The following is a 131284-nucleotide window of genomic DNA, read 5'->3' on the forward strand; positions in this document are numbered from 1 at the left end:
TGAACAAGTTGGAGGACCTAAACGAGTAATCTGCAAGTTTAGGGACTAGGATGACACAGTCGAACAAGTTTGAGGACCTGAATGGTCGATTTACGAGTTTAGGGACCGGGATGACAAAACGGTATAAATTTAGGGACCGGTGATGGACTTTACTCTAATTTTTATATGATCCTGTCTGAATGTGGTTGTTATCTTGCACTTCTCTGCCAGAAGCACTTATCTGCGTAAGATGAGATGTTTATCTATTCTAGTATTCTACTATATCCAACTTAAGATATCCGCATATTCGAGGAAGTAATTATTTTTCTTATATGCATTGCTAGTCTAAACAATCCATGTGTGTGTACATGTGTGTGAAAACTGAAGCTTTTTGTCTGTGAAGAATACTTCCATAGTAATCAATTATTTCCTACTATGTGATATACTAGTAGTTCAAAACTATCCAAATGTGTTTGCACAAAACTACATTAAAAAAAAGCTCGATCTTGGGGAAAGAAAAAATAGTCCCTTGGGGGACGGAGATTAAAACTCCCACCCCTTTGGCATCCTTTGAATTGAAGCTTAAAAAAAAAAGGTCCATGGGTTGGAGATTAAAACTCATTGTAACATATGAATAGTGCATACTTTCTCAAGTAGTTTAATGTTTAGCACAAACTTCGGCCACACTTTAAAAATTTTGGCAATCTATTTTACACCAGAATAAGTTTATATAATCCAATAAGTTTATAATATTATGAGACAAATCTACGTATATCATTTTGAAAACTAAGCATTTGACAAATTATTGATGTCTAGATTTTTAAAAATGCAACTAAATATGGTCCTAAATGTCAAACATTTTTAATCGGAAGGGATACATACTAATATAATCGTATTGAACAGTGAACCACAACTCTTGCAGTACCGAATAATCTCTGTAAACTCTGTTAAAAAAAACTTACTCCTAGTTACTAGTGCCTTGAAGGAACAACACTTCAACTTGTGACTGTAGTTTGCTACTGTACGGAGTATAAGTTACAGAATTGTGAGTACACCATCTATATCTTCTGGAACAAGCTTCTCATCTGCCTCCTGGCGCCCAAAATATCCATCCAACCGATATCTCCCTTTTGGGTCGATGATCATTTGCTCCAATATTAACGCATTTCTGAGAATGCATTTTGCTAGCTCAACCTGGCCTGTGTTGCCACAAAATCCAAATATGCACACCATCTTGAGATGATAGTGAGGCTGATCCACGATGTCATCCAAATCCAAAGGGCACCTGTTCAAGCTACAATACATCTGCAAGAAATTATGGCATCACTAACAAGGAGCAAGCTAACACGTAATAATTAGGGAAAAGAAGATCAAAGATTCATGATCGAGGAAGAGAAGGATAGCCTGAACATATATCTTGTCAAAACAAATGCAGGGGATGGAATTCTGAGATTTTGTTAGAAAAAAAGAAGCTTTTGCTCTGTTTGGATACAAATATATTCAATCAAGGAAACACATGGCTAATCGGTTTCCAAACATATTATCACCTTGATTCATACTATTTGGTATCTTGTACAGTGCATAAATATGGTGATGTGATGCTCAGGGTAAACAGTGACATCGATATAGCAAAAGCTTCTACAGATGTCCCAAATAATTATGATTAAAATTTACAAAGTCCACTGTCAAATGGAAAAAAATGCAGTTGCCAACTAATGCTGAACAATACTACTTTCGCCGGGCCGAACAATATTACTTTGCCAAAGCTATGTTCGATGGTCTGATGATCGTTAAAAAGGATCAATAGTCTGCAGCGAATGTTCCAGTTTCTGGGACTTATGAGTTCATGAATCATGCATAGGGCACATTGGACAAGCAGGTAATTCCTAATTAGATTGACAGTACTGGCTTAGCAGGTTATTCTGATTGGGTTTCCAAACCAACGAAATAACATTAAATAGGAAAAAAGAGGTAATCGGTCAATGAGAATACAAAAGGCGAACTGTAACTGGCTAGGGAAGAAGGCAATAAAAGTAGTGAAGTACAAATGATATAGCTACTTACATCCAAATAAAGATCCTCCAAAAATGGAGCTGCTACGAAAAGATTAGTCAACTGGAAGACTGAATTTCTATCGAATGAACCTCTCTCAAAAGTTATTTCCAAAGTTAGACACTTCAATTGAGTGAACTTGAGAGGTGATTGTGTAAATCCAGACATCTGGAGGGTGACCAGGCCACACATAGGTTCAAACAACAAGATGTGAAACAGAAAATAAAATAGAATTAAATGTATATAGAGAGTACAAGAATAATCAGACCTGAGTTTTGACATGAACTTCAACATATAACGTTTCAACATGAGGTAATACACTTGGAATTCCAGTTAATATATTTTGGAGGGTTTTCTCATCAAAAAGTCTGATGGTTGATGCTTTGATATTGGAGCATTCATTGAGCGTTACCAATGCCAGGGAACCGTCGTACTCAAATGTTGTGAGATTCGGAGCATGTAACTCCATTCTTTGTAAATGACAACCCTGAATTGACAAATATTGCAGACGGCATAATGGTTCTGACACATGTAAATTATGCAGCTGGTTACATGATTGGATGCTTAACCACTCTAGAACATGGCATTTCGATATTAACTGCTCTAAATGTTGCAACCTAACATTGTCAAGAGCAAGCAGTTTAAGGTTGCAAATCCGCAGAAATCTAGAGGTGGATTCAAAGTAACACTGTCAAGCCGAAGAGCCTCAAGGTAAGATCCATTATGTTTGTCGAAAATATGACAAGGAAAGTCATATTTGTTTTCATGTGATTTCCAATCTGGGGAGAAGTCAAGAATGATAACCCTTGCCTTTGATGCAATAGCAAACGCAACCCAGCCATTGACATGGTTAGCATGCTCATTTGACAAACCAAACTTAACAGCAAACTTATTTACCATTGTTCCACAATGTTTTTCCAGAATAGCATCAACCCTTTTAATGAACTTGTTACCACTTGATATTCTACAGTTCAGATCAGAGCTTGTTCCTTTTCTCTTGGCATTATTTCCAAGGGCTGTTTTAATACCAAAGTACAGATTAGGATGGAATGTCCAAGCCTGTCTCCAGTTTGTTGACACAACACTCAACTGAGCGACTTCCTTTAATGTTAATTTTGACATTACCCTTAGTACAATATCCTGACAATGCATTTTGAACAAGCATCAGAATACAGCCTCCTAGTCCTAGCACAAAAGGAGTTGAGAGTTTCATGACTTCATGTCATGATATGACATACCTTGGGAAGAGACTGAAAATTAAGCAGACATGGTCTTGTCCTCTGTAAATTAAGCTGCCCCCGACTTATCTTCTGAAAATTATGTTGTGTTCTTCTCCTCTTACTAATACGTTGTCCGCAAATTATACAATTCCTTTTGGCTGTTGTGCTTTTACTCCTGAAACCAACAATCAGCATGATTAACAAGGTGATGAAAATAACCATGAATTCTGCCTCAGCATAACATCTGTAAGATGCTCTCTCTTTTTCAACAAGTTTGATTACAGTACAACCCTACAGGTATGCATGCCGAAAAAGAAAGAAGGGCAGTAACTCTGGCTAATGTTGGTGAAAGATATCATGCATGCTCTGCCAGTATGCAATGATACTTCTTTCAGAAGTTTTAAGTAGCACACAGAATTGACTTCTTGAAACTATTTTTTTTAGCAAAATAACACATATGTCAGAGGGTATTTTGCATTATTATTAGTAGTAACAGTACACAAATAAATGAATATAAGCATATAATGTGATGGAATTCTGCCATGTAAGGATGCCTTTCTTTAGATTCTCTATTTATTTATTTTTTGCGGGGGCCTTTGTTTAGATTCCATATCGTATTAAAATCACAAGCAAATAAAGGAAAAGGTGCATGAGTTGGGAGTCACCTTCCATGGATTTTCGAGGAGACAAGAACGTTGTCCTCCATTGTTGGTCGTGGAGGCAGTGGATCAGGGACAAGAGAAACCCTGAATCCCTCCACCGCAGGTCCGCAGCCCAACCCAATCAGCAGACTCCTGATCCCGGCGAGCAAGGTAGCCAGGAAGGGGGATGGAATGATTGTGAGACAAGGGAGAGGCTACTTAGCGCTGGAGCCGCTCGATCGCGAGGCGCAGCATCAAGGAGTCGTCCGGAGGTTAGGGATGAAGACTCATCTTTTATGGGCCTAGATGGGCCTCACCGGTAGATGGCCGTACGGCCCATATATTTGCCCAAAAATCAGCCCATATCGATTTTTACTGCTAGTATTTATTTGAGAGGATATAAGAATCGTTTTTTCTTTCTTTTCCTCGTCTTTTTAATGGTAGCAATACGAATCGGTTTCGGATTTGTTGCCGCAAGATAAAACCGAAGGGAGAAGGAGGGAGAAGATGAAGCAAACGAGAGAGATCGAGCTTGAGGCCAGGTGGAATCGCGAGGGGATTTCATGGCGAAGCGGCGGGCAGAGTCCGAGCTTGAGCAGGTGGAGGCCGAGGCGGAGGCGGAGGCGGAGGCGGAGAAGAATGGGAGGCGAGCAGCTGGTAGTCAGGACGGGGTGAATCGCGCGTTGATCCTCGACTGCAGCAAACATAGCGATGGATCGATCTACAGCGGCGACGATTTTTTGGCACAGGTTTTACAAGGTCGCCGATACCCGAGAGAGTAAGTTTTAACTTCTTGCAAACCCTACCTTTTTCCCCTTTCCACCATGCATCATCTACCATCCTCTCATCTCCTTAATTAGTTAGTTCCCTTTCAATTTAACTTCACTCGGTAGCACCTCATGCTGTGAACTCGTTCATGCTCTTTTTAAGTTTTAACTTCAATTCTATATATTCATGTGTCACCTAATTTGTTCCTGTGTATGCTCAATACCATGGAACTGATGTCAAATTAAGCTTTTTTTTTCATAACACATCTATCTACTTTGATGTCAAATTTAGGCCTTTCTTAATTAGAATAGAATTAAAACCACCTTATACGATATTGTATAGCTCGCTTTGGGAGTTTGGATCCATGGCAGCGCCAAGTTTGCTATTTAAAACCTTAATTGTATCAATATTCTGTCCGTCCTCTTGATTTGTTTGTTTTCTCCTTTATTTCAATTTGGGTTTAAAATTTAACTTTATCCGCTGATGTAAAATGCTCCTACATACTGCGTTTCAGCTCTCAAGGAGGCAATGATGCTGTCAAATCCAACCAATTGCCGACCACACATGTGGGCTTGCAATATTCACGAAGAACAATTCATGATGCAGATATTCTCGCTCAAGTTATCCAATATCACTGCTACTGTTGATGGCCCAGTTCACTTGTATGGATACTTTGCAGTACGGGATCATTTGGACCCGCTACGCAACTACATCTTCAACCGCACCAGAGATGATCCTTTCATCATGGGGCAAGACAATGGTGTTGATTCAGATAATTCCTTGATACCAATGCCTGGCCCCAAGAGAGGCATTGGAAACCAAGCTCGTGTGCTCATTGAGTTTGACATGAAGATCAAGAATGGAGAGACACGAGATGATGATTTTCAGCTCATAGATGGTGCTATCATCTGCAGCGAATTCGTGCTTCCCAATAGAGTGTTTACGCAACGGATTGAGGGTGATTGTGGTGCGGTGGACATAAGTCTTGCACTTCTCCACAGTACGGTGGAGGCCACAGTACAAGTTAGCATATCACAAGTGCATGGCAATGGCTTCAGCTTATCTTTATATTCTTATACCAGTAGAATCCCTGAAAAAATTCAGCTCTTCGATGGATTCATTTCCAAGCCATGTGATCTGAATAGGTTTGTAGTTGCTGTGGTGGTGAATACTCCCTTGATTTTAATCTTCAAGATTGACAAGAGAGATGGCTCAGATCATGTTCCTGGATGTTGTGCGTTCAAAGCTAGAACACATGGATATGAGTATGACATGCAAGAGCTCAAACTTGGTTGCACCAATATACTGGTGAAGCTGTCTTGGTCAACTTTGGAGTGATTTTGAACAGCCCAAGGGATACATAGTCTATGCTAAGCAGAAAATAACGATGCTTCTGTGTATTGTCTTGTTGGCAAATGTTTGGTCCTATGTTCAGCACATATTTAAGCTTATTTATTTGTTGTGTAAGTTTAGCAGTCAAAGAACGTCACTGTGTTATTTGTAAGAAAGCAAGTTTCTATTCTTGTATGTTCATACAAATTAGATATGGTGCTACACAAATATGCAATTCTTCGTGGGAAACAATAAGAAAATCGTATTTGTGTGTTTAACTTAAAACAATAAACTATTACCTTGCATCAACACAAAAATACATATACAGACTACAGAAAGAGAGAAGACAAGAAAAGGGAGCGGGGGCCGGAGGTTAGGGAAGAAACTTCATCTTTTATGGGTCTAGATGGGCCTCAACGGAAAATGGAAGTACGGCCCATATCCAGGCCCAGAAAGCAGCCCATATCCTATTCTCTCTATTTTCTACTGCTATTTGAGAGGATAATAGTTTTTTCAAAGCTACTACTAATATGAATCGGTTTCGGATTTGTTGCCGCAAAAATCAAAATAAAACCCAAGGGTGGAGGACGGAGAAGATGAAGCTAACGAGAGAGATCGAAGGGAGAGAGGCTGAGGCCGGGTTGAATCGCGAGGGGATTTCATGGCGAAGCGGCGGCAGAGTCCGAGCTTGAGCTGGTGGAGGCGGAGGCGGAAGCGGAGAAGAATGGGAGGCGAGCAGCAGGTAGCCAGGACGGGGTGAATCGCGCGTTCATCCTCGAGTGCAGCAAACATAGCGATGGATCGATCTACAGCGGCGACGATTTTTGGCACATGTTTTACAAGGTCGACGATACCCGAGAGAGTAAGTTTTAACTTCTTGCAAACCCTAGCTTTTTCCCCTCTCCACCATGCATCACCTACAATCCTCATCTCCTTAATTACTTCCTTTTCAATTTAACTTTGCATCATCTACAATCCTCTCATCTGCCCTTAATTAGTTCCCTTTCAATTTAGCTTCACTTGTTAGCACCTCAGATCGATGCTATTCAATTCACGCTCTTTTAACTTCAATTTTATATATTGCTGTATCACCTAATTTGTTCCCTCTTGGGTGCAATCAAAGAAGAGGTCGTAATCTGGAAGGAAGCAGGAGTCTTTAAAAACTTAGGAGAGTAAGAATAGAGATGCAATCCCTTTTATTTTGGTTTTGGGAGGGCGCTCCGGCATACTCCATTCAGTTTCGATATCATCTTGTCAGAATTCTAAACTTGTAAATTTGTACATATTCTCAATCGTAAGGAAATATGGACTGAGGGGTCTTTGGTCAGCACGGAAAAAAAATAATAAAAAAAAATCTAATTTGTTCCTGTGTATGCTCAGTACTATGGAACTGATGTCAAATTAAACCCTTTTTTTTCATAACATATCTGTCTAGCTTGATGTCAAATTTAGACCTTTCATAACATAATCTAGTTCTAAGTAACACTAGATATTCCTTAAGTACTACTTCAAAAAACTCTTAAAGGCACCATCTAGTATATTGTATATATTGCTTTGGGTCCATGATAGTGCGGAGTTTGCTGTTTTAAACCTTATTTGTATCTATTTGTTTCTTTCCTGCTCATTTCAATATTGGGGTTAACAATCTAACTTACTGTCATCCACTGACGTGTATGGCTGGCTGTTCAGCTCGTATGGAGGCAATGATGCTGTCAAACCCAACCAATTGCCGGCCACACATGTGGGCTTGCAAGGCGCACAGTGTGCAATTCATGATGCAGATATTCTCGCTCAAGCTATCCAATATCACTGCTGCTGTTGATGGCCCAGTTCACTTGTATGGATACTTTGCTGTCCGGGATCATTTGGACCCGCTACGCAACTACATCTTCAACCGCACCAGGGATGACCCTTTCATCATGGGATAAGACAATGGCGTTGATTCGGATAATTCATTGATACCAATGTCAGGCCCCAAGAGAGGCATTGGAAACCAAGTTCGTGTGCTCATCGAGTTTGACATGAAGATCAAGAACGGAGAGACACAAGACGATGATTTTCAGCTCATCGATGGTGCCATCATCTGCAGCGAATTCGTGCTTCCCGATAGAGTGTTTACGCAACGGATTGAAGGTGATTGTGATGCGGTCGACATTAGTCGAGCCCTTTTCCACGAAGCAGTGGAGGCCACAATACAAGTTAGCATATCACAAGTGCATGACAATGGCTTAAGCTTATCTTTATATTCCTATATCGGTCAAATTCCTGAAAAGATTCGGCTCTTTGATGGTGTCATTTCCAAGCCATGTGACCTGGATAGGTTTGTAGTTGCTGTGGTGGAGAATACACCTTTGTTTTTAATCTTCAAGGCTGTTCATAGGGATGGCTCGGATTATGATATCCCTAAATACTGTCCATTGGTCTTCAAGGTTGATCAGGGGGATGGCTCGTATCGTGTCTCTGAATATTGCCCATTCAAAGCTAGAAGACATGGATATGACATGAAAGAGCTTAAACTTGGTGGCGCCCGTGTACTGCTGAAGGTGTCTTGGTCAACTTTGAAGTGATTTTGAAAATAACGATATTTCTGTGTGTTGGGTAGTTGTCAAATGTTTGACCCTATGTTCGGTACATATTTAACTTTTGAGTGAAATGCATGAGCGGTCCCTAACCTAAACTAAAATACATTTTCGAGTCCCCGAACTTGTCTTGAGATATCATCAAGGTCCAAACGAGCTCTAACCCGTTCCACGTGCCGATGTGGCATGTCACGATAGCATCTTTGTGTTAGTCGGACTCACGTGTTAGTCACATAGAAAAAAATTTTAAAAATACATATTTTCTCCTCTCTACATTAGAATTTTTTTTCTTTTTTCTGTTTACCTACGAGGAGAAAATATGGTTTTTAATTTTATTTTTTATATATGCTCGACATGTAGGTGCCACCGTGGCAATGCCACGTCAGCGCATGGAGCGGGTTTGAATCCGTTAGGACTTATGTGACACACATGACAAGTTTAGGGACCTAAAAATGTATTTTGCGAGTTCAGGAACCTAGATGTAGGTGTGTCTTCTGTAAGTTTTTTTATTTCACTCTTAAGTTTAGGTGTGCCCATGTACTTCACTCTTAAGTTTTTTTATTTGTTTAACAGAATAACAGTCGAAGAATACCACGCTCTCATCTGTAAGATGGCTCTACAAACAGATGAAAAAAAATAGATTTATTCATCACTGCGATTCTACACCAAAGATTCATCTATTTGTTAGTATCATGCAAACAATTCATTTTAGCAAGGTCAAGCTAAAGGAGTGATTTCCTGAAAATGGTTCTAGGGGAGTAGCGTATCTTCAATTATCCCAACAAAGCACGCCTCAGATTCAGATCAGTATACCCAACATAAGCATCAATGCATCATGTATGTAATGTAAAGGACTATGAATTTTTTAATCAAGGAACTGTGATTTTCTTAATGAAACCACCAACAGCAAGCAGATAATGAGCATGAGGAGGTGTTAAAAAAAAATCTGTGAAAGCATTACTTGATTACTCAATGATTACTGACAGGATAACTGTTGAAGAAGCAAACTGCAGAAGCTGCAACTCCAGTCCAGCGGTTTACCAACAGGCAAACAGACATCCAATCATCTTATTTACTGAAACAAAGTGATGATCAGGGGTTGCCAATGCCTGTCTGGCAGACAAGAAAAATTAATACTCCATAGGCAGCGAAAGAAAGACCGGCTTGACTGAATGGATATCACACCCAACTGCAACTGGTGTTTCATATCAATGTCATCTACTCTCCTATCTACTAACCTATTAGCCCAAAACCGAAAGCAAATAAGCAGAAACAAAAGAGAAGAAATAAGCAGAAACCATATGTACATCCACTGTTCCTTGGATATTTCTGACATTGCGGACTTCCTGAGAAAAGTTTTTGGAGGAAAAACAGCATGATTGCTGCACATTTTGTATTAAGAAGAGGAATAGTTAAATCCAGACGCCATAGAGTAAGTTGGAACAAAGGGGGGCAGAAACCTGTTCAGAGAGCTAAGACAGGACATCTATGCTTTACAGATCTCTCTGAGAAATTGGCTGTTTGGCCTTGTTTTAGGCCCTTGTGATGATTCAGTGACCTGTAGCCTCAATAACCTGCATTTGAATCTCAGAACTATCTGCAAACTGTGGATCTCCTGATTTTAACAGTTCATTTGGCAGTTCTGAATAATCTTCGTTTCCTGCCAGTAATGCTTCACTTGATTTCTCTTCAATTGACTCATTACGACATGTTGCGTTAGAAGTAGCAGATACCAGTGCTTCATCCTTGAGCTGTGCAAATTGTGGATCCGAATCTTCAACTGAACTCCCGTCAATGAAATGTGTCCCGGTCCCAGAGTCTGAAGATAATGGTTCACTCAATTCATCTTCAAGTTTAACTGTCAAGGGTTGACTGATACTGGACTCTGAGATGGATTGCACTAGTACTTCCTCCATACGGCACTTAAACAATGAGTTAAATTCATCAATGGAGTCTGCTTCAACAATATGTGCCTCAAAATTATTTACCTTGTAAGGGGAGCACGATGTTAATTGCTCAATACCTGCATGACATCAACTTCAGTTGAGTTATCATTTCCAGTAGGCAAATTGCAATACATTACTTAGGGTTAAAAAACAGTTTTACCTGCATGTACTGCTTCCTTAGCTTCGAAAGTGCTTTGTCTAGACTTCTGGATAGGAGATAAACTGATATCATCACTGAAATCAGCATTTTGGTTACCACTATCCATTCCAGAATTTACTTCTAATACACCCACATCTGAAATTGCTGCGCCTAATATTTTGATTTCTTCACCTATATGTGCTTCCAGTGAACCAAATAACTTGCTGTTGTTCCCTTCTTGCTTGGCATCACAGTCTGACTGACTATTATGGGCATCATTTTCACTTATTTCATCTTTCTCCAGTTTGAAGCTATTGTGATGCAGGCTAGTAGAGTGCCTAACATATAAGTTTCCATGCTTTCTATGCCGTCTTGCTGAAAAGTACGAAAGAGGAGTCCAAGTTTCTTGCAATGGACTATCGTGGGCCATATTTTGGTTGACTGCAAAGATCAAATAGATTTTTCCGTGGAAGGAGACAAGACGGTGCTGAATCAGGAACATGTGGTAACTCTATTATTTCATCTGAGCCATTTGAAGAATCAAATGGGTTCTGCCTTCCAGTGGAAATGGAGGGAACCTGCACACGGAAGCGTGATGCCTCCTCCATTTTCTGTACTGCATCAGCTGCTTGCAAGTCCATTAACCTCCTGTCAAGTTCAAATTTCAGAATGTTCTTTGCTCTTTGCAGATCCATCATACCCTCCAGCTTGCTATTATTGTCCATATCCAAGTAATTTAGATCAATAACATCCTTCCAGTTAGCAAAATCATCTATTTTCCCTTCCAATTGATTTTCATCTGTGCTAGCATCCTCCTCCTCAAGATCATCTTCATCATCATCCGAAGAAGTATTCAAGTTGTCTCTGGAGACCAATGAAGGGTGGCCAGTTTGCAAGTCTATTAATGGGTGCAACTCTTCAAGCATTGGAATAATGTCAGTCATTGATGCATCAGGAGAACTCTCAGTAAGATCAGATTCAGAATCAGAACAAGCATCCTGTGGCTCCTGTCTCATAACAGGTTCCCAACATGAACTCATAAACTCACCTAACTGATATTGATATTGTACTTTATTGTTATCACTTTCAGGATTGATGCTTCCAAGTTCTTGCAGCTCATCATTCTTCTTGCTGTTCTCCCCAACGTCTTCAGTTTCCACAGTTACACCACTGTAGGCAAAACTTGAAGGCGCCACACAAGGAACAGTATCAGTTTCCACTGATGTGATACCTTTTCCTTCACGGTGGGTATCCTGCAAATCATAATCAGAAGTTCCATCCTTCGTATGTATTTCGTCATTTAGAGCGGTATCAACTGTCATGTAGGTGCCATTTTTCTCTTCCCAGTGAGTGTCATGTATATTACCCTCAAAATTTCTTTCCCTGACATATACTTCATTACTGGTAGTTGTTTTATCCAAGTGCTCCTCGACAGCAACAGTCTCAACCTTGTCAATCGAACAGTCAGTAATGGAAATCTTGGATTTAAAGGACAAAGTTTGTTGATTCTCTCCAAGAACAAGAACAGCAGGTTCACCATAACTCAAAAGTGCTCCAAGCAGAAGTGCAGTTAACAGGAAGACTGGAGATGAAGACAGCAAGAAGTTGAATAGAGAAGGGCAAAGCCTGTGTAGAAACAGCAACAAAACGCCAGCAGCTAGTACTATAGGGTAATCACAAGCAAATTGATATCCAATTCTGACAGATGAATACATTAGTCTCTTGATATGCAACACAATGTCATTTGCACCAAAAGCCATATATATCTTCTTGAATTTTACCCTCAGATAAAACGTTGGCCTGGAAATAGGAAAGAGAGAAGCAATTCATCACTATAACATTATGGTGAATATTCAAACAAGTAAAGATTTATACTTGAACAATAGCGGCCGTACAGCTCTAGCCTCCATGGCAGCTGTAATTGTTGTACTAGTTTGAACCTCTTCCCAATCTTAATAAACTTCGGCCGCGTATCTTACGCCGGCCCGGCGAAAAAAAAAAGATTTATACTTGAAACACAAGTTTAATAATGTGCAATACAATCAAACTGCTCAAATAAGGTGACATTCCAGCTTCCTTAGTTAGAGATCTATAGAAATTGCATGTTCAAAAAAAAAATCATCTGTAATGGTTTAACATTCAACAGGTAGGTGGAAAAGCACCATCTCTTTAAATGATCAGTCAGTTATCACAATGAAGATCTCTGAATTCAACAGTATTTTTGGGCTATAATTGTATACTATCAACCCATAAAAGAGAGGAAAGTAACAAAGAAATAAACAAAATAATCTAATCAGACCAAAATCAAAGCGAATTTACAGATCATTTAGAAAAAGATTGGACATCAGATTCACACAAGAAGCTAAATTAGGAGCCACCTATGACCACACAAGAGGCTAATAGTGGAGCTTAGCACAAGACCAGATTAGCAGTAGAACGCAAAAATGCACAGAATGCCAAGCTCACCTGTAGCGACAACACCGAGAAGCCAAAGCCCTCAGTAGCCTGAAGCAAGTGTTAGTAGAAGAGTGGAAAAGGGAAGGGGGCAATAGGAAGGCAACCTCAGCAACAAGAAGCAATGGAAGACCAAATAAAGGAGATAGGAAGCTGCAGTGCTGTGCTTGCGCCCTTTTTTTCTAGGATTCTTTGCTTTGGAGTACCACCATGAGAGAAGTTTTGTAGGGAAAGTGGAGAGCAATCTTGGTATCTTTAGCTGTCACTCTCACTTTTAAGTTTCACCTCATTCGTTGCACAGTCTTCACTCCCTCTAGAATCTGGCTATTTTACCTGACCTGTCAAAGCTATTACTGTGCCTGAAACAAGTTAGATGTCAATATTTCTCCATCGGTGGAAATGCTTGGATAGCAGTAACTGAAATCGTAGAAGCTCCCTCTGTACCCGTAGAAGCTCATCCATCTTGTTTTCAGCTTCCAGACTGAATTTACAGGCACAAGCTGAGCTCTTCCTTTGAACATGTTCTCATAAGCACGGCACAAGTACAATGATAGCACATAATGTGCTCAACTTTTTTTCTGTGGGGAGAGAGCCTGTATGGATCAATGCATGCGAGTGACTGCTATATATATATTAAAAAAAGCACAAGTGAATAGTGATAAAGAAAGAAAAAGGGACTACACAACTCAGCTCATTTTAGTGATCAGCTGTACAATAAAGAAAGCACGTTTATGGACCACAAAAGTTGTAAGTAAACAATTTGCCGTACATCTGTACTATGTTAATCTGATATCAACCTGAGGGCTCACTTTATGGACTCCAAACCGGACACAAACTTATACAGATCAAAGAAACAGATTTTACCTCCATTTTGAGTCTTTCGCCCCTTTCGCCAGTGCTACTGAACCCGATCTTGCAGCCATGGAAACAACTGCGAACTTATGGCCAAAACTTGTAAATTCGGCAGTGAATTCATGAGATTTCAGTCGGGTGGCACTAGCCACTAGAGAATCTGACGAGCCAAAGCAGCAGCTGCAACACATGGTGGAGCAAGGGAATTACCGGAACTACCCAATATTGGAATTTTACCGCAACTGAACCTATTGCCCTCCTCATTTCCTCAAGAACACAGGAAAGATCCCAATCAACAACTCGGCGAGTCAGCAGCGAAACGCCTCTTGTCAAAGCTATGGTACATTGGAACCCCAAGGTGGAGGAAGAGGATGATGAAGAAGAAGAAGAAGAAGACTTATTACCGGAACTTTGCAGTATGCGAGGAAGCAACCAGCAGAGGGGTGGAAATCTCGGGTCGAGGAGAGGAGAAGTTTGCATGTTGGTTTCTCGAAAAACTTGTCCTTGACCTCCCCGTGTTGCGATTCCGTTGAATCCATCCATGGGCGTACACCTCCGCAGCCTCCTCCCGATGCCCCGGCTGTTTCCGCCGCCGTCGTTGCCCCGGCCGCCGGAGTTGGAAGCGAAGGCGACGCCGCCGCTCGCTTGTTGGGTCGGGTCCCCAGCATAACTGTTTTGCAAAGTTGGCCCGTTTAAACATTCAGGCCCAAAAGCCGGATCGAGATTTCTGAGGCCCAAAAAGAGAAGTGCACCCAATGTATTTACCCATCTAATCTGTGCCGCAAATCCTTAATCGGACGTCTCACGGAGATCCTAGGGGTCGGAGTTTTCTTCTCCATCTATTTGGATCCCCCCGTTTATCAACTCCATCTACAGAACACATCTTTGATCGCCGCCTCCTCCATTGTTGTCCGATAATACTACTATCAATCTGCCTTCTGAATTCGAATGACTAATAATGTATGTCTTCTGAATTTGATTTCTTCAGGTGGCGGTTACGGTTTACAGACATGCCCATAGGCATACGTTCAGTATACATAACTGATTTCAGGTTTCACTGTCAATGTTGCAGGAGATTTTCATGAAATATTCAGACTCCGGACGAGATTGGGACCATTAGCCTGAGTACACAATATGATTCAGTTACTTGGAAGTGGACTACCGATAGACAGTGGATCAGTAAACCTAATTAACAAGGACAATCAACCTCACTTCTAAACCATATTTTTTTCATCAAACTGGCAATTCGATTGTACGTCATTCTATTAGAAGAAGTAATTAAAAGTTAATACATGCGAACCATATATGGTCTTGTCTACTATTCAGCTGGGGGCCTAAGTCTAGTCTCTTTCAGTACCAATGTGATTCAGAACTTGTTCGATATCCTGACAGAAACACAAACAGGAAGGGATGAACAAGTACAGTCACACCGCTGTTCATAACACAGACCGGTGGAGTAACTGCATAACGTTTTGACAAAGATAGCCCGCTGACAAAAATATACAAGAAACGCGAAAACGAAATGCATCTTGAAGCACATTGTCCACGTAATGCTAGCTGCTAATTAATGATTATATGCATTTGACATCTTGAATCGTGGATGGAGTTCAGGAAAAGTGAAGGAGATATCCGAACCAATCGTCAATCGATCAAACACAGGCTGGAACCGGGCATTTGGCACTTAGCTGACTCTGTTCAGAGAATCAACTAAATTGTCTCACAGAATTGATACAGAAGCAATGCAACATGTATGCTTGCTTTTGCAGGGTAACCATCAGGGGAAAGCAGAGCTGGTATCCTTGCTCTCCTGCTCCTAGATTCTCTCCGCCAGTTCTCCATCATCTCCTCTGCTTCACACTCGTAGCTCTCGGTCGGATGAGAGCATCTTATGCTTGTTCACCATTTGAGTTGTAAGGGTGGGACGGTTGGGATGGAGGTCAGCTGCATGCGCCAATGCTGTCTTCGCTTCCTCCACCTCCGCAGCAGCAGTAGCATCCTCACATTGGATCGTTGCAGTGACCCTCTGGAGCGAACTGCTAGCAACTTTTTCAAAGCCAAGCTGCATATGCAGATTGTCAAAGCCAGGCTGCATTTCCACCATATCTTTTAGGAACCGTACGTAGACACAAAACACAAGGGATTCAAGGCTTGGCATCATGATGGAAGGTGCTACTGCTATGCATATGCCGCCGTCGTTTTCACGGCCGTGCAAATCATCAAACCGGGCAAATAAAAAGGGAGAAACAAAGAATCTCAATTTCCGAAATAAGTAGCGTTGCAGATCACCATTCCTTATGCTTACTAGCCTGGTGTAATCTGAACACAGTTTGAGATAACAGAGCTCTGGTAGCCTCCCAAGGGTTTCCATGTCCTGTTCTTGCACCACATGCACTGACACATCTAGATGGGTGAGGTTCAAAAGAAGTGAAGAGTTGATCCATACTGGTAGTCCAGAGAACTTGAAGCATTCCAAGCACAGCTGTCCAAGGCGCTGAGGGGTCACAAAACATGCTTCCCGTGTGATGCCGCTCGGTAATGCTGAGCCCAAAATACACAAAGTGCGGATCTTGTGCAGATTTGCTAGCGATTCTAGCAAATCTCTCTCCATGCCCTCATCGCTAATATGAATGGTACACCGGAGAATCCTTAGCTCCCTCAGCTTGCCCAGCTCCTTCACAAACTGCCTTGTTGAGACATCATCAACCGGCCATATCTTCAGCTCTTGCAATGAAGTAAGATTCCCGATCAAACCAGCTGGAACTGCTATACTGTCATTGATACGTAGGCACAACAGTTGTTTCAAAAGGCCCACAGCCTCCGGGAGCTGTTGTATTCCAGTACCTGACAAATTCAGCGTTTGTAGAAACTTGAGATCTCCTACTTCCTTGGGGAACTCATCAATACGTGTATTCCAAATCCCCAGATATCTCAGGTGGCGTAAATTCCCTACATGCTCTAATCTATGTTTTCCACAAGCTTCCCCAGTAACACTACAATCCTCCAAAGTTAAAACGCGTAGAACTCGAAAGTATGATGTTACCACATTAATATCGCCGCACTGAGTGGCACTGAAGGACCTCACTTTCTCCAAACCCACATTAACCAGCTGAGGGTGGTTGTGCTCTTCAACACTCCTACCGTGCACAGCCAACCTGCGAGCATTGCTACCCACCATAAGTTGTTTTTGTTGGTCATCGCTGTCCAATATAGTGGCGAACTTTTCTTCACTCGATAACGAACAGACCAGATCAAGCACCATATCATGCACACGACAACCATATACATACCCATTATCTTCTAACTCCATCGGTTGGATCATGCTTCTATTTATTAGCTCGTTGAAGTACCCTTCCCCAAGCTCAAATAATCCTATCCCCGTTGCATGTTCATTCTGGATAAAACCTTCAGCTATCCACTTCCATATCAAAAGATTTTTCTCGATCCCATATTCTTCCCGAAATAGACTCAGATACAGCATGCAAGCCTTTAGATGTGAAGGAAGGTCATAGTAACTAAAAGACAGTATTCTTCGAGTATTCTCTACAATGTCATTGCCTCTTTCACCAAAACCAATAGAATTGTACACATTAGACCAGTCCTCCCCTGATTTACTTGCCAACAAACTAGCTATTGTGATGATAGCTAATGGCACACCACCACATTTTTTCAAAATTTTATCACATGCCTCAGTTGAAAGACTGTCTAGGAATCTGTCTTCACCATCATTTATTCTAGAATATAATAATATTTCAGAGTCATCACGAGAAAGTGGTTGCATTTTGTAAATATCACCGATATGCGTGGCGACTTCAAAAATACGAGTAGTTACCACTACTCTACCTCCACAATTACTATGTTGCAGAGCACATCTGATCAATTCCCATGATTTCTTATCCCATATGTCATCAATAACAAACAAAAACCTATGCATCCACATCACAGTACAATAACATAAGTTAGTAACCATGCCTAGTGGGAAGAATGTAAAAAACAAGAATAACACCAAGGTGGCACCGTGGCAACCATTTGAAAGAACACACGAAAATGCCACTATAAATCAACAATTTGTAGAAAGTCGATCTAGTGTGAATAAATCAAATATTATAAAGTTACAAGTTGTATACAACTTTTTTTAAACAATGTTGATGGAAGAAACTCTTTATAATAGCCATACTGTATATCAGCTTAGAAAGCATATGCCGCATATCATCCACGATCTATCAGATAAAACGAACTAGACCTTAATCTATAACTATAATAGATATCAATCATATTCTCAATGTTCTTGTCCAATCAACTTGACTGTGCCTCAGTTACCTTTGGATGCATTTTGCTTTATAGCCTAATATGTCATACCCAAATGATTTTCTCAAACAATTGTTCATGACCATGCGCATTGACAACATAAATAATATGCTATAATGCACCAGCCCATTAATATTCTTATTTCAGCTCATCTGCTCATGTGTACATTCAAGTTTAGGCTGTGCGTGACCCAATTATTCTATTGTAGTGGTAGTCCTGCCTCGGTAAATTTAGATATGTTTGTGCTACCTTACAATGCTTTATGATATAATTGTAGCACTTTGGGTTAACTTTTTCTACACGAATCTTGGTCAAAAGCAAGCATAAGCATTTGTGCTTTCTGTATACAAACATGCCCCTACAAAAAGGGCGATGCAACATTGAAGGTGAGGTCTTATATGTTCAGGTACTAAAACAAAATTCACATGCTGAACTGCTGATGAATACGTAGATGTTCATACCTCTTGTTCTGGATGAGTTTCCGTAGTTCGTTGATGAGCTGCCTTTCATCCAATATCATCACATTTGGATTCATGTAGTCAAAATCAATAAGAATATCCCTCAAGACTTTCTTCATGTCAGGATCCCGACCAACCGGAACAAAAGCCCCACAGTCAAATGCCAGTTTATGTTTGTCATATACTGCTTTGGAAAGAGTGGTTTTGCCGAGTCCTCCAAATCCAACAATAGAGACAATCTTCATTTTCTCGTCGGAGGCATGAACATCATCCCCAAGGGATAATATCTTTACGAGCTTTTCACTCTGCTTTTCAATGCCAACAAGCTCTGTCGTCTTTTTGTATAGCGCCTGAAGGCGAGGATCGATGGTAACAGGACCTGTAACCTTGGCGATAATGTTGTCCACCATGTACCTGTCACGCCTTGCAGCCACCTCCTCGACTTTCTTGTTCACGTCTTGGATAGCTCCAGCGATCTTATGGTGATGCTTGCACTTGTTGAAGAAATTAGCCATCTTCTTCCGGAAGCGCCTGAGCATGTGTGTGTCAAGAGGCTCAGGACCATCGATGTGCACCAAGAAAGCGTCGACGACGTCCTCCATGTCGTAGGACAGCTCCCTGACATCCCCTGCCCAGAGCTTGACCAGCTCGTCGAGCTGGTCTGGAGGCACCTCACCGACCTTGAGGAGGACAGCATTCATGCTCTCCAGCTCCTGTGAGAGATGCTTGATCTTCTTCCTCACGCCTTTGTGCAAGTCGTACTCCTCCTTGAGTACCTCAACCAGCTTGGGGAGAAGGCTCCCTATCGCCCCGTCCCCAACTCCATGCTCGCTGGCTCAGTCAGTTGGTGGTCTTGTTTGTGCGCACAGATTGGGCAGCTAGTAGGTTGATGGTATATCGACTAAACATAGGAGAGCATGCAAAAGTTTAAAATGCACTTCATCTTCGATGACGAACACTGAACACCAAGCATCCCAATGCCGTGAAGATACAAAGTAGCAGTACTAATCAAGCGTCAAACTTTGCGGCCGTGCAACTTGATCACATGTTTACACGCACTCTTGACCCCCCTGTCAGGCTGTCACGCGTGCTGCACGCGAGTTTACCATATTTTGTCCACGACGCCCTGCAAGCAAAAATTACCAGTGAAATAAGGGAGAAAACTTAATCAATCTGTCCTGTTAACGAACAATTTGCAGATGAACACAGATATGAAATATGCAGTCATTGCTGAAGTCTGGGATGATGAGCTTCCCAGTGAGCAAACATATATCAGGCAAAACGTGATGTCAGCATCGGGAGCAAGCAAAAGGCCGCGGCGGGGGCGTTGTCCAGTGCAGGCTGGAGCGGCGGAGGCGCGGAGCACAGGGGGCTGGATCTCGACGACGAGGGGGGCCCGCCTGCCGGCGCCAGCGGCAGCGGCAGCACCTGCAGCCACAATGCCGCATCACCTCATCCTACACATATGCAGAGGTTGTGAGCCAGTCGCTGCCTCACAACCTCTGCATATTCCGGGCATTGGCGCCGTCCTCCCGATTCATCGTCGGGACGGTAGGTGGAGAGACGAGGGGCGCTTTGGAGAGAAGGGGAAGCGACGGCGGAGCCGGAGAGGAGGGAGGAGGAGGTGGTGGCGGCCGAGGATGCGGCGAGCCGGCTACGGAAGCGGCGGAGCCGCGGAGGCGTCACTGGCGAGTGCTGGCCAAATGGGCCGGCACGGTGGAACTGTAGCAGGGCCCAACACGGCACGGGCACGAAAGCCCATGGGCCGTGCCGTGACTGGGCCGCCACCTTGGAACTCGCTGTGCGCCTGTGCTTGAGCAGCATAGCAAGGTCTTTTAGAAAAAAAAAAAAAACTAGCAAGGTGTGTGGAAATTGAAAGTGGAATATTACGATCAGTAAGCCTAACAAGGACAATCAACTAGACTTATGATTCGGAACCATATGCTCTCTCTCTCTCTCTCATCATCTGCTATTCACCTGGGGGACCAAGTCTTTCTTTCGGTACCAATGTGATTCAAGACTTGTTCTATATTCTGACAGAAACACGAAGTACAGTTGCACTACTGTTGACAACAAAAACTAGTGGATTGATTGCACTACGTTTTTCGCAAACAAAAATGATACTTACACCGTTCCAACGGAATAGCTGACGTTCTGATAATATCAATATGATATCTAGGTGTTCTGATAATATCAATATGATATCTAGGTGATCTAGTCTCTACGTGTACCACGTTTAATACTGAAGATATCAAATCCGATATATATAAATATCATACTGACGTCATGCTACATTAGTTATTTTCGTTGGAGCGGTATAATAATGCCGTTTTGTAGTCTCCTCTTTTATAATCTAATAGCTCATTCGTACAATGGTTAGCTATAAAAATATACTACACTATTACTACCCGGTCCCGCCTCTCATACACACATAACGTCTTGAAGTCTGTGTTGTAGCCGGCTATAAATATGTAGCATGCTTTTTTCTCTCTTGTCTTTTCTTCTCGATATGTGGTTATAGCTGGTTTATAGCTTGCTATTTTAGAGCAAGTTCAATAGTATAGCCAAGTACTAGCTCCAATTCATCTATAGCCAATCTAATAGCTCATTCATACAATAGTTACATACTACACAATTAATACATGGTCCCATCTGTCATACACACACCGTGTCTTCGAGTCCGTGCTACAGCTGACTACAAATCTGTAGCCCGCTACCCTTCTCTCTTCTTATTTATCTTCTTAAAATATGTTTGCAGCTAGCTTATAACCTGCTATTGTATCTGCTCTTACATGCTCTAACAAAGCAACACGGAAACCAAGTGCGTGCAAATTGTCCACGTAATGCTAGCTGCTAATTAATGATCATGCATGTGTGCCATCTTGAATGGTGGAGAAGTGAAAGAGATATCCGAACCAATCGATCAAAACAGGCAGGAACCGGCCATTTGACTCACGTATTAGTTGACTCTCTTCACTAGAGACAGTAGCGTGTTGTATGGTGAGCTCAGGAAGACATTTTTTTGCTTGATTTCACCAGTTGAATCGGTGTGATACACGTACGTACGTGGCTCCGTTTTCGCTTCAGATTTCAGCAGGTGTAGCACTGCAGTGCAGACCATTTGTCCTTGCACTTCCTCGCACTACACGTTCGAGATGTTTACTACTACCAACTGTTGAATTTCCTCTCTGAAGACTGTGTGCTAGACTAGAGTCAGGTATTTCCATAATTTTTGATCAATGATTCCAGCCAGTATTCCAAGTTGCTTGGACCTCAATTTTGATTAGCATTACATCATCATCATTCTAGACAGACAGGACAGTACTGTTGTAGCAGAAAGAACTTTTAAAGTTTCAGAAAATGCATGCCTCCAGTCAAATTTTCAGAAAAAGAAGGATCAATCTAGACAGACAAGACAGAAAGAACTCTTAAGGTGTGTTTAAATAAAAAAAATTTGGCCAAAAATATAACATCAAATATTTAGACATATATATGGAGCATTAAATGTGGAAAAAAAAAACCAATTACACAGTTTGCATGTAAATTGCGAGACAAATCTTTTGAGCCTAATTGCACCATGATTTGATAATGTGATACTACAGTAAATATTTGCTAATTATAAATTAATTAGGCTTAATAAATTCAGCACAACCGTCTGACATGTATACCAGTGAAAGTCCAGCCACAATCTCTTGCATGCATTTGGAGCATGCCGTAGCATACTGTTTCAGCACAACCGAATGATTCAGAACATGCACTAGCTGTGGCATATTTGCTACTAGTAAGACTATGTTATCGAAATTAAACAGTCCAAAACGATTTGAGGATACTACTCACATGTGTGCTTGACTTGACGATGTAGGAGTGTAGTATTGTCCAACAGCACGAGCTAGTCAAAACTCAAAAGAGGAGTCAAGCAAGCCGCAAAGCCAACAGCCTACAAGTACCTGACATTGACCTGGTGATGAAAAGTCTCAGCTTACACCCAACCATTTTCACATTTGCCAACAACATAAACAAAGCAAAGAAATGAGCTTGCCAAACCTTTCCTTTGTTGGTTTCTGTACAAGAAAAATGATGGATTAATGTTACATCATTTGATTTCGAAATATTGATGAAACTGAAAGCGTCCATTTCATTCGTCTTGTGCGCTTACTCTGATTCATGCCAGGTCAAGATTTAATTAGGTTAATTAATTGCATGTATGATATGGACTACTACAAGTTAGTACTGACCGTTATATACAAACACGGTCAAAATTAACCTAATTAATTAAACAGATGAATTGGGAAAAATATATATAATGTAATGAATCAATGTTTGAATTGAGCGAAATATCACCATGTACTCTGTACGTAGTTTGGAACAGGGCACGCGATTCTGATCTGACGACACATCAAAACTATGGGCACGAGCGTGCGTTAGCTTGCATGCACGCGAGATCACACCTAGTTTAATTGGTCAATTTTGATTCGCAAATTCTGTACGTCCACGTGTACGTACGTACGTAAGCACATGTTCTTAATTTGTTTGTATTGTTCAATGGTACATGTGTATTCTCCAATCAAATTGTACACAGTTGATGATCCGTCCATATTGTACTATCTGAGGAGCGATTAGATCGTGTTTGAAATTCCAGAAACGATTAGTATAGGACTAGCTAGGATTTCAGTTCATTAATAATTAGTAATTATTAAGTTAGGTACAAATAAGCATGTACGTAGTACTATACTATTTGTAGACAACTAAGAACACATATTATCGATCATTCTCTCTTTTCACTCGTTAATTATCTGGTGATATCAGACCTGAATGCAATCATATCGTTGTTGTCATGTTGTGGATTAGTCCAACAACATACCAAACTCTTGTAATATGATCACTTGAGGTTGAAGCAAAATTAAATTACGTTTCAACACCTAGCTAGCTAACATGTACAGCCACTCTTGTTGATTACCATGCCACATTTAATGAGGCAACTAAAAGATCGTTTTGCTTCAGAAAAAAATAGTTTGATGCCAAATCCCCATCTATATATGAATTTCTTTTTTAAAAGATTTTTCTACAAGTAAAATATATGATTGGTCCTTAAACTTGAGCGGAGTTGTCACTTAGGTCAACTAAAATTTCAAAATTGCATGTTTAAATTCATCATCTTGGTTTAATGAACTACGATAGGTCCAAAACTCGTTTGACGAGAGCTTACTGATGACATGGCGCTCCATGTAGGCAACAATTTTGTATCCGCTCTCTTCCGCATCATAGTGTGGCCCCCTCTTACCCCAAAGCACCCCCAAATGCTCTAAATCTCTATCTCCATTGTCTTCTCCCCGATGGCTAGAGTTATGACAGCGAGGGTAATGTCGCACACTCACTTGCCACTCTCCCTCGCAATCTTCGTATTAGGGGAGAATGGGACTGGGAGGGATTTGGGGGGATTCTGTGTAGTTTGTATGGGAGGGGTCCAAAAGCAAAATTACCGCCACGGCGCCACGCTATGACACGGTGGAGGGTGGATGGAAAATTATTGCCTAAATGGAGCGCCACATCATTGGTCAACTTTGTTCAAACGAGGTTTGGACTGTTGTGGTTCATTAAATTAAGATGGTAGAACTGAACATGCAATTTTTAAGTTTAGGCACATCTGCTAAAGTTTAAGTATTGGCAATGTATTTCCATTTTCCTAGATAAGGTTAAACCCTGATAATTTTAAGAAAAAGTAAGGTTTATACATACTAATTTTTCTTTTTACAAAACTCTTACAAAGGAAGATCTCAACCATTTGATCTAGCCGATTGGTAGTTAATAAAAGTCAAAATGAAGTCACAATTTGCCACGTAGTTTTTATAAAAAGTTTGCAAGTTTTTTTTTACATGTATCATTTTCATGTAAGAAAGAGTAAAGACAGATGAGTTTTTTTTCATGATAATCATTTTTTCTCTGTAATTACTATTATTTTCTAAATTTATTTGCATATGAAATTTTGATGACATAATTTATCATTATATTTATATTATTTTATTGAACACTGGTATGGTATCCAAACCATACCTAAAAGATTCATTTCCTAAGAAGAAAAATATCAAGGGTTATTTCTAAATTTATTTGAAACTAATAAAAATAAGAAAAAAGTTGTCCATATATAGGCCACCCCCCTGTCTCCCCTCAACCGTCCGTCCATCCCCTGTCAAGTTCGCCGCGCGCAACACTCGCAGCAGAGCATCCACCGATCGTCGATGCTCACCGCCGCCATGCACATGCTCGACTCCTCCACCTCCTCCTCCCCTTGGCTTCCTCCCGACCTCATGCCTCCCCCGCCGTCCGCCGCCACTCTCCACCGCCACTTCCGCGGCGCCGCCGCCGCCGCCAGCACCAGCCGCCGCATCGCCAAGCGCCGGCCGCGCCCGTCGCGGCGCCTGCCCACCACCTACATCAGCGCCGATCCGGCCAACTTCCGCCGCATGGTGCACCAGGTCACCGGCGCCGACGACCTCCCGCCTCCACCTCCTCCATCTCTCTCGCCGACGACGACGGAGCTCCTCCGCCACGCCGCTCCAGCGGGCTCGCCCGGCCCTGCAGGCGCGCTGATGCTTCCCACGCTCGACACCTCGGCGTTCCTGCTCGGCCGCCGCGCGGAGCCGACGGCCGCGGCCGCGCCGTGCGACGTGTCGGTGGCGTTGGTAGGAGGAGCAGGTAATAGTTACAGCAACAACAGCAGCAGTAGCAGCAGCGGCAACTGTGGTGGTGGCTTCCCCACCTTGGACTCATGGGATCTCCTGTAAATCTAGATCATATATTGTCGATTTCCGATTCTTCATGGCTGTAATTAACCAAGACAAGATCGATGAACAGGTTGGAGCATCTATCTCTCTGATTCTCTGTTCGTGTCCTTGTTAATTTTAAGCTTATGCCTCATATACACATGGACGAGTTTTTTTATCAGTAGTGTTATTTTATTGATCTAACTTTAATTTGGAGTTCCTTCTCTTTTAATTGAGGCGACTGTTAAGTTCGTTTTGCTCTTCCTTCTGCTGTTTCCAGCATCACTGCATCAGCCTCAAGGTTCTTAATTTATGCAGGATTTGATTCTTGTGAAACTCTTTTGCTTTGTTTGATTGATTGGCTCTTGCTTTTCCATTGGTTTTCAGTCTTGATAAACACTCCTTCCAACAGTACAACTGCTCCAGCACCATCTCACTGAACATGTGGTTTCTGATCATTTGGTGAACAAAATGTAACAAAAGATGTTTTTTTATATTAGTACATTTTAGAGAGGTGCTTAGTGCATTAATTCAGCTTTAGCTATATAATCAATTAATGCACCAAACCACTGTGGGGGGCAGTAGCATGTAAATGCTGCTTAGACACTAAGATACGTTAGGATGAAGCTAACAGTTCAATTGGAGCAGAGCAGGGTTGAGAATCAGTACTTGGAAAAGATTGATTGTGAGATACAACAATAATAATATCGTAATCATCGAGCCAGGTTTTTTTTTAGAAAAATAAAGTATTGCAATCATATATGCACACGCATACTAAGGTTCGGCGGAAGAGTAACATTTTTTTTTTTTGAAATCTAAGGCGGAACTTTGTTCCACTTTTATATTTAGAAGAAGATAATTGACCCAGTTTATAAAGAAAACCGGATCCGAAAATTATACAACTGCACGGTTAATTACAGAAAAACCGACTGAAAACCACCGCTACACAACTAACAACTAACTTTACATTGATCTACCAGTAGCATCGTCAGTAGAAGTGATATTAACATAATTGTACTATCAATAGTTGATGTGATAGTATAAATAGATATAATTCATTGTAAAGAGTACTATAAAACACGCAGGGCGGAAAATGAAAGGAAAAAAAAGAAACAAATTGGGTGTGGAATCAACATGCATGCTTAATGGGAAGAAAAAACAAATTTGAAGTGTATTTGTTAAACACATATGTAGGCTTGATCTAGAGCTGAGCTGTTTGGTGCTTACAAGTAACCACCTCTAGATTGCCCCTAAAATACAATGCAAAAAGGGAAGTTGACAAGGAAAGGACTATATCAACGGAGAGGAAGAATCAGAGGCACGAGCTGTTGACTACTGAGTCTGCGTGTGATTTCTTTCTCCTCGATTTGCAGTGTACGTGTGCTGTGCCATCAACAAGTGTGGCTCTGGCTAGCACTTAGCAGCCCCTGGTCCTGATGTGATGATGGTCAGGCAGTCGGTCCAAACCGCCAAAAGTCTGGGTCCGTTCCTGGACGATGTTAACACATAGGAGTACAATACAAACCAACGGCTGTCCTAATTACTTCTCGATGTCGTTTACCGTACTACTAATAACTTACTAATAATAGTAGAATTAGCATATTTTTTTGTAAATTAACAAGAAGGAGAATTCATGGTCCAGCATGCAGCTGCCAGTCAAAATTCGCGGCTACTCTAATGAGTTTGTAGTTCATAGTTTCCCCTCCGTCCCAAAATACGTACAGCCATGAGTAACCGTGTCCAACGTTTCACCATCCGTCTTATTTGAAATATTTTTTAAAAAAGTCACACATAAAATACTACTATTTATATTTTATCATCTAATAAAAAGGATGAATAGCCAGTTTAGTCCTTCAACTTTTGCTCAAGGGTCGAATTAGTCCTTAATGTTTTATAATGTCCAAACAAGACCCTAATGATTATCATGGAGCTTAATATAGTCCTTAGACCCACTTAAAACGCCACGTGGACATGCCATGTCATTCATGCATGTAAGACAACATTTAAATGTCCATTTTAATCTTCAATTTTCTATCAAATAAAGAAAAGAAAAATAAGAAGAAGCAATCATAAAACAAAGAAAAATGTCAATTTTTTTAGCTATCAATGCTACATATTTTTGCCAATGGTCAAAACCAGACATTTAAATATTGAATTTGAATGATGTGGCATATACACATGGCATGTTTAGAGGATCTAAGGACTATATTAAATCACACAATGAACTTAAGGTACTTGTTTGGACAATACGAAATGTCAGGAACTAAATTGATCCTTACGCGAAAGTTCAAGGATCATTTTAGGTATTCACCCTAATAAAAAATATTAATTATAAAATTTTTTAAATAAGACGAATGGTTAAACATTAGATATGAACGGTGTAAAAGCACACTTATTTTTATGGCTACGCAGTGAGAGCGACGAGGGATGGATGTTGGCCGCTGGCCGGCCACGCAGGAGGGGACACCACCATTGCACTTGCAACGATCGATGCAATTGACTGCTTGGTTTGCCTCCTCTCCGGTCTCCGCTGCCGTCCTCATCAATGTCTTCTCACTTGTTGTTTGTTTGGACCCAGCATGCCTTACCTCTACAGTGCATGTGATTCCTCACAGCCCACCTGACCTGACCTACCTCCCGCCCCCGCGCGCGCGCACACACAAATGCTTACATCATCATTGCGTCATGCTCATGTCATAAATGAACATTGTTACACATCGCTGCAACATCTTTAGAAAAATAGAAGGCAGAACTGTGTTGTTCATGCTAAACACATCACTGTCGGGTCAGCTGGATCAACAGCAACCCTTGCTTACACAACGGAGACAGGAAGGATGCAAGCCCAAGAGAAAACAGGCACCGACTGTGTTTGCCAGACAGATAAACAGAGTCAGCTGGCGCACACAACCACTGATCACACCGCGTTGGCAGGATGAAACAGTACACCACTGCTTCAGATAATGACAGTTTGAACCTACTCACTTGACCTACTACATATAACAATGTACAAGATCTCAACACCATGCGTTTGCAGGCTCAGGCATGCCATCACGGTGATATGGTTACTTACTTTGCCGCCTTCAGTACAGCAATACCAGTAAGGAACACGCCCTAGATATTTCACTACCAAAGAATTTCTACACCTCAACTGTTAGGGGCACAAAAGAGAGCTATGCTCGCCGGGCATGGACGTGGAGCTCATTCGTTAGCAAACTGCAGCTGCGACAAGCCACTGCGTACTTCTCCGTGTCGCCAACTATATATCCGAATCTGCCTAAACCTAGAACGAATGCAAAGAGCAAAAAATATTAGTACTGATAAACTGATCAATGATAAATCTAATCAACGAGTGAATTAGAAATGCTGGAACATTTAAACACAACAAGAAAATCAGATTCAAATCCAGGCTGGGGGTTTATTGATTTATTTTACTACTAGCTATGTGGAATTACAAGACAAAACAGTCTTGTTTGACCTTATCCATTTCTTTTGCCTTCAGAGACACTACTGGTTGTTCCTCACAAGAAACAAAAGAACAAATGGCACCTTTAGAACCAATCAACATCATTTTAAATTGCAAAAGGTACAAAAAGGTGGTTTGTGTGGCTTTGGGGAGGTCAAGCTACAATAATTCCATAACAAGTCCACATGGTTGTTTTCAGGGGTGGCAGAAAATAAGTCCGGGAATAAGAGACACTGGCAAAGAGTTATTGTGCAAGGTTACAAGAACAAGTCAAAGTGTCTCACATGGCTGGTGAAATTGAAAACAACAGGAAATAAAAGGATGCTCAGAGACGTACATAATGCCTACTACTACGTGTAATGAAATGTAGTTGATATCACCTAGATATAAATCAGGAAATAAGTTATATATATGCACTATCGCCAATGTACCCTTGTTGGAAAAGTTATTAAATCAGACACTCGCCTCAACAAATTAATATGGGAACCTGAAGTAAGGATATCATATAACATGTCCATATATATACCATCCCAGATTACCTATTTCACAGTAACTTCTTTGTGAGCTTTAAATGATAGAATCACGTTCCACGCAAGGGCTACAAAATTAGCAGCAAGAACCTGGAAAAATTAACAGTAAGGTGAGAACAGCATTCAGTCATGCTAAAGCAGACAGAAAGAAGCAAATTCAGCTCCAGAGTACAGTATTGCACTCTAAAATATTTTATGAAATGAAAATGTGAAAGATTTCAAAGACCTGAAATTTTTGTGGGACAAAGTAAAAATTCAAGAACTGAAAGGGTATCCACAATTGCCAATTCGCAATCACTGATGATAACCACTCCTGTAAAATTACAATTGAAAATTAGCTAGCAGTAAATGAGTGCACATACATATTATCAGGGAGCAGTGGGGATTATCTGCAGTACTGCTGATACAGTAGCAGATACTGACGTATGGACCCGGACCCACATGTCAGCCACTGCTACTGCATCAGCAGTACTGCAGAGGATCTGCGATGGAAATGAGAGAATCAATCAGAAGAGGTTCATGTCACCTGCTTGAGCTTTGGAACTACAAGAGAAGGCTTTCCCTCCAAGGTGACGAGTAAACTCATAAACACTCCAATGAAAATGGGAGAGAAAATGAACTGAAAGGAGGAGATAAAAAAAATGTCAAAAAATAAATACATAAATGCAGAAACAAGCTAGAACAGAACAAGCAGCAACACTCTCTCTCTGGGGGCAGAAGGGAAAGAGGAAAAGGACATGCACATACCTGATCAAGTAAGAGGCGAGCAATTGCACCTGATGCACCATTGATCGTCACTAATTTACTCAAGTACAAGTACCTGCATGTGGCAACGAGTAATGAAACAAACAGCACTGGGCAGAGAACACATGCTATCCTAAACCTCAATAAACATTGGTTGCGATTACCAGACATGCAATGTTGGCCCCACCAGGACAAGTCCCAAAAATGTGAATACAAACGTTCTCTTCAAATCTAGCTTTGGCACTTTATCAATTGCAAGCTGGAGCAGTAGCAAACAACAATGGTAACAGTAAATATCTTGTAAGAAACCGTAACAAGATACCACAATAACAAGAACAGATGAAATATCAAATATTTTGCCCAATCCATGGATGCAACCCAGTAGGAATATACATTGTTTTTTAATAATGGAATAGGACACTGTTGCTGGAGTAAAATCCGTTGAGGAATCATATGAGTTACGGATTAGCATAGGCTAAAGACTGACACAGTTGAGTAAAGACAATATATTCAGATTATGGTTGACGCAAGATTGGATAAAAAGATATGGACCTGAAATTTGATAAGACCATAATAGCCTAGCCAGTTAAGAATTTCACATCATGTCATATTTAGAAAACAAGGAAACTAAAAGAGTGCAGCTAAGGCAGAAAAGAACCATAACTCGGTAAATTGATTTCCAAGTGGTATTAGCAATGGATAACATTTCAATGTTGTTTTGAAGGAAAATTGGTATGATTTGACCATTTGATGCTAATACCCATCTAAGCACGCCTGGCAATGTGCTATTGCAGAGTGACAGGAAGCCCTCTACAAGAAGAGAGGGAGACTACTGGTTCATTGTTCGTCAACCAATTAAGTAGTACTAAGTAATCCACTAGGGTTGCAATGGATGGATGTGAAAATGCGGGAAGTAGAAAACAACTGCAAGTCACCTGGCAGATGAGGTCTCCGGTCAGGGTTAGGACGGCAGAGGTAACAGCCTTAGTGGTGATGGGATGCTTATCAAGAGCCAGCAGGTACCTGCAAATCATGGCGCATTTCAGTAATTTTGCATTTAGATATGAGTATGGCAAAAAGCGAGGCAAATGAACATGGGCAGTGCTTGGCCGCAGGAGGCACCAGGAATCAGGAAGAGGCGGAATTGGACTTACCAGGCTAACAGGAGACGCCAATCCATTGCTCCTTTTGCTCCACCACCACCAGCTCCTCCTCCGGTGGTGACTCCGGCGGCGGAGGCGGAATCGCAGCAGGAGGCGGCGTGGAGCTTCGAGAGGCGGACGCCCTTGCGCGGGTGGACGACTGCGATTGTCGCGGGGAGCGAGGCGAGGCGGGAAGGAAGGGTGAGGCGGCGGGAGTGGAGGAGCGGCGGCGCGGTAGGCCTCGGAGTCGGAGGGGTGGAGCGGTGCACGAGGAGGAGCGGGAGGGTGGAGGCCATCGCCATGGGTGGTGCTTGCGCTGATGCTGCAAATAACTGCAATGGTGTGAGGAGGAGCTTGGGTTTTGGGTCGCACTGGACTAGGGTTCTAGTAGTTGCAATTTTGGGGAGAAGATGATGAGGTAGACGAAGATGCTAGCAATGGATGATGGGCTTTGCATATTTGGGCTCTCGGCTTCCTTGTTGGGCTCTTGGCCCACCTACATTTATTTAGGTCTAACCTTTTTTTTTTGCGGGGATATTTAGGTCTAACCTAACTGTGCCCATCTCGCCGGCGCCGCCTCCATTCTTCTCATCCTCTCCACTGCGGCGCGGCGGCGCGGCCTCTTAGCGCCATTTCCTCCTCCACTTGGAAGCAGCAGAAGCGGAAGCCCGTCGCCCGCCTGGCTCGAGCTCAAGGCCATGGAGTAGTAAGTACCAATCCCTTGCTGTCCATTGCTACCTACCTGTATTTTAGTTTGCCCCTGTATTTCTGTCTCTGTATATGTCTGATTGATTGATTAGCGAAGATTTTCATGTGTTCTGTCCCAGTGATGAGCAGTTTAGTAATCTGAGCACTTGATTCAGTTCAGTTGGTGCTCCCTCCACTGCAATATGCTGTGAGGTTGAAGGAACCGATCGATCGATAATTCCATGTGCACTGTTGAGAATAGGCATTCTGAGGGACAGACATGATTCAGTTTAGTTTGCTTCTTCGTATTTTAGATTAGTGTTTTAATCTTCCTTTTCATTTCAGTGTGATTCTTGGTGTTAAATACTTTTGCTGGTGGAATGGAGTTGGAGCCTCAGTCCAGGCTTTGGTTTTCCCTGATCAGATCCAGTCCTAATTGCTTGTTTGTTTATCAGTTATGATCAGTCACTTACTCTGATGATTCGGAGGGAGGATGAATAACGATCACAAAACGAGATGATTGATTCATGTGAGATCCGAACACCCATCTTGAGCTGTATTTTCTTTCAAGTTCTTGACGGTCTGGAATCCTAATGTGCTCTCTTTCCATGGGAAATTTTTGGCCATTTCAGTTTCAGAGCGGCAAGGAGCCAAGGATGCAGCAGCACTAGGGTCCTAGTCCAAATTGTCAGCTGGGGGCTCAATTGCAATGGCGGAGATGGTGAGGCTGCCCGAACAGCAGCGTCGTAGGCCTCTCACCATTGCCAACCTCCCTGAAGAAATTCTGTCGGAGATTCTGCTCCTGCTACCGCCAAAATCCATCCTCCAGTGCCGTGCCGTCTGCAAAGTCTGGCGGGACGTCACCTCCGACCGCGCCTTCCTCCTTCCCCACCACTGCCGCCAGCCTCCGCAGCGCCTCCTCACCTTCATCCGCGACGTGGGCAGTCGCCACGATGACCTGGATATCCTGGACTACTGTGTTGAAGCCGTTGACTTCCGCACACACCAGTTCCAGTCTCTGGCCCGGTTCACTGGCCAAGATTACGACTGCTCACTCGAAGACAGCCCATTCACCGTCCACGCTTCTTGCGATGGTCTCCTTCTCATGTCCTACAACAACTATTTGCATCTCTGCAATCCTACTACACGTCAATGGCTTTGGGTCTTCCCGCCGGCGCTTCAACATGACACCGTCCTGGGGCTCTATTCTCATGGCCATTCTTCTGAATACCGAGTATTGTATTATCGAGAAATTGGTTTGGGCCCTGAATTCTACATCAGCATTGTTGGCTCAGGGAAGGAGAGGAGCATTTGGCCCCATTCATCGTCAGCATCCCTGAGAAAGTGGTTGGCGAAAGGGAAGGAGGAAACTCAGTTCAACGAGCCTTTCCTGTTTCATGGAAACCTGCACTGGCTGCCGCACTTAGGTGGACAGAACAAGATAGTGGTGTTCGACACTCTCGATGAGGTGTTTCGGTGGTTGCATGTACCTTTCAAGATGCACAATATGTCGTCATTACTCGAGATTGAGGGTAGCCTTGCCATGTCAAACAGCCATATTGGATCATCAAAGGTGGATCTTTGGCTTCTGCAAGATTATAAGCATATGGTATGGGTCCACAAGTATCGAATTGAATTGCCAGTTATAGAGATTCGCCGTTTTGAAGAAGATGATGGTTGGTATCTTCATATTGTTTCTCAAGAGGGTGATGTCTTGGTTGATGGATTTGATTGGCAGTTTCACTACGACATAAAGGGCAATTTGCTGGAGAAATTTCAATGTAGTGGCCGCATGCTGAACATTACTCCACATATTCTCCAAGAAAGTCTCGTTCCACACGAAGTGTGCCAAATTCTAAATAATGAAAGTAGACATGAACCACATTTCTTCAGGGGGCTGTAGAGCATACTTTCTTTACCGTGAGGCTACTTCACACTTTTGGGTGTCTATTCATTGGATACTGCAATTTTAGCGATGGAACTTAATTTTGTAGTGAATGGTCAATGATCTGATGTTGCAAAGGGCAGCATTCACTCTGATCAGTATTTCTGTACCTCCACATGTTCATCTTCAACATTGAGGGTATCATTTCTGTACTGTACATGGAAAATTAAATGCCTGAGACTGTTTTTTCCTGGTTTGTGGAAGTCTGAGACTGAACAGTTGATTATGCTCGTTGTTTATTTCAACATTGCGAGATGGTTACTTTTTATTGGCTTCTTGCAGCTTAATTTTGCCACTTGGGTTGCGTATATAACGCTGTGGTATTGAAAGGTCATTATCTACTTGTGTTGGTGATGCGTATGTCTGATGAGATCCTTAGTGCCATTTATTTTGAGTTTGTTGTGTCTTGCTGGAATTGTTGGGTTACATTCCCTGTTTGAACAATGACCAGTCATGAACTGTTGTCCTAGTAGTCGGTAAGGAGGTCTTACAGTGACTCAACTTGAATTATGACTGCACTTTCACTGGGCTGCTGGAATTTCCTCAACCTTTGTGCTTGTTGCAGGAACCGAGTTACCAGCTTGATGTTATCTACGGAGGCACGGAGTGATGGAATCCAACAGGAACAGGTACTATTACCATGACGACCCAGAGCCAGAATTGTAACATGCATTGTAAACAGGAGAGGAGGCAGTATAGTCAAGCAGTGTGTGTACATATACTCTTGTGGTTGAGCGATGCGATTCAAGCAGCGGCATGAGTTGAGGGAGGCATATTAAACTTATTCCAATATTTAACTGGGCTTACTTACGGCCCAAAGACTGGTCCAATCAAAAGTGAACTATGACGAATGTTTCTCTCCCCGTAGCAGCCCAGGTGCACATGGGCCCAGCAACCGCAGCCGCAGCCGCAGCGGAGGCAGCACTCGCCCGCCGCGCGGCCGACCCGCTGCCCGCGCTCCGCCGCCGCGACGCGCTCCCGCTCCCGCTCCCGGCGCGCCTCTTCGCGCAGCTCCACGGTCTCCTCCTCACCGCCGGCCTCGCGCGCCACTCCCCCAACTTCTCCCTCCTCCTCCGCCTCGCCTCCCCTCTCCTCCCCGTCCCCCACCGCCTCCGCCTCCTCCTCTCCTCCCCGCTCCCGCCCACCACCTTCCTCGCCAACTCCTTCCTCCTCGCCTCCTCCTCCCCCGGCTGCCTCCCCTCCGCGCTCTCCCTCTACGCCCTCCTCTTCCTATCCTCCTCCTCGCCGCCGCTCCTCCGCCCCAACGCCTTCACCTACCCGCCGCTGTTCCGCGCCGCGCCTCCGGCCCTCGCCCTCGCGCTCGCCACCCATTCGATCAAATTCCTCGGCGCCCATGCCGCCTCCTGCGACCGCGTCCTCGGTGCCGCGCTGCTCGACGTCTTCGCCCGCTGCGGCAGGATCGCCTCGTGCCGGAAGGTGTTCGACCGGATCGCTAACCCCGACCTGCCGGCCTGGAACGCGCTGCTCTCCGCCTACGCGCGCCTTCGTGCCAGGGATGTGGCCTGCGCCTCCTCTGCGGCGGATGCTATCCTCGAGATGTTTGTGCGGATGCTATCCTTAGCCATCAAACCCAACGAGATCACGCTCGTCGCCGTCATCGGCGCGTGTGGCGAGCTTGGCGCTGTCAGCCATGGGGTGTGGGCGCACACCTATGCCGTGAAACGCCGGCTCGCCGTCAACTGCATTGTGGCCACCGCGCTTGTGGAGATGTACGCCGGGTGCGGGAGGCTGGACCTGGCCGAGCAGGTCTTTGCAGCCGCTTCGGACAGGGACACACGCTGCTACAATGCGATGCTCCATGGCTTGGCAGTCCATGGCCATGGCCGTGCTGCCCTCTCCCTGTTCGACAGAATGCACGGTGAGGGCGTGCCGGTGGATGGCGTCACTGTGCTGTCCGTGATGTGTGCTTGTGCCCATGCTGGATTGGTGGATGAAGGTCTGGACTACTTTGACAGAATGGAGATCGAATTCGGGATTGAGCCAAGTATTGAGCATTACGGATGCATGGTTGACATGCTGAGCCGGGCTGGTCGACTTAACGATGCCGAGAAGCTGATCCACGGAATGCCCATCGTGCCAAATGCTGCGATATACAGGTCTCTGATCCGGGCCTGTGGCATTCATGGCAAGCTGGAACTCGGCAAGAAGATGATCGCAGAATTGATGCGACTTGAACCGGATGACAGTGGAAACCATGTCCTGATTTCCAACTTCTACGCAACAACGAACCGATGGGACGACGCTAAGAAGGCGAGGAAGGAGATGAAGTCCATGGGCATTGACAAGAGCCCTGGATCAAGCTTTGTAGACATCAATGGAGTTCTCCATGAGTTCTTGGTGGGTGACAAGACGCATCCTGCCTCAAAGGAGATATACGCCATGGTTGAGGATATTGAGACCAGATTAAGCGAGTGCGGACACCGGTCGAGCACCTCATCTGCGTTGTTTGATGTCGAGGAGGAGGACAAGGCGGATGCACTGTCCTACCACAGCGAGAGGCTCGCCATTGCCTTTGCTCTGATCGCTTCCAATCCAGGAGCTCCCATTAGGATCATCAAGAACCTCCGGGTGTGTGCCGATTGCCATGAGAGCGCAAAGCTTGTATCTCGGGTGTATGGTAGAGAGATTGTCATGAGGGACCGTACCCGGTTCCATCACTTCAGAGACGGGGTGTGTTCTTGTGGAGATTTCTGGTAAATACTCGTTGTGTTGTATTGTACATTATACAGCGTAATGTGCTGTAGATTTCTCTCATAATTCTGTGGTAAGGGGATGTGCTGTACTGGTCTCACACATTTGCTTGAGATCACAGGCTGTGTTTAGTTCCACGCTAAAATTGGAAGTTTGAAGAAATTAGAACGATATGACGGAAAAGTTGGAGGTTTGAAGAAAAAAGTTGGAATCTAAACAGGGCCACAATTCATTCGGTTGTAGTTCGCATGGTTCAATATCAGTTTTTTTTTTTTTTACAATCATTTTATTGATGGCGGATCAAGTGTTACATGGCAAGTGGTCAAAGAACTGAAATGAAATTCCGAAACTTGGCCGTCGTAGTTCAATATCAGTTGTCAGAATTCAAACAGTTGTAGTTTGTTATAACTTGCGCAATTCGTGCATATGTGGTTAGATAGTTCATATGAAAAAGAATTATTTCGGGGCATACGTGGTCTATTCTTCCTCTAGATAGTTCATATGAAAAGGAATGATTTTGAGATTTTGTCAAATAAACGTGAACTGGTTAAATAGGCGAGCACAGGCAGTTAAGACAACAAGTCTGGGTGGTGTAGTTGGTTATCACGTTAGTCTCACACACTAAAGGTCCCCAGTTCGAACCTGGGCTCAGACACAAACATGTTTTTTTCCATTTTTTTCAACGATTTGAATATTTTTCTTAATAACAACAGCATAATTACATGCAAAAAAATTCCTCCATAACAATAACATAAACACTTGATAACCACATGCACATGATTTTTTTTTTCAAAAATTCGAATATTTCTCAATAACAACAGCATAATTACATGCAAAAAATATTTCTCCATAACAATAACATAAACACATGCACATGCACATGATCTTTCTTTTATTTTAAAAAATTCAAATATTTCTCAATAACAACAGCATAACCAAATGCACATGACCTTTTTTTTTTCAAAAAAACCCTCCATATCATCGAGCAACTTTAACAGCATAACTTTTTTCTTTTTCAAATATTTCCTCCACACCAACAGCATAACCACATCCACATGATTTTTTTTTCAAAAAAAAAAGATCTTCATATCATCAAGCAGCAGCATAAGCTGCAAAACCATATGCACATGAAGTCAAATATTTCCTATACGACCTATATAGCATCGTAGCAGCACAACGATATGCAGTAATGCAGATGATCTCATTCACAGAGTTAACAGGGTTTAGTGCTACAGCTTCACATCCATATGATCTCATCCACTAAGTTAACAGAGCTTTAGTGCTACCACAGCAACTAGCAAAAGATATAGTAATTGCATTAGTGGCTACACGCCTACGACATGGGCAATGTACAGCACAAAATGTGAGGGTCTCATCTCATGCCACGCAAAGCATCAGTCCTTGCTACACATTTCCACTAACCCACCACCACAAATACCGAGAGCCCCTTTATCACTTTATGCTACCATTCATAGAGTAGTTTAATATCCTGCAAATGTAGGATGGAAGCATTAGGCAGTCACAAGAGAAATAGAGTTGCCATAGTTTCAGATCTAATTGTTCAGTTCGTCAATATTATATACATTCTTGAATAAATATATGGCATGCTAAGCTTAAGTTGAAAATAGATGTTTATGTACCAAAGCATGAAAATCGCCACATAGGTGCTGCAGGCGACTGTAACCACAGAGTTGTTTTGAGAGTTCTTGACTTACATGAATGGAGTGATGAATCAGCTACTTTTAAAAGAGATTATTCAGTTGCATAAATAGGTTGGAAGAATGCATTTCCCATGAAGAAGCAGATTTTGTTTTAAAAATTATAAATTGGAACGATTGTTAAACAAGTTTTACCTGCTTTAGTACACCAGCCTCCATATCTTTTATCAGAACAAACCTCGACAATGCTTAGAGCCACAGAGGCATGATTTGAGTTTGCAAGCTTTGAAGGGTTTTCCCTCAAAGCCAGGGGGAGCACCTCTTGTACCATAATCATAAGTCAGTTCAGTCATGGGAGGGATATGTTCCATTGCAAAAAACATGATATGTGGGTAGCTGTCATCGCCATGGTCATACTGTACAGCTTGCCAAAGGAGATTTGGAGAACAGCTATGGTTCAGAAAACGAGCCACATTCCCTTCATTGTTTGCTCTTATGATGATTGGTAGTTTCTTAAAGTTCTTGGTTATCACAGCCGTACTTTTTTCTTCAAGTAATTCTTCTCCCAAATTCCAGCTTAAAGCCTTATTGCCGGGACATGAAGCGCGAAAGGTATATTTGTCTTCCTCAACATCTATGTCCATCTTAGTTTCATCAATGACTTCACCGGCGTACTCACAAATGAATGTGCCAGCACGGATAGGATCCCACGACCGCAGACCCCAGCCACGGTCTCCAGTCCAGAAAACCTCAAAGTTCAGTTTTATACCCTTCTGTGTGATCCTGTTTCGACAATTATGAGAACACTGACAGTTAGAGGAGCACTCATAAACCATCGGAGTGTGCTTTGCCAGCAATCCCGTTGCACTGTAAGGAAGATCACCACCATTCTGTTGCGCACACGAACAATTAGGGTCACCAGGCAAGCAGACACTAGGACATTTGCAACATTGTAATGGTTTTGTCTTCCTAAGAGGTCTCAAATACTTCACTCCAGCAACATAATTGAAGTGACTTGGCCCTTTTTCATCATCAACATCATTAACAAGGCACACAGGTAGGTGTTCAACCTTTGATGATAAATCCAACAATATAGCCTTTTCTCTTGTGGCAGGATTTGCTTTCCACTTCTCAGTCATCTTCCAAAGTGAAATTCCATCAGGCTGTCCTGGGTCCCTTCTCAGCTTGTACTTGAAAACATTAAATCCGTTCTTTGCCGTGTCTGTCCAAGTGTCTTCGATACGATAAAGCCCATCATAAATATATATTTTGCCTGAGTTACAGAAGGGGTCTTGTGCGCTGCGCACAACCCTGATCTGATTCTTCTTGCTCTTGCTGTTCATGAGAGCAAGGTTACCTCTCTCAAGCTTCTGATCGTGCTTCTCCTTGTGACGACTGTTGCCTCCCTGTCCTGTGTACACCAAAATGTCAGTGTCATCATCGTCATTCTCATAGCCTCCAGATGAAATGATGCAGACAGCCAGAGTCTCATCTTTGTTCTTAGAAGAGATGTAATCAATGCCACCCATGGCTGGTGCATGTAAACCAACAATGCACATCTCAATCCTAAAGAAGAAAATGTCACCGACTTCAACACCAGGCACATGCCCTATCATCTTATGATTGTTGATTCTGAGGTTGTTCTGCATCATGAGAGTGCCAGCTTTCAGGTCAGCCCGCCTGCTTGCATCCTCTTTTTCATCCAATTGCAGTACACGGCGCCGAAGTGAATCAAACATCATCAGGATTCCTTCCACCGATTCCTTTGGGTTGTCTGATGAGGATGAGCACAAGTTGAACTCGTTGTCCAGGTTCCTCCTTATTGATCTGCGCTTGATGTTAGCATCATTGGATTTCTCAGCTTGCTGGGGCCTCTTGGCTCTCTTCGGCATCGCTGGTTTTTTATTCTTGCAAAAGGGCTTGTAATCTTGATCTGATGATTCATCTTCATGTTGCGGTGTTGGAAATGCCGCTGAGATGGGTGTAGCCTTTATAGGGACGGGTGACTTTGGTAAGGGCAGAGAAAATGAAGCTGGGGCTTCTTGAGGCTGTTCTGATGAGGAGCAAGGTATGGATGGTGTGGCATAAACTAACAGTGGATCAGTTGATTGAGTTTCCACATCATATCCCAAAATAGTAGGAAACTTTGGTGCTAATGAGCGCAATGGCTCCAAGTCTAAGGGTAGTTTGTCACTCTCTGCTTCATCTTCCGAGTTCTCCATGGTGAACTCTTGGAGAAATTCTGGCAGTAGCAAAAGCAGAAGTCATTAAATAGTCTGAACATAATACTTGTATGATTTCAGCATGATGAATGATGTCTCAGAATTTGATATGCTAAGAATAAGTGCGCAAGATGAATATAAAAAAAAGCATTGTTCAGTGCAATACAACGTAGACCGAAGAAATCGAATAAAAAGAAATAGATCTGCAAAATCAGAAAAGTGCAACTTCTGAACAATCAGAAACAGAACAGTCTGCATACTTTGGCCTGTTGGCTGAGTACTGCTGGCTCACTAAAGATACACAAATGTGTCAATGTGACGTTTCTATGGCATATGAATCATGGATATTCTGATTGGAGTTAATTGGTCCCACAAAAGCATTAACATTTCAAAGTCCTACCTACTCCCCCTTAAAAATTAACCGAAAATGCAGGCACCAAATTAAAAAGATGGCAGCAAAATGCATTGCAACTTCGAGGTGGTCATTCAGGCAACCCAAATACAATATCCATTTGTTCAACAAACCCATAGTTAAACTCAATGCAGACATTTACACAGTGCACACAAATAAGAACACTAACAAATCACACGAATTTGCTACAAAAAGATGGTCAGGAACTAGCTAGAGGACTTGCAGAAAATTAGTTAGGATTCTAGAGGGAAAAAAAACAATGGAGAGAAAGCTGATCAAGAAGCACTGGATGAGGAGTGTGTACCTTGAGGATGTCGCCTTTGCTGGGGAATGCGTGAGAGTAGCTAGGGGAGCTTGAAGGGGCACAGGCAGTTCCACTATCGGAGACCCCTAGATGAAATCGCCAAATGTATATATGTATATGTGGATATGCAGTCGTGTCAGTGTGCCACTAAGCGCTGGCGTACACCATCCACCGTTGGATAATCTCGAGATACGTGCCTCTGGAATATACGATAACTAATTAATTGTGGCTACTTAAACACGAACTAGAACGGCGGTGATGTGTAGTTTATCTGAGTAAAAAAGAACAGTGGTATAGTTCAGTCTTGAGTCTTTCATGGCAGAACACTGGAGGTGTTGAATTTCTGATCATTATTGCATCAGCTGGTTGAACTCATTTCACTTCAACACACACCTCATTCTCTCCCAAGACAGTACACCCCAGTAACACATTTTCTGCTCCAGGCTATGAGCTTGTCTCTGATTCTTTTCAGGTCAAAAGTAGTCAAAGTACAGTAGCGCTTTTAATCTCCTTGCAAGAGCAAAACTTGCAATCGTTTCACTGAGAACGTATAGCAGGAAAAACACCAAAACTGATAAAATGCAGCAAAAAGCAAGTGATGCCTCTCTAGTTTCTAGCATCAACTATTATAGATTCTACATTCTCGACGCAGAAAAGACCTATGCGAATTTTCACCTAGGGCTGCTAACTCGTTGCACGATGAGCATCTTCAGTTCGAAAAAGCGTTTCGCGCAGTTGGACAGACACGAGGCTTCGCTGTTGCTGAAGCTGCTTCCAATGCTCCCAGTGATGCATTTGTCCCAGCAAACATCAGTCAGCTTCGCCACGAACTCGTTTGCCATTGCCTTCCTCTTCTCCTCCTGAAGAGGGGAAGAAAACAAAATTGTCAGTAACATTTCTGTGAGTAACAATCACCACGGTTCTGCAATTGAATAGTGGATCTTGACAAAGAACACATGGCTTAATTATCCATTGTCCAAAGAACAGAGTACACAAAATAATTTCTTGTGCATAAAGGGAAGCAAGCAACTTCTGCCATTAATGAACATATCAGAAACCCAGGACAAAGGTCCTAGCAGCATACTAGATGTAAAATAGGCAATTCCTTTTTTTTCCTCAAGTCGTTTAATTTGCAGACTGATGATCTTTCTATTCTAGTACTTCTTTTCCCACATATCAGTACGTCACCGGGAAAACATCCTTGGCTCCTTGCAACATGCCAGAATACACTGCACTATCATTTTCTTACATAACAAAGCTGGTAGCAAATCAAATTTAATAAAACACCTCACCGTGCTATATGCATTAGCGGCTACACACTCGGGATTTGGGACTACTGCAATTTAAGAAACTACTGCATGACAATAAATAATTTGTTGGATATCATGAGAGAGAATTGTAACTTCTATTAGTAATGAGTGAACAGCCATAGTCCTTAAATATAGAGCACCACAAAAGCAATTAGGAATAACAGAATATCTCCTCCGTTGAAGCGTTAAAAACTTTTCAAGTTATGGGGATTTTTAGGAAAGACTTCATGAACCACCAGGACCATTCTAAAAAAGAAAAGTTAGACACCAAGGAAGAACTTGGTGTCAATGATTTTAAGAAGGAAGAGGTAAATATTTCCCCTGGTGAGCGTGCTCGACAAGGGTCGAACCCGGGCCGACGGGGTGCGTGCCAGTGACCCCTGCCACTGCGCTACGAGCGCATCTCCACCAGGACCATTCTGATGGTGCCTAAAAGGCTAAAACTAGACTTATCCAAATTAGTTTAGTTTGCAGTCAGGGTTACTGGGTACTTGGGTATCGAGTAATATGCAAATTAATATGCAACTAGGATTCGAGTATCGATTTCCACCTAAACTGTAAATTCCAGCACATGTGTTAAATTAGGGCACAACCTTCCTGCAGACTGAAGAATATTGCTAAAACAACTGAACAAAATAAATAAAATGTATACATAATAAGCTAAAGGTTGGAAGGAACAGTAAGGGCAAAAACTTGGCCCAAATCAGCAAACTTTCGCCCAAAGCTCAGCCTTTTTCACGAATCTCCGAGTAGATCTAGAAAGGACACATAATTAATAGCGAGCGTACCAACAAAAAGATGGGCTGAAGAGCAGGAAGGGATCAAAAGAAGGGGGCTGCTAATTAATCTCCATGTTAGGGTTCCATAGGTCGGGTACTCGAGTGTGCCGCTCATCTCTAAATCTCCCTAATACATTATGGGTTTATTATTACCTCTAGCATGGCCTGCAGCCGCGGGTTGCTGAGCGCTGAAGCATCCATGGCTCCTCCCCTCCTCTTCCGCTCTTCTTCTTCTTCTTCTTCTCTCTCTCCTTTACGATTTTCTTCCCTCCTCTCTCATTTGCCTCGTCGGCGGCTTGCAGAGGAGGAAGAAAGAAGAGAAGAGGCCGTGGGCTCTTTTCGTTAATGGGCTATGGGCTTCGTTTAGAAATCAGATCGACAAAAATGGGCTATGGGCTTTTTTTACATTCTGGCCCAATACCGTTTGCGAAAGCGGCCCTCAACCGCGTCCGATTGCCTTTCCCCGTGTCACTGTCAACCGGAGCCAACCTAAGCAAAGTGAAGAGATTAAAGATTTTTGGGGAATCTCTACTACTTAGAAAATATACAATCAAAGCAGATATACAATCCAACTTAAAAACGTACATCGACACGTTTGGAGCGACAAAAAAATAAAAAAAAAGTTACATGCGATCCGGAACCAAAAAAGCGTAAAAAGCGTCGACGCCCCACGACCCGCGTCCCACGCGTCCCTCGAACGCGCCGCCTCCTCGCCGCCGTCACCCCTTCCTCCGCGCGCCCTCCATCGCCGCCCCGCGCCCCCTCCTCGCCGCCCTCGACCGCCGCCGCCTCCACGCCGCCCTCGACCGCCGCCGCCTCCACGCCGCCCGGCGCGCCCTCGACCGCCGCCGCCTCCTCGCCGCCCTCGACCGCTGCCGCCTCCTCTACGCCCCGCGCCCCCTCCTCGCCGCCCTCGACCCCGCGCCGCCCTCGACCTGCGCCGCCTCCTCGAACACCGACGCCCCGCGCCACCCTCGACCGCCGACGCCCCGCGTCATCTGAAGGTATGTATCCCCTCGTGCCCCACCATGACGCCCGACGATATGGCCGCCACATGTTCGATGAAATGTCCAGTAAGTAGCTCAATCCGTGGTGTGATTTTGAGCCAGCTGTTATGATTAACCTGGCTCTAGGAAATCTGCTGATAATATTTATTTTCTGAATCATCTATGTGATGACGTAGACCATGCCTGCGCACCTGGCCAACTCCTGGTTTCTACTCCTTGATTTCCATGTATATACAGCTTGAGATGGTTTGATTTTCTTTTTTGATCAAGCCATCTGAATCGTCTTGTTCTAGAAACATCCCTATATTGTTCCAATTCTGATTTGTCAACGTGGTTTAATTTTTTTACCGTGTATTAAACCAAATGTTAGGTGTAGGCAATGAGCTCAAGTGTTCGTTTATCATCAGTTCATGTTTCAAGCTTTGTGAATCCCTTCTTTCATCACAAATACCTTAAGTAATAATTTTTGCAATCAAGTAGTAATATCCCATTTTTTATGACTACGTGGTTTGTCATGTCATGCTCATAAGTAAGAATATTAAGTTTCTTTGATTTGTGATTGTTGAATGACTATGTGGTTTGTCATGTCATGCTCATAAGTAAGAATATTAAGTTTCTTTGATTTGTGAATGTTGAATGACTATGATTCTGAACGTTTACATCAACCGATGAGAAAAAAACTACCATCAGCAGCACTGAGATTCTGCCTTATGGTTTGTACTGGATTGAACTCTAATAAATTTGGACTTGTGCATTTCAGGGTTCCAATGGATAGCAACTTTGGGGCCTCAGGGCCGACATCGTTGACAGGATTAGGTGAGTTTTTCAAAAAATATAATAATAGGTTAATAGCTCAAGCTTTGCCCTATATGTTTATTTGTTCCATTCGTCGTCGTCGTCGTGTCATTTAAGCCGCCACGCCCGATACACAGTAAAGACTTCACTGCACAGCCCCCTACCCCTGTGCCTGCCCATTTGCCCTCGACCGGAGGGTCGCCCTCCCGCCCCGTCGTGCTGCCTTGCGCGATCTGTCGCACAAACCTATTGCGTGTTCACGTAAATATTCCTTATCTCTTGGTCTATCGTCTTAGGGATTGAACTCCTGGTTCTGCCTTCCAAGGAGGAAAGAAGCAAATTTTAGACATTTCACAATCGAATTGTTTACATGTGACGTATTATTTTTATTCAAATTATGAGTTTCTATGTGAAATTACTCGTCTGAAAATTGTTGTGGATTTTACTTCTTTCTATCCCTCCCGAATGCTAATATTAGCTTATTTGTGTCCTGACTCATTTCGAAGGCTTGCAGATATACCAGAAGGAAAATAAAGGTGCTGTGACTGTAACTAGCACCTTCAGGGCCTTCAGGTCGGATACCAAAATTGGTGGAGACTGGAGAGGCTCTGCAACTAAATCAAACTCTACTCTTTTTTTTTTCTGAATATGCTAACAACATTTCTAATTTCTGATGGAGTAGATTTGTTGTATAGTCAATTGAAAGGGGAACGACTTTTATATCAAATCACTGCCGACATATCAAATTTACTTATATACATCACTGCCATCATATCAGATTTTGACAGCCATTATTTATCTTCATGCTTGAATTCTTACAGTCATTTTGAAATTAGATTGGGCGTGGAACTTCCTGCTACTGCTGTTGTTTTAATTATCTTTACTGGCAGTACAGTTATTATCATGGAATAATCTGTTTTAATAATCTTATTTTAGATCAATTTGCAAATCCATTTAACTTTACTCGATTTCGCCCATTAACATACCAATCATTTCCTAGAACTGCAGATAACAACTTATTAATTACTGTTAGTAGCTTTGAAAAATAACCCTTAGATAAAAATTAAACATGTAGATTGAAGTATTTTTATTTTTATTTAGCGATGCACTGAACTTTTTACTGTATAATAGATTGCGGTGGCATGGAGATACACATGCAAGTTGATAGCTGATAGCAATGAGTAAATCGAATAGCTTCTCAGTTCCTCCTCTGCATTCAGACATGCTGAGCAACCGGCGTTGAGGACCTTGTTGGCACCCGAGAAGAGGTTGTTGGTCCGGAGTGGTACTGAAGGTATGCTCTTATTGTGATTCACTCTTTAGCACATGTTATAGTATCTAAGGTGCCATATAAACTAGCAAGGATGAACCAGACCGGCAGAGATTGTTGCCAAGCAAATTTGATGGCACATGAACACAAAATTGTGATTTTTGATAGTTTGCATTATAAATGCTCCTTCTTGTCCTGAGGCCCTTTTCCTTAAATTTAGTTTACATGCTGTAGCCAGGCAATATTTCCTAAACACTTCAAAATGGATAGAGGAATTCAGAACTGAGAGGGGCAGTGATTTCTATAATTGTGCTGGTTAGGAACAAAACTAATCATGTTGACAAGAGGTGAGTGGTTCAGAAGTTTTCTTGTTTTCTGTAGCCTTTTCATGTTGTCTTGCTTATCTGATGGATTTTGCTCACTGAAACTGGGACTCACTGAATTGAAGGCAAATTACATAGCTCTTGCTTATGGTCTTCTGTGTTGGAGCACATCTTCCATGGGTTTGTGGATGTGCTCATCCTGCTCAAGGTTGACTATAGTTTTGGTCAGTAAAGGGGATGCAGTTAGTGATTGAGCTAGAACAGACTTACATGTAATAGTCAAGTTAATCAGTGCATTGCTTGCAGTTTCAATGCTTACACCACAATTTCATTCCCTGCAATTACATTTACATTTTAAGCTTTGTTTTCTTCTATACTCCCAACCACTGAACTCGTTTTTTAATGAAAATTCAACTTGCTTTTTGCAAGTTCTCTCTGTTTTTTTGCAATCGGAAAACCGTCACATGTTCAACACAAAACTATCACTTATAAGAACTGTAACAAGCTGATGGATGAACTTTGATAGGTTCCTTCACGAAATTTATAAATGCACCTTACAAATCTGAATGCTTGGAGTTATATGAGATGATGGATGAATATTGCAGGGTAAAGATTATGTCACCTTTGACAATTAAATTTAATGTCGAATGATTTTTGCGCATGTATACTCCATTTTGTTCGATTAACTTGATATCTGAATTGTGTTTTAGGAGCCTATGGACCTGTTTGGCACAGCTCCAGCTCTAACTCTACCCCTCCTGGAGCTGGAGCTCAGCCAAACAGTTTCAGCTCCACCAAAACTAGGAGTGGAGCTAGGTGGAGCTCTCTCACAAAATAAACTAGAGTTGTGGAGCTGGGTTTAGGCAGCTCCACAACTCCACTCCAAACCCAACTCCTGGAGCTAAATTTAGGAGTTGGAGCTGTACCAAACAGGCCCTATATAAGATTATGGTGTGAAATACAAAAGGGTCAAGCATGTTTCTCTTGAAACTTCTGATAGGCATTTTCTGATACCTTTTATATATTTTGCACTTACGATTTGTTCGTTGTTTTACTATTTCAGATTGGACGGAGGCATATAACCTCTTCAAAGAACAAGGTATCAAGGATCTTGTTGTCAATGTAAAATAAAAAAAACAATCTCTGTTGGTAGGTAATACTACAATGTTGAGATAATACTCCTCAGTGGCTGATAACAATGTAGAGGAATAGTTTCTAGAGCCAAAGGGTGAACATCAAGGTTTAATACTTCAAGGTTTAAGTTGCAACTTACGCGCTACTGCACCAACCTACTTGTGCCGTTTAGACATCACTTTTTATAGTGTTGTAGATGTTAGATTATTGTCACAGAGCCAAATAATATTTGTTTACCTCCTTTGTGCTTCAAGATTTGTGAATATGCTTTCTGCTATCAGCACTGCTATACGTACGATTGTTTTTGTACGATGTTTGTACGATGAAACGTTTCTCTCCTGACCTCTAACGGTTTTTTAGCGATGAAACGGATCGCTTCCCTGTTGAGCCCATATCCAAAGCCCAAGCTCTGACGTGCTGGTCTGCTCTCTCGTTGGCATGCTTGCATAGCCAACCAAAGCAATCTTCTTTCTAATTATATACTCCCTCCATTTTTTAATAGATGACGCCGTTGACTTTTTCTCACATGTTTGACCATTCGTCTTATTTAAAAATTTTATGCAAATGTATAAGATATAAATCACATTTAAAGTACTATGAGTGATAAAACAACTCATAACAAAATAAATTATAATTACATAAATTTTTTGAATAAGACGAATAGTCAAACATGTGAGAAAAAATCAACGGCGTCATCTATTAAAAAATGATGGAGGTAGTATGAACCAATGTCAAACAAGGTTTGCATATGTTTAGATACATAGAGACTTCCTAGAGACAAACTTAAAAGCCAAAGTATAGTGCTGCTCAGCACATTAATTGATGTCACATGGTGATGAAGCAGAACTTGTTTCAAACATTCCGCTCTTTTAGTCGTGAGAAAGAAGGCCCAAAATATCTTCTTTTCCCTTTAGATTAGACAGTAAATTTAGTTAGATTGAATACTACCTGGTAGATTATTCTAATATAATCTCAAGTATAGATATAATCTCAAGTCAGATGCTGCAAAGAGGTTAATTGGGCTTTCGGGCCCATAAGCGCTCCTGCCGCGTGTGCGTGCGCCGTGCGCCGTGCGCTCGCGTTAGGTTCCCCTGCCGTCCGCGCCGTTACGTTTGATCGTACAAAAATCGTATGCGTAGCATTTTTCTTTCTGCTATATCTATGATACTGTGCAAACGCATCCTGAAGATTTAGCAGACAATGTGTTTCACTGCTGGTCGAAGGTATTTATGTATTGTATTGAACATGTCTACTTTTGACCTATTTATGTATATATATCAGATTGATGTTTAAACAATCTAATTCTCTTTCTTTTCTTTTGTGTGATCTTAAAACTATCTTGTGCATTATAGTCTTAATCACTAAAGCATACATTGTATATATTTTTAGTTGTTTAATTACGTTATTAAATACCACCATAGCGTTAGAACGGGCAGATTAATAGTAATACAGGAAATTAAAGATCGATAGAAGAGTAGTGGAACTGCAATGAACACTTGTGCATTATATTCTCCAGGACAGATGTGACGATTACTGTCGCATATATATCTTGCAAGCAATGCAACTTCTTCTTCTTCAATATCTCGAGTGCAAACGGACACGCAAGAGCGCATCAGATATATATATATATATATCGAGAAATCATAAATGAGCTGCTAGTATTATTATATATGCAACATTCAAACTCAAGCTAGATATATCTGTCGATCGATCCATGGATGAATCAATATGTTTGTGTTGCAGTGCACGCATGCGCATGCATTTCAGTGATTTCTCTCGATCAGAATCAGGTCAGATCAGTGGTAAATGAGTCACATCGCTATCGCGCTTGTATGATCGATCGATGTTCCTTCACGTTTAGACCCAACCCAAGCAAAGCAACGCCATAATATTCCATCAATCATCACGCATGAGCGAGTATTTTCATGCATGCCCGGTCAATATAGTTCCTCAATTTGACGGCAAATAATCTGGGAAATTTGTTTCACTTGCTGTCCTGCATGGCTACATCTTACTAGGTTCTTAACTAATCACCACTTTTCTTTAATCAATTTCATTCTAGCCATGAATGATCAGAATTGCAACGTTGTCGATGAGGGACTACCTACGAAGTGGATGACTAATTAGAGGTCCTAAATTTTTTTTTCATATCTTAATTTATGCCAATGCATTTTAATATGTTTAAAGATCTTTCACTCGCTTTTTTTCTTTTTTGAAAAAAATGTACTCTTACTTTTTATTAACTAGCATGGTGGCCCGCGCAGATTGCGCGGCTAGCATCATTATATTTTCTCTTATATAATAACATATATGTTTTCTCATTATATTATTCAAATATATTAAAATAACAACATAATTTTAAATTTTGCAATAACTTTACAAAACTACTAATGTGTAATATTCATATTGTATTTTATATACGTGTTAGTTATTAATTATTTTTAATATCAAATTTTAGTTATTTGTAAATTATATATATTCATATATGGACCCTAGACTCATCTTTTAATATTTCTTTTTTTTTAATTCCGAATTTTCTGTAAATTGTATTTCTATATAAACTCTATGCTCTTCTTCTAATATTATTTATTTTTATTTCTGATTTTTTATTATTTCTAATTGTATTTCTATGTGGACTCTAAACTCATCTTTCAATATTCTTTAATTTTTAATTTCAAATTTCAGTTACTTCTAAATTGTATTTCTATATTGACTTTAAACTCTTCTTCCCATGTTTTTCTTAATTTCGAATTTTAGTTATTTGTAAATTGTATTTTTATACGGACTCTAAACTCTACTTTTAATTTTATTATGTTTATTCCCTAATTGTATTTCCATATGGATTCTATACTCTACTTCTAATATTCCTTATTTTTAATTCGGAATTTCAGTTATTTCCTAATTGTATTTCTATATGGACTCTATTCTCTACTTCTAATATTCCTTATTTTTAATTCCGAATTTCAGCTATTTTTAAATTGTATTTCTATATGGACTCTGCCTTTTCTTTTTCTTCGATTAATGTGAGAATTTCTAGGCCATGAGAACGAACGTGGAAGCTCCTTTTTCTATTCTTTTAATAATATAATAGATTTAACTAGAATGAGTTTGTTTCTTCAGCTTTGGTAAGTAGTACTACTAATTATGGCCACCTTAAAGAGGGTGATAATGATACGAACATACTCCCTTCGTCTCAAAAAAACCCAATTCTGGGTTTGAATATGAACGGAGGGAGTATGTTTCGGGCATTACAAATTCTATTTTTTCCACATAACAAAAAATCACTACATCACACCACAATTCTTTTTCTAAAATTTATTTCTTTAAAAAAAATTCTTCTGACTTAGGTAAAATACCACCACTAATTTATTCTTTTGTTTCTTGGCATTTTCTAAATACCAATTTGTGATTCGTATAGGGGACTCAGATTATTAGGTACGGCCCCGCGGAATTGTAAAACAAAACACACTACTCCTCGTCATTCTAGCATTTTCTTTATAGACAAAACATGAAGGTATGGTAAATTACCGAACTACCCTATTAATAACAGCAATGTTTGTACTTCATATTAGAGTTAAATGGGTATTTTATGCAAGTGCAATAGTTGAGGGGTAAAATAAACTTAATAAAATGTCTAAATATAACAGTATTGTACTCTTTTTTTTTATTTCTTTCTGTATGCCAGAACATGCGCTATTACCTAGTACCTAGAACTATGTAGAATGAACATGACAATCTTCACTGCCACACTGCTGACCAAATCCTAGGAGAGAGCTACTTGTAATTTTATAGTCTTGTTGAAATGATCAATTGATTAGAGGATTTTTTTTTCTTTTTTTATACTTTGGTAGTACTAATACAGTTTTTTTTTTTGCGAGGAAGTACTAATACAAACTTTGACGGAGGCACAACTGCCTCATCCCTTGCGATAGCAAGGAACCATGAAGAACCGATCCTCTTTTGTATTGGTGTGCTCTGTTTATGATTTCAAAATGTGATCGATAGCTGAAATCCCTCCCTAGCGTTTCCATTGATAACTCTCGTCGTTAACGTTATTGCCAAAAACCGATGAAAGTCAGATAAATTTTGTTAAAAAGTTTCAAATTTTTTTTAATCTTTGGCCAATTATGGTTGAATACAGCCAGCTCGATAAGGACCACGACAAATATCGCATTTGAATCCAGGCTCTACTCTGTTGAGATATTTTTGTTTTATTTTAGACACCAATCATGCTATAGATTAGGGCCTCGTTTAGTTCCCAATTTTTTCTTTCAAAAATATCACATCGAATCTTTGGAAAGGAGCATTAAATATAAATTAAAAAACTAATTGTACTGTTTGTATGGAAATCGCGAGACAAATTTTTGAGTCATTAACCCATATGTACTAATGACGGATTAATTAGGCTTAATAAACTCGTCTCGTGGTTTCTAGGTGAGTTATGAAATTAGTTCTTTCATTCGTGTCTGAAAACCCTTTTCGAGTTTCGATATTTAGTCAAACGTCAAACGTGACACCTAAAAATTTTCTTTTCGCGACTAAACACACCCTAAGCCTAGATAGAGCCAGGCAGTGTGGGGGCACAGAGATGTCTCAGAGCCATAGACAGATGATCCATTCCATTCGATGATTAAATACTGTAGCTACGGATAATCAATCCCACGTGTATGTCAGTGGGCCCCGCGGGCCGCACCCAACCGCCGCGCCGAACCCCGCCGCGGCAAGCAACTCCCCCGTCCGTGCCGCCGCGCGCCTCCGGCATCCGATCACCATCAGGCGGCCGCGCGACCTCCTCTGCTTGCGTTGCGTGCCTCCCCACGAGGTCGAGGTACACTTCCCTTCAAAGCCACTGTCTCTCTCTCCTCCTCTCCTCTACTTAACACCAAAGCCTCGGTCTGTGTCTGTCCGCCCCCCAACGCCTCGCCGGCGCCCAGCTTCTCTTCCTTCCTTCCTTGTTGAGGTCTGAGGTCTTGGATGGTGGCCTTATGGTGAGCGATTTTGGTGAAATCGTTTACTGCTCCCCCCTGCTTGACTTCTTTTGTTTCCAATTTTGTTTCTTTGGTTATGCAAACGACCAGTTCGATGAAATGACCGAGTAGAAGGCAATTGATTGGTTTTTGTGTTTGTTTACCCTGATGATGAGATCATTTGAAACCTCAGCTTTCCTAATCCTTGCCAAATTGTCTGGCGTCAACGCTTTTGTGATTTTCTAAACAAAGCAAATGATTTGGTTATCTTGTAAGCATGGTTTTGGACATATCACTGTCTTGTCTATGTTTGCCTTTCGTTTCTTCTAATGGTATCGCTGTTTTCATGCCATCTAGTAATAGCATCTACTTGTCCGATGCCTATCTTCCTTAGTTGACTTCTCATACTGTATCATCTTCTGGCTTTATTTGTTCAACAGACACACGGCCTGCACTAGTGTTTACAGCTCCAAGTATGGCTTCCAGAGAATCCTTCATGAGTACCATTTTCTTCTTCTTGCTTCTGTTCTCCCTCGGCTGCAAGTGTATAGCTTCAGAGTTACACTTACATGCGACCCAGACTGCGGTCCTCAAGGTTGATGCCTCACCGCAACTTGCTCGACAGATCCCTGACACACTATTTGGAATATTTTTTGAGGTAAGCCGTGAGACATATACAGTAATTCTGTTTTTCACAATTGCACTGTATCACTATATCCTTTCCTCTGGCACTTTTTTGTTAGGATGCTCAAGTGCATTAGCATGCCCAGAATAATCCAGGTAGATTATACATGTTCCACCATGTCCTGATGATAATGATCTTGGCTAATATTGTAGGAAATCAACCATGCAGGGGCTGGTGGAATATGGGCTGAACTTGTTAGTAACAGAGGTACTTCAGTTATTTTTGTTGTAATATATGCACTTATTTTGATCGATCTTCCAGATAAAACATAATTTGCTTCTGAATGGACATGAATAAATTCTTCTGCAGTCTGCTGGAACACAAACATGGCTTACGAAAAAAAAATCCTTTTGTTATTTTGTCTTTAATCGAAAATTCTCCATACTATCTGATTAACTAAATTATGTTTTCCCCATAAACTTTAAACATAGTTATCTTTTTAGTACTGTAAACTTGACACACAAAACTTTGATTAAGAGCATAAACTCGATGGAAAATAATATGCCCTTTTTTTGAAGTTATATTGACATTTAGGGTTTAGTATAACCAACTTATGAGTTTTATGCACAGGTTTTGAAGCTGGAGGCCCTCATACCCCATCAAACATTGATCCATGGTCCATAATTGGTGATGACTCTTCCATATTTGTGGCGACTGATCGAACGTCATGTTTTAGTCGGAATACTGTTGCTCTAAGGATGGAGGTTCTCTGTGATAATTGCCCAGCTGGTGGTGTTGGCATTTATAACCCAGGGTTCTGGGGCATGGTATGGGCTTATATATCGTTGTTCTTTAGTTTGTTTTCCTCACAGTATTGCTGCCATTTTCTTTCCTTTTCTCATAAAATTAACAAGTAAATCATGGACCTCCACATGTTCTGTTTCGATTTTTCATGTAGTGATAGCTCTTTTGTGCACTTGTGTTAGTAAACATTTGCTTTCCTAACTTTTGCAATGCTTCTTTTCCAATACTCTGATCACCCGTAATTGTCATATCAACCCGCAGAACATAGAAGATGGAAAGATCTACAATTTAGTGATGTATGTTAAATCACCAGAAACTGTGGAGTTGACAGTTTCCTTAACAAGTTCTGATGGGTCGCAAAATTTGGCTTCAACTACCATACCGTTAGTGCCTTTTCTCTCAATACTGGGACAGGAGAACAAGGATGTTTGCCCATTCCCATTAGTTTTGAAAGGATTATATTGTTGCAGGGTTTCTGGTGCATCGAATTGGACAAAACTGGAGCAGAAGTTGGTTGCTCAAGGAACAAATAGAACCTCAAGGCTTCAAATAACAACTAACAAGAAGGGAGTTGTATGGTTTGATCAAGTATCGCTCATGCCTGCAGACACTTACAAGGTACATTATATTTTGTTGTCAAACTTCATTACTGGAAAAGGAAAACGATGCCATGGGCTTTTTATGCTATCTATGTATAGTGTATGATAACACTTTAAGTCTTCATGGGCTTTTTCAAGTGCTTCCAACATTTCTTTTACACATACAGGGACATGGTTTTCGCACAGAACTTATATCTATGATGTTGGACTTAAAACCACGATTCTTGAGATTCCCTGGTATGAGCTATATTTTCCCATTGAAAATCAAGTTCTTGATATGTACATATATGCCAGACATGTCTGGGATAATTGACTTGATTTACATTCAAACAATTGTAGGAGGTTGCTTTGTGGAGGGGGAATGGTTAAGGAACGCATTCAGGTGGAGGGAATCTATTGGTCCATGGGAAGAGAGGCCTGGACACTTTGGGGATGTTTGGCATTACTGGACTGATGATGGCCTTGGATATTATGAATTTCTCCAGGTACTAGTTTACTTGACATTATTCCTGCCTTTCATTTTCTTATCACGTCCTAATCATATATTGCCTTTGAGTTCTATATTTTTCTAATGAAAACTTTGAACTCCACATCAAAGCTTTCTGAGGATCTGGGTGCTGCCCCAATCTGGGTGTTCAACAATGGTAATAATTGCCATATTTTTTATATCTTGATCACCACAGCTGACCTCCTGAATCGACACTAAACTCTTTAAATATCAGGAATCAGCCATAATGATGAAGTTGATACTGCTGCGATTGCTCCTTTTGTAAAAGTATGTTCTGAACTCTCTATTTTATTTTCTGTCAGGTCAGATGCACCTTGATTTGTTAAATAGTTTCCACTTTAGAATTCACCTGTAACGTCCTAGCTATGGCTGCACTTCCATGGATATGGCATGTGAGAAAACTGATACTATCTTTACTGCCATCATAGTAGTGTTCCATCTTTTATCTTTGCATATCTAAATATTAAAGATCCTAAGAATGTAACTGCATATGATGTGTCTCATTGAATGATGCTAAAACTCTTGCCTTATTTTCTCACTATTGAAATAGAGCTGATTATTTGTGTAAAAAAGGAGATGGTTTTGGGCTTGTTCTTTTACTCTATTAGTTCTCAAAGTTCTTTTCAAAAAAATTAATTCACAATGTTCACAAGGAGTGATGATGTTTAACCTGAATTTGCATTCTGGTATACTTACAGATAACAATGTACCTACCAAGAAAATACTAAATATCTTTTCTTGAATTGAAGCTATGTTACTTGTCGTAACACCAGTTTTTTGTTTGGGAACATCTCTTGTTGTCTCTCTACAGGACGTATTGGACAGTCTAGAATTTGCAAGGGGGAATGCAGATTCAACATGGGGTTCTGTTAGAGCTGCAATGGGGCACCCCGAACCATTCCCTGTCAAATACGTCGCAATTGGAAATGAAGATTGTGGGAAAAAATTTTACCGCGGTGCATTCCTCAATTACTTTCTTATTTTATCACTTCACCATATAACTGCATAAATTGAAGAGCCTTGTCTGGAATAAATTAAGGTGTATGATCGAATAAAAGATATGTACATGGACCATGCTAATCCTGTAATTTTTTTTATGAAGGTAGTCACTCAACTCACTCTGTAAATAAAGGCCGCAACTTCTTTATGCAGTTGTACCTGTTTCCTTAGAAGTGGTTCATTAATTTAGTCACATAAATCTCCATAGCAAAACCTTACAGGGAGACATTTGTTTTCACTATTTTAATCTGCATATAATATTACTTTTTTTATGCCCTATGTTCTCCTTTTCCTCTGCTGTACTTCGCCAAGCCAATGGTACTTGTAGTAATATATGTTCTATTTTTTTGTTGTTGCAAATAAACTAGGATTAGTAACACATAAAAACAATTCCTGGTAGCAAACATACTAAAATGTGATTATTTTCATTTTTAGAAAATTTGGGATGTAAATCATTTATATTTGATCATAATCTCCAATGATAAGGCACATGTTTGACTTGAATTGTGTGGAGAACAACTGTTGAATTCTCATTTTAGGTACATGCATGATATTCTCTTATCCATTATACAGGTAATTACCTCAAGTTTTATAATGCTATAAGGGAGGCCTATCCAGACATTCAAATGATTTCAAATTGTGATGCTTCATCAAGTCCACTTGACCATCCTGCTGATTTATATGATTTCCATGTAAACTACTCATCCTCTTGAGTTGTGTTCTCCAGCACTTCTCATTCTTTGTCACAAATGTCAAGGCTTTTCCCATTTATTAAATTGAAACAATTCCTTTTTTCTAGGTCTATACTGATTCTAAGACTTTGTTTTCAATGAAGAATACATTTGATAGATCATCTCGTAATGGGCCCAAGGTACGTTGTATGCCCGGACTTCCATTGTCGTGGACCTTTTTTCATTTGTGGATATGCTTGTAGAATAGCACTGTGAAATCTCCCATCTTCATCTAATATTTTACATTAATAATCCAGGATTTCATGACATCTCTCGTATATTTGTAGGATGACCTTGGTCATCTATTTCTCAACAATAATTCAGTAATGTCCACAGTTCATCTATGTCATGTGTGATGATGTTTACATGTTTTGGATAATCTTGGAACCTCATTGCATCTCTTGCTTATTCACTTCTATCTTTCTTCATATATGTTTTGGTTGCAGGCTTTTGTCAGTGAATATGCTGTTTGGAGAAGTGATGCAGGTAGAGGAAGTCTACTTGCTTCATTGGCAGAGGCAGCTTTCCTTACTGGACTGGAGAAGAATAGGTGATCTTTCCTTGAAACAATCTTTTCTTTCTGGGTCTTGTGACAGATCACATTTGAGCTTTCCTCTGGGTAGGGCTTTATTAAGATCTACTAACAAATGCAACAAGATATTCATTGTAACTTCTTGTTGGTTCTTTGCAGTGATGTTGTTCAGATGGCAAGTTATGCACCACTCTTCGTGAACAACAATGATCAAACGTTAGTTTTGATGACTCCATGGTTTCTTTATTTGTGTTTTTGTTTATTTAACAAGTACTGTAATAATGCTTCAATCAAACAATCAGGTGGAACCCAGACGCCATTGTATTTAACTCCTGGCAACAATATGGAACTCCTAGTTACTGGATGCAGACTCTTTTCGGTGAATCTAGCGGTGCTATGTTTCATCCAGTTACAATCACTTCCAGCTACTCTGGTTCTCTGGCAGCATCTGCAATTACTTGGCAGGATTCTGAAAATAGCTTCTTAAGAGTAAAGGTAAGAAATTTTGTTCTAAACCTACTCTACATCTGTAGGAGATTGCGTACCTCATGAATTGATCTTGAAATCTCCTGTGCAGATTATAAACTTTGGGTCTGATCCAGTGAGCCTCACGATCTCTGCAACTGGGCTTCAGGCCCGTGTTAATGCACTGGGATCAACTGCCACTGTTCTCACATCCAGTAATGTGATGGATGAGAACTCTTTTAGTAACCCGAATAAGGTAAGCAAACATTTCTGACTTCTTACTGGATGTAATGCACATATCAATGTCTAGTAGAGTTTGTGGTTTTGGTCATCTGAAGCCAAAGCTTTGCTCATGACAACCAATGCAGGTTGTTCCTGTCAAAAGCCAGCTTTCCAATGCAGCAGAGCAGATGCAAGTCACGCTTGCTCCTCACTCTTTCTCCTCATTCGATCTTGCGCTTGCCCAGTCCAAACTCGTGGCAGAGATGTGAAGCAGCAACACAAGGTTAGCGACAGAAACACAAGAAATACACGAGATGTGATATGCGAATACCAGAATGCTGTCCATATATGTGCATGTATCTTGAAGCACTACTGTATAGTGTAATACACAGGGAATGATGAATAAAATTCACTCCTGGCTTACTTCCTTCTTTTCGTTTCTTTTCTTTTCTTTTCTTTTTTTTTTGCTTTCTCCATATTTATATCGGATGAGACTAGATGGCGCATTGCCACCGTGTTGCTTTGTTCCAAGGATAACAAATATGAGCTCTTTGGCCTGGGAAAGAGAAAATAATTTGGTCCAAGGATAACAGATTTGTAGAGAATATCAGAATTTGATTAAGGATTTGAACTTGAACTGAAGTTGGCATTTAAACTTGAGAAAATTAAGGCTCAGATTATGGACTGAGAATTTGAATTTAGGATTGAGCAGATCCAAATGGAGTCCAATCCATATTAGGATGGCTGTTGATTCTTTGTGGTTATGTTTCACTGTAAATATGGCATGTTCCCCATATAGGTATACTGACTAGTCATTTACATTGTGGGAAGCTGAGTAGAGAACAAATTCAACTGGTGGTTGATAAAATCATGATGGGAGAAAAGATTGGAGAGGGAAACTTTGTGTCTTTTGCATTGATGAGAACTGTTTCAGTAACCCCGGATAAGGTAAGCAACTGTTTTCTACTTTTATCTCTGGATGTAATGCACAAGTCAATGTGTGGTATAATTGGTGGTTTTGGCCATCTCAAGCCACAGCTTCGATGCAGGAGCATATGCACTTGCTCCTCATTCGTTCTTGATCTGGGCCGGTCCAAACAAAGTGGTGCTGGTGGCAGAGATGTGCAGCTGCAACGTGCACGGGGTTAGCAATAGAAATGCTTGTGCTCATTCGTCTTCCTCGATATGTTTCTGTCGAATGAATCAAGATGAGAAGATAAAGAAGAGGAAAAAGGAAGAAAATATGCATGGGCTGGCTGTACATTTTGGCTGGAACCCATGTGAACTTGTGAAGTGAACTAGTAACTTGTTGGCAATTTTAGCAAGTGACTGACTCTCTCTAACTAAAGCATTTACCAGCAGTAGATCGTGCAACCTCAAATAATCATTTTGGATCGTTTCGTGTAACTCAAGTAGTGTAGTTCATGTCACACTAACTCAAGCCTCCCTTGGCAGAGGAATTTCTGTGGAATGAATCAAGATGAGCAGATAAAGAAGAGGAAAAATGAAGAAAATATGGGCTCTGGCTGTACATTTTTACTGGAACCCATATATGTGAATGAACTAACTTGTTGGCAATTTTAGCAAGTGACTTACTCTATCTAACTAGAGCAATTTCCAGCAGTAGATATGGAGCAACCTCGAATAATCAAGCCTCCCTCTCGCAAGTAACAACGTACCCAATCCATTGATCATTGTGGTCGCAGAGAGAATGATGAGAGTGTGGCCGCCGGCGACGAGGAGCATGCTGTCCCGGCAAGCCATTGTCGTCGTCGTCGTCTTCCTCGTTCTTTTCTTCGTCGGCGGCGGCAGCAGATGCGAAGCCGAGACGTTGGAGACGGCGTCTCTCCATGTCGATTACTCTGTCGCTCGAAGAATGCCGGACACTCTGTTCGGTCTGTTCTTCGAGGTGACTAGCTAGCTAGCTACGTCTCGTTTCTTTTCATTTCTTTCTTCTTTTTCCATTTATTCTCCTGCGGATGCTTTGCTTTTTTCCTTATCGAAATCTGTATTATTATTATTTGTGCAGGAGATTAACCACGCTGGAAGTGGTGGCCTTTGGGCTGAACTCGTCAGTAACAGAGGTACACGTACACCACATTATACTACTCCTATTTTATTTGGCTTCCGAGCTGAAGTTGACCATTAAATTATAAAGAAGAGCAGTGGAGTGGTATCAGCCGTTGGATGCCCATCCAGGCTGATTGATCGTCTTCAACCTCCAGCTCATAGACACGATTTGTCTCTCTTCTCCTTTTTGTTTTTCTAGAGCTCTTCTCTTGTGAAGTTGAGCATTAAATTAAAGAGTTAATTTTATTTGGATCATGTTTTATTTTTAAAATTTCATTTTGGTTTTTGGATCATCCTATGTTCAATTTTTTCATTTTAAATAACTTTATCTTTGTTGTATAATGGATTACTCAAAACCACATCTTCAGCACTTCAATGATTTTGAGCAAATCGTTAACGACATGCTGATGAACTTTCATACTTATATGCATGCTATATCTTTGCCGAAGGAAATGATAGACATGGCTAACAAAGAGAGTTAGGGTGTCCATTATGTAATAAAGATAAAATTATCTAGTCCAAAGTAAAAAAAATTGTGTATAGGGTGATGCAAAGTGAAACGTTTACGCACAAAGTACAATTCAGTCTTAAATTAGAGGAGGAGATAGCAGTGGAGTGCTGTCAGCCGTTGGATGCCCATCCAACGGTTGATAGATCGTCTTCAACCTCCAGCTCATGGCTACGCTCTCTCTCTCTCTCTCTCTCTCTCTCTCCTCTCTTCTTTCTTTTCATCTCTTGTGAACGATTCCCTCCTGCCTCCTCCCTCCCCGCACCTGCACCTGCACCTGCACCATCTCCGGCGTCTCTCGCGGCCGGATCCGCCGCCTCCTCACCCACCGCACCGGCGGCGCCACCCCACCGCCTCGCCCTACCGCCCAAGGCCTCCCCTCCCTGAATACGCAGCCCCGATGAACTGCTCCTCCCTCCACAAACCCCCTACCCCGCCAGATCCACTCCACGGCCCCACCCCAACACAATACCCTAATCCATTCGCCCTCTGTCGCGCCGGGGAGGAAAGCCAAAAGGAGGAGGAGGAGGAGGAGGCTCATCGGCGCAGGGATGCTCGAGATTCACCGGCGACCTCGTTTTGGTTGGGGGTGGTGTGTGTCTGTGTGCGAGAAGGCTGGAGGTTGAAGAAGCAACATGGATGGTTGGATTTGTGAATTGTGATCTTACTGCCAAGAATATTTGGGGAGAAATCAATCACCTCATGTATAGCAATGTTGAATAAGAAAACATTTTCCCCCTCAATAAATAAATAAATAAATAATAATATTTGAAGTTTAACTTTAACTGAACTTTTGTCTAATTTCTTGCTTTAGGTTTTGAAGCTGGAGCCAACACATCAAACATTGACCCATGGTCCATCATTGGAGATGAATCCTCTGTGCACGTCACAACTGATCGCTCATCCTGTTTCAGTCAAAATCCGGTTGCTGTAAGGATAGAGGTTGTCTGTGACGATTGTCCAGCTGGTGGTGTTGGAATATACAATCCAGGATTCTGGGGCATGGTATAAGTTCTCTCTCAGCATATAGCAGCTCATTCCCATATGAATATGCAAAATAGATCTTGTAATCGAAAGAATCTTTTTTCTGATGATAGTTTAAAGTATACGGTGCTGCCACCGAAGGTAATTATAGCAAAGTTATTATTCTTATCAAAATACTGAAGCTAACAGATAACTAAGCTAACCTATTTTTTGTTTGCTTTCAATTTGCATTGATCGCATAATGCTGGTTTTCTATCTTATTGCCGTGCATCACTTGCTTGGAAAGTGTAATCAGTGTTATAGCTTTTCGTCAAACCATTTTCACTTTTACCTTCTGATATTTTAATGTGATTATGATCATTTCAATTTTCAGAATGTAGAAGAAAGGAAGACATATAATCTAGTCATGCATATCAGATCATTAGAATCGGTGGAGTTGACGGCTTCACTCACATGCTCAAATGGATCGCAAAATCTGGCATCAAATTTTGTTCGGTATATATTTTTTTTCCTTAGCACTGAGATTAAGAAAAAGCTTTCTCAATTTCTCGCTCTCTCTCTCTCTCTCTCTCTCTCTCTCTTGTTCGCTAGCTAACTCATAGGATTGTACATCAAATTTTTCAGAGAAACTGATTTGTTAAATTGGACAAAGATAGAGCTGCAGTTACTAGCTCATGGGACATGCAGAACTTCAAGACTTGAACTGACAACTAGGAGAAGGGGAGTGATATGGCTTGATCAGGTGTCACTCATGCCTTCAGAAACATACAAGGTGCATTGCCTTTTATCTTCTTATTGCTATTGTCATCATAGCTTGATCCGGAATCTGCTATCATCTTATGAAGAATGGAGAATAATATTCATGTACTGACCCCAAAGATTTAGTCACTAGTATAAGCATGCCAGGTTCAATGGGCACCCTCTTCAAATCATGTATGCTATTTGACATTTTTCAAGAATATTCGAAAAAAGTCATCATAAAAATGGTCAGTTGTTCTCATTTCTATCTGACAAAAAAAAAAAATTAACTTATCTGTAATCGGTAGTCCTGTAGAGATGTGAGATCAACTTATTGTTCCTTAATCTAGCCATGCTTACTATTAGTTCACAGGAGTTGTTGATAGGCATTTTTCTTCCATGTATGCAGGGCCATGGTTTTCGCCAGGAACTCATGTACATGCTTTTGGACTTAAAACCACGGTTTCTACGGTTTCCTGGTATTATGATTGTTTTCCAACTGGTAATCAATTTTGGTTGCCCTGTAATTTAATCGCTGGCATTACATTTGGCAGGGGGTTGCTTTGTTGAAGGCAATTGGTTAAAAAATGCGTTCAGGTGGAAGGAAACTATTGGTCCATGGGAAGAGAGACCTGGGCACTATGGAGATGTTTGGCACTACTGGACCGATGATGGCCTTGGGTATTATGACTTTCTCCAGGTATGGATTGATTAATGTCAAATGAGTTCTCTCTTGGTCTCATCATATCTGATCATTTGTTTACTTCGAACTGTTCATGTCTTCATAAATCTTGCTGAAGACTTGGGTGCTGCTCCAGTCGGGTGCTCAACATTGGTAAATATTCTGCATCTACTTTGTCTTGTTTTACTTTTTTTTTAATCTTTTCTCCTCGCATACCAATGAACTGCTCGGAGTTTTTATCTTGTGATTTAGGGATGAGTCACAGTGATGTAGTTAATGGAACTATGCTTACACCTTTTGTAAAGGTATGTTTTCGATACCCTACAATTTTTTGAAGTATGGTTGAGATGAAGATTGGCTTCTCATGATGTAACAGAAAACAGTTATAACTTGTGAATATTACATAAGGCATTGCATTTATTGTCATCCCATGTTTATTATTTCGAAATACTTTGATTTTCTTGCTACAGGATGCAATAGACAGTCTTGAGTTTGCAAGAGGGAGTAAAGAATCAACATGGGGCTCTGTTAGAGCCGCGATGGGACACCCTGAACCATTCCCACTGAAGTATGTTGCACTCGGGAATGAAGATTGTGAAATATTCAAGCCGACATACCAAGGTAAATTTTGACTAAAACAAAATAGTATGTTTATGGTCCTTCATGTCAATGCTGTGATAATTACCAAAATTCATTATTCTGTTCTCTATTGATCTGCAACAAAAGCGCTATTTCATTTACCTGCAACTCTTTTGACTCTGAGTACTATAATGGAAGTATTCTAGGAAAAACAAATGAAAATAGGTTAATTGTCTAGCCTGTTGTTATGTTTTGAAACAGACACACTTTACTAGTTGCATGTGAACAAAGCTAAATTGACTATCAATTATAATTAATGTTGTTTCAGTACACTTCAATGCTCTACTGCTATCACCAATATCCTAATTTTCCTGTGATATCATATAACCATATAATTATGCTGAACAGAAAATTACCCCAAGTTCTACAATGCTATACGAGAGGCTTATCCTGACATTCAAATAATTTCGAACTGTGATGGCTCGTCTAGGCCACTTGATCATCCTGCTGATCTGTATGACTTCCATGTAAAATACTAACCGAAGCTAATTTGGTTGTATCATTCTCCCTGTTTTAAAATTATGTCTTACTGTTTTCTCAGACAGTCAAAATAACCATTGATTATGCTATTGTTTCACTCCAGGTATTTGTAAGCGAGTATGCTGTTAATAATGACAAAGGGGGTGATGCTGGCAATGGAAGCCTCCTTGCATCGTTGGCAGAAGCTGCTTTCCTCACTGGTTTAGAGAAAAACAGGTGATCCCTTTAGTTCCTCTCAGGATACTCTCTCCTTTATCTTGGGTTTAGAGCATTAGAGTATATTGGCAATTTGGCATATCTCTGTATTTGGAAGTTTAGTATTTGTCATCCCGATACTGACTTATCCCTAAGAGGCTTTTCTTATCTCGAAGATAGTTTCTTAACCTCCAAGCCATGCATGCTATATAAACAGCCCTTGAAGCTTAATACAATAATTATTCATCTTATTTCGCCAATCCCTCTCGTTTACACAGAGGAAATATAAAATCATGCATATAATGTTGTCTCCAGATTATGCATGAACATAAAAGATCTTTGAAGGGATTCCTAGACAAATGGTTAATTTGTCTCTACAATTATTATCTCATTCTTCTACTTCACCACAGAAGGAAAATAACTATTTCAGAAATTATAGGAAAACTAGTATGTATAAATTTCTAATTTGTAAATATTTCTTTTTGCGGGGAAGAGGAAGCTTTATTAAAAAAACAAATATTTACACTGAATTGGACTTTGCTTGCTTCTTTGCAGCGATGTCATTCAGATGGCAAGCTATGCACCACTCTTCGTGAATGAAAATGATCGCACGTTAGTATTCATGGTTTAGTACTTTACTTTGTTTAGGATTCTAGCATCTGTTCTCTCTTTGACAATTAATGTGTAAATCTAAAAACCAGCTGGAACCCAGATGCAATTGTCTTCAACTCCTGGCAACAGTATGGAACTCCTAGTTATTGGATGCAAACATATTTCCGTGAATCAAGTGGTTCTGTGATTCATCCAGTCACTATCAGCTCCAGCTACTTTGATTTACTGGCAGCATCTGCAATCACCTGGCAGGACAATGAGGATATCTTTCTGAGGGTAAAGGTAAACCAACCATTCCAGTTTCTCCAAACTTGTATACCATTGCTTGAAATCATTGATCGACAAGCGCCTTAGTGTTTAGAATAATGTAGTTTCAACAATATAAAATTGATTGAAGCACCGGTTACTTGCGTAACATCTGTCTTATTTGTTCTACTGCTGGAGTAATATGCTCATATATATTAGAACATACTGATTCTATCTGCAGATAGTAAACTTTGGGCCAAGTGCTGTGAACCTTACAATATCTTCAAGTGGACTTCAAGCTGGTGTAAATGCGGCAAAATCAACTGTGACTGTTCTCACATCCAGCAACTTACTGGATGAGAATTCATTTAGTGAACCAAACAAGGTAAGATAGTCGTTATTTGATCACTATTTGTTTCATAATTATGCACTGAAATTTAGCAGAGGACAGCTTTTCCATTACAACATTATAGTCTGTTAGGACATATGCCCTTATTTTTGAAGTAAAACTGTGGGAGCTGTATGTCTCCTATTTGTAGTACTCAAAGTAGTGGTGTGTGGTACATAAGCATATACCCTTTGTAGATCTATCTTCTCTGTTCTTCCTTTTAGTTTTCTTCGTAAGCTTTTACGGAACCTGTTTATTTGGTCGTGTCTGGAATTATTTCATCATCTTTCTAAAGGAGTTGTATGCAGTGAATTAATTTCAGTGGAACACAAGAAATTATCAGGCATCGCGAGTTTGTCTAACATACTAGATTGTTGCAGGTTGTGCCAGTTACAAGGGAGTTACCCAATGCTGGGCAAGAGATGCAGTTCTTACTCCTTCCATTCTCATTGACCTCATTTGATCTGGCTATGTTTTAGAACACAAGTTGCAGGGTGGTATATTGGGACTGGGAATGATGTAATGTCTTAATATTTATGCAACTTCTTTTTTTTTTATAGTGAGGGCTTTATTTGAACTTTAGTATGTACAACAAATTTGATTTTAGTATGAACCACCTCTTTTTTAATTTTGCTGACAGAATCAGCAAGCCTGGCAGAACAGAGAGGGATTGTAATCACCCGTGTAGACATCCACTCGTTTATTGCATGTCAACTAAATGGTTATAAAAATGTTTCAAAAAAAATTTGACAATATGGTTTAACATGTAATATATCACTCCACAAACTACAAGTTATAATTTGGCTTCCATAAGTTGTAACAAAAACAAACAAATTTAACTATGAATATACGTAAACTATTTAGAGTTTAATTTGTTGTTGAGTAATTTCACTTTAGACCACCTTTTATTAGGATGTTTCGCTTTGGACCACCCTTAAACCAATGTCTTCATTTTGGACTATATAATCTTGCTGTTGTTTCACTTTGGAGCACCTCGACTCTCTTCTAAAGCATATCAATGACCTTGAGTTTGCTCCTATTCGTTAATAAACTTTCTCACTGTAGTGCTCATCTCTGATGACAGTGCTTATACCATTATGTTAAAGAAATACATAAATAATTTAGTTAAAATTTTAAATTTGTAGCTGAAAGTTTTTAAAATTTGAGTTGAAAATTTTTAATTGAAAGTTTTAAATTTGGTTTGAAAGTTTTCAAAATTTGAGTTGAAAGTTTTCAAAATTTGAGTTGAAAGTTTTTAATATTCGAGTTGAAAGTTTTCAAACTCGAGTTAAAATTTTTCAAATTTGAGTTAAAATTTTTTAAAAATTCGAGTTAATAGCTTTCAATATTTGACTTGAAAGTTTTCAAAATTCGTGAAGTTTCTTAAAATTTGACTTTACAGTTTTCATGAGTTAAAAGTTTTTAAATTTGAATTAAAATTTACTCAAAATTTTCAATTTAAAATTAAACCTTCTGTTAAAAAGTTTAATTAAACTTACTAATCAATCACGGTAAAAAAAATCAGAAATACAGTGTCAAGCACGATAGATCCGGATATGCTGAAAAATCGAGCGCGAAAAGGAACCGAGACAGTAGTCAAAAGTAAATTACTATGTCTCCTATTCTAGGCATAGGCCTACTATGTCTCCTATTCTAGGCATACTAGGAGTAGGCCTGTAGGATCCATATGTCTTCTAATTGTGGAAACATTAGAGAAGATAAATTAGGGAATACATAAATACCATTAGCAGCATGTAAAATAAAAAAAACATGTTTAAGATACTCCACTTGCGTGCATGCTAATTTTCTCTAAATTGCAAATCCATTTCAACCTCCCTTTATCTTTGTTTATTTGAGAAGGAGATATGGCCATAGAGGGAAATAAATAGCTAATTATGTTGAGAAAAAACAGATTAGATAATCGATCTCTCTTTCAGGATTTCAATTCCCAACGAAGAAACTCAGCGGCAGGCTTGGCAAGGCCGAAGGAGTCGTCGTCATCCGCGGTGACCGGTGACGTCACGTTGCTCTTGCCGAAACCATTCTCGCATTCCTGCACCGCTGGCCGACTTCTCCAGCGCTGAAATCGCCTCCGGCAACCGGCCGCCCTGCACGTCGGCGACGATGCCAGGCTGAGCTCGCAGCACGCCGGCGTACGCCGCCTGGCACGACTGGAGGCACCGCCTCTTGGCGTCGCCGGCGCCGCCGCCGCCGCCGTTCTGGAGGATGCCGTCTATCTTGGACTTGGTGCTCGTCGCGTTGGCCGTGATGAGGTCGACGGTGACGACGGCGTAGTCCTTGAAGCCGGCGGCGTCGTGGCTCCGGTTGTCGGAGCTGAGTGCGTAGATGCAGAACGTGACGCTGACCACCCCGCTGTTGCCGGCGACGGTCTTGCATGCACCGTACAGGGCCGAGTCGATGCCGGCGGCGAGCTGAGACGCCGGAAGGAGGACGGCGAGGAGGAAGAGGATACTGACGCCATTAATGGAGGACATTTTCAGTTTCCTACGTATACTGGTGGATTTGATCTTCGATCAACCTATGTAAGATGATTTGTTGAATTGGATGGTTTTCTGAACTCCCTTGCGGGTGAGTTATATATGCACAAATTTTGCATGGCTTTAAATTCCCAGTTAATTAGTGATTATGTGGATATGTAGAATCAATTATTGATATATTCTTCCCAGTTAATTTCTCCCTCCAATTATGACTGCCTGCCGCGAATTGATACATGCGTAAATTTCATTCTATTGATTTTGCCATCAAAACGAAAAAATTAATTATGTACCATCCAAATTTACAATCCTTTCGAAATTTACTGCCTAATATAAAATGTCACTCCACAATATTGCAAAGGAAAAAATGTCACCCATTAGATTGCAAAGGATAAAATGCCACTCAGTATACTTTACCACTTTGAGCAGTTTTGAGACCAAAATGCCCTCACCGTGGAGAGAGAGAAAGGGAGAGAGAAACGACGGCGGCCGTGCTCGTCGCCGGTGGGCAGCGAGCGCGCGGGGGTGGGCAGCAAGAAGGGGAGGAGGAGGGCCCCGCTGAAGGGGGAAGGACAGCGCCGGCTCCATCGGGGAGGGGCCATCGAGGGGAGGACAGCGCCGGCTCCATAGGGCGAGGGCGCTGATGTGGGGAAGGAGGACGGCGGCGGCAGTGGCACCCACGCGCACTCGCCACCGGGGGAGGACGAGGAGGCGACGTGGGGGAGGAGGAGGAAGAGGCGATGCGGGAGGAGGACGGCGTCGCAAGCAGCAGTGGTCGGGCGGCGACGGGGACGACAGCCGTCGACAGGTCCGTCTAAGGCTCCATCAGCGTGGCCTCTTCCTCCGCCCTGTCGTCCTCGCCACCCTGTCCTCCTCCCCCTGTCGTCCCCGCGGTCCGTCGCCGCCACCGCCACCGCCGCCTGGCGAGTCATCCTGTGCTACACGGACATTTTGGGCATAAAAGTCTCCAAAGTGGCATTTCATCCGGTAAACAATGTATTGAGTGGCATTTTATCTGGTGCATTATATTGAGTGGCATTTTATCCGAACCCATCTTAGAGAGTGGCATATCGTCTGTTTTCTCCTAATTTATATGCCTTGGGGAATTTATCATCGAGAATGCGAGTTCTTCCATTATATGCCACTCCGTCCATCCCGCTGTTCACGGACGAGGCTTCACGTAAAGTCAGAGGGACATGGCTATTGACGTGTGGGCCTATGAAAGTGGGCCTCGCCTATCATCAGGGACCCACGTCCCTCGGACTTTACGTCAAAGGAGCTCGCTCCGCTGTTCATTGCCATCACGCATCACCAGACATCATCGTTGCCATAGTCCACTCTCTTCATTTTTTAAGATAACCCCCTCTCTCAACTTATAGATGCCAAATTTTAATTTATATATTTATGAAATGGTATAACATATATTGATTTATCGTGTCAATTTGTTTTAAAATTTTTCATAATAATTTAGACAACATGCTAGAGAGAGACATATCCTCTTAGAGTTTAAAAGCAATCCCCCCCAAAAAAAAACACCCACATGCCTCCTAATTGAGATCCTCTGCAGTAATACCAGGGTTTAAAATAAAAAAAACGTACGGTTATCGTGATTATCACGTACGGTAACATTCTCAGCTTTTGAAACTCTAGTATACCTTGCGGTAACTGTGTGGTTATCACGGTAACCGTTAAAACGTGGGGTGACAATAACCCACCCTAACGGTTTAGTAAACCCTAAATACACACTGACATGTGGGCTCAAGGATCTATTGGGCCTACATATCAGTGAGCAGCATTGTACATACAGACGCTCTCTCCACGACTCCACGCCTCCACGCGGACATGGACCCACCCGCCCGCTACGTACGTCCCCACGACTGGCACGCTCTCTCACACACATCTGCTCACACGTCTGCTCACTCGACCACACATGCGCCGCGCCAGCCCGCTCCTCTTCTCCGCTCATGTCACACGCGTCGTGCCGTTTGCGTTGCACGACAGGGCTTATTTTTGGAATGTTTTTTAAAAGGGCTTCTTGTAAAAATGTTCTGAAGAAAAATAGGCTGTGTTCTACCCTTCATTTTCCCAACCCACCTCTCTCGTTTTCCACGCACACGCTTTTCAAACTGCTAAATGTAATGATTTATGTAAAAACTTTCTATATGAAAGTTATTTAAAAAAATCATATAATTCATTTAAAAAAAGTTAATACTTAATTAATCATACAATAATACGAGCTTCGTTTTGCGTGCCCCAACCCCTCCTCCCAAACCCAGCCAAATCTGCATTGTGCGCATGTTCATTCTCTCTGAATTGCAAAACCCATCCCCTGATCGTTGTTTATTTGAAAATGAGATAAATAACAAATGGCTAAATATGCTTTGAGTAAAAAACGACTACGTATAAACATCATCTCTATCATGGTTCGTCACGGATGAGCAAAACGATGAGCTCCGCAAGCTGGAAGGTGTCGTCGTTCTCCACAGAGAGCGGCGACGTCACATTGCTCTTGCCGAACCCGTCCCGGCACTCCTTCACCGCGCTCGCCGATTTCTCCAGCGATGAAATCGCCTCCTGGAACCTGCCGCCCTTCACGGCGGCGCCGACGGCGGCCTGAACTTGCAGTATCCCGCCGTACACCGCCTGGCATGACTTGAGGCACCGCGTCGTGGCGTCGCCGCCGCCGCCGCTGCTCCGGAGCATGGCGTCTATCTCGGACTTGGTGCTCGTCGCGTTGGCCGTGAGGAGGTCGACGGCGATCACCGCGAACTCCTTGTAGCTGCCGACGTTGCTGCTCCGGTTGTCGGAGCTGAGCGCGTCGATGCAGAACGTGACGCCGATGAGCCCGCTGCCGCCGGCGATGGTCTTGCACGCACCGTACACGGCCGAGTTGATGCCGGCGGCGAGTTGAGACGCAGCAATTAGGAGAACAGCCAAGAGGAAGAGAGCGCTGACGCCATTGTTGGAGGAGGCCATTGTGGAAACCTCTGCAAGTCTGTAAGATAATGTTGAAACAGATGGTTTTCTTGACGCCATTGCGTGTCAATTATATAAGCACAAAATTTTGCATGGCATTTAATGACCTGATCGATCGTCTCGAATCAATGATTATATCGTGGATTTGTAGAATCGATTATTGATTTTCCGTTAATTTCTCTCCCCATTAAATGATGCATCGTCCTTTATTGCCATGAGGGAATTTATGGTTTTTTTAATTAGATGAAAAAAAAGAGATTCCTTTTCAGAGTTTATGGTCTATGAAAAAGATGCTGTTACAAAGTTTTGCCCCGTATATATGCCATCATATGGATGTTTTCATGATGTTCCTCGTTTTATAAAAAATAAATACACGAATAGTCATGAACATTTTTAGAACAATTATTTGATGGTGGGCCCAACCAAGTTTAGTACACAAGTATAGAGTATCCCATATTTAGGACAATAACAGTAGCCCCTGACCTCTATTCAAATGTATAAATCGATCACATTAGAATCCACCGAGGAGCCGAGCTGTCGGAATAGATTTACTTTCAGTAGCACAGAAGGAATTTATCCGTACAAATATCATGATGGAGAAAAGCAGTACAAAAAACACATTGCCATCAGCTGCTATAAGAACTTGAATATATAGATGAAAGTATGGTTATACTATTTCTGCAGCCAAAATAAAACCTTAATGACATCAACACAAAATACAATGGAATTGTGGAACAAAAATATGCGGTAACTTTAAAACAGCCATCTACTCCTGGTGACAAACAGCCATCTACATCTGGAGTATGTAGCAACAGACGAGTATGACCACGAGTTTACTTTGTCTGCAAAGCACAGATAAGTGACACCTGGTGAGCAATGCCATCAGGTGAACACAGCAGTCAGCAGCTGACTTCATTTAGATGTTAACAGTTTAGTGGTAATAAAATAAGAGCTCATTTGATTCCTGCATCCTGATTGAAGATTCAAGTTTTTGTCCATGTTCTATCGTCACTGTCCCTTGGTGAGACAATGGAAGGTTAATAATCTGGAATAGATGCAAAGGTGTATCCTGGTGCCCCTCTCGAGGAATAGTAAGCAACTCGAGTCTCATAAAAACCTACAAAACAATGTCAGAACAATATAATCCATCTCGCTAAATGGATACAATAGTAGAGCTGTCTACTATCTACAACAATAACAAAGGACATAATTTTACACTGATGCACACTTAAATAGATTTCATATCCAAAGAGTATGACCATTCTGTTTCCAGTATGGCACTCCCTCCATTCCACATTATAAGGTGTTTTGGGTTTGTCCTAAGTCAAACTTCTTCAAATTTGACCAAGTTTATAGAAAAATGTAGCAATATTTCCATCAAACTACACTAAAATAAATACTTTTGAAGGAAGTCATGGCAAATGATCAATAAATAATTGGGGGAAAAATTTCATTGAGAAGATGAAAAAAATTCCATGATAACGTTACGTGAAAATGTAAGGTAAACCAGTGTACATTAACATACCAGGAAGGAAGGCAAGGATGCCCAGGAACAAGAGACCATATGCCTGAGAGTTATCCCCCTCCATGTGACCTGTGAATATAAAATATGACAGGAAGAGAAGAGAACATCCTAGGAGGAGGAGGAATAGTGCCAGGGCAATTGATTTCCACGGGATTTTTCTGAGGGATTTTGGGGTGTAAGTGAACCGAAGGTCTACATCATCAGTAAGGTTGCTGTCATCCCTGTCCTCTGTAGGAAGAGGAGCATACCCCCCAACATTGCGTCTAGACGCCATAGTGCAGTGCCTGCATTTGAAACACATACTGTAAAATACAGGTAGAAAATGGCATGGTAATACACAGTAAGATCTAAGAGTTCAACTGACAAAGAAAAATTAAAATACACTGTTGCTGTTAATGATAATCCAAAATTACAAGGTTTGAAAAAAAAGGTGCACCAAACAGTAACAGAGATGATATGACAAACAAAACTAAGGTTGTGGTTGTCGTCGCATGTGCCATGCCAAGGGCCTTAATGGACTGCATGTGACATGGACATCACAAATTTCATGTGAATCATTCTCAGAGAAGAACTATTAGTTTTTATAGAATGATTAGAAAAATATAAGATAAAATTTTCTGTAATGCGATACATAATTTGAAATGAACTCAAAGAACAGAATCAAAGACAAGAACAAGATGGCATACCAGACAGATTTGAGTTTCTCTAGGTTGTTGCACATATAAAATAAAACCTTATGCATCAAGATGCATATTAAAGCTTTGATCATCTACAATCATCTGCACGAACTAAGGCTAAAATGAGCACTCTATTCTACAGGATAACAACCTGAAAATATGGACTAAACAAGACACATCTAATAATTTTAACATGGTGATTATTAATCGTTCCTTTTCCTTAATAATTTCAACATGGTAAGTATGTAAGGTTCTAAAAGTAATTCAAAATTGGTACTCCAAAAGATTGATACTTTCAAGTTGCTGCAAGATAGCCAAAAATCTCACAGACAACTCTAGTGTTGTAGTCATTCCAATCAGCAGAATCTATGGGCATTTTAACACCCTTCAAAGACACATTTTGAGCCATGCCTGTCATCCACTCACTCACACCAATCCTTTTTCAATACCAACATACATCATAGGTTGAAAATTGAGATGATTGATTCTGAACAGAGTCTACAAGTTGACATTTATATGTACAGAAAAGAACAACATCCACACAGCCATAGTGAACCATACAGAAAAGAACAACATAACTAATAGCAGTGATACAAAGGGACTAGTTTCTCGAGAGCAAATGTGAAACATACAGGCAGTTGGAACGGAAGGTGTCATGAAAACATTTCTGATGTGATGTGCATCTCATGTAAACTATAACTACAGATCGATAATACAAGTATCCAATCTAAGTTAGTACTAAATTTTGCTGACCAAATCTTTCAAGAAATCTAAGGGTGTGTTTGGTTGCTCGTATCCCTCTAGCCTGGCTCATCTCCCTCATCCAGGCTAAGCTGAGCCTGGTTTAGGGGATACACATGCAGGCATTTGGTTGCTTGGATGAGATGAACCTGGATATGATGAGATGTTGTTTGGTTGGTTGCAGCAAGGGGCGGATGGAATGGTAGCATGCAGGAGATGTTGTTTGGTTGGATAGATACATATTGTGTGTAAAATACCTATTCTTGTGGGTGGTGAGGTTACCCCCATAAAGTTTGTGAAACAAGATTTTTTCCAAGTCCCTAATCTATTTATGTGTGATAAGTTTAATCCGTCGTAGAGGTTATAGATTAAATTATGTTACTCTGGGTGTGTGCACACCTACTAATATTCCTAAGCTCATTTTTGTCTTAGAGAATCGATGTACTGTGCATGTATGTTTTACTGATGTCATTTTTTAAAACCAATGAGCAGCACTGATGATAATTTTTTTTTTAACAAATGTAACGAAATGGCCTGGATGAACACGCAAGAGTGATTATTCTAGCAAAAATCAACTACATAATTTTATTGACGACACTGGTACATTTGACAATTCAAAACAAACATACAAATATACGTGCTCATGGCAAGTTTTTTACAAGTAACCAATTTGATAAACAAATCTGTAACCGCATACAAAACTAAACCATCTGTTTCAGCTATGTTCTGCCTGCAAGCTTTTGTACAGATTGCTTCAAACTCATCAACCTTAGTATATCTACACTTGATCTCACAAGTTTTTCCATTATCACATTTTCCTGAAACATAGTAAAAGTAAACAGGATAACCTGTACCTTTGAAACAGTACAGGATCAGAGTTGCAGAGATCAGGTCGCAAGAACATCAACACTTAATAGTAGTATTATCTTTACCAAAAGAGCAAGTGCAGAGTGTATCGGTTTCATATAAAAACTTGATCATGTCAAAATCAAGTGTGGTTACCAAAAAAAAATGAGTACATCTGTTGATATCAAAACATGAACAAGGAACTTGATAGTATTTGCCTGACATCAATAACTCGAAAATGTAGCAAATGTGCAGAAATTTGACATCATTGAGCCTCATTTCCAGCAGGTAAATAAATGCAGAACAATGGCCTCAGATATATGAAGAATGTGAATTAGCTACTATCATTGGTATCTGTTCTTACCAGTATCTATCAAATGTAGCAAAAGAAAAGGTATAAGGAAAAGGAAAATAAGACCAAATGTAGGAAAAAAAACCACAAGAAAATGAGAACAAGTGTAGAGCAAAAATTTATTCACATGCATCACAAACAGCAGCATATATCATCATTGGCCATCTTTCCCAGCCTAACAGCAAGAAAAAAGAACAAGTGTAGAAAAATCTGTTCATGTACTCTTATAAATTCTGCTCAATTCAAGTGTAGAGGTGGCCTCAGTTCTGCTAAGATCATCTGAAGTATAAAATACTGAGAAAGATCACAGAAAGACAGAAACTTAGAAAGGGCATGTTTGGTGGCCTGACCTTATCGAATAAGGTCAAGTGCAGGCATATCTGTTCTTATGCATCACAAATAAGCACTATTAATCAAGTGTGTATCTGTCAGTATCAATTTAAAAGAACGCACTATTTCTTGCCTTATCAGTAACTTCTATTTGTAGGCAAAGATACAATGGCATAACACAAATCAACAGGAAATAGGAATAAGTGTAGGAAAAATCTATTCATAAGCATCACAAATCAGCAACATTAGTCATCATTGGCCATCTTAGAACAAAAAAGCAAGCCACTAGACATTTCATTCCATCGAAATCAACTAAGAAAGATATCAGCTTTTAGTAGATCTAGCATATTTATGAAGGGGACACGGTCTAATCCAAACAAATCGGCTGAAATCAAAGGAAGAGAGGAGAAGAAAACTGGAGGAGGTGAGAAAAGGAAGGAGATGCCCAACCTAGCCCTTACCAGAGAGCTCAACGGAGAGAGTCGACGAAAGAGAGGGGCGTAGCAGAGAGCCGGCGAAACCAAACGGCTTGACGGAGAGAGCGAACCAGTGGAAGAGAGCGATGGCGGCTAGCGAAAGAGAGGGAGGATGATCAACGGAAGAGAGGATGCTGACGGACGACCGGCCCTCCCGCCGGCGAGGACGGCGCGACGAGCAGCGCCCTCCACTCGCGAGTCGGCGAAACCCTAGCTTTCCACTGGTTTGGAACAAATGAGGAGGGATGGTGGTGACCCTATCCATGGGTTCTGCACGCGCGGGTGCAAGCGGTGCACGCGTGGATGCAGCCTCGCGGCATGAGGCGAGCCAGGCCGCAACTCAGCCTGGCTCCGCGGGCCTTTTTGCATCCATCGAACCTGGCTCTGAGCCAAGTGCAGGCATCTAAACGAACACAACCCTGCTGACTAGGTGTGAGCTAGGTGCGGTCCGGAAAACCAAACACATCCTAAGTTGACAAGTATATTGAGAATATGGTTGAAGTATACTGACTAATAATCAAGTAATAATAGACATACAGACGGTGAAAATTTAACTGGCAACCAAGCAATGAATCCCCCAAGAAATAAACCAGATTTGAGGGAGAAAGTCCAGGATTTTAGCCTTTGAGTTTATGGATACCTTGCACCAGATCTCCTATGCCGCCGCCGTTGTGCGCCTCCGTCACCGCCGTGCGCAGCCCAAACCTCCGCGCGGCGCCCTAGCCGAGAGAGGACTGAGTCAGGCGCCTCCTTTCTGTCGTCGCGAGAGAAGCCGAGGGGATGCGCGACTCGGCCTGAGCCCGGTGCGGATGGGGAACGCTGGCATCCTGCTTGTAATTTCGTCCAACACTAGTGTTTATTACTTCCATTTTGGACTTTTTCTTTTAGCGAAACTTAAATAAGTTTGATCAACTTTATAAAAATAACTAGCAATATTCGTAATATTTAATTAGTTTCATTAAACTGATAATACATCTATTTTATGTACTAAATATTATTATATTTTTTATAAACTTGATCATTTGACTTAGAAAAAAAATTAAAACGAACAAAAATAGTACTCCCTCCGTTCTAAAATATAAACATTTTTAGTTGTGTGTCCAGATTTATAGACAAAAGTTGTTATATTTTGGAACGGAGGTAGTAGCTTATTTGTTTACTCTTACTTCAATTCTGACTTATTTTAAAGTAGTTGAGATCTGGTTATTGGATTGGACACAATTCATGTGTGCTTCCCCTTAACTTCCACTTCATATGACAGTATGAGACTAACGTTTATATCCTTCATATGCATCATATGCATAAGCATGTCATTGGCATATATTTCACTTCTATTTACTCATTGACATGTATGGATATAAATCAATTGTCAAGCTTCAATATAATGTTGGTTTATATCCTTCATATCCAAATGTGGTTATTGTTAATGGATTTGTCATCAATCACCAAAAAGGGGGAGATTGTAAGTTCAAGTGCCTTAATTTGGTTTCGGTGATTAATGACAAATCTAATTATATGAGACTTATGTTTTTATGAGCCTTTCTTTGACTAGTCTCATTTGGATATGGAAGTAAAAATGATGAGAGGTATGTATTAAACTTCACATATTCTAACTTGGTCTCTCTTGTGGATCCAAAATATTGTGTTAGCTTCCTATTTGATCTTTATTGATTATGTGCATATGCGTTCCTTCATATCCATATGTATGCACATCTTGAGGGAGAGCTTATCCTATATTTTGTTTATTATAAGATTTCTATCTTGATTTGAAATCATTTTTTATCTCATCACCAAAGAGAGAAAAGATTGAAAGATCTTGGATTAAACAATTTGTGTAATTGTTACTTTAGTGATAGATGATAAACCGATGTTTATGGGATTAACCTCTCTTTTGCATAAGTTGTCTACTAGGTTATTTCCCGATAATGAGATGTGGAAGACATGCATTCTTTTTTGATGGACCTTAATCATGACTAGGATGAAATGCATGGAGATAAAACGATATGTACCACTTCTTATCTCCTACTTTTTGATAGGTTCATATATATGATTTCCATGTTATTGATATATAAGTGTGAGACTAATATTTACTCGAATGTTATCTTATTTAGTCTCATTTACATTGAGAACATGGAGATCATGAAGGTATATGTTTTATGTTGGTCTACATCATTACTACATATGCCTTCTCTATATGTATAGGATAAACCCCCATTGGTCATTCTCTAATTATGCATACACTTGCATCTCTTGTATATTTATTTGTATGCATATATTTAGGGGGAGCAAATCCTATACATTTATTGTGCATGTTCTAGATCCATGTTGTTCACCTATTATTTATATTGGATCTTTGCACTTGAGCTTGCATACGAGTATATGACACTTGTGATGTTAATGAATACTCAACAAACATATCCATATCTTTCATATGCAACCGGTTGGTCATCAAGTGAAGGATGACAACCGATTTGTTGAGACTAATGTTCTCCTTTGAGGTGTGAAAAGGAATAGGTCCCACTACGATGAGGCTAATGAATGACACCATGGGTTAGTGGTCACCAAGTCAAGGACATCGTCATGTTGGCAAGAATGAAGTCAAGCTTTTGATGAGAATAAAGTCTTGACAAAGGATGGACAAGACCTCGGCATAAACATGGTTCAACCGAATGGTCACAAGTGTTGATCTCGGCTCAAGCTTGACCCCAAGATGGATGGCGCAAGGCAAAGGTATAATGTAGCTAAGAATGTTTTCTTAGTCTTTTCCCGGTCTTGGTGTTTGGTGTAGACTAGATTTGCTAGATAGGCGCCGTACTATCAAGAGGGGTCTATGAAGCGAGCTTGTGGATGATCTTGTGCTATATTAGTTCATATGCATGTAGGTGCATTTTGTGGGCTTGTCTAACCAAGTGTGATGAGTTTTCTCAAGTCCTAAACCAAGAGAGAAGTGGGCATGTCCAATAGGAGTGAGTGACATCTTGTGGGTATGTCCGGTGGATATCCTTTGGAGTGTGAGCCCTTTATCCTTGACTTAAGTTGTGTTTCTTGGATGGATTTTTCATGGGTTGGATGGCCCTTTGAATAAGCTTTCCATAGAGTCCAAGAACGCCAAATTCCGAGACCCGAGTCAAGAGATATCGCCGTTTTACTAACGGTTGGTTGAGCTGAAAAGTGACCTGCGGTCTGACCGTGGGCCTTAGGCCGGTCTGACCGGGTCTGTTAGCCGGTCTGACCGGCGTGGTAAGGCCGGTCTAACCGGCTCCACTGGTCTGTTGCACTGGTCTGGTTTTTGGTGGCGATACAGAGCCGCCAGAGCCGCAACCGGTCAGACCGAGCCGACGGCGGTCTGACCGAGCCGTGGACGGTCTGACCGGCCACTACACTGCAGTTAGACCGGCCAGGTTGAGTGGGCTCAATGATTGCCCTGTAACGGCTAGTTTTCTAGCCGTTACAAAGTAGTCCGGTCTGACCGGCCTCACAACGGCGGTCTGACCGGCAGAGCACAAAGTTGGGGATTTCGGTTCCAACGGCTAGTTTTGGTGGTTGGGGGTATATATACCCACTCCTCAGCAGCAAGGGTAAGGTTTTGGCACTCCATTGCATTATCTTGAACCCTTGCAAGAGCTCTCACACCCTTGTGCACTTAGTTTATCTAGTGAGGTGTTAGAGAGTGAGTTAAGCCAATCCAAGTGCGTTGCTTCATTGTTATAGCTAGTGTGGCACTTGATCATACTCGGCAAGCATCCTAGACTTGTTACTCTTGGAGGTTGCCGCCTCCTAGACGTCTTGTGGAGGTGTTGCCCGGTGACCTCTCCGAGGAGATTGTGGAGGAGGCCCGGCACCGTTTGTGAGTGGTTTGGAGTTCACCACCTTCGGAGTGAAGGAAGAACTACCCCGAGTGATCGAGGCTTGGGTAGTCCTCTCTGTGGGCCGGCTCCCGCCTTGCCCACCCCTTGACGAAGGGGGCGTGCGGTGGCTTCGTGGTTGAGCGGTGGAGTTGGGCTCGCCTCAACGGGGATTAGGAAACCGGCGAGTTTCCGAACCTCGGTGAAAAATTCCTTGTCTCTTGTCTCATTTATTTGCTGCATTTATATTTGTGCTATTTACATTCATAGAGACATATTTGAGCCCATATCAGTTAGGTTTGCAAAACTTAACTTAGTTGCTTAGTTAACCTTGCACCTCACCTTGTCTAGCAACTTAGGTTAGTTTTGTTTAAGTGCCATTAAGTTTTAAAACCGTCTATTCACCCCCCTCTAGTCGGCCTGCTTGATCCTACACACGCCTGCGTATGCCGCCTGGCACATCTGGAGGCTCACTGTTGTGGCATCGTCGGGTTTCATGCCGCCGCCATCATCCTTGAGGATGCTGTCTATCTTGGCATTGGCGCTCGTCGCGTTGGATGTCAGGAGGTCGATGGCGACGATGGCGAGGTCACTGTAGTGGTTGGCGTTGAGGCTCCGGCTGTCGGAACCGAGCGCGTCCATGCAGAACGTGACACTGATGACGCCACCGTTGCTGCCAGCAACGGTCTTGCATGCGCCGGACATGAAAGGGTCAGTGTTGATGGCGAGTTGAACTTGAGACGCCGCGACGAGGACAATGGCGAAGAGGAAGAGGGATTGATGACGCCATGGGAGGAGACCATTGTGAAACCTCGATCGATCTGCAAGATGATGTCGAATAGTTTTTTTGGATGAATACCTTTGTGGCCTTGCGTGTGAACTATATATGGACATGTTTTGCATGGTGTTAAAAACGAATAGATCGTGTCTCTAGTTAATGATTAGATAGAGTAGATCCGTAGAGTCAATTATTGATTCCCCGTAAATCTCTGACCAAATATGGCTAAGGCATGTATAATAACAATTAATAGCATGTTCTCTAAGTTATTAATAATATGATTTTACTTACATAAAAAAGAGAAGACAGAGAAATATATTTGTTACGTGTGACAACGACAGATTTTTAGTGTTGTGTTACGTGTGAAAAAAAAACATTCGTGACGCCTCCGACCCTTCTTTCCCTCACATCGTCGCACATTCTCAATCCAATGGTTTGATTGTGTGAACCCAACTTGGGGAGGGGGTTTGGAGAATTATTCTCCGACCTGGTGTGACCTCCCACTAAGCCGTCGCGGCGCTTGCCGCGCCTCTGACACTCCATACTACCAAACGCCTCCGGCAAGCCGTTGTGTTGCGCTCGGGTAGCAAACACCACGAGACTCATGACGCTTACTATGTATCTCGAGATAAAATTTGATACCTTTAGATACTAAGGCTGTGTTCGCTCATTAGGGTTAGGAACCCATCTCCTTTACACGGAAAACGGAACGGTCCATTAGGACATGATTAATTAAGTATTTAGTAATTTTTTTTCAAAAATGGATTAATTTGATCTTTTTAAGCAACTTTCGTATATAAACTTTTTGCAAAAATCACACTGTTTAGCAGTTTGAAAAGCGTGCGCGTGGAAAACGAGAGAGAGGGGTTGGGAACTAGAAGTTCCGAACACAGCCTAAGTATCTCGAGATACCTCTAGTTATTAGTGTAAACTTTTCTAGTTAAAATCTAATTCCTCTATATACTAAGTATCTCGAGATAAGAAAAAGGTGTAAAATTTAGGTACCGAGATATCTTCTCAAGGATCGTAAAATTTCACTTGTTTCAGAGATGTCGGTCCATGATGATTACAAGCATGCGTGATGTATATCATATTTTACTATAAAGTTAATGCTTAATAACTACTAAATCTCAATATCCAAGTGTGTCACCTCATCATCCACTTTAAATTTTATTATTTATTGCTTTTGTCAGGTGTGATGTAATATGCATTAGTACATTTGTTTGTACATTTTTCTTTATCGCATTATATTGTTTGTTACAACAATGTGTGCATTTCTGTCATTTTGTAAAATTCAGCAGATTATGTATGGAAGGGAACAAATAATATAATGTACTTACAGGTACACATATGTGATTACTTGCAAACGGAAATCCTCTAGCTGGTACATCAAGAGAACAAACAAAATGAAGAGAGAAAAAGTGAGACATGGGCTAAGCCATCGTTGGATGCACTTAATATAGGCAAATAGAGTATGCATACATTAAGAATGTCTTGCCATTTCTGAGTGTATAATTAATGTTTATGTGGTCACGTACTTGCATCTTTTTCTTCCCCTCTTGTCCTTTTGCAGTGTTCAATAATTGCATGCCACCGAAATTCATCCATGTAAAAAAAAAATTAAATAACTAGGCACAATTAATAATTCAAGCTAGACATGGTAAACAGACAAGAACTTGATTCGATTTGTGCAAGTACATATACGGAAATACTACTACTGTCCAATTTCCGACTTCATGAGATTTATGTCTTTGTGGTCAGTATCTTCCCCTCTTCCCTCTCTTGCTTCTTGCCGTGTGTTTGCGTGCTTGCCAGTGAAATTCATTCGATGAAGATATTTTATTTACATAAATAGGACCAATAATTCAATGCACGCATAGTAAAAAAAAAAAAACTTGCATGATTTGCTTTGTGTTAATTTGTACATGGAAATTGGAAATGCTGTCCTCTTTTGTCGATCCTGTTCAGTTGCTTGTCGCAACAGGACATGTCTAGCCCGAGAAGCAACTGAATTGCCGATCAAGCGGTTGCCCGTTCTGCCTTTCCAACCGCTCGATCAAGATCCAACGGTGCACATACTCAGTAGAGGCGCTTGCATTATTGCGTCCGTGGCTCAGGCTACAGATGTCACGTTATGATGTAGCTCAGCTCACACTTGTCTTGTTCATAGCATGAGCATCGCACGCCTATTTAAAGATGCTATAGCTTCGATTCCCTCCTGAGCTCTAACACTATCGAAGCTTCACAAATTCAGTTGACGAATTGTAGCTGTTCTCTCTCGTCTCCAAGTGTTGGAGGCAAAGGAATCCTTCGATCCATAGGTTCAAATCTCTCTCTCCTCCACTCTTCTGACCCTGATCTTGTTGTGCGGTTGAAATGTTCGACGAAATGCCTGAGAGAACCACTCTGCTTTCCCTTCTGCTGTTGGTTCTCTGCATGATAGATTCGTCTCTGTTTCTTCTTTTCTAAGGAAAATTTTGTGGGGTTTCACTGAAATTTGGATGGTTTACTGGTGACTACTGACGCTTTTTTGGAGTTCCCTTTGTAAGTGCTTGGTTGTGGATTTATGTTTCTGTAACTGGCAGTTTCGATTTTCATGTAGGTCTGATCCAATGATACCTATTGTTTTCTCTTCAGTTTCTTGCTGTTAAACGATTCAATCTATATTGTTCTCATCCCTTTATTGTTACTGCGCTTACTCTATGATCTATGGGCTGAATTAGTGTTTATCGGCAGGCAGGACGCAGGACAGAGAATGGGTTTCGAAGAAACATATTTTTCTGCCTTCTGTTACTTGCTTCTTTTCTCTGTCAGCTGGAAATGCCAAGCTGCAGAACTGGACATGGCTCAGACAGCAGTACTCGAAGTTGATGCTTCATGGAACCTTTCTCGAAAGATCCCTGACACGCTATTTGGATTGTTTTTCGAGGTCAGGCTTTGCTTATTTAGCTTCTGGTTCAGTACATCCTTCTCGCATCACTCCCACGGGCACTAGAACTGATATCAGGATCGGCTCAATAACTTAATGAACCTTACCTGGGGGATGCATAAATGCATCTAGTATTTTCAGTCGAATTTACCGTTGTTCACACTTCACACTGCAGCACGTTGTACTAGCTATGATGAGATTTAATAAATCTTCATGCCCATCTTCTGCTTGGTTTCAGAAAATAACTCCTATTCTGTACATGTTTTCTCCTGCGCCGGTGTATTATAGTTCCATTTTCTTCTGTGGATGGCGGTGTTGAAATTTTTATGCATTACTTGGGAAGAGGAGGGATTGGGGTGGGGTGTGTGAAGATTTCTTTTGTTGGCCCTTGTTATATTCATTACATGTTCGCTGCAATTTGAATATTCTAGATTATCCTCGACAGTCATGATAACTGGATCGGTGAACATCACAGGAAATTAACCATGCCGGAGCTGGTGGGATATGGGCGGAGCTTGTCAGTAACAGAGGTAACTGTCAGCTTGATAATCATGCCTCTTGGTTCCCTTGGAAGCTATGAGAAATGAATGGATGCACTTGACTAAGTTGCAGATTTGTTACATGGAAATAGATATATCAGTCCTAAAAAGCAATGAGTCATTGTACTGCCTACTTGTCAGAGAGAGAGAGAGAGAGAGTAGCATTTTACCAGTGGCATACAGTGTAGATTTACTTCATAATAGATGTTCTTAGGTTAATAGGTCTAATAGTCAATGAAGGAAAATAAATTATAAAGTGAACCTTTTCATGTGATAGACAACTCCTCTTTTACAAGGACAATATAGAACTCCATGTCAGGATCCAGAACCATGGTATTATACTTCTTGTAAAAGAGATTAAGAGCAAACTTCCCTCCTAAATGAAATGATATGCATCACTCCTCCTTATTCATGAGAAAAAAATATCAACTCTCGTCAAGAGTATTTATTATGTTTATCCTTATTCATATTGATAACTGAAATCAGTTTGCCTAACTTCTATTGGCTTCTAGCTAGAGAACAGAATAGGCTAAAGCTCAGCACTAAAACCTAGAAAATGAAACAAAAGAATCTGTGCTTTATAAATTTCCATTAACATTGAAGTATTGCCTTCACTGACTAATGCAAAATTTATACTTCAGGGTTTGAAGCTGGAGGGCCCCACACCCCTTCAAATATTGACCCATGGTCTATCATTGGAGATGAATCCTCTATATACGTCACGACTGATTGCTCATCTTGTTTCCGCCAAAATATTGTTGCTCTAAGGATGGAGATTCTCTGTGATAATTGTCCAGCCGGCGGTGTCGGCATTTACAACCCAGGATTCTGGGGCATGGTATGAGACTCTGTCAACGAAAAATAACTCACAGTCCAAATAATCTTTTCTTCTAAATGACAGTTTACACTGTACACACTGTCACTTACAGAAAATACAGCAAAATTATCATTTATCTTCCAAAAAGTGAAACTAACAAATAGCTAAGCTAACCCTTTTTTTTTTTGGTTTCAGTTCATGTTGATCTTTTTCTGACGTAGTGTTGGCTTTCTATCCAATGGTTGCATGTTGCTTACTTGGAAAATGAATAACTGTTCTAGTTTTTTCTTCAAACCATTTCCACTTTTATCTTCTGTTTGTTTTCTGGGATTTTACCTTCTGATTATTTGAAGAATCTGTTCATTTCAACTTCCAGAATATAGAAGAAGGAAAAGCCTATAATCTAGTCATGTATATCAGATCATTAGAATCAGTCGAATTGACAGCTTCGCTCACATGCTCAGATGGAATGCAAAATCTGGCATCAGTTTCTATACAGTATGTATCTTTGCCATAGAAATAAATAATTGTTAATGTCTTCTTTGTTTAAGATTGAAAGGATTGCATATTGAAATGTTGCAGAGGTATTGATCTGTCAAATTGGACAAAGATAGAGTTGCAATTACTAGCTGAAGGAACATGCAGAACTTCAAGACTTGAATTAACAAGTATGAAAAAGGGAATAATTTGGTTTGATCAAGTGTCACTCATGCCTTCAGACACATACAAGGTTCATCGCATTTTCATCTTGCTAGTGGCTACTGACCATCATAGAAGCATGCTTTGCTCTGGGAGCAGCCACTGAATATATATATATATATATATATATTTTTTGACTGGGCAGCCACTGAATATTCATGAAGAAAATATAGTAACTAGAATACTCGAAAAGATAAAGCAACGATGCACTGCTTTGAGATGCAGATATGTGTACTAGCAGAATTATAAAGTATTCATAAGTACATAACAAACATGTTGGTTCAATCTCATTGCTAATTAATAAGTCATAATAAAATTTTATATTCATTTTGAAAAAAAACTGGAAATAAAATCTATCCCTCCTTTCTTTATTGGCAGACCATGATTATTAGTTTACAACATTTTTTAATGGGAATTTTCTAGCAATATTTGTTAATGGGCATTTTCTGCTATATGTACAGGGCCATGGCTTTCGCAAGGAACTACTATACATGCTTTTGGAATTAAAACCACAGTTCCTACGCTTTCCTGGTATTTCTTGTTCCCTAACCAAAATAAACTATTAGGGGCTTTGAACATATGCCTTGGTTTTTCGCATATTTACGATCACTGTATTATATCCAGTTATTTCTCGTTAAACTTCAACCCTATATTCCTTTTTAAAAAATTCGAGGTCATATTCTAACTAGAATTAGGAAAAAAAAACTAATATCCAGGTAACTAAAAATAAATCAAACGTGCACTTTATGATGTCTGCCAGAGGAATTAATAAGGACTTGCTATCATAATATAACAGAAATACATTGTATTTTACTTTGTGATGTTAATCTAAATCATTGCTGGGATAGGAACAAGCATTAATAATCAAGACTCTAGAGTAAAGCATTAAAAAGTTGAATTAGTACAAAACAGCATGTTAGACATATATACATATAATTTTTAGATAACATAACATATAGATAACTGTTCGTCTGTTTGTCCCTAACAGTTATAGATTTACCTATATTTGCATATGATTTCCATAATATCCTAGATAGTGATAACTTGTAGTAACTAACTTCTGAACAAGTCCATATATGTCTCAATCAAAAACTTTATATGACACTTTTGATAGGGGGGTGCTTTGTTGAAGGCGATTGGTTAAGAAATGCTTTCAGGTGGAGGGAAACTATTGGTCCCTGGGAACAGAGACCTGGGCACTTTGGAGATGTTTGGAATTATTGGACCGATGATGGCCTAGGATATTACGAGTTTCTCCAGGTGTATGTTAGTTAATGCCATCTGAGTGTTTTTTTTTCATCTCTTCTGCTATCAACATATCTAACGAAATATTTCTACCGAAATTTTCATGGAAAGCTTTCTGAAGACCTGGGTGCTGCCCCTATTTGGGTGTTCAATGTTGGTAATACATTATTCTTATTTATATTTTTCTTGTTTTACCATATGTTTTCTTATCGCTAGCATGCCCATTAACTGCTTACAGTTTTTATCTTGAAATTTAGGGATCAGCCACCATGATGAAGTCGATACCACCATAATTGAACCTTTTGTTAAGGTACGTTAAATGCCCAAGTAAGAATAGTCATCCAAATATAACTGGGTAGAGGGTTACTACGGTTCCATTTTTCCTTATTGCAGATGCCATCATTGCAAAACAAAATGTTGTTCTATGCATATGCCATTGTTTCAAGTTTTTTTTTCTTATTATAGGATGTATTGGATAGTCTTGAATTTGCAAGGGGGAGAGCAGAATCGACATGGGGTTCTGTTAGAGCTGCAATGGGGCATCCAGAACGGTTCCCACTGAAGTATGTTGCTATTGGAAATGAAGATTGTGACAAGGGATTTTACCGAGGTATATTTTTATTAACCAGAGCTTGTCATGCTAATGATCCCATTTGTTGTCAATGCCATAGTTGTTCTCATTAGTTTTCAATAGACACATCTATAGGCTAAAATGATGTGATGGCCAAGTATAATTAACACAAAATCTCTTATCATTTATGTCTGCATATCTAAAACCGCTTATTTTCCTTCTTCGTTCCCCTTTTTCTTTGTTTGTATGCCATCATTACTTGGAGTCAACTACAGTTATGAAAAAATAATTTCACCCTTACAAATAAGCATAATAAAAATATAAACATTTGTAATAAATAATAGATGAAAATAGAATGTATGTAACTTTTAGCCATTTATTGTACCAGTTTCCGAGGATACATTTTCTTTGCACATGAAGTTATAATTGCTCATAACCTTCAGAGTTACTATAGCCTTCACTAATTTCATGAAAGTACTAGAGAGCCATGACGGTTTTCAATCCTATTGTACAGGAAATTACCTCAAGTTTTATGATGCTATACGCAAGGCCTATCCGGATATTCAAATGATTTCAAACTGTGATGGATCATCTAGGCCACTTGATCATCCTGCTGATTTATACGATTTCCATGTAATCTTCTTTCATCAGAAAATATTCTCCATTTTCACTTTTTAAATACTGTTTCATGATTTCGACATACTTCTCATTGTGTTTTCATTAAGATGCATTCTGACATTTTTTTCAGGTCTATACCAGTGCTGCTAATCTTTTTATCATGAAGAATAAGTTTGATAGGACATCACGCATTGGGTCTAAGGTATTTTTTAATCCTTATTTGGATAGTATGGGTCTCTGGGATTTCTGGCCATCATGGTCCATCCAAAACATGACCTTTGTTTTTGTGATTTATTCTGGCAATAGATATATCCTTAAAATACTGATATAAAGGTTGGCCTTAAATAGGCCTATCTTCCTAATTTTGGTAGAATATTTTTAGGACATTGTTTCTTCCATATTATTCTACCTGAAGTTGGTTTCTTCATTTATTTAAGTTTCTTTAGAAATTATATTGAAGTCATAATTTTATACGTGCAAATTCAATCAATGGTGTTGTAGTGTCAACTGTCACAACACTCTGGAAGGCTTTGTTTCTCTGTACCATTACAGTTCTCTTGCATCTCGACATCCTAGGATATTGGATACACAGAAAGTAGTCATTAATGACTATGCTATAATCTTATTCCAGGTATTTGTCAGTGAGTATGCTGTCAATGAACAAAGGGATGCTGGTAAAGGAAGCCTTCTTGCTTCACTGGCTGAGGCTGCTTTCCTTACTGGGTTAGAGAAAAATAGGTGATCTCCTTCACTTCATACTTTCCTTGAATAATCTCTCTCTCCATATTCTTGGGCTAGCTGAAATGCTGAATCATGCATGCGGCTGTATTTAGATCATCCATGACTTTTCCAGGATAAATGTCAATATTGTCATGAATAATTACTAGTTTATGACCCTGTTTAGATAATTAAATTTGAATTGAGGGGATAAAAGTTTGTTTTTCAGAAATTACAAGATAACATGTACACATGTTGTAAATACTAATACTGAGCAGCAAAAATACTCTCCATCATGAATAAATTAAAAGTTTCTGTCATGTTTCTTTGCAGTGATCTTGTTCAGATGGCAAGCTATGCACCGCTCTTCGTAAATGACAATGACCGCACGTTAGTACCTTTGGCTTTGCCTTTTTTATTTTCTAACATTCTTCTTGTTCACAAGTGCTTGAGTTTGACTAGCTCTGAATGTGATGATCAGCTGGAACCCAGATGCAATTGTATTCAATTCCTGGCAACAGTATGGCACTCCTAGTTATTGGATGCAAACATATTTCCGTGAATCAAGTGGTTCTGTGATTCATCCAATTACGATCGGTTCCAGCTACTCCGATTCACTGGCTGCATCTGCAATCACCTGGAAAGACACACATGATATCTTTCTGAGAATAAAGGTAGTTAACCATTCCATTTTTTTCCTAACTTGCATACCATTGCAGCAATTCATTAGCGAATTACCTAAATGTTTTGAATGATTTAGTTACAACAATATAAAGCGATATAAAACTGATTGAGCCACTGCATACTTGCACATCTGTTTGGATTTTAGAAGATATATTCATCTTCAAAAGATCTTCTGCAGATAGTAAACTTTGGGCCAAATGCTGTTAACCTCGCAATATCTTCAAGAGGACTTCAAGCTGGCGTCAATACGGCAAAATCAACTGTGACTGTTCTCACATCCGGCAATTTGCTGGATGAAAATTCATTTGCTGAACCAAACAAAGTAAGACAACCATTGGTTGGATCACAAGTTATTTGTTTCATAACTATGCACTGAATTAGTGAATTTAGCAGAGGGTAAGTTTACCATTACAACTTTATAGAATGCACACATATGCAAGCCGTATGTCGTAAGCAAACTCTGTCTTTCAGCTTTATTTGTAAGCTTTTAAGAAATTGTTTATTTAGCTGTCTGGAATTATTCTCTAGTCTTTCTCGATAATTTTTTCGCAGACAGGGTCAATCTCAGTGTGGCACACGATATTCTCAGGTGTTGGCGAGTTCATCTAACGTACAAGTATCTTGTGAACGATGGATGCAGGTCGTACCGGTTAAAAGCGAGCTGCCAGATGCTTCAGAAGAGATGGAAGCAGCGCTCTCTCCTTATTCATTCACTTCATTTGACCTCGCTCTAGATCAGTACAGCAAGCTCGTGGCAGAGATGTGAAGCAATGATGCACACTTATACCAGAGAATAGAACACAGGATGATTACGTGAGGTGTGGTACCTGAATTTCAGAAAGCTAACAGAGTGTATATACTGCATTCTGGCATTTGCTAATCACACTTCGTGTGACCCTGTTGTTTATGACGCTGTAAGAGTAGTTTAAGGTTGTCACATTATCGAACCTAGCGGTAACGCTAATTAATATCATTGTCAATAAGCTATCCCTTTGATCACACTAAGCTCCGGCTACTCAGCTTGAATGGATTCCTAGCTAATCTGAATCAGCAAACAGGAGGGGAAAAATGAAGGGTGGATGAGAAATGTCTTGAACTATATTTCATTCATACTTATTCTGCATGTTTACCTTGCGTTTCAGTCATACCAAGTGATAAGGTTGACATTTCATTTGATGCAGCAGAACATACCTGTGATATCTCAAACACAAGTCCAATTGAAACTGATTAAACCTTTCATTCAAGGTTTCTTACCATGCAATAGTGCAGCCAATTAATGAACAGTAATCATGCACTAAAAGGACACATGGTAAGACAATGGTGTCCTTGCTTTGGGGAACTGCATAAACACAAGCGCAGACAATACATTTCCCCCTCCAAATAAGTATAATACAGACATTTGTAATGCTACCAAATACATTTCAGAATTTTTTTTTCTATTTTTGCCTCCATTGAATAGCACCGCTTCCAGAGAGAAGAATTTTACATACAAGAGGATAACAATCATAGCAGCATTTTTGAGGCACCTAGAGAATGCATCTCTCTGAAAAGATAATTCAATAGCATGCCAATCATCTCTTGACCTTACTTACTGGACAAAAAAGGAAAATGAACTTCAGATTAATAAACATAGCTGATATCATGCCACTAAAGTACAAGACTTTTAGCCGAAGAGATTTACCTCCTTTTAGGGAGTCAATGCGGGCGAAGTATGAGGGGATACGTACAACACCAGCCACTGCTCCAGCACTGCATGAACAGTTGGACAACAATGTGAGCAACCACAATTATCATTTACTAACTAATAGGCTCAAAACTTTTGATGATCTCATACCACAGAAAGCAATGGTCCTTGCTTAAATTTGCTATGGAAGGCAAATGCAAGTGGCTTTGCTCCTTCTCCAGGTCCTCTAATGAATCCACTAGATATGCACATTGGAACTTCATCAGACAATGGTCCAAAACTATCGAGATACAATGTTCATGACCAAGATAATATGGTAAGTTAGAGGGCTGTACTTACACTAGTAAAACTGAGACAAGTGGAGATCTCCTCACATCATAGACAGCAACAAGGCCATGATACATTTCATTGCCATCTTTGAACGATAATGCCAAGCGCTCTCCTGAAGAATCCCATGCTAATTTATCTATGCCTCGGCTAGATGAACCAGAGAAAGCATAAATAAGTATATGGAGTGGACAAGAAGTTACTTTTCTAGACTGTCATGGATGAAGTGATGAACCTTTGTTTATGTAAGGTTTATCCTAAATGAAAGCATCTGAGTATATACTAAATGATGGCAAGAGCCAGACTTTTTACAAGCCAGATCTAAATATATTATTTTGAAGAAAAAAAATGGTTGAGGCGCTAACATTGATTAGGGAGAACTTGCCTTTACTTAGTTTGCTAATAATCATAAGTTACATACTATGAGTGATTTCTTTAAAAACATACCATGAATGACTTCCGAACCAGTTGCAAATGTGGTTAGTCAAAATATCATCAGTTAAAGTTAGCATTTAAGACAGAAGCAAAATATGTTCCATCAGGTGCACATGAGGTCAGGGGTATAGAATGGTAGGCCAACTGTTGTTACCTGACAATCAGAGAGGAAATTTCAGGATGTTCGACTGGTAGGAGATGGGCATCTGAAGTCAATGAACACAACATAATGTTCAGGATACAGACAATAAACATAACGGCATAACTTCACATAAAAATGTTGTAGTGAGATGAGGGTAGCTGTGCATACCTAAAGATGGTGGTTTTGATGAGAAGTGAATTGAGCCCAGTGTTGTTGAGTTAGAAAAGGACAATAACACAATACGGCCTTCTGGATCCCAATTTGCTCCCTAGTATGCAAGCAAGATAAAAGCATAAAACATCATAACTCCAGAACTAGTCACAACACCCATATTTAATTCAAAATACTGGTTTAAGGGGGGTAACATACATATTACAAGTGAATGAGATACATTTTCTGTAAAACTGATCTTATGTATATTCTTGGGGAGGTTCAAATGAAAATGAGCTTTATGTAATATTTACAATTTATAAAGTAAACTGAAGCAAAAATCAACTGTTGAACAAGCAATTACCCTTGTTGGCAAACAAAATTGTAGGTATATTTTTTATTCTAGATGCCAAAAGAATCATAATGATCAGATGTTGAAATGACAATACATTAAAAAATAAAAAGGTACTGAAAGGTAGTTATAAATACAAAATAAAACCCAAGTTCAGAAGCTTGATACAGGCATGCTTTCAACATATATTGCTTGAAATCACTTGTTAAATAAGGTAATATGCTTTATCAATCTTCATAATCATGCTAAATATACTAGTTTTCAAGATAAATACATGTATATACACAACATCATTTTCCAATAGATCTGAGATAACAATTTCTTATGTTAAAACACAACCCAATCGCCCATAACATGCAAAGCATTTGCCCTTTCATTTCATGACTTATTAAGAATCCATTCCTTGTGACATGGTAAATAACAATGTTAAATGTTGAACAGTACTTATTTAAGAATGAATACTACTTACAGATACATATCCATTAGATGAAGACCATGGTTCTGACGTCCATGTATTTGTTTCCCATAAGTGAAAAGTTCCATCACTAATTAAAAAAAGTAAACTATATAAATCCTCAAATGCTATGAGTAATGAAAATAACTAAAGTTGAAGTTCATACAGCTTAGCAGTTAAAAGGTAATCTCCACTAGGTGACCACTGCACTAATGATATACTACTTAATCCACGTCTTATAGGCATTCCCAACCCTGAAATGGAAGAAAATCCACAGATATTAGTATGCAGTTCTGTGTAAGATGGAACTAGGTATCTGCATTCTGATGACATTTATATACCTTGAGAAACGTCCCAAATTGTGAATGATGGGCTATTACAAGAGGCGGACACCAAGTATGTGGAGATATGTGTCAAGGAAAATTGTCTAGAGTCACTGGTAATTTTTGTGTTTGCAAATGAAGACATATTATTTGTTTTAGGTTACATTTCTTTATTTTTCAAATAACAGAGATGGAAATCAATGATACCAATGATTAAATGCTACACTGAAAACTTATAAAGGATATCTTCCATCAGGTTTCCAACAAAGTGCGCTAACTAGCTCAGCAGAAGAACCACGGAGAATGTCCACGAGTATCCATTGACCACCAGAACCTCTAGGAAAGGCACCAAAGGAAGAAGAGGTGACACCAGATTTCACAGATGCAACGTTGCCAGGATATGATGCTGACCAGAGGCATATCCCTCCCCTGAAAATAATAATAATAATAATAATAATAATAATAATAATAATAATAATAATAATAATAAGTTAACCTAATAGTAGATTGTGCCACCAGGTATTATGACATGAAAAGAATATCAAAACAAATCTTTAATAGTGCTCTAGTATATGGTGGCAGTAGGACATACTTGCACCCAACTGCAATCATCTTTCCACTATTTGGCCTCCATTCAACAGCTTTAACATCCTTTTGATGGTCACTTGTTAGAATGTAGGATTCTTTATTATCTGTTCAGAGAATACAAATGATTAGTTGTTGGCTTTAGCTGAGTTGAGAAACATACTTCAGTTCATTAAATACAAGGATAAATGTTCATATAGCCATCATGCTTCAGTTCATCATATCTATCTTATTAATACAACATAAGAAAGTTCAGCAGATCTCACCTGGCTCCTCAAAGTCATGAACTGTAACTTGGTTCTTCCCAGATACAAATGCCAAGCAATGCTTGTGCGGATTCCAACTTACTTTCTGGGTATCAATTTCTTGTAGCAGATTTGGCTGCAAAAACAAAAGGTTTGTCGTAAGTACAGTTTTTACAAAATCTATCCTGAGCACTTTCCACACAAAAATATGCTTGTGGGTAGATTTTGGGTGAACAAAAAGAATGGGTCAATGTATGACAGAAAAGCAATATAACCATGAACACAAGCAATGGAGACATGGAGCCAGTAAGATATGATGAAGACCCAACTCACATCGCATGAAGGGAAGATCATTTGTTTGAAGGACTCAGCTATGGTGGAAGCTAAACTTGTTCTGGGGACAATCTCAGCAGGCTCAGCAGCTTCAGTGGCAGCAGGAGGCTCGTGGGTGGCAACAATCGCATCCGGCTGGAAAGGAATCGGGCTGAAGACCATTCCCTGGAAACCCCAAATTGAAGTTTCAATTAGAGGCCTAATAAAATTAGTGTTGTGAATGAAAAAAGAAAGACGAAATTATGCGAGGCGGAGGAAGAATGGGGAAGATGGGAGTGTACTGACGAGGACATCCCCGTAGGCATCCTTGGCTCGATCGTCGGACACCGCATCCGCCGCAACTGCAACGCACAGACTTGGAATGAGCTTGGAGACAGCAGAGAGAGGGGGAGCAGGGAGTGGAGATAGCACACCTAGGTCGCGGTTGATCTCGCAGATGGTGACGGCGCCGGGCGGAGGGAAGCTCGGCATCGTCGTTGTCTTGCGTCGGCGAGCGGCGGCCGGTGCTCCGCGTCGCAGGACGGGTTAAACCCTTGACTCCCCCAGAGACCTGAGTACCCGCAGGCTACAGCCCAAGGCGATTTGGGCCGGAAGCCCACAAACATACTGGGCCGATATTGTATGTGATGGAATTGGAGTTCCGGGCCAAAATTATATGCGTCGATGGACTCAGGACGGGAGTGCTTGCACCTGGTTGAGGCCCACAATATCACAAACGCATCATCAGGCGTGATGCAAAAAGTAGGAAAAAGTTCGTTTTTACTCGCTCAATTATTGGGCAAATCTGATTTGATTTGTATCACATAACCGTAAAACCCGAAAAAATTGGCGATCCCTTCCACTATTAAAGCTGATGCAAGACTCCCTCAACTATGGTGGCTTTTCGTTGATCAAAGAAATTAACAAAATAAATATAGGGTCCACATGTAAGTGACTACATCTCTCCTCCCTTCCCACTCTTTTTTCTCTCGGTTCCCTCGCCAAACTGTGAAGGCAGCCTGTGTGGTGGTGGCATCTTCTCAAAGATAGGGAAGTGATGAGGTTCGGTTTGGTAGTTGAGCTCGAAGTCTCGAACGGTGGTTAACCAGGACAACAACGACATCTTTGGATGTGATGGAGGAGAGGGTGACAACGGTGCTAGTGGGAACTGGACACCATACTATACTCCCTTGACTTGATGGCCACCTCCAAGCAGTTGCTCTGTCCCCGCGCTACTCCTTCTGTCGAGTTGCACCATCGACATCATGACAAGGTGCCTCAGCTCCCCGAGCCTTTAAGTCCTTGGCAACATCTCGCTCGAGCTCGAGCACCACGCTTGCCATCACCCCGTCGAACTTGAGTGACTCTTCCTCCGGACTGAGCCAACCCTCCTTGGCCCTCTCTATTCCAACTGGCAGCATGGTTCGATGGCATGCCTCTGGTGACGGTTGGCGAGCTGGGGTTGGCTTCCAAGTGGCGGAGGTTACACCCTAGGAGGCATGCTCCTAGCAGTAGCATAAAACGGAGGGCCATGTACCACTCGGAGATGATCCATGGAGGCCCTCCCCTATACTCCCCTTCTTGTGTACTCCCTCTGTCCCAAAAAAACACAATCTAGGCAAGGATGTGACATCTCCTAATATAATGAATTTGGATAGCCCTTTGTCCAGATTCGTTGTACTAGAAAATGTCACATCCCCTTCTAGGTTTAGTTTTTTTTTGGACGGAGGAGTACACTTGTAGTGGAGTGGCGGTGGCAATCTCTCTCTGTACTCGCTGAGTGAGAGAGAGGAGTAGGAGGGAGATAAGAGGGGAGGACCCCATTTTTTTCCAGGAGACTTACCTTGGGTCTTGCCTATTTTTAACATTTTATTTTATTTTATTATTGGAATGGTAGGTAAGTGCCACGTCATATAAAAACTAGGCCAAAGTGACTCGTAAACTCAACACTACAGAGGAGGAAACCTCACCATTAGCATCGCTTAGGGAGTTAAATTGATCTGGTTTCAACGGTTGAGGAGGTCTTTATACCTGATTTTACGATTGATGGACACGACCCAAAACCGCCCTATAGTTGAGGGAGAAAAATGGACTTTCTCCATGTAGCGCCCGTTCCGTCGTGGCGCCTAGCGGGAAAATTATCTCTTAAAAACCCTAATTGCGAAATTTGTTTCTTCGCTTGTCGTCTAGTGTCCGTGCCATCTCAAGATCTCAATCCCCGATCTATCGTCGAGTTCAATTCCGAATCCAAATCCTTCCAAATCATTTTCCTCCGCAAAAGTCTATTTTGCCTCTCCCGGGGTCGATGGGCCGATTCCCTCTCGGCCCATCTCCCCCTCCCCTCCCCCGGCGCGCTCCCTCTCCCCCTCTCCCTCCGCTCCGCTCCGCCCCGCCCGCGCGCCGCGCGCGCTGCATGCGCGAGCGCGCAAGCCGCGCCGAGCGCCCCTCCTCCGCTCCCTCCGCTCTGTCCGCGCGTGCGTGAGCCGCCGCGCCGAGTGCCTCCCTCTCCCTCTGCTCCGCCCGCGCATCCCGCGCGCGAGCGCGAGAGCCGCCCGCGCCGAGCCGAGCCCTCCTTTCCGCCCCTTCGCTGCCGCTCCCCGCGCGTCGTTCGCGCGCGCGCCCGCGTGGTCCTCGCCCGCGTCGCGTTTGCGCCGCCCGGCCCCGCTGCCCTGCCGCGCCTGCAGCCGCTCGGCCCCGCAGCCAGTGCGCGTGCTCGAGCCGCGCCTCTCCATCCGCCGCGCCCTCCCGTTGCAAGCCGCGCGCGCGTGCCGAGTGGCCGACCATCTGGTCGCCGCCGCCGTCACCCTCTGCCGCGCCAGCCCGCGCCTGTCGCCCGTGTCGTCGCGCCGCTCCAAACCGCCTCGCCGTCATCGCCGTCGTCATCGCCTCGGCCCCGCCACTCCGCGCGCAAGCCGCCAAGGGACGGAGGCCGAGCCCTCCTCCCTCTGCCGCGACGCCCCCGCTCCCCTCCCCCTTTTCCCAAAGAAGAAAGGGGCGAGCCCCCCTTTCTCTCCCTCCTTTTTCTCCTTTTCCTCCCACCGGCGTCATCCTCCCTCCCTCCTGTCGTCGTTTTGGCCGCTAGCCGGAGCGCCAGCTCGCGCCTTGACCGCCAAAGTCGGTTTCCAAACCGACATTGCCGCCCCCTATAAACCCAAGCGCCCTCCCTTCCCTTTTCTCCCATTCTTCCCTGTTTCTCGCCCGCGCCATTGCCGTCCCTCTCACCGACCGCAGCCGTCGCGTGTGTGCCGGAGGAGCCGGTGCGCACTAGGACGCGGAAGGGGACTCCGGGCGCTCGTCTTCCTCCTCTTCCCCGGCCCGAGGCCGGAGAGATCCCTCCCGCGCCGTCGGCCTCTCGTCACAGCGCCTCTCCTCACCTCGGTGATGCCTCCCTCCGTTCTTCCTCCTCACTCCATCTCCCCCCCTTAGTTTTCGGTGGTAGCACGAGTAGCCTCCCCGTAGCTAGCCGGCGCCGCCCCGACCGTTGCCGTCGCCCGCCGTGTGCTCGCCGCCATCGCCGCTCGAGCTCCGTAGCACCCGCTCGTCGCCAGCCTCGCTCGGCGTAGCTCCGCCCAATCCGACGCTAGCATCGGATTCCCTTGGCCGTGTAGATGCTCTCACCGCCGGGAATCGGCCCCTCGTGACCTCGTCGCCGTTTCCCTCTTCCCTCCCCGCCGGTTGCCGCCGCCGCGATTCGCCGCCGTCAAGCTTCCTCCGGCGAATCCGAGCCGTTGGCTCGTCTCCCCTTGTCTCGTGCAACCACCCGGTGTGCTCGCTTTCGCCGGTATCGCCGTGGTTCGCTCCGCCGCTCGCCGCTGTTGTCCGCCGTCCCGGACGGCGTCGTCGTCTACCTCCCGCCGGCCCGCGTGGCAGCCACGTAGGCGCCACGTCGGCGCCAGCTCAGCCGAGGTTGGGACGGGCCGACCCCGGTCAGCCCCTCCCGTGCGCGCGTTCCACCGCGAGCCGTGAGGCTGCGCGTGGGCCCGCCGCATCCGTTCCTCCGCAGACCGCGCGCGTGCACCGCGTCCCTCCCCCGCCCGCGCGCGTGCGCCGCGTGCTCCCTCCGCACGGTGAGCCGAGCCGCTGACAAGCGGGTCCTACCCGGGACCGCGCACGGTGAGCCCGGTCCGCCGGCCCTCTCTCTCCTCCCCTCCCGTGCGCGCGCACTTGGGCCACCTTGGGCCGGCCGGCCCATTTAGCTCGGCTGGTCCGCTCCTTTTCCCTTGGGCCGCACTTAATCTGTTGTCCCGTCTGCAAGGCAGATTGGCGGATCTACCTAGTTTGTTGCATTTGATCCTTCCTTTGTTAATTGTTATACCATGTTCCCTTGTAACCACCCAGTTGCGCCTCGGAAATCATGCAATCTGTGCGAGTACCGAAGGGCGCCTTCAAATTTAAAATCTGAGCAACTTCTTGGGTAAAACTTGAGTTTTACAAAAGACTTGGAAAACCCGACACCTGGGTCGGTGCTTGTGAACTAAATGAATTTCCAAAACCGCGGACCGGGGAACGTACCGGGTGTACGGTTTTCCCGCTCTCGCACTTAAGGACCGATTCCTTGGAATTTCATCCAAACATAAGACAAGTACGACCATATGGGTGGAATGGGACACCCCTGGCTGAGTAACTAGCTTATCAGGGGAGCCTTGATGTCGAGAGACATGTGGATTCGCCGGGGTGGTGTCGGGGAGGACCCCTGGGCTTCCTGGCACAGTATGGTCTGGGACCTAACCTGTTGTTGGTCTGGGACCCCTCTCGTCGGCATATGGTAAACCTGTATCGGCTTTGGAAATGCCTTGTCATGAAAGCTTGGAGGTCTCCCGACGTGGCTGATCCCCATGGGCTGGGTGATCCGGGTTAGTAATGTCGTGTGGGTAAAGTGTACCCCCCCTCTGCAGAGGTTAACAAACTGTTCGAACAGCCGTGCCCACGGTCATGGGCGGATGTGAGGTGATTCCTAGCGTAGTTTTGTTTGACTACTGCTTGTGAAATTGCTGTTGTGGAAAGGGGTTCGATGTTTGAAAAATCTGCAGCTGATGGGATCAGCTAGGCCCGGGTGGCCGTTTGAAAGTTGTAGGCCCGGGTGGCCGTTTGAAAAGCTGTTGGCCGGGTGCCAACCTTGAATCAAGTCTAAAGGCTGATACATTGCACATACTCCGACCGGACGAGACGCACTGTCTCAACCGTGTCGTTTGAGAAGCACTCACTTAGTTGTTTTCAGAAAAGAGTTCAACTAAAATCAATTGCAAAAACAACGGCCTTTCCTTGAAGCCTGCATTAAACACTTATTTCCCTTGGCTTGCTGAGTACTCCCCATACTCACCCTTGCTCTATATAAATAATCCCCCCCAGTCACTGAAGAAGACGAAGCGGATCCTGCTGATGAGTTCTTCCAGGAGCAAGCCGGCTACGATGAGTTTTAGGGTTTCGGCCTGGTTCCCAAGTCGCGCCTGTGTTGTTTGGTCCAAGTCCCGGCTTCCGTTTTCCTTTTGTAATGCAGTTGTGAGCTCGGGATCTGTCCGCAGCCCAACATGACTGTACATCTACTCTATAATAAAGAGACCTCTGTTGCTGTGATAATCTGTCTTCCTGTGATACCAGCACTGTGTCCTGGGACTGGTATCGATTAACAGGTTAAATTGGAGCGTCACGGGCTAGTTCCGGTCGGTACTAGTTCGGGGCGTGACACTCCACCAAAATATGGTTAGTACACTTGCATTCGAAATTTGAATTTTACCAGCAGACTTACTTATGGTATTAATTAATCAATCATGAATTTTACAGAATACAAGGAAGCATTATTCCTCCTTTCCTTATTTCCGTGTAGTAATGTAAAAATGATAGCAATGGATTAATACATAATTATCTTATCGATGCACCACAAACACCTCTATATAAAGCCTCCATATTATCTTGTTTGCTAACGGTATGATCCTCGACTGTCCTGAAGATCGACTCCTAGAGAATGAGGTCTCTTCTTGCATTCTTTGCAGCAAGCATATTGTTGGCTTCAACGACAACTACTGTTCATGGTGTACATATCGATCCCAATGACATTATCAAGACCATAGAGGTAAGAATTTCTACATTATGTTAATCTTCTTTATTTAGGATTGGTAAGGTTACTACTTGGCAGATATCCATGCATTAGCTATATATCATAGTATAAATATGTTTAATTTGTTAATCACAAGATGAATTCTCAAATCTAATATTCCTCATCTTCATATATACTCGATCTGGTTGAATTCATGAATTTATATATAGCTGAACAACTGAGGTCATTTTGGTCCAGGCAGTAATTTTTCCAGTGATCATTGGCCTTACCCCCCAAAAAAGTTTCATGTGCTAATTAAGTCTCACTTTGGTTTCTAATTGACAGAGCGAGTGCGGTGATATTATTGACTGCGTGGACATATACAAGCAACCAAGCCTCAAGAATCCATTGCTCAAAGATCATAAAATCCTGGTGCTGTACATACGTCTGAACATTTTCATTGTCGATTACTACTTTCTCTATTTCACGTTATAATTATAACTACAAAACATTTAGATTCTGAATAGATTCATGTATATGTTTCATATATGTACTCAAATATATATGGATGTTAGTAAATTTAGACGAGAGATGGAAAGACCAAAATCAAAATGTTTTAAATATAAAACATATAGAATATTATAATAGTTTTTTAAGAAATGCAACCATTTATACATGTATGTATGCAATTGTTAGAAAGAAAATAATACTACCTCCGTATTTTAATGTATGATGCTATTGACTGTTTTTTTCCAAATTTTGACCATTCGTCTTATTCAAAAAATTTATATAATTATTATTTATTTTATTGTGACTTGATTTATCATCAAATGTTTTTAAACATGACATAAATATTTTCATATTTACACAAAAATTTTGAATAAAATGAATGGTCAAATATTGGTCGAAAAGTCAACGACGTCATTTATTAAAACACGGAGGGAGTAGTAAATTAAGGAGAGAATTAAGATCAAAGAACTAATTGCTGTTTAAGAGCTACTAGTACTGATGTATGTGATGAATATATATTGTTCAGTTTAAACCAAGCGTGGATCGTCCCAAGATAGTTGAGAAGATGGTGGTGTTGGGAGGAAACAACTCGTTCAAATTCGCGGAGCAGGCATGGCATCGAAGCGGTAGGTGCCTCCAAACAGTATTCATGATGAAGCTGGCAATAATAATTATAATCTAGAAGTAAGTAATAATACTACTATCCTCCCTCCATCAGAAAAAAGAAAACTCAATCCGACCCCTTCTAAGATCATGAATTTGGATAAAGGTAGGCCAGATTTATTATATTAGAAAAGGTCAAATCTTCTTCTAGGTTGATTTTTTTTAAAGGAAGGTTGATTTTTTTTTTTGACGAATGGAGTATAGCACTAGTGATTATATTAATTTAATCATCAAATTAAACATATATAAGATGATGGATTAGTATGATGTGTGCGCAGATTGCAGCGGCATATGGAGTGAATGGGCCATATCACGGTGCATCGGCGTGGCTTCCTATATGGAAAGTTGGGGTGGGACCCTCTGAATTCTCCTCGCCATCGCCAGTCCAACAGTCAGGGAATTTACGCCAATCCAGGCAAAGATCCACCCAACATCGACAACCAAATTGCTCTCGGAATTGCCGTACGTGCCCGTTACCATTTCTATATATTTATTTTTGTATGTGTATATGTTACCGGCCAGTTATCACTTTTATATGTATGTATACCATATGTGTCACGTACATACCAACGTATGTTACGTTAATTTGTTGTTTATATATGCAGGTTTACCCTCAATTTTTTGGTGACGATCTTCCTCGGCTCTACATATACTCCACTGTAAAGTGTCTCTCCTACCTTATAACGAATTGCATACATACTGTTTTCATTAGAAGTACAAAAATTATTTGGTCACTTTTATTTAATTTGAATATATTCTACAGAAAATTGAATGTTTGAATTAAATACCAAAAATAAATATTCAGTTGTTTCTTGACATGTAGGCCCCTATGAATCTCCTAATTCTTAGTACGCTAATTAGATTTATTATTATTATTATTATTATTATTATTATTATTATTATTATTATTATTATTATTATTATTATTATTATTATTATTATTATTATTACTTTCCTGTGATGTATTAATAGAAGGATCACATAATTCTTTTATTCAATATTGCACATGATGGATAATCAACTGTCAGGATCAGTAGGAGTCCTCTACTCCTCTTACCTGCATAGTGGTAAGATAGTTAGATAGAGCACTAGCTAGATTTAAAACAGCTAGCTAATTTTCTTAAAACTCTTTTTTTTCTTTAAGAAGATGACACAAATTAATTTGGTGCATGCTAGTTAAAGTTGGTGATGTCAGCTGGTATGTACAGCACAGTCTACAGTGCTCTATAGCTACTCACTGGTGTAATTAATGCATGGGATATATATATGCAGAACGATGGTGGCGTGAAATTAAAGTGCTTCAACCTTGAGTGTTCTTTCGTCCAGACCAGCAAAAAGCACGCCATTGGTGCTAAATACGACAAGTTTTCCACGGTTGGTGGAACCACCTACTTCACCCACGTCGTAATATACAGGGTGCATAGGTCATCTGTCCTAAAACATACTCCCTCCGTATTATAACGTATTATAATGTATGACGTCATTGACTTTTTATTATCGTTTGATCATTCATTTTATTTAAAAAATTATGTAATTTATCATTTATTTTATTATAACCTGATTTATCATTAAATGTTCTTTAAGAATGACATAAATATTTTTATATTTGTACAAAAATTTTGAATAAGACAAATGGTTAAACGTTGTTTAAAAATTCAACGGCGCGTCGTACATTAAAATACATAGGGAGTATATAATATTTTCTTGTTGCATTGCGTATAAACATCACTCAGCTGCTAGCTAGTTAGAAATACTTTTTTTAAGTATCTAGAAATATACTTATATATTTTTAAGGATGAAGAAGAGAATGGTACGCGGCACGTATATATGTATTGCAATGATTATGGGATACATATATGTAATAAAAGGAGATTGATTAATTATATACTAGTAATTAATATATCCATGCTAACGCTACGACGATATTTGACAATATACCTTAATGCATTTTGAATAAAATTTTCTTTATAAGAAAATTATTTGTCATATTATAATGTCCTAAATAATTATATACTTTGATGCTTATCTCCATATGAAACACATGCGATATTATCTTGTTAAACTGTAAGTCTATATATATAATCCCAAAAATCACAATTTAGAAATCACATCTCAATTTTCAACCAGCAAACATAACAATAAATTACATGTTCCACACATTTTATTCAATAAAATCAACTATAGAAATCACAAATGACTAACACTTGTGTAGGAAGACATAGAGCTAGCATGAGTAATCTATGCTATATATTGGGAAAGGGATAGCTAGGAGGCTTCTCAATCCGTATCGCAGGACGTACCATTAATTTTGTTTTAGCAACAGAACTTGTTTTAGTATTCAGAAATTAAATTGATTAATTATATATAAGAGTGGATGATGCAGGATGATGGGCCGGCGGTGTGGTGGGTGTCGCTGATGGATGAGCCGATCGGCTACTTCCACGAGAGCGCGTTCGCGGCGCCCTTCATCGAGAGCTTCCACAACGAGATGGGAGGGCACGTGCTGGACAGGAGGCCGGGAGGGCGGCACACGCTCACCCCAATGGGCAGTGGCATGTACCCCTCCGATGGCCTCCAGAACGCAGCCTGCATCCATGCCTACCTCGCCATCGCCTACACCGGCGCCGACCAGGTCGACGACCCCGTCAACACCATTGTCACCCACCCCAAGTGCTACGACATCAAGGGCGATGGCCCCGACCTCTATCGCCCCGGCATCAATGTCGCCTTTGGTGGCCCTGGTGGATACGACTGTGATCACAATTAGTAATAATTAATTAACTACCTCATCTCTCTTTCATTATGTAACATGAATGAATAATTCATGAATGTGGGGTAGTGTTTGAAAAACTAATGAAAAATCAAGTGTTGTTTTGGGAAGATGTTCATTACACACTGACAAAAGAAGTAAAAAATATACATTATTTTTAGAATTTTTGCAGTTATATATATGTTTTTGAAAGAATTATGAAAATATACACGTACCGTGGTACGAGGACGCGTGACTAATTGTTTGGCGCGGTAGGGGACCAACGGCTAGGACAATCTTCCCAATCGGCTACCACGTGCCACGGCGCGGGATTGTCCCAACCATCGGTCCGGCACCTTCGTGCCACGCCAAATAATTGGTCGTGCGTTCACACGTAATGGTACGTGTATATATTTTTCTATTTTTTTTCAAGAGTATGTATATAACTGAAAAAGCCAAAAACAATGTATAATTTTAATTTCTTTTCTCTGACGTACACCAAGTAATGGTCCATAGCTATCCGGCGAACCCGCCATGGCGGACTGGCCGACGGCAGAGCCGAGGCGAATCAGCGGCAGACAGGAGAAGCTCCCCAATACGCTCTCCTTTTCCAGTTTCCCCAACTCTAGCTAGAAGCCAATCAGAAGCGCCAGCCAGGGGAAAGCAGAGAGTCGTCGATCCCTCTCGTCGCCGTTGTTCTCGTCGGCATCACCTACATTATTGTCCGTACGTGTGCGTTCGACGGCCTTCCTCCATCCGGTAGAGTTTGCTTCCTCCACCTTGACCACATGATGTTCGACGAAATGCCTAGCAAGGTTAAGGTTCTGTCACTTTCTTCTTCCAAAACTGATTGTCATCCTGCGTTTCTTTGCTATTTTGCACAACCTTGTGGAACAATAATAAAAGAAAATTAATTAGTCCTCCATATTTGGTTGTTTCTACAGATGACAAGTTAGTTTACCTTGTTGGTATTACAGATAACAATGCATCCAATTTCTTTGTTGCAGATTGACAAATCGACATTGATTCACATATCCATTTTTGCATGCCGATGGTGTTTTGTGAGCTCTAAGTAAGGCCTGATTCTGAATATACAACTGAATGGCATCTATAGCGTTTGGTCAAAGAAATCTGCGTGTCTTTCCCCTCAGAAGGCACATATGGGATGCGGTGTTTCAGCATGGTCCTTATAATTGCACCATACAGAGGAGGTGGAAAAAACCAGTTGATTCAGCAAGAACTCGACAGGAAGGCAGAACAAGAGATCATAAACTGGACAAGCTGATGATTCAACTGAAGAACCTGAGGCTAGCTTTGGATTTACACGAGTTGATATCTCAGCAGAGGAATGGCTTTGCATCTCTCCAACTCCTCTCCAGGTGGAGACATGAGGTTGGCCTAAATATTGAGATTGGCGCTTTCCTTAAGAAATATCCCCACATTTTTTACATTTATGTGCACCCAGTCAAAAGGAATGAATGCTGTAAGGTCACCCCAAAAATGGCTGAATTGATTGCAGAAGAAGATGCTGTCATCAGGGAAAATGAGCCTGCTATTGTTAAGCGGCTGAAGAAGCTCCTCATGCTAATGAAAGATGGAACTCTGAATATGCATGCATTGTGGCTCATAAGAAGGGAACTTGGCCTGCCTGATGACTATAGGTGCTCTATACTAACAAACCATCAGTCTGATTTTTCTCTAGGTTCCCCTGATACTCTGACATTGGTCACTAGGGATGAAAGTCTAGCTGTAGCTGATGTTGAAGAATGAAGAGCGAAGGAATATACAGAAAAATGGTTAGCTGAATCTGAGACAAAATATGTTTTTCCTATAAACTTGCCAGCCGGCTTTAAGATCGAGAATGGTTTTAGGGAAAAGCTTGGGAACTGGCAGAGGCTTCCCTATACTAAGGCTTATGATAAGAATGATTTGCATCCAATCCACAATGTCGGGCGGCTCGAGAAACGTATTGTTGGCATTCTTCATGAACTTTTAAGCTTGACAGTAGAAAAGATGATACCACTTGAGAGGTTGTCCCACTTCAGAAGACCTTTTGGTATGGAGGTAAACCTGCGGGAGCTTATTCTTAAGCACCTTGGCATTTTCTACATCTCAACCAAAGGAAGCACACAGCATGTCCTTCTTAGAGAGAGTTACAGTAAGGGATGCCTGGTTGATCCAAACCCTGTCTATAATGTAAGAAGGAAAATGCTAGGTCTTATTTTGTCAGGATGTCGTGGCATTGATGAAATGGACAGTCCATTTCGGTTTACTGAGGAACACAATCAGGAAAGTAGTAACGAGTTATAGAATCACATGTGCCAGACAAACACTGAAGGCCTTGTTGGAAGCTCAAAGTGGCATTTGTCAGAGAATTAGCCTAATGATCAGGAAGGCAATTTATATGAGCATTCTTATAATGCTTATATGTGTATCATTTCTACAAGGATATACTTGGGAAGTTCAAGAATCATATGGCTTAGAAGACCGCAAACCATTTTCTTAATCTCTTGACCATCTATGGTGTTTGCAACTCTTGACACGTCGGTGGTAGAGTGTCATCTGGTGAAGATCTTAGAAGCTTGTGCAAGCTAAGAAAATCAGCTGTCATGAGCAACGGCACTGCACCTAGAGAAGAAGGAATGCATCATAGTGCTTGGCAGCTATAACAATGCAGTGGCACTCGAGTAGGGTCAGTTGCTGAACCCCGGAGTCCTCCATAGATTATTAGTTTTGACAGTACTACACTGATTTATTTTATTGCAGAGATAGCTCCAATGAAGATCTAGGGGCAGTCATTTATGCTTTGGACTGATCTATTGTAAGGACAATAATCGTTTTCTATGGAAAGGTTTTTCAAAGAGAAGGAGCTCTGCATCATCGTCTTCGAGCAGTTCTTTCTTTGAATTACGAGCAAGCTGCTGTAGAATACAGCAAGGAAGTTCGTAAGAGATGGGACATAATCTGGAAGAGACAACAGATGCCAACAGAGAGGTCAGAAGATATCGCACTTCACCCTGTCTGAGACCACAGCTATCATCTTCCCCAAAGCAAACTTGTTGAATGAAAGGTGCTGTTGATAAGAACTGGCAATTTCTTCCATACACAAATCTCTACTCAGCTCGTGTTATCTACAGTTACATCTTGATGTCAAATTTGCATGGTTGTTTTCATTTTGTTGGTCAGGGAATTATATGTCAATAATGGTATCTTGATGTCAAATTCGCATGATTGTTTTCGTTTTGTTGGTCAGTGAATGATATGCCAGTAATAGTAACAATGCAGTTGTTTGGAATATGATGCAATGATTATTCAGAAGTGGATTATGAATCATGTTTAATACCTTTCTAGCATTCATATTTTTTGGAATATGATGCAATGAATCATGTTTATTCAGAAGTGGATTATGAATTTGGACTTCCCAAAACTTGCATCACACTCACTAAGTTAGATTGTTCCTTCCAAGCTAATGTAATTGTAGTATTGTTTGCTCCCATATGCACGAACCTGGACCTGAAGAATCCAATCCAGAGAATGATACATGGATAGGATAATCGTAACAATTATCTAGACAGTGATGTTGCATTAGAAGTTTAGAACTCTCAAGTTACTGACCCTGTTCAAATATAGTGACTGACCGGAACTGATCCATATATTTTTTTGACCATTCTAGCAAGTTCAACGAAGAGATAAGAGTCATCCTGAAGCATCATCATTCGGCTGTATATTCATGCATGGGAGGGACCTACTGAATACCGATTTTGATCACTTGTTTCAAGCATATCCAAATGTTCTCTTTGCAGATAATTTATTCAAGGTGCATCTTAGGGATGTTTGTTTTGGCTATATATTCAAGGTAAATGTCATTTTCTAATAGAAAAAAAACCCAACCAGAAGTTCTCTGCAGGATAACTTCAAAAAAGTCAAAAACTGCAGAGAAGTATTCCAAAACGCCACACCAACCGCACTGTGAATTTCTGACTAAATCAGAACTGTCATTCAAGATACATTGCACCACATGCAACAAAGTAGTAGTCAAGCTATGCTCATCCAATCTCTGAAGCTCAGACCATCTCTCCAAGACTGCAACCATGGATGCTCCATTTCTTTCTACTTCCCTTGCTGTTCTTGCCACCCTCTTTTTGCTTGCTCTACCATTGAGTGCTGCAACTCATGATATTCTACCACTGAAATCCTCTCTCTTTGTTGAAGAGTATGAAACCAACATCCTGCAGTCATCTGATGGCACATTCTCATGTGGCTTCTACAACATCACTAACGCCTACAACATCACTAGCGCCTTCACCTTCTCAATTTGGTACTCCAATTCAGCTGACAAGGCCATCGTATGGAGCGCAAACCGTGGCCGTCCCGTGCACTCAAGGAGATCAGAGATCACTCTGCGCAAGGATGGAAACATAGTCCTCACTGACTATGACGGCACAGTCGTGTGGCAAACTGACGGTAAATTCCCTAATGTTCGATATGTTCAATTATTGAACACTGGTAACCTTGTCTTGAAGAACTCCAGTGGAAACATTGTTTGGCAAAGTTTCGATTCACCGACAGATACTTTGCTTCCTACTCAACGCATTCTCGCTACAACAAAGTTAGTCTCTACCACTGGGTTACAGGTTCCTAGTCACTATACCTTCCGTTTCAGCGATCAGTCGATATTGTCACTTATATATGATGACACTAATGTTTCCGGCGTATACTGGCCAGATCCTGATTACCAGTACTATGAGAATAATAGGAACCTTTATAACAGTACAAGGATAGGTAGTCTTGATGATTATGGAGAATTTTTTTCGAGTGATCTTGCTAAGCATCAAGCCCGTGTTGCCTCTGATAGAAGCTTGGGGATTAAAAGAAGGCTTACCTTGGATTATGATGGTAATCTTAGACTCTATAGCTTGAATAACTCAGATGGAACATGGACAATTTCATGGATTGCTCAACCTCAAACATGCATGACTCATGGTTTGTGTGGTCCATATGGAATCTGCCACTATTCACCTACACCAAGATGTTCATGCCCACCTGGTTATAAGATGAGGAATCCGGGTAACTGGACACAAGGTTGCAAGCCTATTGTCGAAATTGCATGCGATGGTAAACAGAATGTAACATTTTTGCAACTTCGAAACACTGATTTTTGGGGTTCTGATCAACAACGTATTGAAAAGGTACCTTGGGAGGTGTGTTGGAACACTTGCATAAGTGACTGCACATGCAAGGGATTTCAATACCAAGAAGGAAATGGTACATGCTATCCAAAATCTTTTCTCTTTAATGGAAGGACTTTCCCAACACCTTTTGTGCGAACGATGTATATCAAACTTCCTTCAAGTTTGGATGTTTCAAAAAAACCCATTCCACAGTCTAGTATACATGATTATACACTAAGTGGACTTGACTGTGATCATTTAAACACAATAACCACAGAGGCAGTTCGTAACATGAATAAGATTGGTGGGGAGGAACCAAAATGGTTCTACTTCTATGGGTTTATCGGTGTGTTTTTCATTGTTGAGGTTTTCTTCTTCGCATTTGCATGGTTCTTTGTCTTGAGGAAGGAGATGCGGTCATCTCAAGTATGGATAGCTGAGGAAGGCTACAGGGTGATGACTAGTCATTTCCGAATGTATAGTCATAGAGAGCTGGTTAAGGCAACTGAAAGGTTTAAACATGAGCTTGGATGGGGAGGTTCAGGAGTTGTCTATAAGGGAATATTGGATGACGATCGAGCAGTGGTCATAAAAAAGTTGGAAAATGTCACGCAAAATAGGGAGGAGTTTCAGGATGAGTTGCATGTTATTTCAAGAATCAACCATATGAACCTAGTAAGAATATATGGTTTTTGCTCAGAAAGATTCCATAGATTGCTGGTCTTAGAGTATGTTGAGAATGGATCATTGGCTAATGTACTGTTCAACAGTAAAATCTTGTTAGATTGGAAGCAAAGGTTTAATATTGCTTTAGGCGTTGCAAAGGGACTGGCTTATCTTCACCATGAGTGCCTAGAGTGGGTCATTCACTGCAACCTAAAGCCAGAGAACATTTTGCTGGATGAGAATTTAGAACCTAAGATCACTGACTTTGGGTTGGCAAAGCTGCTTAGTAGATCTGGCTCTAATCAAAATGTTTCACGAGCACGAGGGACCATAGGTTACATTGCTCCAGAATGGATATCTGGTTTACCAATAACAGCAAAGGTTGATGTATATAGTTATGGAGTCGTTCTTCTTGAGCTAGTGTCAGGAAGACGAGTCTTTGATTTAATCGTTGGAGAGGATAAGACGAAGGTGCATGAGATGCTCAAGAAGTTTATTAAGATGATTTGTTATAGATTGGACAATGAGAAATCATTGTGGTTAGCAGAGTTCGTAGATTTCAGAGTGGGTGATGAATTCAACTACTTGCAAGCAAAAACTTTGGTAAAGTTGGCTGTGTCCTGCTTGGAGGAAGATAGGAAGAAAAGGCCAACAATGGAATCAATAGTGGAGAGCCTCCTTTCAGTTGATTTAGCTAGAAGTTAATAAAATAATAATGTACCGAAGGGAGAATATTTATAATATTGGAGTCCCTTGGTGGTATGTTATTGCGAGGACCATACTAATTCTAGAAGTCTTCATTTCCTAGGATTACTGTAATGTGTATAATGTTCTATATAATTGTGTGTTTTACTTATATCTCGTAATTTTTCCATGTTATTTAGTAATGGTCTAATGGAATGGTGGTGGTATATTTTTCTAGTTTTTTTTATATTGGCAAAGTAATGCACATTTTGGGGTTGCAGTTTTCTGAATTGACCTTTGATCAAATTTCTGCTCACTAAATTTAGTTGGATCATGTTAGTCTATTTTCCTTGATATGCATATCCCATAACATTTTCTATTTTCATCACATATACAAATTTGTGTGGAGGAAAGTTCTAAATACTGTGATAATTACCAAACATGTAATGCAAAAGGTACTCACATGTACCAGGCAGATAATCTAAGTAGTTCTCAAATGCTTACTCTGAAAATCCCATGGCATTTTTTTCTTTCAGCAAATAATAATGTGGCCAGTTCTCTATTACTAAAAGAAATGTTCATTGTCAATGCTCAAGTCACTCAGATATTATTTCATGTTGTATGGAACATTGATCGCAACATCCAGGTACCAAAAAGATATATCCTGGTCAGTAAGATAGCAGTTTGTATAAAAAGCTTCTGTTGACAGCAGCTATCATGCCCATAGGCTATATAATCAACACACTAGCATATAAATTGGAGGATTCCCATTGCTTCCACAAAAAAAAGTATAAATGATGGCAATTTGGGCAAACACTTATAACTATTCTTCATCATGTAAACAGTAAGGTGTATGCTCCCTCAAGTATGTCTCCATACCTGATCTATTTTGTTGTTCTATACTTGTATGCTCTGTTTTGTTGCTAATAATTTTAATTTTTTAAACACTCATTTAAACATCAACATCCTCAAGGCTGCGCAGCAAACTAAAGGTCAGTTCATATACTTCATTTGATTGTGCAAGTGCAGAGTAGCCACCATGAACCATCATCTGCTAGCTGTATATGTCCCCACCATGATTGCTGGGTTTTTAGCTGGTCTTGTTATTTTCATTGATCTGTCCTAGATAAATCACTTTCCATAAGGACTTTTAGTCGAGCTCGATCAGGGTGCAGGTAAGGTCGGAATGCCTGTCTTCAGACTGCTGTATACAGCCCATGCTTCTCAGAATTGCAATGTGCTGAAGAAAAATCCGACACGTTGAACCTTCAGTAACACAAGCAATGGTGTGAATAAACAGAGGAAATATAATGGTCTTTTTCCAACAATAACCTTTCCTACTAACTTTAAGGTTGAGAGGTTTTCTTGACAAGTTCATTCTCGTAGCAAAGTACAACTGCAAGTACTTGTCATCAGGACAACTTTAAAGAAGTCATGAACTGCAGAATACTCAGATGTCACGCAAACTGAATGTAAATTTTAGACTAAGACCAATAACCTATCAGATTTTCATGCACGATTTACTGGAGAACCTGAAATAAAGCAGTAGTACTCTATATTCATCTGAGAAAAGAGGGAATGAGTTGCATCAACAACAATGAGTCTCAAGAAAGGAAGAAAATGGCGTCTGATTTTTCAATCCAATTAAGATGAGAGAACCACAATTATTAAAAAGGAAGAAAAAGAGTGGAAACAACATGCTTACTCAAAAAGGAAGGACGGTGCCAGGAAAAAAAAAACAGGATTACTGAACTGAAGTTGATCGGCGATTTTAATGAGATCGGTGCAGAATAAAACAAACTTTTGTTCACCTAATTTTTGCTGTATTACATAACTGTATTACAGATGCACTTGGCATCTTCCTGCTTTCTCCACTGTTTGCAATAGATGAGGAATGAATGCAAGAAATAAAAAAAACTTTGTATCCAGTGATTCTGGATTGTTGTATATAAATGTGTGTATGCAAGAAAGCTGTGTTCTGGATCAATGTGACCATGGATTAAGTAAGTAATTGATTGTATTTGTTTTTGCACAAAAATGAGTATTAGTGGCGGTTCGCTGCCCTAACCGGCACCGACGATACCCACATGGAATTGTCTGGTGCGGTGCTTGAGGGCCATTAGTGCCAGTTTTAAAACCGTCGAAACCGAGAGTTATAGCCCTTCCAAACCGGTATTAATGAGGGGTCTAGGGTGTTTATCAGGATGTCTATGAAAACCTGCAGTTTCTTACGATCTTCCAACTAACAAAGTTTGGTGCCCAATCACATTAGCTTATATACAAAGGGTGGAACATATGAGGAGTGAACTGTTATGAAAATAGATGCACAACGGAGACATGAATTTTTACGTGGAAAACCCTTGCGGGAAAAAACCACGGGCGCCGACCGGCAATGATCACTATAGAGGAGATGATTACAAACGTAGGGGAATCACAATGGGAACGTCACCTCTTCCCGTACGGCTTACAAGATTATATATAGGGGAAATAGAAAGACACCTAATAGGATAGACATGAAGTCCTACTAGAAAACTAATCCGAATATATTGTGGGCCCAAAATTCGGATCACATATTTAACAATCTCCACCTTGAGACGAATTTCCTCTTGTAGCATGAAAACATCAATCACCAAAAAAATACCTCATGTAGGTAAAATCACCGCGCGCCAAATAGTCTCTAGGACTATACTGTAACACCAACCAAGCTTGAGCAAAGCTCAAACTTAGTAGCAGGAACTGGCTTTGTCATCATATCAGCTGGGTTATCATGAGTACTTATCTTGCATACCTTGACATCACCTTCAGTAATCACACTTCGAATAAAGTGATATCTCACATCAATGTGCTTTGTTCTCTCATGGAACATTTGATCCTTTGTAAGGCATATTGCACTTTGACTATCACAAAAGATATTAATGCAAGACGTAACTCCACAAAGCTCAGTGTACAAACCTCTAAGCCAAATAGTTTCTTTACAAGCTTCAGAAATAGCCATATACTCTGCTTCAGTAGTAGATAAGGCAACAGTTGCTTGCAAATTTGCCTTCCAACTAACAGCACATCCTCCAATAGTGAAAACATAACCCGCGAGCGATCTTCTCCTATCCAAATCTCCAGCAAAATCTGAATCCACATAACCAACAAGTCCATCTCTAGATCTCCCAAACTGCAAACAAGCACTAGATGTACCACATAGGTATCTGAAAATCCATTGAACAGCTTTCCAATGCTCTTTGCCAGGATTAGCCATGTATCTACTGACAACACTCAATGCATGTGATAAGTCAGGACGAGAACATACCATGGCATACATAAGTGAACCAACTACACTTGAATAAGGAACTCTAGACATGTACTCAATATCATAATCTGACTGTGGACATAAATCTGAAGATAATCTGAAATGTGCAGCTAAAGGAGTACTCACTGGTTTTGCATCATGCATATTGAAACGACGAAGAACTTTTTCAATATAACCTTTCTGACTAAGATATAACTTGCCAGAATGTCTTTCTTTAGTAATTTCTATACCGAGAATTTTCTTCGCTGCACCCAAATCCTTCATCTCAAATTCACTACTCAATTGTGCCTTCAACTTTGCTATCTCTGATTTGTCTTTTGCAGCAATCAACATATCATCAACATAAAGAAGCAAATATATAGCTGAACCATCAACAACTTTCGGATAAACACAGCTATCATAATTGGATCTTCTAAACTTCTGAGAAAGCATGAAAGAGTCAAATCTCTTATACCACTGTCTAGGTGACTGCTTCAACCCATAAAAAGATTTCTTTAACCTACATACTATAAGTTCAAGTGCCTTAATTTGGTTTCGGTGATTAATGACAAATCTAATTATATGAGACTAACGTTGTTATGAGCCTTTCTTTGACTAGTCTCATTTGGATATGAAAGTAAAAATGATGAGAGGTATGTATTAAACTTCACATATTCTAACTTGGTCTCTCTTGTGGATCCAAAATATAGTGTGAGCTTCCTATTTGATCTTTATTGATTATGTGCATATGTGTTCCTTCATATCCATATGTATGCACATCTTGAGGGGAGCTTATTCTATATTTTGTTTATTATAAGATTTCTATCTTGATTTGAAATCATTTTTCATCTCATCTCTCTATATTGTTTATATCGGGTTATTATCCATCACCAAAGAGAGAAAAGATTGAAAGATCTTGGATTAAACAATTTGTGTAATTGTTACTTTGGTGATAGATGATAAACCGATGTTTATGGGATTAACCTCTCTTTTGCATAAGTTGTCTACTAGGTTATTTCCCGATAATGAGATGTGGAAGACATGCATTCTTTTGTGATGGACCTTAATCATGACAAGGATGAAATGCATGGAGATAAAACGATATGTACCACTTCTTATCTCCTACTTTTTGATAGGTTCATATATATGATTTCCATGTTATTGATATATAAGTGTGAGACTAATGTTTACTCAAATGTTATCTTATTTAGTCTCATTTACATTGAGAACATGGAGATCATGAAGGTATATGTTTTTATGTTGGTCTACATCATTACTACATATGCCTTCTCTATATGTATAGGATAAACCCCCATTGGTCATTCTCTAATTATGCATACACTTGCATCTCTTGTATATTTATTTGTATGCATATATTTAGGGGGAGCAAATCCTATACATTTATTGTGCATGTTCTAGATCCATGTTGTTCACCTATTATTTATATCGGATCTTTGCACTTGAGCTTGCATACGAGTATATGACACTTGTGATGTTAATGAATACTCAACAAACATATCCATATCTTTCATATGCAACCGGTTGGTCATCAAGTGAAGGATGACAACCGATTTGTTTAGACTAATGTTCTCCTTTGAGGTGTGAAAAGGAATAGGTCCCACTACGATGAGGCTAATGAATGATACCATGGGTTAGTGGTCACCAAGCCAAGGACATCGTCATGTTGGCAAGAATGAAGTCAAGCTTGTGATGAGAACAAAGTCTTGACAAAGGATGGACAAGACCTCGGCATAAACATGGTTCAACCGGATGGTCACAAGTGTTGATCTCGGCTCAAGCTTGACCCCAAGATGGATGGCGCAAGGCAAAGGTATAATGTAGCTAAGAATGTTTTCTTAGTCTTTTCCCGGTCTTGGTGTTTGGTGTAGACTGGATTTGCTAGATAGACGCCGTACTATCAAGAGGGGTCTATGAAGCGAGCTTGTGGATGATCTTGTGCCATATTAGTTCATATGCATGTAGGTGCATTTTGTGGGCTTGTCTAACCAAGTGTGATGAGTTTTCTCACGTCCTAAACTAAGAGAGAAGTGGGCATGTCCAATAGGAGTGAGTGACATCTTGTGGGTATGTCCGGTGGATATCCTTTGAAGTGTTAGCCCTTTATCCTTGACTTAAGTTGTGTTTCTTGGATGGATTTTTCATGGTTTGGATGGTCCTTTGAATAAGCTTTCCATAGAGTCCAAGAACGCCAAATTCCGAGACCCGAGTCAAGAGATATCGCCGTTTTACTAACGGTCGGTTGAGCTGAAAAGTGACCTGCGGTCTGACCGTGGGCCTTAGGCCGGTCTGACCGGGTCTGTTAGCCGGTCTGACCGGCGTGGTAAGGCTGGTCTGACCGGCCCCACTGGTCTGTTGCACTGGTCTGTTTTTGGTGGTGATACAGAGCCGCCAGAGCCACAACCGGTCAGACCGAGCCGACGGCGGTCTGACCGAGCCGTGGACGGTCTGACCGGCCACTACACTGCGGTCAGACCGGCCAGGTTGAGTGGGCTCAATGATTGCGCTGTAACGGCTAGTTTTCTAGCTGTAACGGCTAGTTTTCTAGCCAATCCAAGTGCATTGCTTCATTGTTTTAGCTAGTGTGGCACTTGATCATCCTCGGCAAGCATCCTAGACTTGTTACTCTTGGAGGTTGCCGCCTCCTAGACGGCTTGTGTAGGTGTTGCCCGGTGACCTCTCCGAGGAGATTGTGGAGGAGGCTAGGCGCCGTTTGTGAGTGGTTTGGAGTTCACCACCTTCGGAGTGAAGGAAGAACTACCCCGAGTGATCGAGGCTTGGGTAGTCCTCTCCGTGGGCCGGCTCCCGCCTTGCCCACCCCTTGACGAAGGGGGCGTGCGGTGGCTTCGTGGTTGAGCGGTGGAGTTGGGCTCGCCTCAATGGGGATTAGGAAACCGGCGAGTTTCCGAACCTCGGTGAAAAATTCCTTGTCTCTTGTCTCATTTATTTGTTGCATTTACATTTGTGCTATTTACATTCATAGAGACATATTTGAGCCCATATCACCTAGGTTTGCAAAACTTAACTTAGTTGCTTAGTTAACCTTGCACCTTACCTTGCCTAGCAACTTAGGTTAGTTTTATTTAAGTGCCATTAAGTTTTAAAACCGCCTATTCACCCCCCCTCTAGTCGGCCTCCTTGATCCTACACATACTAGGTTCTCTTTTCCAGGAATAACAAAACCTTCAGGTTGCTCCATATAAATGTCTTCTTCTAACTCCCCATGTAAAAATGCAGTCTTAACATCCATTTGGTCTAGTTCATAATCATGCATTGCAACAATACTGAGTAAAGTGCGAATTGAACTATGCTTCACAACAGGGGAAAAGACATCATTGAAATCAATACCTGGAATCTGGCTATAACCTTTAGCAACTAACATTGCTTTGTACCTTGCCTCATCAGTTGGAGACATACCTTCCTTTCTTTTGAAGATCCACTTGCAATGGATAAGTTTCTTCTCCTTTGGCAACTTCACCAATTTCCAAGTATGATTCTTTTCAAGTGAATCCATCTCATCATGCATAGCAGTTATCCATCTATTGCAATCATCAGAAACAATAGCCTCAGAATATGTAGAAGGTTCTGCATTACCTTCAATTTCTTCTGCCACACTCAAAGCATAAGCAACTATGTTCGCTTCTTCAATATATCTTTGAGGAGGTCTAGTATTTCTTTTGGGCTTATCTTTTGCAATAGAATGTTTTGGAGACTGCTGAACAGTGGAAGAATTTGTGAAGAATTTGTATCTTCAATAACAGGTGCATCTTGGTTAATAGCAATATCTTCTTTTTCTGGTGCATGCCCTGAACTGATCAAGTGCTCCACCTGCACACTTGCTTTCTCCTGACTCTCAATAGGAACATTAGTAGAAGGTTTGTCATGTAACATAACTGATTCATGGAAGACAACATTTCTACTAATCACAACCTTTTTAGTTTCAGAACACCATAACTTATAGCCTTTCACACCAGACGGATAACCAAGAAAAATGCACTTAATAGCTCTAGGCTCCAATTTACCATTATCAACATGAGCATAAGCAGTACAGCCAAATACTCTTAAGTCTGAATAATTTGCTGGGGAACTAGACCATACCTCAATTGGAGTCTTCTTATCAATGGCATAACTAGGTGATCGATTGATAAGATAACAAGCAGTGGAAACGGCTTCCGCCCAAAACTGTTTAGGCAAACCTGCATAAGACAACATACAACGGGCCTTTGATATAATTGTCATGTTCATACGCTCAGCTACGCAGTTTTGTTGAGGTGTGTGAGGAACGGTGTAGTGACGCACAATGCCTTTAGACTTGCAATATGATTTAAATATCTTAGAACAGAACTCCATCCCATTGTCAGTACGAAGGATTTTCACCTTCCTTTCAATTTGTCTTTCAACCATAGTTTTCCACTCTTTAAACACATCAAAAGCTTGATATTTGTGCTTCAAGAAATAAGGCCAAACTTTTCGCGAATAATCATCAACAATAGTCATCATATAACAAGCACCTCCAAAAGATGTCTTACGAGCAGGCCCCCATAAATCAGAATGCACATAATCAAGAGTACCTTCAGTAGTATGTGTAGATGTGTTGAACTTCACCCTCTTATGCTTGCCAAAGATGCAATGCTCACAAAATTTGAGCTTCCCGATGCTTTGTCCATATAGCAATCCTCGCTTGCTCAATTCTGCCAAACCAATTTCACTCATATGCCCAAGACGCATATGCCAAAGATTAGTAGCATCGGAATTAGATAACGAATCAGAAACTACTGCAACATTACCTAATATCAGCTTGGCAGATGGTACAGGTTGGCAGATTTAATATCAGCTTTCATCACAACAAGAGAGCCTTTAGTTACCTTCAAAATTCCGTCTCCACCGGAATATTTGTACCCTTTGCGATCAAGAGTACGTAAAGAGATGAGACTTCTCTTCAAATTTGGAAAATGCCGCACATCTGACAATGTTCTGATACAGCCATCAAACATCTTGATCTGAACTATTCCAATACCTGCAACCTCACATGGTGTATCATCACCCATCAAAACAGTACCACCTTGGACAGCTTCATAGGTGGCAAACCAATCCCTATTCGGGCACATGTGATAGGTGCATGCAGTATCAAGAATCCACTGGTCACTAGTTTGTGCACAACCAGCATAAGCAACAAGCAATTCTGCATCAGACTTCTCATCAGTAACAATTGCGGCTTTACCTTCCTCTTCTTTCTTACCTTTTGGTATATACTTTCTGGTTCTCTTGTCTTTGTCCTGTAGCTTCCAACACTCAGAGATATCATGTCCATCTCTCTTGCAGTATTTGCATGACTTATACCTGCCTCTGGACTTTGATCTCCCACGGTAGCTACTTGAGCTTTTATCTCTTGATTGATTCTTTGTGTTCTTCTTCTGTTGCCTGCCCCGAACAACCAAGCCTTCTGCTTGTGAATTTGAACCTTCAGAGGGTACCATCTTCTTCATCTTTTCTTTGGTATGCAAAGCATCATAAACTTCTTTCAAAGTTAGAGTATCACGGCTATAAAGTATAGTATCCCTGAAGTTTGCATATGAGCTAGGCAATGAACACAATAGAATAAGGCCTAAATCCTCTTCATCATACTTTACCTCCATAGACTCAAGGTCAGCAACAATTTCCTTGAAAGCGGAGAGATGATCCATCACAGACCCATCATCTTGCAACTTGTGCAAAAATAACTTTTGCTTCAGGTGCATCTTACTGGTCAGATCCTTAGTCATGCATATCTGTTCCAGCTTCAACCACAGCCCAGCGGCTGTCTCCTCCTTAAGCACCTCTTGCAAAATATTGTTAGATAGATGAAGATGAATATATGACATAGCCTTATGATCCCTTTTCTTCTCATCAACGGACTAATCCTGTCTCCTCTTGTCAAATACAGAAAGCGCATCATCGAGGTCTTGCTGTGCAAGAACGGCTCGCATCTTCACTTGCCAAAGTGAGAATCTTGTGTCTCGGTCCATGAGCGGTAGATCATACTTCAAACTCGCCATGGGAATTAATTATGAATTTGCTAAAAAGAAATTAGGGTAAACCTAGCAAAAACGTGAACCTCTGGGTGCACTTCCTGTGTGCACGTAGCGTAGATCTGAAACTTCCTGGTACACAAGCTTGGGTGGACGTAGCAATTTCTTCCTTGGAAAAATCAGCTGATTTTTTATTCCTCGGGAACTGTGCGCCTGTAGATGGATTTGCCTTCTGCCTTTTCTCCTGCTGCGCCTGGCCGGCTGCTGCTCCTTCTCCTCGGCGCGTGGCTGCGCAGGCGTTGGACGGCGTCGACTCGGACTCAACCGGTACAACGCCGAACAGATTGATTCGGCGACGACGAACCCGAAACCGGCGACGGCGGCGGCGAAGTAATGGATCGGATCTCCAAATACTATTTGTTATGAAAATAGATGCACAACGGAGACACGAATTTTTACGTGGAAAACTCTTGCGGAAAAAAACCACGGGCGCCGACCAGCAATGATCACTATAGAGGAGATGATTACAAACGTAGGGGAATCACAATGGGAACGTCACCTCTTCCCGTACGACTTACAAGAGTATATATAGGAGAAATAGAAAGACACCTAATAGGATAGACATGAAGTCCTACTAGAAAACTAATCCGAATATATTGTGGGCCCAAAATTCAGATCACATATTTAACATGAACCTCGTATTAAGTTTCACATACTGATTTCAGAACTGTCAGAATTAGGTAAATGCATGAGCTTCATCTTCAACAGAAATGAGCATTTGCACTATGTACTTCATGCTTGGCCTCTTGTTTCTATCTTCTTCCAGGCATGAAATGGCCAATTTTATAACTAGCTGAGCCTGCAAATGATTAAATTCACCACCAAATTGATCATCAATTAAGTCCATAATCCATGATTCATCCTTGCTGTCTAGTTTGTCAACAACCATCTTAACCACGCTTCTCACATCAGTTTCTACTCCATCTTTCCCATCAACCACCCATTCTGTAATCCTCCTCCCTTTCACCAGCTCGAGAAGAACAACTCCATAACTATATACATCAACCTTCTCGGTGATCGGAAGGCTAGAAACCCACTCAGGAGCCATATATCCTCTCGTCCCCCGAATCCGTGACATTTCAGAACTAGACCCATCTCTGTTCAACAACTTAGACAAGCCAAAGTCAGTAATCTTAGGCTCCATATCTTCATCCAACAGTATGTTCTCGGGCTTCATGTCACAATGGATGATCCACTCTAGGCATTCATTGTGAAGATATGCCAACCCCTTGGCCACACCTAGAGCAATGTTGAACCTTTGCTTCCATCCAAGAAACTTGCTGGAATCTCTCCTATCAAATAGTACTTTGGCCAATGATCCATTCTCAATGTACTCATAGACTAAAATCCTATGTGTTCCTTCTGAGCAAAATCCCCACATTCTCACAAGATTCATATGATAAATCCTACCAATCACACTCAATTCAACATGGAAAACATCCTCACTCTGTCTCACATCTTGTAGCACCTTGACAGCCACCACCCTCTCATCGTCTAAACTCCCCTTGTATACTATACCTGATCCACCGTGACCGATCTTGTTGTTGAACTTTTTAGTTCCCCTCTCCAACTTCGAGTACCTATATGCGCGAAAATGGCTAGTAACAATCCTGTACCCTTCTTCTAGTACCGAAACCTGGCTTGGCCTGAAAACTCCCTTGTTGGAAAAGATCCAGCATCCCATCGCGATCAGAAACACCTCAATGACAAAAATTGCAGAGAGGAATCCATAGAAGTAGAACCATATTGACTTGCCCTGATTATTGCTTGAGCTCGACGACATATCGGAGACATTGAGCAAGAACTCTGATGAGCTTGAGCCACTACATCCAGCAATGTCTTCCTCAATGGCAAGGCTGTGGCCATCGCCATGCGTCTGCCATTGGTGGACGTGCAACTCTGGCATGTCGAGATCAGCTGGGACCTTGAGATAGGCCGTGCCAAGATGGGCAGGGTGTGTTCTGCCATTGAACATGAGGCCCTTGGTGTAGCACTCTCCTGTGCCCTGCTTGTACTCGAACACCACGCACGACGGCTCGCTCATGCACCGCGCCGCGCACTCGTGCAGCGACAGGTGCGCGCTGCTGTTGATGTCGAAGCCCCAGAAGTCGGTGTGCGGCAGCGCCACCAGCTTCATCGCCGGCGGCCGGCCACCGCCGCCGCCGCCGTTGGTGTAGTTGAACGTCGGCTGGCAGCCTCTTGTCCAGTCTCTCGGGTCGGCGCGCGCGTACCCCGGCACGCAGACGCACACCGGCGCCGGCGAGTAGAGGCACACGGCGTTGGCGCCGCACACGCCGTGGATGACGCACGGGTTGACGAACGCCATCCACGACACCGACCATGTCCCGGCCGTCTCATCCAGGCTGTACAGCCTGAGGTTGCCGTCCGTGTCCAGCGTCAGCCTCCTGAACCTGACGCCGGCGTCCTCGCCGAGATCGGCGGCGTCGAAGGTCGCATTGTCGCTGGACAAGAAATGGCCGGAGGCGTCGAAGAAAGCTTCCCGGGTAAAGTTGTAGTAGATGTTGCGGTTGTTCTGCCAGTAGCTGTAGTACGGGTTGGGCCAGTAGATGCTGCTGGGCATCTTGTGGTTGTCGTACACCAGCGAGAGCATGGCGTAGTCGCTGAAGCGGAAGCTGTAGAAGCCGGCGGCGAGGAGCTTGCCTGCCGAGACCATCACCTCGCCGGCGGCGACGATGCGCTGGGTGGGAAGCAGGGTGTCGGTGGGGTGGTCGAAGCTCTGCCATAGGATGTTCCTGCTCGCGTCCTCGATGGCGAGGTTGCCGGAATCGTGCAGCCGCGCGCGAGCGGCGGTGGCGTTGGCGACGGTTGAGTTCCATACCACCTCGCCGTCGTAGTCGGTGAGGACGAGCGCGCCGCGGCGGCCGTCGAGCGCGAGGCGGGAGCGCGCGCCGTGGACGGGGCGGCCGCGGTTGGCGGACCAGACGACGGCGCGGTCGGCGGCGCGCGCGAACCAGACGGAGAAGGTGAAGACGGTGGGCGAGACGCCGTAGAGGCCCGCAGCGAAGGTGCCGTCCGGGGAGAGCAAGAGGTCGGTGGCGTGGTCCTCGACGTCGATGGAGGCGCCCCGGGGGAGGCTGTCGCGGCGCGCCTCGCACGGGAATGGACGCGACAGCGAGAGGAAGACGACGACGGCGGCGAGCAGCGGTACGGTGGCGGCGGCGCGGCTACAATTTTTGCTCATGGCCGTGCCGGTGAATGGGTTGATCAGAAGCGATGATTTGCTTCTGCTCACTGTTGAGGCGTTGAGTTAATTAAATTAAACAAATTAAGTAGTGTAATACAGTATATTACAGTTATCTGACAGCGATGTTGCACTGGTAACTCTTTATCAACAGCGACTGCAGCTTTGTACTTGTTTGAGGTCATTCCAGCAAGCCGAGTGAAGAGATAAGTCAGGCTGAAGAATCGTCATGGTCATGACGATGTTTTATTCATGGATGAGAAGTACATACCGATTGACCGATCGTTTCGAGCAAAGCTGAATGTTTTCTTTGCGAGATGCTCCCTCCGTTTCATATTATAATTACATATTATAAGTTATTTGATTTTTTTCTTAGTTAAAGTTTTTTTTAGCTTTTATCATGTTTATAGAAAAAATTAGCAACATCTACAACACTAAATTAGCTTCATTAAATTTAGTTCAATATATTTTTATAATATATTTGTTTTGTATTAAAAATGTTAGTATATTTTTCTATAAACTTAATTAAACTTAAAGAAGTTTGACTAAGAAAAAAGTCAAACAATTTAGTAATTTATAGAGGTTATAGAACAAAAGCCGGCTAAAATTTATTAAGAAGGGTGAAAACAGAGTTTTATAGAGTTTGCATAGCAAAATGACATCTCCATGCACACCTACCACCACAAAGGACATGTACTCCAATGTAAAAAAAAAAAGACATGTTACTCCCACCATCTACATTCTGCTTAGCCCGTGTACGTCTACGCTGGCTTTGCTAGATAATTCATTCAAGGTGCTTCTCATGGGGGAATGGATTATGATTTTTAGAGGGGATGTCTTTTCGTGTATACTTTTTTAAAAAAAAAATCAATGCAAATGGTTGTAAGAAAAATCTAAAAAGTTTTGATAATGTAGAGTATACTATTTGTGTATTATTTAAGCAACGAGAAGATATCATATCGAGAATTTAAAAGTGTTTTCCCTTCTTGTGGATGCTTGTTTTGCAACAGGAATTACCTACAGTTACTGCTACATGTTAGCTATTGTTACCTGTTGTGCACTGACTACAGAGAATCTGTTGTTTCTTATTTTGACCATATATTCAAGGTAAATATGTGTTTCTTATTTTGACCATATATTCAAGGTAAATGTCATTTTTTTTTAGCTAAGTCCAACTAGAAGTTCTTCTCTGCAAGATAACTTAGAAAAATGTCCAAATGTGCTGAGAAGTACTCCAAAAGGTTACATCAACTACACTGTGAGTATCTGACTAATACCAATTCTAACATTAGCTGTCATACAAGATACTCTACATCACAACACATGCAACAAGCTAGTTCTTCCTCCGTTGTAAATTTTTAGTATATAACAACTTCTCCATCTACTATCTCATCTTGACCCATCAATAATTGTCTCTTGTTATTTTTTTCCACCACTTTCACATATCAAACAATTATAATCATCCCTCATTTAGTTCCACCTCGCTCCTTAATTTCCGTGAAAAACCTCTAGAAGTATTCATATTTTATGATAGATGAAGTAGTCACTGGTCAAGCCATGCTCATCCTAGCATCATATTTAACTCATGGCAGTTTGTACTAAATTCTTGTAGCAACTTCTATTACCAGCGGCTATCATGCCCATAGGTTATTTCAGCATCAAACTAGCAAACACTTGTAAAGTATATCTTCATCATATGAACAATAAAAAAGGTGTATTTGTGTATGCTCCCTCAAGTATCTCCATACCTGAGGCTCTATTGTTGTTAAAAGTTTTATTTTTTTTTATAAAAAATCAGTGCCTAGACAGCGAAAACGACTTAAATATCAACATCACAGCTCGACGATGACCATTCTTACCTGATCCTCGCTCCTCAAGGCTGCACCGCAAACTAAGTCAGATCATCTGATTTCAACTACAGAGTAGCCACAGTGAAGCATCATTATCTGTTAGCTGTACTGGTGTTGTTGGTATCATTGATCTGTCCTTGGTAGATTTTCCACAAGTCTAGTCTAACTAGGAACGCCTATTGTCAGACTGCTACAGCCCATGCTTCTTAGAATTGCAATATGCTGGAGAAAAATTTGTCAGGCTGAACTTTCAGTGGCAATAAGGCCCAACAAAGGAGACAAAATATGTCCAATTTCTCAACCCAATTAAGAACCAGCAATCAATTCAAAACGAAGAGAAAGAACGCATACAACACGCTCAATCAAAAATAAGGACATGCAAACAAAAGGAATACTGACCTGAAAAGTATATCAACAATTGTGATGGATTCGGTGCAAATGAACTTAAGGAAAACACAGTGAACTAGGATATATTCATAAGATATTTCTTCTATGGGACAACATCTCATAGAACGAAGGGTCTGGATCTAATTGTACATGATAGCCTAGGTCCGATCATATCTAATGAAGATGAATCAGGCTTTTATTAGTGAAAAGAGAGTGAATCAGGTTTGATCAAAATAAGCGGATGGGATCTGTAGCCACTGTTCATTAAGGCGCTAGTGTTAACAACCAAATTTGGTAAATTTACATCGGATTTGGAGTTAAGGCCGAAGCGAATTTGGAAGGAAATCGATAACGGAAACAGGGTATGAATCGGCTTCGGAATCGCATCGGCTACAGTGTGCATCGGCAGTTACCGAATCGGACAAGGCAAGCCGATGTAGCCGATTCCGGCAAGGTGATATTAGAATCATTGTCGGATTGAGTTGACGTGCTTCATGATGACTGCCACGTACGGATCGAGTCCGAAGAAGGCAGTTGTATCTATTAATTATGAATAGTTTGTTAGTTTCCTTTTATCTTTAGGAAAGTGTGTTTAGTGTCCTATAAGGACTTTATCTTTTCGTTTTATTTTTAGGAAAGTTTCTTTCTTGTCCGACAAGGACTTGTATCAACCCATGGGTATAAATATGTACACCCGGGGTCTATGTAATCTATCTTCACGATCAATACAATTCGGCGCATCGCCACCTTTTACCTTTTATACTTTATGTCACGCCCCGAACTAGTCCCGACCGGAACTAGCCCGTGACGCTCCAAATTAACCTGTTATTCGATACCAGTCCCAGGAAACAGTGCTGGTATCACAGGGAGACAGAATATCACAGCAACAGAGGTCTCTTTATTATAGAGTAGAGGTACAGTCATGTTGGGCTGCGGACAGATCCCGAGCTCACAACTGCATTACAAAAGGGAAACGGAAGCCAGGACTTGGACCAAACTACACAGGCGCGACTTGGGAACTAGGCCGAAACCCTAAAACTCATCGTAACCGGCTTGCTCCTGGAAGAACTCCTCTTCAGCAGGATCCGCTTCATCTTCTTCAGCAACTGGGGGGGGAGATTATTTATATAGAGCAAGGGTGAGTACGGGAGTACTCAGCAAGCCATGGGAAATAAGTGTTTAATGCAGGCTTCGAGGAAAGGCTGTTATTTTTGCAATTGATTTTATTTGAACTCTTTTCTAAAAACAACTAAGTGAGTGCTTCTCAAACGACACGGATGAGACAGTGCGTCTCGTCCGATCGGAGTATGTACAATGTATCAGTCTTTAGAATTGAATCAAGGTTGGCACCCGGCCAACAGCTTTTCAAACGGCCACCCGGGCCAACAACTTTCAAACGGCCACCCGGGCCTAGCTGATCCCATCAGCTGCAGATTTTTCAAACATCGAACCCCTTTCCACAACAACAATTTTACAAGCAGTAGTCAAACAAAACTACGCTAGGAATCACCTCACATCCGCCCATGACCGTGGGCACGGCTGTTCGAACAATTTGTTAACCTCTGCAGAGGGGGTACACTTTACCCACACGACATTACTAACCCGGATCACCCAGCCCGTGGGGATCGGCCACGTCGGGAGACCTCCAAGCTTTCATGACAAGGCATTTCGAAAGCCGACACAGGTTTACCATATGCCGACGAGAGGGGTCCCAGACCAACAACAGGTTAGGTCCCAGACCATACTGTGCCAGGAAGCCCAGGGGTCCTCCCCGACACCACCCCGGCGAATCCACATGTCTCTCGGCATCAAGGCTCCCCTGATAAGCTAGTTACTCAGCCAGGGGTGTCCCATTTCACCCATGTGGTCGTACTTGTCTTATGTTCAGATGAAAATCCAAGGAAACAGTCCTTAAGTGCAAGAGCGGAAAACCGTACACCCGGTACGTTCCCCGGTCCGCGGTTTTGGAAATTCATTTGGTTCGCAAGCACCGACCCAGGTGTCGGGTTTTCCAAGTCTTTTGTAAAACCCAAGTTTTACCCAAGTTGTTATTCAAATTTTAAGTTTGAAGGCGTCCATCGATACTCGCACAGGGTGCACGAATATCGAGACGTGGCTAGATGGATACAAGGGGACATGATATAACAATTAACAAAGGAAGGATCAAATGCAACAAACTAGGTAGGTCCGCCAATCTGCCTTACAGACGGGACAAACAGATTAAGTGCGGTCCTATCAATGCATAATATTTTTTAAGCAACATAATTATATTTCAAATATAGGCTCAAGATGTTCAAAGGTGGCTTGCCTTGCTCGAGATCTAGAGCTTGATCCTCGAAATCCTCGCACTGCGGGTCTTCGGGCTCCGAAACTACACGCGAAACGGGACAACTCAACAAACGGCAAAAATAAAGCCCTATTAATGACCTCTAAGCGTGCCATTAGATAGATCTCGAGATTTGAGGAATTTTGCAAGTTGAACGGAGTCAAACGGATTTATGGTTGGGAAGATATTGAATTTCTAAGATTATTGGATTTTTGGTCTAAAGAAAAAGGATTTAATTAAATCCTTTTTGAAAAAGAAAATAAAAGAAAAGAAAAGAGGGAGGAAATATAGACTTTTCTCGGGCAGCTAGGGCGCGGCCCGAGAGAATTGGGGCGGTCCGGCCGAGCTAAATGGGCCGGCCAGCCCAAGGCGGCCCAAGGCGCGCGCTCACGCGGGAGGGAGGAGAGAGAGAGCTGGTGGACCGGGCTCACCGCGCGTGGTCCCGGGTGGGACCCGCTTGTCGGTGACACGGTTCACCGTGCGGAGCGAGCACGCGGCGCACGCGCGTGGGCGGGGGAGGGACGCGGTGCACGCGCGCGGTCCGCGGAGAAACGGATGCGGCGGGCCCACGCGCAGCCTCACGGCTCGTGGTGGAACGCGCGCACGGGAGGGGCTGACCGGGGTCGGCTCGACCCGATCTCGGCTGAGCTGGCGCCGACGTGGCGCCTACGTGGCTGCCACGCGGGCCGGTGGGAGGTAGACGACGACGCTGGCCGGAACGGACGGCGGACGACAGCGGCGAGCGGCGGAGCGAACCACGGCGATACAGGCGAACATGAGCACACCGGGTGGTTGCACAGGACAAGGGGAGACGAGCCAACGGCTCGGATTCGCCGGAGGGAGTGCGTCGGCGACGGATTGCGGCGGCGGCAACGGGCGGGGAGGGAAGAGGGAAAAGGCGACGAGGTCACGAGGGGCCGATTCCCGGCGGCGAGAGCATCTATGTGGCTACGGGAATCCGTCCCTTGCTCCGGATTAGGAGGAAACGTATCGAGGGAGGCCGGCGACGAGAGGCGCTTCCGAGCTCGGGCGGCGACGGCGGCGAGCCACGGCGAGCGACGGCAACGGTCAGGGCGGCTCCGGCTAGCTACGGGGAGGCTACTCGTGCTACTACCCGAGTCTAAGGGGAGGAGATGGAGCGAGGAGGGAGAACGGGGAGATGCACTACCGTGCGGGCGGGGCACAGTGACGAGAGGCCAACGGCGCGGGAGTAATTTCTCCGGCCTCGGGCCGGGGAAGAGGAAGGAGAGGGCGCGCCCGGAGTCCCCTTCCGCGCCCTTGCTCGTACCGGCTCCTCCGACACGCGCAACGACGAACGGCGACGGCGAACAAAGCACGGGAGGCGGCGGCAATGGCGTGGAGGCGAATGGGAGAGGAAGGGAAAGGGGGAGGCTTGGGTTTATAGGATGGCAATGTCGGTTTGGGAACCGACTTAGGGCGGTCAAAGGAGAGGGCTAGCGCTCGGCGGTCGCGGCCAAAGCAGCGACAGGGAGGAGGGAGGAGGATGACGCCGGCGGGAGGAAAAAGGGGAAAAGAGGGAGAGGAAAGGAGGCTTGTCCCTTGCCTCTTCGGGAAAAGGAGGAGGGAGCGGGGGCGACGCGGCAGAGGGAGGAGGAGCTCTGCCTCCGTCCTTTGGCAGCTTGCGCGCGGAGTGGCGGGGGCCGGGCGATGACGACGGCAATGACGGCGGGGCGGTTTGGAGCGGCGCGACGACACGGGCGACAGGCGCGGGCAGGCGCGGCAGAGGCTGACGGCGGCGGCGACCGGGCGGTCGGCCACCACGGCACGCGCGCGCGGGTTGCAACGGGCGGCGCGGCGGGGCAGCGGGGCCGGGTGACGCGGACGGCGCAGGCGCGGCACGGGCGGCATCCACGCGGGCGCGCGCGAACAACGGCGCGCGGGGGCCGACTTCGCGGGCGGGGAGCTCGCCAGGGATGGAGGCGGGGAGAGGGAGAGCGAGGGAGAGGCGCTCGGCGCGGCGCGGCTCACGCGCACGCGCGCGCGGCGCGCGGCAGAGCGGGGGAGAGGAGGGGGAGAGATGGAGAGAGAGAGAGAGAGAGAGAGAGAGATAGCCGGGGAGGGAGGGGGAGATGGGCCGAGAGAGATTCGGCCCATCAAACCCGGGGGAGGCAAAATAGACTTTTGTGGAGGAATTGATTTGGGAAGGATTTGGATTCGGGATTGAACTCGACGATAGATCGGGGATTTGAGATCTGAGATGGCACGGACACTAGACAACAAGCAAAGAAACAAATTTCGCAATTAGGGTTTTTAAGAGATAATTTTCCCGCTAGGCGCCACGACGGAACGGGCGCTACACTTTATTTTATCGTCCGGCGGGACTTGGCACCTGACGTGGGGCTGTATCGGTGTTCGATCTCCGGCTAAGGGGTAAGTCCAATGTTCCGCCAGTCCAGGCAATTGTATCGTCTACGTCGGCGTCGTTCAAGGCTGCATCAGTACATTCGACCTCTTGGATTACTTTGGTTTAGATAATATATTTTCCTACCTATTTATCATATGTCTCTGTTAATCTAGTCTTAGCATATCAATTTAGCTCTATCGGCTGCTTCTCGTTTTAGGGTTTCTGCCGGTATCGGCTAAATCGTGTTGCTAGATTAGATTAGCTTAGACATCCACCACCCTGAAAACTCAGTCAACGGCTTGATTGTCTAGATATTACGTTTATTTTCATACTTAGTGCTGCATCAGTTAAGTTTGATCTACTAAGTCGTGCTTAGAACCATAATCTCTAGCCTACTTCTTGATTGCCAATAAGGGTTTCATCCGGGTTTCAGCCGGTGAGTTATCTGGACGTTGCAATATCGGCTCATAAGGATTGCATATACATATAAGTTGGATTTAGCCGATGACAACAAAGGTTTCACTG

General features: G+C 41.9%; 17 protein-coding genes, 1 long non-coding RNA gene, 1 other non-coding gene and 4 pseudogenes across 28 annotated transcripts; 12 read left to right on the forward strand and 11 right to left on the reverse strand.

Moving 5' to 3' along the window:
* Positions 1-854: 854 nt before the first annotated feature.
* On the reverse strand, positions 855-4160 carry LOC9269474 (uncharacterized). Its single transcript, XM_066305171.1, has 6 exons — positions 3917-4160; positions 3270-3426; positions 2929-3171; positions 2300-2518; positions 2044-2199; positions 855-1284 (listed from the first exon to the last, which is right to left on the reverse strand). Exons 1-6 carry the CDS (start codon positions 3955-3957, stop codon positions 1015-1017), a joined length of 1086 nt encoding a protein of 361 aa, XP_066161268.1. The 5' UTR covers positions 3958-4160; the 3' UTR covers positions 855-1014.
* Positions 4161-4320: 160 nt separating this feature from the next.
* On the forward strand, positions 4321-6214 carry LOC9272102 (uncharacterized; annotated as a pseudogene).
* A 376-nt stretch (positions 6215-6590) lies between these two features.
* Positions 6591-8689, forward strand: LOC107278697 (uncharacterized; annotated as a pseudogene).
* An 816-nt stretch (positions 8690-9505) lies between these two features.
* LOC4349675 (uncharacterized) lies at positions 9506-13289 on the reverse strand (annotated as a pseudogene).
* A 2084-nt stretch (positions 13290-15373) lies between these two features.
* LOC107276208 (disease resistance protein RGA5-like) lies at positions 15374-19592 on the reverse strand. Its single transcript, XM_015760309.3, has 2 exons — positions 18729-19592; positions 15374-17885 (listed from the first exon to the last, which is right to left on the reverse strand). Exons 1-2 carry the CDS (start codon positions 19424-19426, stop codon positions 15815-15817), a joined length of 2769 nt encoding a protein of 922 aa, XP_015615795.1. The 5' UTR covers positions 19427-19592; the 3' UTR covers positions 15374-15814.
* A 5304-nt stretch (positions 19593-24896) lies between these two features.
* On the forward strand, positions 24897-25667 carry LOC4349677 (calmodulin-binding protein 25). The gene has a single exon (XM_015760532.3). It carries the CDS (start codon positions 24962-24964, stop codon positions 25505-25507), a length of 546 nt encoding a protein of 181 aa, XP_015616018.1. The 5' UTR covers positions 24897-24961; the 3' UTR covers positions 25508-25667.
* Positions 25668-28226: 2559 nt separating this feature from the next.
* On the reverse strand, positions 28227-31721 carry LOC4349678 (protein SYM1). Its single transcript, XM_015760249.3, has 8 exons — positions 31378-31721; positions 31159-31246; positions 30388-30482; positions 30227-30299; positions 30006-30098; positions 29706-29792; positions 29489-29569; positions 28227-28766 (listed from the first exon to the last, which is right to left on the reverse strand). The coding sequence occupies exons 1-7, from the start codon at positions 31665-31667 to the stop codon at positions 29489-29491; spliced, it is 807 nt and encodes a 268-aa protein (XP_015615735.1). The 5' UTR covers positions 31668-31721; the 3' UTR covers positions 28227-28766.
* A 213-nt stretch (positions 31722-31934) lies between these two features.
* Positions 31935-34265, forward strand: LOC107278664 (putative F-box protein At3g49980). 2 transcript variants are annotated; one of them, XM_026021423.2, is made up of 3 exons: positions 31935-32071; positions 32398-32581; positions 32685-34265. In XM_026021423.2, the coding sequence occupies exon 3, from the start codon at positions 32762-32764 to the stop codon at positions 33953-33955; it is 1194 nt and encodes a 397-aa protein (XP_025877208.1). In that variant the 5' UTR covers positions 31935-32071; positions 32398-32581; positions 32685-32761; the 3' UTR covers positions 33956-34265. The 2 variants fall into 2 exon arrangements, with proteins under 2 accessions (XP_025877208.1, XP_015615512.1); XM_015760026.3 differs by having other exon boundaries at positions 32508-32581.
* Positions 34266-34840: 575 nt separating this feature from the next.
* LOC107277436 (putative pentatricopeptide repeat-containing protein At5g40405) lies at positions 34841-36715 on the forward strand. The gene is made up of 2 exons (XM_015760606.3): positions 34841-35095; positions 35435-36715. Exons 1-2 carry the CDS (start codon positions 34841-34843, stop codon positions 36713-36715), a joined length of 1536 nt encoding a protein of 511 aa, XP_015616092.2.
* A 575-nt stretch (positions 36716-37290) lies between these two features.
* On the forward strand, positions 37291-37364 carry TRNAV-CAC (transfer RNA valine (anticodon CAC)). The gene has a single exon. It is a non-coding gene; the product is annotated as a tRNA-Val (tRNA).
* A 527-nt stretch (positions 37365-37891) lies between these two features.
* On the reverse strand, positions 37892-41430 carry LOC107277010 (histone-lysine N-methyltransferase, H3 lysine-9 specific SUVH1). The gene is made up of 3 exons (XM_015760140.3): positions 41306-41430; positions 38563-40609; positions 37892-38198 (listed from the first exon to the last, which is right to left on the reverse strand). The coding sequence occupies exon 2, from the start codon at positions 40587-40589 to the stop codon at positions 38595-38597; it is 1995 nt and encodes a 664-aa protein (XP_015615626.1). The 5' UTR covers positions 40590-40609; positions 41306-41430; the 3' UTR covers positions 37892-38198; positions 38563-38594.
* Positions 41431-41735: 305 nt separating this feature from the next.
* Positions 41736-43649, reverse strand: LOC9266486 (mitochondrial import inner membrane translocase subunit TIM8). The gene is made up of 2 exons (XM_015760141.3): positions 43548-43649; positions 41736-42165 (listed from the first exon to the last, which is right to left on the reverse strand). The coding sequence occupies exons 1-2, from the start codon at positions 43593-43595 to the stop codon at positions 41977-41979; spliced, it is 237 nt and encodes a 78-aa protein (XP_015615627.1). The 5' UTR covers positions 43596-43649; the 3' UTR covers positions 41736-41976.
* A 1602-nt stretch (positions 43650-45251) lies between these two features.
* Positions 45252-48176, forward strand: LOC136354034 (uncharacterized). Of its 3 annotated transcripts, XR_010737722.1 has the most exons (4): positions 45888-46490; positions 47316-47395; positions 47500-47757; positions 47853-48176. It is a non-coding gene; the product is annotated as an uncharacterized lncRNA (long non-coding RNA). The 3 variants fall into 3 exon arrangements; XR_010737721.1 differs by lacking the exons at positions 47316-47395; positions 47500-47757 and adding an exon at positions 46701-46813 and having other exon boundaries at positions 45423-46490; XR_010737720.1 differs by lacking the exons at positions 47316-47395; positions 47500-47757 and having other exon boundaries at positions 45252-46490.
* Positions 48177-52584: 4408 nt separating this feature from the next.
* Positions 52585-58798, forward strand: LOC4349683 (alpha-L-arabinofuranosidase 1). 3 transcript variants are annotated; one of them, XM_015762035.3, is made up of 18 exons: positions 52585-52911; positions 53331-53548; positions 53728-53782; positions 54146-54342; positions 54581-54702; positions 54790-54937; positions 55086-55155; positions 55258-55403; positions 55517-55562; positions 55641-55693; positions 56238-56382; positions 56999-57117; positions 57225-57296; positions 57603-57706; positions 57848-57904; positions 57991-58183; positions 58266-58409; positions 58522-58798. In XM_015762035.3, exons 2-18 carry the CDS (start codon positions 53366-53368, stop codon positions 58642-58644), a joined length of 1977 nt encoding a protein of 658 aa, XP_015617521.1. In that variant the 5' UTR covers positions 52585-52911; positions 53331-53365; the 3' UTR covers positions 58645-58798. The 3 variants fall into 3 exon arrangements, with proteins under 3 accessions (XP_015617521.1, XP_066161897.1, XP_066161896.1); XM_066305800.1 differs by having other exon boundaries at positions 52585-52751; XM_066305799.1 differs by having other exon boundaries at positions 52623-52911; positions 54581-54937.
* A 2377-nt stretch (positions 58799-61175) lies between these two features.
* On the forward strand, positions 61176-66545 carry LOC9268316 (alpha-L-arabinofuranosidase 1). 2 transcript variants are annotated; one of them, XM_066305801.1, is made up of 15 exons: positions 61176-61657; positions 61768-61958; positions 62311-62432; positions 62562-62709; positions 62823-62923; positions 63085-63154; positions 63230-63375; positions 63476-63662; positions 63828-63978; positions 64345-64463; positions 64580-64692; positions 65227-65283; positions 65373-65565; positions 65771-65914; positions 66298-66545. In XM_066305801.1, exons 7-15 carry the CDS (start codon positions 63263-63265, stop codon positions 66394-66396), a joined length of 1176 nt encoding a protein of 391 aa, XP_066161898.1. In that variant the 5' UTR covers positions 61176-61657; positions 61768-61958; positions 62311-62432; positions 62562-62709; positions 62823-62923; positions 63085-63154; positions 63230-63262; the 3' UTR covers positions 66397-66545. The 2 variants fall into 2 exon arrangements, with proteins under 2 accessions (XP_066161898.1, XP_066161899.1); XM_066305802.1 differs by lacking the exon at positions 62823-62923 and having other exon boundaries at positions 63476-63510; positions 63610-63662.
* A 959-nt stretch (positions 66546-67504) lies between these two features.
* Positions 67505-68628, reverse strand: LOC4349685 (uncharacterized). Its single transcript, XM_066305803.1, has one exon. The coding sequence runs from the start codon at positions 68410-68412 to the stop codon at positions 67915-67917; it is 498 nt and encodes a 165-aa protein (XP_066161900.1). The 5' UTR covers positions 68413-68628; the 3' UTR covers positions 67505-67914.
* A 2102-nt stretch (positions 68629-70730) lies between these two features.
* Positions 70731-71426, reverse strand: LOC136351170 (uncharacterized). Its single transcript, XM_066305742.1, has one exon. It carries the CDS (start codon positions 71386-71388, stop codon positions 70831-70833), a length of 558 nt encoding a protein of 185 aa, XP_066161839.1. The 5' UTR covers positions 71389-71426; the 3' UTR covers positions 70731-70830.
* Positions 71427-71995: 569 nt separating this feature from the next.
* LOC4349686 (uncharacterized) lies at positions 71996-76568 on the reverse strand. Of its 3 annotated transcripts, XM_015762062.3 has the most exons (4): positions 76321-76568; positions 73600-73692; positions 72914-73197; positions 71996-72505 (listed from the first exon to the last, which is right to left on the reverse strand). In XM_015762062.3, the coding sequence occupies exons 2-4, from the start codon at positions 73680-73682 to the stop codon at positions 72426-72428; spliced, it is 447 nt and encodes a 148-aa protein (XP_015617548.1). In that variant the 5' UTR covers positions 73683-73692; positions 76321-76568; the 3' UTR covers positions 71996-72425. The 3 variants fall into 3 exon arrangements, with proteins under 3 accessions (XP_015617548.1, XP_015617549.1, XP_015617550.1); XM_015762063.3 differs by lacking the exon at positions 73600-73692; XM_015762064.3 differs by lacking the exon at positions 73600-73692 and having other exon boundaries at positions 76310-76568.
* Positions 76569-83084: 6516 nt separating this feature from the next.
* Positions 83085-90776, forward strand: LOC4349687 (alpha-L-arabinofuranosidase 1). The gene is made up of 18 exons (XM_015762092.3): positions 83085-83279; positions 83695-83887; positions 84363-84417; positions 85068-85264; positions 85620-85741; positions 85826-85973; positions 86404-86473; positions 87057-87202; positions 87299-87344; positions 87445-87497; positions 87653-87797; positions 88273-88391; positions 88507-88578; positions 89008-89114; positions 89427-89483; positions 89575-89767; positions 89956-90099; positions 90418-90776. The coding sequence occupies exons 2-18, from the start codon at positions 83714-83716 to the stop codon at positions 90541-90543; spliced, it is 1974 nt and encodes a 657-aa protein (XP_015617578.1). The 5' UTR covers positions 83085-83279; positions 83695-83713; the 3' UTR covers positions 90544-90776.
* Positions 90777-90994: 218 nt separating this feature from the next.
* On the reverse strand, positions 90995-95329 carry LOC4349688 (aladin). 2 transcript variants are annotated; one of them, XM_015762093.3, is made up of 15 exons: positions 95221-95329; positions 95093-95148; positions 94808-94972; positions 94496-94610; positions 94237-94336; positions 93891-94073; positions 93663-93721; positions 93488-93575; positions 93337-93412; positions 92534-92633; positions 92378-92429; positions 91801-91938; positions 91612-91699; positions 91459-91526; positions 90995-91368 (listed from the first exon to the last, which is right to left on the reverse strand). In XM_015762093.3, the coding sequence occupies exons 1-14, from the start codon at positions 95276-95278 to the stop codon at positions 91473-91475; spliced, it is 1332 nt and encodes a 443-aa protein (XP_015617579.1). In that variant the 5' UTR covers positions 95279-95329; the 3' UTR covers positions 90995-91368; positions 91459-91472. The 2 variants fall into 2 exon arrangements, with proteins under 2 accessions (XP_015617579.1, XP_066161901.1); XM_066305804.1 differs by having other exon boundaries at positions 93663-93718; positions 93888-94073.
* A 10096-nt stretch (positions 95330-105425) lies between these two features.
* On the forward strand, positions 105426-108068 carry LOC107279491 (protein ROOT PRIMORDIUM DEFECTIVE 1-like; annotated as a pseudogene).
* Positions 108069-108717: 649 nt separating this feature from the next.
* Positions 108718-111435, forward strand: LOC4349689 (putative receptor protein kinase ZmPK1). The gene has a single exon (XM_015760000.3). The coding sequence runs from the start codon at positions 108834-108836 to the stop codon at positions 111282-111284; it is 2451 nt and encodes an 816-aa protein (XP_015615486.1). The 5' UTR covers positions 108718-108833; the 3' UTR covers positions 111285-111435.
* A 9604-nt stretch (positions 111436-121039) lies between these two features.
* On the reverse strand, positions 121040-123917 carry LOC4349690 (putative receptor protein kinase ZmPK1). The gene has a single exon (XM_015760408.3). The coding sequence runs from the start codon at positions 123829-123831 to the stop codon at positions 121306-121308; it is 2526 nt and encodes an 841-aa protein (XP_015615894.1). The 5' UTR covers positions 123832-123917; the 3' UTR covers positions 121040-121305.
* Positions 123918-131284: the final 7367 nt, after the last annotated feature.

Source organism: Oryza sativa, chromosome 11 (assembly GCF_034140825.1).
Source record: "Oryza sativa Japonica Group chromosome 11, ASM3414082v1".
NCBI lineage: Eukaryota > Viridiplantae > Streptophyta > Magnoliopsida > Poales > Poaceae > Oryza > Oryza sativa.

Coding starts and splice junctions, on each gene's coding strand:
- LOC107276208 (XM_015760309.3), bottom strand. CDS start 19,426: ATGAATGCTGTCCTCCTCAAGGTCGGTGAGGTGCCTCCAGACCAGCTC. Junction 17,886..18,728: donor AAACTCATCCAGAACAAGAG/GTATGAACATCT, acceptor GTGGATGCATAG/GTTTTTGTTTGTTATTGATG.
- LOC4349685 (XM_066305803.1), bottom strand. CDS start 68,412: ATGTCCTCCATTAATGGCGTCAGTATCCTCTTCCTCCTCGCCGTCCTC.
- LOC4349690 (XM_015760408.3), bottom strand. CDS start 123,831: ATGAGCAAAAATTGTAGCCGCGCCGCCGCCACCGTACCGCTGCTCGCC.
- LOC4349677 (XM_015760532.3), top strand. CDS start 24,962: ATGCTCACCGCCGCCATGCACATGCTCGACTCCTCCACCTCCTCCTCC.
- LOC107278664 (XM_026021423.2), top strand. CDS start 32,762: ATGGCGGAGATGGTGAGGCTGCCCGAACAGCAGCGTCGTAGGCCTCTC.
- LOC4349688 (XM_015762093.3), bottom strand. CDS start 95,278: ATGCCGAGCTTCCCTCCGCCCGGCGCCGTCACCATCTGCGAGATCAAC. Junction 94,611..94,807: donor TGATCTTCCCTTCATGCGAT/GTGAGTTGGGTC, acceptor TTGTTTTTGCAG/CCAAATCTGCTACAAGAAAT. Junction 91,700..91,800: donor CTTGTCTCAGTTTTACTAGT/GTAAGTACAGCC, acceptor GTGCATATCTAG/TGGATTCATTAGAGGACCTG.
- LOC4349686 (XM_015762062.3), bottom strand. CDS start 73,682: ATGATCAAAGCTTTAATATGCATCTTGATGCATAAGGTTTTATTTTAT. Junction 73,198..73,599: donor GAGAAACTCAAATCTGTCTG/GTATGCCATCTT, acceptor TTTCAAATGCAG/GCACTGCACTATGGCGTCTA. Junction 72,506..72,913: donor CATCCTTGCCTTCCTTCCTG/GTATGTTAATGT, acceptor ATTGTTTTGTAG/GTTTTTATGAGACTCGAGTT.
- LOC4349678 (XM_015760249.3), bottom strand. CDS start 31,667: ATGGCGATGGCCTCCACCCTCCCGCTCCTCCTCGTGCACCGCTCCACC. Junction 31,247..31,377: donor TGGCGTCTCCTGTTAGCCTG/GTAAGTCCAATT, acceptor CATGATTTGCAG/GTACCTGCTGGCTCTTGATA. Junction 29,793..30,005: donor TAGTTCCAAAGCTCAAGCAG/GTGACATGAACC, acceptor GTAATTTTACAG/GAGTGGTTATCATCAGTGAT.
- LOC107277010 (XM_015760140.3), bottom strand. CDS start 40,589: ATGGAGAACTCGGAAGATGAAGCAGAGAGTGACAAACTACCCTTAGAC.
- LOC9268316 (XM_066305801.1), top strand. CDS start 63,263: ATGCGTTCAGGTGGAAGGAAACTATTGGTCCATGGGAAGAGAGACCTG. Junction 63,663..63,827: donor TGCTTACACCTTTTGTAAAG/GTATGTTTTCGA, acceptor TTCTTGCTACAG/GATGCAATAGACAGTCTTGA. Junction 63,979..64,344: donor ATTCAAGCCGACATACCAAG/GTAAATTTTGAC, acceptor TATGCTGAACAG/AAAATTACCCCAAGTTCTAC.
- LOC4349687 (XM_015762092.3), top strand. CDS start 83,714: ATGGGTTTCGAAGAAACATATTTTTCTGCCTTCTGTTACTTGCTTCTT. Junction 84,418..85,067: donor GGAGCTTGTCAGTAACAGAG/GTAACTGTCAGC, acceptor TTTATACTTCAG/GGTTTGAAGCTGGAGGGCCC. Junction 87,203..87,298: donor GATATTACGAGTTTCTCCAG/GTGTATGTTAGT, acceptor TTTCATGGAAAG/CTTTCTGAAGACCTGGGTGC.
- LOC107277436 (XM_015760606.3), top strand. CDS start 34,841: ATGACGAATGTTTCTCTCCCCGTAGCAGCCCAGGTGCACATGGGCCCA. Junction 35,096..35,434: donor TCGCCTCCCCTCTCCTCCCC/GTCCCCCACCGC, acceptor TCGTGCCGGAAG/GTGTTCGACCGGATCGCTAA.
- LOC9269474 (XM_066305171.1), bottom strand. CDS start 3,957: ATGGAGGACAACGTTCTTGTCTCCTCGAAAATCCATGGAAG. Junction 2,519..2,928: donor AAAAACATTGTGGAACAATG/GTAAATAAGTTT, acceptor TTGTCAATTCAG/GGTTGTCATTTACAAAGAAT. Junction 2,200..2,299: donor AAGTTCATGTCAAAACTCAG/GTCTGATTATTC, acceptor GTCACCCTCCAG/ATGTCTGGATTTACACAATC.
- LOC4349689 (XM_015760000.3), top strand. CDS start 108,834: ATGGATGCTCCATTTCTTTCTACTTCCCTTGCTGTTCTTGCCACCCTC.
- LOC9266486 (XM_015760141.3), bottom strand. CDS start 43,595: ATGGATGCTTCAGCGCTCAGCAACCCGCGGCTGCAGGCCATGCTAGAG. Junction 42,166..43,547: donor GGCTGCAGGCCATGCTAGAG/GTAATAATAAAC, acceptor TCCCCTCTTCAG/GAGGAGAAGAGGAAGGCAAT.
- LOC136351170 (XM_066305742.1), bottom strand. CDS start 71,388: ATGGCCTCCTCCAACAATGGCGTCAGCGCTCTCTTCCTCTTGGCTGTT.
- LOC4349683 (XM_066305799.1), top strand. CDS start 53,366: ATGGCTTCCAGAGAATCCTTCATGAGTACCATTTTCTTCTTCTTGCTT. Junction 54,343..54,580: donor ACCCAGGGTTCTGGGGCATG/GTATGGGCTTAT, acceptor ATCAACCCGCAG/AACATAGAAGATGGAAAGAT. Junction 58,184..58,265: donor ATAGCTTCTTAAGAGTAAAG/GTAAGAAATTTT, acceptor TCTCCTGTGCAG/ATTATAAACTTTGGGTCTGA.